This window comes from Amblyomma americanum, chromosome 10 (assembly GCF_052857255.1).
Source record: "Amblyomma americanum isolate KBUSLIRL-KWMA chromosome 10, ASM5285725v1, whole genome shotgun sequence".
In the NCBI taxonomy this organism is placed as follows: Eukaryota; Metazoa; Arthropoda; class Arachnida; order Ixodida; family Ixodidae; genus Amblyomma; species Amblyomma americanum.
Window position 1 is genome coordinate 53,247,157 of NC_135506.1, and position 143,821 is coordinate 53,390,977.

The 143,821-nt window shown below is 47.6% G+C and overlaps 5 protein-coding genes across 9 annotated transcripts; 1 reads left to right on the forward strand and 4 right to left on the reverse strand.

Annotated features, from left to right (window-relative positions):
* Positions 1-23,330: 23,330 nt before the first annotated feature.
* On the reverse strand, positions 23,331-31,333 carry LOC144108302 (uncharacterized). Its single transcript, XM_077641567.1, has 4 exons — positions 31,249-31,333; positions 30,374-30,693; positions 27,030-27,275; positions 23,331-23,672 (listed from the first exon to the last, which is right to left on the reverse strand). Exons 2-4 carry the CDS (start codon positions 30,668-30,670, stop codon positions 23,331-23,333), a joined length of 885 nt encoding a protein of 294 aa, XP_077497693.1. The 5' UTR covers positions 30,671-30,693; positions 31,249-31,333.
* A 9,963-nt stretch (positions 31,334-41,296) lies between these two features.
* Positions 41,297-83,454, reverse strand: LOC144108858 (uncharacterized). Of its 5 annotated transcripts, none has more exons than XR_013309526.1 (5): positions 83,357-83,454; positions 71,895-72,049; positions 66,204-66,396; positions 53,784-53,869; positions 41,515-41,601 (listed from the first exon to the last, which is right to left on the reverse strand). XR_013309526.1 is itself a non-coding variant. In XM_077642080.1 (2 exons), exons 1-2 carry the CDS (start codon positions 46,101-46,103, stop codon positions 41,316-41,318), a joined length of 2,505 nt encoding a protein of 834 aa, XP_077498206.1. In that variant the 5' UTR covers positions 46,104-46,244; the 3' UTR covers positions 41,297-41,315. The 5 variants fall into 5 exon arrangements, 1 of the variants encoding a protein (XP_077498206.1); XR_013309528.1 differs by having other exon boundaries at positions 83,008-83,454; XR_013309527.1 differs by lacking the exon at positions 83,357-83,454 and adding an exon at positions 80,945-80,992.
* On the reverse strand, positions 66,403-71,887 carry LOC144108857 (uncharacterized). Its single transcript, XM_077642079.1, has one exon. The coding sequence runs from the start codon at positions 71,690-71,692 to the stop codon at positions 66,842-66,844; it is 4,851 nt and encodes a 1,616-aa protein (XP_077498205.1). The 5' UTR covers positions 71,693-71,887; the 3' UTR covers positions 66,403-66,841.
* A 9,592-nt stretch (positions 83,455-93,046) lies between the features above and the next one.
* On the reverse strand, positions 93,047-95,101 carry LOC144108303 (uncharacterized). The gene has a single exon (XM_077641568.1). It carries the CDS (start codon positions 95,099-95,101, stop codon positions 93,047-93,049), a length of 2,055 nt encoding a protein of 684 aa, XP_077497694.1.
* A 22,060-nt stretch (positions 95,102-117,161) lies between these two features.
* On the forward strand, positions 117,162-139,254 carry LOC144108305 (uncharacterized). The gene is made up of 9 exons (XM_077641569.1): positions 117,162-117,519; positions 121,401-121,682; positions 124,569-124,865; positions 128,615-128,877; positions 132,051-132,333; positions 133,030-133,287; positions 133,867-134,183; positions 137,252-137,350; positions 138,894-139,254. The coding sequence occupies exons 1-9, from the start codon at positions 117,196-117,198 to the stop codon at positions 139,252-139,254; spliced, it is 2,484 nt and encodes an 827-aa protein (XP_077497695.1). The 5' UTR covers positions 117,162-117,195.
* The last annotated feature ends 4,567 nt before the right edge of the window (positions 139,255-143,821 follow it).

Consider the following 143,821-nt stretch of genomic DNA (forward strand, 5'->3'; position numbering starts at 1 on the left):
ACTACTGCTACTCCGCTGCCTTTGACAGCACAAAAAGCTGGAGCTGGGGATACGGATGCTGATATGGATAGTGGGAGTTTGTGACGGAGGAAAAAGTTGATGATAATCTGCGGCCTCAGGCTTCATCCGTGGGTGGCACCTGGAAGCTCCTGTGCAGGTGCATTTCGAAGGCTGTTCCCACGTAGGTCATGGGAAGTTTGAGTGCAGCCCTTACACAATTTTTAAAAATATTTCCTTTGGGAAAACAGGATGCGGCCCCGTACACAGGTGCAGCCATTACACGCATTTATATGGTATTCACCTACATACTTTTTGGCTCTGACTTCAGCTCTATAAATTCTTACAGATACTGAGGAATGAACCTATCTGCTGACCTTTCATGGTCTGATCACATTACTGACAAATGAAGCTAACCGTGTCCTCGACTGTTAGCCATTCCTTCTGTAAAATTACTAACATAGTATACCTTCGTTTGACCTAAACTGGAATACGCTTGTGTTCTGTAGGACCCACACCAAGCTAACCGCATCAACTTAATAGAATTCATCCAGAACCGTGCTGCGTGTTCTGATTTTTCATATACGTCAAACACTACTAAACTCAAAGCGCAAGCTAACCTGTCGAACCTTTTATGTCGCAGAAAAGTTGTTCGCCTCTCCCTCATCCATAAATTTTATTACGAATCCCCATTCTACCAGCACGTCTCCACTCCAGCCACCTCGGCCATGACAGCCATGACAAGACCGTGTACCAAACTTCAACCCGTGCATCAGCCCATCTGTCCTCATTTTTCTTCAGGACTTGCATGGACTGGAATGACTTTCTAGCTGCTGCTGCTGTCATCCATTGCAATCACAACCGCTTCAAGCGTTTCATTGAAGAAATCATCTGTTGTTGCGAATGCCCACCCCTCATGTAAAACCTCTTTACAGGGGCATTTGAGGTACCAAAAATAAAATAAATGCTGTCTTTTATTCTTTCCTTATCGTGCTCGTGCATGTCACTCTGCCAGTAGCCAGCTGCCATATCGACAACTGTGAAAAATTTTGCAGAGCCCTGTACTGACGTCTCCAATATGTTTTGTAGCGGGTAGGGGTCAACGAGAGTTATGCGGTTCAAATTGCAGTAGACGACAAACCATTATGACGAACTCGCGAATGAAGTGGCAAATGCCCATGTAATTAAAGAAGCCCCTCCAGCCAATGGCGTCGGCCGATTTTCCCACTCACTATCTCCCCCTTGACCGATCCCCTTGGACCTGCTAGCGTCATTGTGTAGGGGGTGGCAGATGAATGGGGAATAACCACGGCTTCGTCGGATTAACTGCGGCGCTGCGAAAATCTATGGACACCATTGACTGCAAGGCCTCCTTTGAGGAGCATCTGCCACTTCGTTCTGGAGTTGTAACCAGCTATAGTAGTTGGTACAGGTACTCCTTATGGTGGTGTCGATTGTTCGATAAGCCTTTTGTTGAGGAGCTTATTCACCTGTTGGTCCATTTCTTCTGTTTTCGAGAACGGAATGTACTGCTGCTGCATTACATACGTTTGTATTGCGTGCTTGACTTCACAGTGGCCTATGTTGCACGGCAATAGGATCTCCTGCTGAAGAGTTGTTCACCATGTGTATGCAGGTACTAGGCCGTCATCTAAGGCTCTGCCTAAAGTAGGCACCCGAGATTCCATATGCTTCCAAGAGGTCGCCTTCTGCTTCCTTCGCCACTTCGGGTTTTACTTCGCCACCAGAATGTACTCGCTGAGTGGAAGTAAACTCGTTTTGTCGATGAGGCAAATAGGTATTGCCTCACTGGGTGGTTAGTGTATATGTATATACGTATATATATAAATACGTGAAGGAAGCGAACAGTCACCGAAACCAAGGTGCATAGGGGAATGTTTTTTTTTTAGTATATAGTGCGGATTAGCGGGAGGATAATACTTTGATTAATATTTGATTTTAAAGAAAACTAGTTGCAAAGCAGCAGAAAAAACAACCATGCCGCCGGTTGGATTCGAACCCACGACCTCCGAATATCGCGTCCGGTGCTCTACCAACTGAGCTACGGCGATGGCTGTCCAATCTGCTGCTCTCATGGGTGTTTATGTTAATATTGAGTGTAAGCCAACCTTGAGAGTGTTCACCAGCACCACCCTCGTCCATAGCGGCGAACGTAGCATGTCCTGTATTTCTGCAAGTGTGACGTAGAACGTCATCTCACGGCGAGGGCGGACACTGTGCGAGAGCCCTGTTATGCTACCTATGGCATCAAGACTGCCAGAGCCGAGACCCTCGTTAAGCTATTAGCAGACAAGGTAAGGGAAATGAGGGGCTCGTTTGACAAATACGTGAAGGAAGCCAACAGTCACCGAAACAAAGGTGCATAGGGGAATGTTTCTTTTTTTTAATATCTAGTGCGGATTAGTGGGAGAATAAAACTTCAATTAATATTTGATTTTAAAGAAAACTACTTGCAAAGCGGCAGAAAAAATAATGTAAATACTGTATATAAAGGTTAGTCTCTGTGCTAGTATTGTGTTGCCCGAGGTTACCAGCCAGCCGCTTTTCCATTTGCGACAGTGTGTAATAGAACGTCTGATGTTGGCATTTGCCTCTTCTTAGTCATTCCCACTGGACTCGCATATTTCATCGACCAACATGCGATGGAAGCAGAGCCTGGAGTTAATATAAGCATTACTTAATTTTTGCATGGTATTATGCACATTATAAGGTTGAGGTCAGCCATCTGACACTGCACATTTTAACTTATCTCTGTATAATTTACTCTATGAATTGAGTTCTCGGCTACTGATCCAGAGCCCTCCAGCACCGGTTCAGGTGTCCACCGAGATGTGAGACACTGTGCCATTTCCTTTCCCCCAAAACTAAATAATTGGTTTTTTGGGGGAAAGGAAATGGCGCAGTATCTGTCTCATATATCGTTGGACACCTGAACCGCGCCGTAAGGGAAGGGATAAAGGAGGGAGTGAAAGAAAAAAGGAAGAAGAGGTGCCGTAGTGGAGGGCTCCGGAATAATTACGACCACCTGGGGATCTTTAACGTGCACTGACATCGCACAGCACACGAGCGCCTTAGCGTTTTTCCTCCATAAAAACGCAGCCGCCACGGTCGGGTTCGATCCCGGGAACTCCGGATCAGTAGTCAAGCGCCCTAACCACTAAGACACCGCGGCGGGGCAAAAACTAACTTAATTTTAATAAATAAGCCCTCTTAAGGACCAAGCCATATGGACTTATAATGCCATATGGCTATAAATTGCCATTATACGAACTAGCTTTGTTTGCGCTACAACTAAAAGGTTTGTTGGCAAAAAAAAAAAAAAGCCAACCACGGCTTGCAGGAACAAAAAAAATGCGAGGTATGTTTAGCCGCAATATCAATCGTCAAAGAGACTCGTGTTCCAGCTGAAGAATGCTTAGCAGCAAAATCGTCAGGGCGCCAAGTGCTCGCTCTTCGCTCCTATTTCGTCTATAAGGTGCGTTCCACCGACAGCTAAGGATGTATAACAGCTTCAGACGTAGGCTTTTGATAGTCCCGCGGCATCATGTGAGGAGTTGGGCTTCCGTCAAGCCACCTGCTTTTTGAGACTGTGTGTTCTGAGAGGCGTCGCTACGATAGTCGAATAGTCTACGCTTAGCCAAGTATGTACAGTCTGAATCATGGCTCTTTGTTCCAGTGCAGCTGCAGCGACCATAAACCTTGATCCTCCTTCACGAGTTGTCGAGGTCTGGATCCATTTTCGATCATCGTCCTGTCATTACAACAATAACCCGCTTGCTGCGGTGTTCACAGCGCACTTTTCTTTTAGTCGTTCAAACGTACGGGACGAATCATTAATTGCGTGAGGAAAAACTCGCACTTTTGCTAACATGCGGGCTTTACTATCGAGATATAAGGGGCATATACTGTACACTGTCATTCCTTCTGATCATATGAGTTAAATAGAAGTCTTGGCGATTAAGCAGCATGCTGTGACGCAGCATTTGCTGCAGCAAGTTTGCTGCGGAAATGCAGAATTGCCGTCGATCCCCACCTGGTGAGGGTGCTCGGCTACCGATCCGGCGAACCCGACCGCAGCGGCCGCGATAATTTCGATGGAGACGAAGCGCAAAAGGCGCCCGTTTGCTGTGCGACGTCAGTGCACGTCAAAAGATCCTCAGGTGGTCGAAGTTATTCCGGAGACCTCCACTATGCATGGACAACTCATTCTTCTTTCACTCCCTCCATTATCCCTTCCCTTATACTGCGCGGTTCAGGTGTCCACCGATATATGTGAGACAGTTACGTACTGCGACATTTCCTCTCGACAAAACCATGCAATGTTCCAGTTTCGATCCCCAGCTGGCCCGCTATAGCTGACCTCAACGTGATCGAGAATGTTCAAGGCCAGGCAAAAATGCCCTGGTACGCGCACCTCCCTTCATTGCCTGTCCGACTACTGCCATTAGGGAGCGTTTCTCATTGAGAAAGTCATGACCTCAGGCTTAACGCAATGACGCTGGGCAGTTGCAGCCAAGAAACTCTATGGCTGCAGCAGACGACGAACTCGTCGTGGTGGCGGAGTGGTTTTGACGTATGGCGATCCCAAGGCGGCAGGTTCGGTCTCGGCCACAGCGGCCGTATTTCGATGGAGGCGAAATAAAAAGCGCCCGGATGCTGTGCGATGTGAGCGGACGGCAAAGAAACCTGATCCGGAGCACACCACGCCGTCCCTCGTAGCCTGAGCATAGCCTGCTGCGGAGCAAGGCAAGCTGCGAGTGCTGTAGCAGACGACGCATAGCAAGCAGCGCCACTCGTGCGCGCAATCGCGCTTTCGCGCAGGTTTTGTACTGCCGCCGCTAATCGGCGCTAGCGACATTTCCGCTTCTACGAGTATAATGTTCTTTTTATTATTTCTTGTAAACCTTAAATTATTGCTGGAAAATATGCCTTTTAACTTTTGAAGAAAGACAGATTAATTTCTGTTTAAGAATTTGCTGTTTTTTAAGTGAAAGGTCGAAACAGTTTTAATAGGTACGAAAGCTCCAACGCAGCACGCATCAACCGGCATCAACTATGGCGACGACCGGGCGACGGCGAGTTTATTATAAAAGGAGTTCAAGGAGTTCGCAGCGAGTTGAAGCAGTATCGGCCTCGTACAGAGTTCATCTTTGTTCTTGCCTGTGTGACGCGAAGTGTCGTGAACAGACGGAGTAGCAGTGTTGTGCGGATGCAGTGAACGTTGCACTGTGGACGGCTCAACACCTGTCATTTTGAAGCAGTGGAAAGCGCGCTCCGTTTTTGTTCGCTCACCCAGCCGAACGTTGGCACATCCTAGTGGACGTCGCGGGGTTTTTCGAAATATTTATGCCAGCAGGGGCGCTGTTGCCCTGGCTTACCACAGCTGAGGCCAATATTTATAGTTGAGGCTGTCTCTTTAAACAATTTCTTTTGGCATGTGTCTTGAATTGTTTACTGAAACGCGTGATCCCAGAGACAAAGGTTTACCGAAAGCACAGCCGCTGCAGTGTCGCGCGCACGCGTGGTAAAACGGCCGAGCAGAACCCTTGGGCAGCACGAATTGTATAGAGATGCATTACCACTCCCGGCCAAATTCCTGGAAATCGCTATCGTATTACCCAGGATACGCCTCGCGTTTCTAATTCTTTCGGCCGTAGGGTCATTTGAGGCCCTCTTTGAGGTTACTTTCCCAGAAAACGTCGGAGCTTAACACACACTCGGGTGTGCCTAACCAAATAGCTTTGGCTGTTCGGGAGAGCACGTATGAAAAAAGGCACCCCTTAGTTTCGCCATTCTCTTGTGCAAGATCAGAACTCGCCACCCATTTTAGCTAGAACTGCTTAATTGGGTAAACCTTTCAAGCTCTTTTGTTATGCACCATGGCTCTGCTGGAAAAAAAATGACAAGCATAGAGGATGTACAGCCTCTGTCGAAAATATGCAGCCTAATGGCCCTGCTTCTAAGAAGTTTAGCGAGGCCCTCAATAGTCGGATAGAACTTAAGGCTGCAGTGAAGCTTTGCCCACCTTTAGAGCTTTCGCGCAGAATTCCTCCACGACAAAAAGCTAGTCCGTTGTTAAAACCTTTCTTGTCACCTAAACAAGAAGCCAACCACAAGATAAAAATTGTAAGCTGTAAAATTTTGATAAATGGCTCGTTTAATAAAGTCTAGCATTAAAATGCTGATTTCGTTTACTGTTGTGATTGGCTAGCAGAGTAATACAAGACTTCGCGGACCTGTGGCCCAGAGTTAACAACTGCGGTTTTTTTTTAAGTTGTATCCTACTATAGCACATTTGGCGGTCCTAAGATTGGGAGGATTGAGGACGTGAGGTCCTCTCGGTTTAAAGGGTGCAAATCAAGCCACGCTGCAGGGCTTGAAAGGTAACCCCTTGGGCAGTATATTTCGTTTTAAGGTGAAAGCCTTTAATGGCTCATGCTCGCGTCCATCCGTCCATTATGCTCTTCAACTTGATAACAAAAAAACTCTGTGTACGATGGGATTCGAACCACCAGTTCCGCAGCCGAGCGTGCTAACAACTACGCTACTTCTTGCCAACGCATATGTAGTTCTTGTCTGGGATGCTGGAGAGTGTTTACAGAAATGTGTCAAACCAGACGGATGCCTCCCAAACGCCCTCCAGTGTCTAGCATTTAAGATTCACAAACAGTTGCGTACTTAATTAACATCTTAACCAAACATCAGTGACACAAGCAGAAACACCACGCTAAAGGCTTTCGCCTCACCTCTCTTTAGGTCAACAAATTGCCCCCTGAATTTTTTATAAGGGCTGTGTGTGTGTGGAAATTATGGGCTAGTTGACAACAGCTGCTTCTAACATCGCGTCTTTGTTGTAAACATTCTTATGGGCATTGGAGCGCTCATTAAGCAGGCAAAGTTTACAAGTGAACCCTACTTTAGAATAGTGCCTGCTCATCTCTACAGGCAGATTATAGCTTAGAAGTCATCTATAAAATAGCTAGTCTGGTGATGACAACGTTTTGTGTCTGGATACTATGTTGCTCTAACGCTCTTGATGCTTTGTGCCTTGTGTTTCTGTATGGTTCTGTGTATGAGTGCTCCCAAAGCAGTGACTTAACTTTTGGGACCGTTCTGCAACTGTTGTATGGTCTTTTTTTTTCTTGCTTGTTCATAATGTTTTGTATTTGAAGATTTCTTTGGATGTGTCTGCTCAGTGGTTATGGTGTTCGGCTGCTGACCCTAAAGACATGGGTTTGATCTCGGCAGCGGTAGTCGCACTTCGATTGGAATGAAATGTTAAAGGCTGTTGTACTGTGAGATATCCACGTCAAACAACCCCAGCTGGTAGAAATTATTCAGAGCCCTCCACTACGGCGTCCCTCATAGCCCGAGTTGCTTTGGGGCGTTAAACCCTTTAAACCTATCCTGCGTCCTTGTAGCGTTCAATTCTTAAACTTTGTAATGCAGAAATGCATCGTCGGAGTTGCATGACATGTTTTCATCCACTTTCATGTTCAAACTGCACAGCTGATATGGATATCAGTTCAGGTCCAAGCTTTCCTGGACAAGATTGAAGGCCACTGATGTCTTCGAAACTATCTTTTACAAGTGACCACGCACAGTATACACAGCCTACATAGCTGTGTAGGTGGGAAGAGGAATTAAAATAGGAAGGTGGAGAAGAGAGAGAGTAAACAAAGAACAAAAAGATGGTTTTAGTGTAGGAGCTTCTGTGGGTAAATGCACGCCTGCTGGAGTTGCACACAGCATGTATATGCAGATTTTTTCCTCTTTGTGGGCTCGATGAAATCATGCTAGCTGCTTAAATTTTCATGAATAGCTGATATAACTGTTCATTGCATTTGTCCTGTACTGCTACATCTTTTTTACACAGGATTTTAGCATCATAGCGACACTCTGAATTTTTATGCAAATAAATATCTGAGTATCAGGGTATGTAAGCAGTCTAATGGGCCAAGGGCCCCTGTGGAGTATCTTTTTCCTGGTAATCCAGCTTGAAATCAGCGTTTGGCTTTAGTGAGTATTTCAGTATTTGGCAAGTGCAACATGAAATTTTTTTTTTCTTCTGTATAATGGCACATCCTAATGCTAAGCTATAGCAGTAAACCTGTTGTTCTGGTTCTTCTAGAACGGTTTTGCCTTTTTCTGATAATAATAATAATAATAATTGGTTTTGGGGGGAAAGGAAATGGCGCAGTATCTGTCTCATATATCATTGGACACCTGAACCGCGCCGTAAGGGAAGATATAAAGGAGGGAGTGAAAGAAGAAAGGAAGAGAGAGGTGCCGTAGTGGAGGGCTCCGGAATAATTTCGACCACCTGGGGATCTTTAACGTGCACTGACATCGCACAGCACACGGGCGCCTTAGCGTTTTTCCTCCATAAAAACGCAGCCGCCGGGGTCGGGTTCAAACCCGGGAACTCTGGATCAGTAGTCGAGCACCCTAACCACTGAGCCACCGCGGCGGGGCTCTTTTTCTGATGCCATGCTTGTGTTTGTTGACGTTGTGCAATGTCAGTCCACTTTTTTTCAATGTCAAACTCAAGTAAGTGAAACAAAGCAAATGTTTTGCAGCCACTACTTGCTATGCATTTGGGAGTGTCAGATAGATTTATTTGGCCATTTCGGTATGTCCATTTTGTGTATGGGGATGACCTAAATTGTTTTATTGCAAAGTTAGCCAGTTCTTTGTTGAAAAAATTCAGGGGCCCACTTTGTTGACCTAAAGTGCAGTGAGGCGAATGCCTTTAGTGCAGTGTTGTTGCTTGTGTCACTGCTGTGGGGTTAAGGTGTTAATTAAGTACACAATTGTTTGTGAATCTTAAATGCTGGAGACGCTGGAGGGCATTTGGGAGGCATCCGTCTGATTCAACACCTTTCTGCAAACACTCTCCGGCGTCCTAGACAAGGAGAACAACGTATGCATTGGCAGGAAGTAGCATAGTCGTTAGCACGCTCGGCTGCGGAACGGAAGGATAGTGGTTCAAATCCCACCGTGCACAATGATTTTTTTCTTAATGAGTTGCTGGCTTTCACCTTAAAACAGCCCCTAGAAGCTTATCGGCATGACATGGTTACCCGAGTTCTTAAACTCATGACTCCATAAACCACTCTTCTTGGTTTCCAAGACCATTGCTGGTATCCAAACCTTTCACAAAACATTGGAGATACGCTGCCTTTTTTGCTGGTGCATTTTTGCAATTGTACCAAGCACCATCAACTTGTCGCATTAGGCTGCCGCGGTGGTTCAGTGGTTATGGCGCCTGGCTGCTGACCCGAGAGACGCTGGTTTGATCTTGGCCGCGGCGGTCGAATTTCAATGGAGGCGAAATTCTAGAGGCCCATGTACTGTGCGGTGTCAATGCACATTAAAGAACCCCAGGTGGCCGAAATTTCCGGAGCCCTTCACTACAGCGCCCCTCATAGCCTGTGTTGCTTTGGGATGTTAAACCCCCCATGAACCAAACCAAAACTTGTCACATTATTTTCTGCACCTGCATGCTGTGTTAGTGGCATTGGCATTCAAGTGCTGCACTTAAGGTTGCATGCTAATGTCTGGCCATAGCTGCTACATTTTAGTGGATGCGAAGTGCAAAAACGCCCGTATGTTGTGCGTTGCTAGAGCACATTCAAGCAGCATAGGTGGTCAGAATTCATTTGGATACCTTGACTGTGGTGTCTCTCAGAGCCCATATGCAGCTTTGGTTTGTCGAACCCACAGAACATATTCTTTTCTCCATTTTTGTGAGAATGCCTGGAAAAAAACAATGCTTGTGAACTCCTGCCTAGAAATGGTGTATTCTCTCTTATCCTTGTTTTTCAGGTTGGAAGTCCATGTTTTCGCGTTCTCAATCAAGTGCAAGTCTCCTCTGCACCAATCTGCAGGTTGCTCATTGCTGAGACATTGTTACTTGCCTCCTCTCGTCACTCCAGTGCAGCTTGATGAAGTCTCGCATCATTTGCTTTGAAGTACCGCTCATGTTCACTGACTGTTGCGACAAACACATACCTGTTTTGTGTTGTGACATTTATAATGGCTTCCCTCACGCATTTTTATTTTCTGCTCAGAGGAGCAGTTACTTTGTTTCCATTTCATGCTTCATCCTCCTTGCTTTATTCAGTCTTCACCTCAGTCAACTGCTGTCGTGAAACTATGCACATTGACATGAAGTTAGTTGTATTGTCTCGAAAATCTAACCTTTTAGACATCAGAGCAGTCAGGTTAACAGATAGTATGGGGGAGTAAGGACTGGAATAAAGCACAGGATGATTTGCATCACTGCATCACCTAGAGGCTAGCACTCCAATGTTGACACTCTGCTTTTCTTCTTCATTTCATACTTGCTGGGAAGCCCTTCCAACAGTGTTTGTGTTGTAGGAATGCTAGAACTGACATCCGCAGTTACGTTGAGAGTCTTTGCCCTGTGTGTGCCGCTGTTCAGAGTAGGTCCCAAGTGGCACTCTGCATTCAAACCCAGCGAATCAAGTTGTGTGCAGAAGCCAAACAAGTATTTTTGGGCATTGAGAAAATCACTATTGTGAGTAATCGCTGCAGGATGATCGCAGGATGTTCTGCAACCTTTGTTCTCGTAACTATGTCACTGATATATTGCATATGTATGTTTTCTGAATATGTATAAATGTGTCATATACCATTGTTTTTCCCATGCTATTATGAATTCATTGGTCAGCTGTAAATTGGACTCACCCGTGTACTTGATGTGATGTAGGATAAGATGCACTTTCAGTGTCACTATACGCCAAGTACCGTGCAGAAAAAGATGGTTATTAATAACTCCTGCAGAAAGGTTAATGTTTCTAATAACTAATAGTTCATGTGTAAAGGAAGTGTGTAGTGCTAGAAAACCAATTCACGAATTGATGCTGCTGCCACAAATCTGGCACCAAGGTGGAGGTTCTGTAAATGTGTTTAAAAGTTTTGTGTTTTCTTAGTGGTCAGCCTCTTGATGAATTTGCTCATACTTGGTGTCTTTTATAGTCATGCATGCTTGCAAAAAAAAAAAGAGTAGCAAGCAAGGTTGATAAAATGTGTAACCAACCGTGCCCATTCCTAATGGCTTCTCAGACTAACAAACAGTTCCCCTTCCTCCTTTTTTCTCATCTCTTATAGGCGTCAGCCGTGTATTTTTATGTGTTTTGCTTTGCTCCTTGATCGGTTTGAAGTGGAGGCTCATACATTTGGCATGGAGTGTAACGAATGTAATCATTAGCTCCCCATTAGGGTTTGTTTTGAAAATTTTCATTCATGTGCATTTGTGGAGATAGAATTCTAAAGCCTGTCTTAGCAGCCTCAAAACTGTCAGCTCACTTCAGTTTAACCCCACCTAAGAGTGCTTTCATGAGTGGCATATATTCTTACTTGCAAGTTTGGTTGCAAAGATTGCGTAAAATCCTAACCGTGGCTACGTCACCTTCTTCCTGAACCTGTGGCAAAAAAACTTTGAGGCCTTTTTGCAAATGCATTTTTTTTTAATGTTTCCAGCTCTCCTTTATTAAGCGAGACAATGCTTTTGTGTATAGCTGCCCGTAACTTTGCCACTGTCAATTAGCTGTCTTTGGAGCACAGAATGGATGCTTATTTTGTGGTGGCCACTTTGCACCTATAAAATTATTTCTCAGCTCTGCTTCATGGTGTTATATGGTTCATGAGATGAACCTGGTGGCATGATGAAAGTTTGGCAGACGTTGTTGGATGTGTTGCTGTTTGCACTTCCTTTTGTGAACAGAAGTGATCAAAAGTCATGCAGTGGCTAAGCATTCCTGCAAGGTTTGGGCCAGGTGCAATTTCAGTGGCGTTCTTTAATGATTGGTTGTTTGATGGTTATCAGGCTTATATGATCATGCCACTTTCGTAGTTGAAATTTGCTGTTTCACAGCAGAATTGTCTTGTACATTTGCCAACAGCATGATAAACCCTGAGTAAAAATATTCTCACCATGCATGGACTCTTGAGAGGTGCACTAGCAGTCATGTATGCCGCGAAACAGTCCCTCCCATTTTAAGATGCAATATCTTTTTTCTTTATGCAGGTTCGACCGAAAATTGGTGGCAGAACGACTCACTTCCTCAACAAAAATCACAAGCTGGAGGTCAGCGGTTCTTGTGCCCTGAGTGCGGTTATTCTACGGATGTCCACACTAACTTCAAGGTCCACAGGAGGACACACACTGGAGAGCGCCCTTTTCAGTGCAGCCATTGCAGCAGGGGCTTCACAACAAAGGGAGACCTGACAAAACATCTTCGAATCCACACAGGTGAACGGCCGTACAAGTGCACACATTGCAGCAAGAGCTTTGCAATTAGGAGTAACCTAACGATGCACCTTCGCATCCACACTGGCGAGAGGCCGTACCATTGCAGTCTATGTCTCTTGGCCTTTTCAAATAGGCAGAACCTACATCGTCATGTGCAATCCCACAGCCATGAAAAATCCTACATATGTTGCTTTTGCTCCAGTGCCTTTCCAAGCAGGGCAGCTTTGCAACACCATGAAATGAATACCCATTTGAATGCTTCCAATCCTTGAAGTCACTGTGTATTGTGCCTGTATTGACTGGAAGCAGGACACTTGTACAGCTGTGCAACCCATACTCAACTTATGTTTCAGCAAGAAGACTGGTCCAAACCCATATCCATATTTTGTCGTCTAATTGCAAATCTTTCCTCTGTCGCCTTGTTAGTGTCATCTGCATGTTATTAAAACATTTTCACCATGTATCTCTTCATAAAATTTCTCAACTGTATCGCAGCTGTTCTTAAAGCAGATTATGTTAGCTAACTAAACATTTTGGTTTCCGCTTGATGCCATATCCTTTTTAGCTGCCACCACCACATACCCGTGTAGAATTTTTGACGAAAAGTGTTAACAAACACTTCTCACAAAAGCATCACCTGTCTCTTGCTATTGAATTTGATTCTGAGACTGATTCATTATTCAGGGTACAGTGGCTGGAATAGGGGTAGTGTCAGCACCGCGCGGCCGCGTGCGTGGAGTTTGCGGATGCTTTGCTCAGGTGGCGCTGGCGTTCGCTTACATGTCGGTCGGGAGCGGCGGTCCGCGGCAGTGATTAGGGCATCCCGACAATTTTGCTGTTGCCGCGGCTTCTTTTTATCGGCTGCTTCTTCTACATTCCTTTTTAAATTAAATGCAGGCGTAATAAAGTCATTCGATGCTTTCTGTCCAAAAAAAAAAGTATGTGAGCGCTGTAGTGCTCTGACTTTTGTTTATTTTATTTGGTAGACTCTCCCTCCCGGGCAATTCGTGAATTTGTCGATGCCGTCTATGCGAAGTCAGAAATATATAACCACCGCGAAATTGTCCCCTCAGTAATACTGAGAAAATGATCTTATTTTAGTTGCTTTTGAGCTTTTGTTGCCTCTTATACGTGACTAAGTCACATTTTTTGTTAGCTCATTCACTGGAACTTGGCTAAACATGCATTACATTGAATTTAGAATTACTGCATGCTGCAAATATTTAAAACTTAATAAAAGACCGACATTATGGCGCTGCGTAGGCAAAGTAAACATAAAATTAAGTACATCCATTTCTCCTTTTCACTAGTATTCATTTTATTCAGCACTTCAAGACATTGGCAAAACATGTGGCAAACATTCCTAGTTTTGTGTTTGTTATGTGGTTCGGCGCATCTTCAGATGTTTTTTCTTTTCTCGTGTGGATATTCTTTCCTTGTTGAGAGACTTGACTTAGAAGTGTAGCCGTGTTAAAATGAAGACCTTCACTATGTTGCTGGTCAAGGATTCTTTGTGCACATAACATCCTATAGAGGGCAAATTTTGCATGAAAAGCAAAATATCAGTGCAGCTGTCTCTTTGAATCTTATGCCAGCTGAACCACATAGTGAAGGTGTCTTCCAAGCCTTCAACAAATGAAAAAAGCTGTTTTGAGGGATACAGAAGTCCCCCTTTGTCACAAAACTGAGTGAAGGATGAAGGGGCTGCATCCGAGTTCTCAGCCGATATCAGCAACTGCTCAAAGCAGTCCTGACATTTTGTTAGTATTTCACGTCGGGCTACATAGCCAGCTAAATAAAATATGAGCCTGGCATCACTGTTTTGTTGCGGGAAAAATGGTCACTGCACAGTGATGATGCTTCCAGTACTCTGGAGGCTTAATCTATTTGTCCTGCACCAATTAAGTCATCCACTTGATGGGCTGCCTCAGCTGTTCCTACAAGTGACCTAAGTGCGCCTCCTGAGCAGTTGCCGGTGTCCAGAGCTTTAACTAAATTACTGAAGCTCAGACAGTTCACTACAGTCAGAAATTGTGTGGATGTCGGATGGTCATTGCATCCTGAAAATTGGTGGATTATGCCGAACAACTTCTCTATTGCATCCTGGCATAGGCGTGAAGTTAGAAGGTATTTATAACCCACTTTTTCTGTTAGGTACGTCAGAAGCTTCAACGTTGCTTGAAGGGTCACCTTCAATCCTTCTGCCATACATGATGACCAAAAGCCTGCTTTTGTGGGGCCTGTGATGGCTTCCCATTCGCTGATGTGAAGCAGGGGATCTTTCAGCACCTGCTCCTCTACAGCATTCAGTCTGAGGGCACCGGCTGGAAGTCTTGATGCCATGACAGCAATCAGCTTCCGCATGAATGCAATGAAATGTTCTGTCTGCTGCCGATAGTCACAGGTCTTGTCAATTTGGCTCTTGTAGAAAAAGAGGCCACGTAGGACTTCGGAACTGGAAAGATAAAAAGCATAATTGACTTTCATCTTCTCAAAATTATTAGGGCTAAGATGGACATCATTAATCTTTGGCATAGCTTTGAGTGTTCTAGCACATTTGTCCAGTTCATGGCCTTCCTTAACTGCTTTCACATCCACACGGCCTGCTGGAGTCTTGTAGCCTGCCTTTACAAACCCATTTCTCGCACATTTCACCAAATGGGGGAAATCAGAAATGAAAAACAGGCGTCGGTCATCATCTGTTGGGTGAGGTGCTGATGGCTTGATAGATTTTCCTTTTGCCGATACTCCAAATTGATGCCACTTGGCACGGTTCCATGACGCTCCATCAGATGTCACATAATCAACTCTTAATCCAGCGTTCTCAGTTAGCATCACCGCTTCCAGGATTATCTCTGAAAGCAATGGAGCTTTAGCGTTGCCCCTAGAGGCGAACACACCGAGAATCTGATGCCATGAGCCTGACAGTGGCTGAAACATTACCACTAATCCGTGGTCGCATGGGCAGCTTTGTCAGAATCAGGGGTAAAGGTACCGAGATCCTCAAAGCCTTCAACTTTTCCACTGCCTCCTTCAACACCAAAGTTTTCAGCAAGCTTCATTTCATCAATTATAAGCCCGCCATGGCACTCAAAATCAGTCATTTCTTCTGTCTTCTATTTAACGCCTGATAAAACATGAGCATTGAATCTGAAGCTGCTTTCATATTGCCTCTTGTATTTTTTAAGGCAGCTTCGGCTAGGCAGAGCAAGTATTTTTTCTCTGCGGACATGTTCATAAAGCCGCGGGCTCTTCATGTGCATGATTATGCATTCCAGCAGCCACTCTTGGCTGTAGCGCATGCCTTTCAGAGACTTGCATCTCCCAGCTTCAAAGCATTGCATGATAGCTGCCTTTTGTTTAGGCGGTAGCGTGTCAATCTGCTTCTGAACTGCAGATTCCTCAATCTCTTTGTTCTGCTCTTGCAGTTGAGAAATTGCCTGCTCGAAAGTTTTCACCTTGGTCCTGAGGCGGTGCACTGCTTCAGCTTTTGCTTTCATTATCTTGGCAGAGCTTGGTCGTATTTTTTGTTTCTTTTTTCTACATGTCTGATTGATCAAAAGCTTCCTAAGGTATTTGCATTCTATGCAGCATTTCTCTTCAGAGCCTGAAATTTCCTTGTAGAACTTAACTGTGTAGTGCTTCATTTCATACTGTCAAGTTCTTACGCGGTGATGCAGATGGGAATTCTTCCAAAGGCCCGGCTCTCGCGCAAGCACAGATAGTGTCAACAGCTTTCAGCAGAGAGGCTGGATCACCTGTGTTTTCCACCGTGATTGCAACACCTCGCATAAATACTTCATGCGTCACCACACTGCCTTTGGAATCAAACACCACCATTTTCTGGGCGTTCAGAACGCTCATGTTGTTCGACACTGCTAGGCACGCACTATAGATGACCTTTAGTGGTTCTTCGCTCAACACGTGCTTCCCCCAACGACTGGACAGAAGACTTACATTTTTGTAATCACTGTCGTCGACGGGTACAGAAAAATCGTCTTCCAGTGAAGGCAGTCTCTGGGGCTCGTCCTTTCGTGGCCTTTTAGATGGCACCGGGGGGCTCAAGTCGGACCTTTTCTTAGGCGCTCTTTTCTTAGAAACCCGGCTTCGAAAGGTACTTAGGCACATTGGGGAATATTGTAGGAACGGCGCCCGGTAGAAGAATAGGTATGCTGTGGTCCAAGCTCAATGTCTGGCCATCATTGGTATGCTCGAAGTGCCGTGACACAAACTGCTCATCGAAGTGCAGCTCGCACACGGCTGCGTTGCGATCAAGCGGCTTGTCCGCTCTCGGTATGCTCCGTTGCCACTGCTGGAAAATGGACTCCTCCTTCGGAACTCCGAACAGCGATAACTTCGTCTTGCAAGACTTCTACCCGCTTGTGCATCCAGGCAAAAAGCAATGACTTTGACGGCAGCTCATTGTGCCTCATCAACACAGAGTTCAAAGTAAACCACGGCAACCAAGCTTAAATCCAAAAATACGGACAGCAAACCGCAGTCTTTTTCCGGAGTATAACTGAAGTTCACGATTCGACGAGAGAAAAAAAACTCGGAAAGCACACGCTGAAAGGCCGCAGCATAGAAAGAGACATTGCTGCAGCGCTCAACGCGACGTGTAAGCAGGATCGAGCGCCACCTTGTGGCGGCATCGCCACGCAGCGCCAGCGATTTCCATAGTACTTATAGGGGCCGCTCCGCGGTAATCACACTTCCCAATTCTAGCCACTGTATTCAGGGGACTGGGATGTTAACATGGCCTGTTAAGAACTTTCTCTTTCTTTTCTCAATTGGTTCATTGCAAGTGGAAGGCTGCCTATACAAGAAACCCTCGCAGGGCATCTCACCACATTTCTAGTAGACATTGGATGATCATTGTGTTTTGCTTATATCGACCAGTTTAGGTGCAAAGTTATTGTTCAGAACAGCATTTGAGAAAGGCTCAGGAATATAGTTTGACGAGGAGCATACTAAATGTGTTATGTTGCACCACAACACAAAAAAAAAGGTGCAAGATGTGATTTGATGATACTAGCTGATGTACTGAGCGCAGCCAAATGTATTTTCTGCGTCTTCGTTTACTTTTTACTCATAATTTTTTGCTTTATGTTCTCCGACTGATGTGTGCCTTTATGCAAATTTTTTTGTGAAACTTGGTTTAGAAAACTGGACATGCAGTACATAATATCTGCTCTGAATATTTGTTTCCACTACAAGAGGCTTTCATTTTCTGTATGAGACAGTATTTTTTTTTTCTGATAAGTGCATAATCTCAAACTGTGAAATTAGATGCCACACTACAGTAACCGACCGGTAATTCGGACTCCAATAATTCGGACTTGTAGGATATTTCCGACCTCGATGAGGCACTGTCAGTCATCCCATAGAAGGGCATACATATTCACGACGAATATTTCGGACTTTAAAAGTCCCAAAGTTCGATTTCTCAGACTAATTTCAGTCGCTTGTGGGCCAAAATCGGCCATTTATCGGCTTTTCGCCGGCGCAAAAGGCTCCATCTTGGATTGAGGTGGATTTACTCTGCAGTTGGATTGGCTTGACATAGTTTCAATACCTCATTTTTGCCAGTATAGGACCCTGCGATCTCTGCCACTTCGAGGTGACAGTTGGATTGTCATCGCCGTCAACTTGCTTTTGTCGCCAACGTTGTCGCAAGCAGTTATCGTTTGTCTCATATGTTGAAAATTGGTTGTTGGGGGAAGAGTAATTGCGCAGTAGATGTCTCACATCTTGGCAGACACCTGAACCCGCGCATTAAGGGAAGGGATAAAGAAGGGACTGAGAGAAGAAAGGAAGAAAGAGGTGCCATAGTGGAGGGCTCCAGAATAATTTCGACCACCTGGGCCTCTTTAATGTGCACGCACAGCACATGGGTGCCTTTTGCGTTTTGCCTCCATCGAAACGTGGCCGCCGCGGTCGGGTTTGAAGCCGAGTACTCCGGATCAGTAGCCAAGCGCCGTAACGACTGAGTCACCGCGGCGGGTCTCGTACGTTTGCCATTTGCAGTTTCGTCACTTGGGTTTCTCTGACCGTGCCGACCGAGTGGCACTTAGTCTTCACGAATTTACATCCGTTCGCCGTTTGGGTATTGCGTCCGGCGGTTCCACCGCTTTGAAGGAAAAGTGCCTAGTCTTTGCATGTGTTTGACGAGCGATGTGGTGCACACTCGTGTTGTGGACAACATGGCCCCGCCAGTTCCGCCGGGTTCGTCAAAGAAGCCTGGGAAGTATTCAACTAAATGCCGTGAGCTTGCTGTCTAGCGCGTACAATGAAAGCGCAACTTTGGCGCAAACGCAGGCGCAAATCGTCGCCAGCAAGAGAAATTTTCCGCAAGGTAAAATCAGTGACATTTTAAAGCCGATTTCATCTCAATAAAGTGATTTTTTTGTACTTCACGGATTTTTCGGACTGTTCGATTATTCAGACCATTTTCCAGGTCTCTTCGAATCCGAAAAATCGGTCAGCGACTGTAGTTAGGACGTTATGTCATGATAACCACTAATCATCAAGCTGTAAAAAGAAAGTTTGTGGTTCTTCAGTGATCATAAGCTGATAAAAGCACTTCTTTTCGTTATCGCTTGCTCATACTTCCATTTACTCTAGTGACAGCGTTTCATGTGTTGGTGTTAAACTTTGTTGTTACCTAAAATTTCATCATGTCAACCACCTTAAAGGTTTCCTAAAGAGGCTGTTTGATGTTGGCAGGAGAATGCTTGCATTATGTTGATTACAGGTCACCGAGCATCCATGTCGCATACAGGACCTCAACAGCAAGCTGATAATTAAGGATGAATAACAAGGTAATTATTTAGTGATGACTGATAAGAAAAGCAGAAGAAAAAACAACCATATGCCACTGATGGGATCCGAATCCACGACCTCCAGTTTACATCCAGTGCTCTGCCACTGAGCTGTGGCGAGAGCTGTCCGGTCTTTGCTTTCGGAGGTATTTATATGTAGTGTAACTGAACCTTGAGAGTGTTCACCAGTGCCACTCTCGTCCATAGAGGCAGACATATAGTATGCTGCTTTTTCTTATCATTAAATAATTACCTTGTTAATCTCCTATTTTTCAACATCATCATCATCATCAGCCTGACTATGCCCACTGCAGGGCAAAGGATTCTCAACACTACAAGTTAATTAAAAAAATCCCAATTTCTCCATGGTTTTGTTGACTGTTGGCTTCCGTCATGTATACATAATTTTGTTGACTGTTGGCTTCCGTTATGTATACATAATTATGGTTATTTTAGGTTGTCTTTTGGCCTGGTAATATAAAGTTTTCGTTTGCATTCCATGTAATGTCAGCTTTGTTACTCTTGGGAAAGTACCTGTCTGTGTTGTTGCTTGTTTTCCTATTTGCAATTTAGTTTATTATTCATTTATTGAGTATTCCAATGCTCTCTCCTGACTCTTGGATCCTCGCCTGTATATGTATACTGATGTTCATGTACTCAATAAATACTTACTTTATTTGATTTGCCCTGCTCCAATGTTATAAATTATAAAAAATTATAATTGTTATAAATTAAATTATTTAGTGGTCATAGACGAATACCACATGATGATCCGTGTATAGTAATGCCTTATGTATCAATACAAAGAAGAAAACATGCAGCCAAAAATTAGTCGTGTATATTACTGCTGTGAATTCTCCCATTCCTATTCATCAATAGGATCCAGTTGGAATCAAGTGTACTCAATAAATCAGCCAATTGGACTCCTCAATCCACTCGGTTCCCTTACTTGTAACTGGGCAGTCTCCAACTGGAACCAATCGATTGCAGTTGTACATGATTGAAACCAATTGGAGCCTTTAAGAACTTAACTCTTGGCTCCGAACTGAAACAGCAGCATTGAAGTGAGCCACAGACAAGCATGCCCAAAACGTGAAGCCTAGGAATACAAAAAGCCTGAAGAGGTGACACAACACCAGTGTTCAGTATGTGTTAATTGTTTCCAAATATGCAACTGAAACCAACTGGGCATTCCAAATGGTTCTAATTGGAGCTATTAAAGTTGGTTCCAAAAATGCAGTTGGGAATTTCCTAATTAGACACAATTTTTTTTTTGTCTGGGCAGCAAGATTTAGATGACTCAGAATTGAACCTCATTCATTATATAGAGTGCCAATTATTTGTAATCTGATACAACCTAAGAAAATAGCAGTTGATATCAGTGGGTCATGGTCTGCGATATCCTGTATTAAAAAATATCCTGTGAAAAAAATCACCTTTTTAATGTTTGACTGTATTGAACGAGCTAGAGATATCAAAATTCTTGAGCTTATAATTTTGTCTCGTGACTGGCTTCTTGTTCATAGGTAACAAGGGTTTACTATTTGCCAGAGAAGAATTCTGCTTGGTGTCCTGAGTGTCAGCAGAGCTTCACTACACACTTGAGTAGTATCTGACTTTAGTAGCTGTGCACTTTGCTGTATCCAAGTTCGAAGACTCCTGTACTGTTCACCCTCCACCAGGAAAGGAGGAAAAGACTGCTCCAACAGTTTAACTGCGCTGTACCTTGAGAGAAAATTGCCGCAGGCCCACACAGCTAAGACCAGCGTCCCGTTCTTTTGTTTGGAAATTGGAGACATTGCCCATATTTCAGAAGTTCTGTGAGAAATACAACCTTACACCAGCTGCGCGACGCCTCTTTGATACAGCTGCCGCCATCGAAAGCTTTTCAAACATAGCCATACATCAACTGCTGCTCTTTGCTGACGTAACAGTATATTCTCACGAATCCATGTGCTGTTGGGGAAGTAGCCAGGGAAGTACTTCCGTAGAGCACTGAACTGTAGTCGGATGCAAGTCAAGAATGAAATTCCCCTCAAAGGAGGATTTCCAGCCACTGATGTCGCGGTTAATACGGCTATTCCGTCGTGAACTGCCTTGCACCTGCCAGCCCCCTGTGATACCACTGTAGGAGGTGCCAAGGGATTAACCATGATGTCATAACAAGTGTGTGCCATTGGCTGGAAGGCCCCTTTGCGGTGCATTTGAGGCTTTTTGAGTTTTATCCCATTATAGCATTATGGGACCTTCCAATTCCAGTTCAGGGTTATGTGCTCTTCACGCACATACACGAGGATCCAGCAAAATGCAGAGGAGTTTGGTGCCATAGGTGAAAACAATGAAAAAAAAGCATAAATTACCTCTGCGAGAAAGAATAAGAATCATATCAAGATTTCAAGAAGATATCAATCCAATGAGCGCTGAAACTTCGTTGGACGTACCGTGGACGTCCTTAACGTCCACAGGGCATTTAAGGGAGTTGCGGTATCCGTCGTGAAGGGAATAGTGAACTTAAAAGCACTCCCGACTATTCCCTTTTCCGTGACTTCATTTTTTTTATACTACTATTCTTTGTCGCGTGTCGGGTTCGATCCCGGCCGGTTGGGCTACCGCGGTGGCTGAGTCGTTATGGCGCTCTGCTGCTGGCCCGAAAGATGCGAGCTCGATCCCTGCCGCGGCGGTCGAATTTCGATGGAGGCGAAATTCTAGAGGCCCGTGTACTGTGCGATGTCAATGCACGTTAAAGAACCCCAGGTGGTCTAAATTTCGGGAGCCCTGAGCTAGTGTTCCTCACAGCCTGGGTCGCTTTGGGACATTAAACCCCCATAAACCAAACCTTTTTTATTAGAAATCCCAGCGAAGGACACGAACTCCTTTTACGCAGCACCGTTTTTGTAATTTCTAAAGACACTTCTGCCCCCTTTTAGCGTACCAACGAATTCTGAGGAGTCCTTCGATATAGCGGTTTATGCGTCACACATTGTGGTCAGCCCACAAGCTAGAAAGTATCATTTGCAGATGAATTGACAGTACAACACATGGACCAAGAAAAGAACAAACAGAAGAATGCGCTGACATGCAATTAATCCTTTATTCCGCCTGTGGCGAACTATATATAATTGGAAAAGAGCCTGTATTCGAACCCGGCCGCGGCACACACGTTAAAGGCGAAACGCAAAAGGCGCCTTTGTGCTTTTCGATGTCAGCGCACGTATAAGGATCCCCACGTGGTCGAAATTATTCTGGAGCCCTCCACTACTGCACCTCTTTCTCTATTTACGGGTGGTGTAAATTTATCCGGAGCACTTGCCTTAGGCATCCGTTTCTCTATTCTTTCGCTCCCACCTTCCTTCCATTACTACAGTTACTGTGCCATTTACTTTTCTCAAAAATCAATTTTCATTTAAATCAGCTTGTAACAAAGACATAATAAATTCTTGTTGGAGGATATTCATGAAGCGGCGTCGTTTTACATCCCAGGCATGCGCACCTTTATTGAGAGCACCTTTCAGAGCCCCTTTGACGGGAATTCCATCGTTTGTTGGAGACTGCAGAAAACAGTAGCCGATGTCCCTTTGTGGGTATCATTAATTTTAGCACAGGCCAACAAAGAGCAGTAAGAATATGGGCATAAGAATTCCTATTAGAGAAGTGTAAGGAAGAATTGGAGGGGACTCTTGTGCAAAGCCTTAAGAGTATGACATAGCATAATTGGTTTATTCCCATATATGCCGAAGGTCATTCTCTACATTCATACTTCCCTGGGAGTCCTCATGACCCTCCTGGCCCAGTGGTGCAGCTGGTAAGCGATGCGCCACTGCACTGCGACGGCACGTGCTGCCAATGGTGGGCCTTGTGCGGCTCATGTTGCTCTTTCCGAGCGGCCAATCAACAATTTAGCTGCCACCTGCCACGGTGGGCAATTTGCTACTGTCCGGTGGCCAGGTTGTGACGACGACGCATGGTCACGTGACCTAGGTGGCCCGCCTTATCCCTAGGGTGCTGTCTCGGCACTGGCTACCAGAGTCATGCTCCTGATTTTTCGGTCACAATGCCGACACCGCATTAAAAGGTGCCGTGCTCTATATATAAACGAAGGTCGTAATGCATGAATTTTCGTAAACCAATGAAGGTATGGAGTCGACTTGCCTGGAAGCCTTTTCTGAGAGCGAACAATAAGACGTGGGAAGCCCATTCGAATCTTCAGGTTTTTATTGACCGAAGTAAAAGTGCCGGCCGTACTGGGAGCTGTTCTCCAGCTCCTTGTCTTCGCGCGCTTGGTCCCGCAGCTCCCTTCGTCGTTCCCATTCCTCCCGCTGCCTCGCCATGCGCGTGCGTTTGACTTCTCGCAGCTTGGCCGGGCATGCGGCAAACGTGGCCTTGTGGTCACCTGCGCAGTTCGCGCAGCGCACCCGGTTTCTCTTGGTGCAGATGCGGTATGCGTGCGGTCCGGAGCAGATCTTGCACCGGTACCCGTTGGTGCATGCCCTGGCCACGTGGTCGAACGCCTGGCACTTGGTACATTGCACAGGAGGTGGCGAGTAGTAATGTACCTGCAGTTGGAGTCGGTTGGCGCGGGGCACCATCAAGTGTGAACATGAGGACTGACGAAATACAGAACGAGAAAGGGGGCAATAGGAGGAAAGACGGCGTAGCTGTGACTGGGCGGGCAAGTGAACTGCTCCGTAAGAGAAGCGCTGATTGGTTCATGTTGAAGTTATGCTTCCTGTTGCTTCCTCGTCCTTTTACGCGAATAAAGTATATTTAAAGATCGAGAGTAAAAGAGAGGAAAGAAGGAACAACAAGTGCGCTTTTCCTCAGAAGTGTCTGGCTTGCGGGTACGCTGTAGAGCAGTGGTAGAGGCCACGTATTGTCGAATGGAATCTCTACAGAGCAAAGCAATGATGAGGATGAGCAGCCAGCTCATTATCTACGTTCTTGAAGCTTCATAGGTTTCGTATATCCTTGCTACAAAGCTCAACAGCGAACTCTGTGGCCCGGACACTTATGGCACAGGCTGTACATAGTGCTCAAGGTCTAGGGAATCCGCTACTGAGCCCAGTCCGTGTGTGCTCTGGTCCCCCCCTGCCTAGTGCAACTTCCTCCACCGTGTGCAGACTATACTGGCCTAGCGACCATGGATAGTCTCAATGGGCTCGTTATCAGAGAACTGGGATGCCGTTTTATCGCATAATTCTTGAGGCTGGGACGCTGTGCATGCATTAGGAACAGAGCCAGGAGATGCGCAAAGACATCCATTTTTTTGTATTCGTTATTAATTAATTCTTTAAGGGCCCTCAGATGAGGGTATTATAAAGAGGGGGTTCAAAGATACCAACAATGCAAGAATGCAAAATAAAAATAGTGCAATAAGGAACTAACATAGTAAACATGAAATAGAGGTAAAGCACACAAGATGCATGAAATAGAAGGCGCAGGAAAACTGCGCACCAATCAAACTTTTTATAAAGTTCTTCAAAATCTGGTTATCTTCAGTTCAGTTGCAATGTTGCAGGGCAGCCGACTGCAATGGTTCGAGGCGTGAATGACTTGCATAAGCAGAAGTGTGGAATGCAATGCGTTTGACCGAGAAACGATGATCATGGCTTGGCAGGATGGAAGAAGGTGTTACAATGAAGTCACAAGAGACGGATCACGATAAATTTTGTTAAGGAGATAAGGAAGTTTGGGACGATAGAAAGGTTCCTCTAATTCACCCCTACCTTTAAATTAAACACCGTGGCGCAAGGGAAACATAACGTGAAAATTAAAAAATGCAGTGGACAACGTGGTTCCACAGTGATTTGATGTCGTCTTGGGTGTAAGCTTGATGCGAGTCCCGTATGCTGATGTGTACTGAAGTTTAGGTCGAATTGGACACGTGTATAGGCAAGTTTTCGTAACTGCTTGGGAGCACGACGAAAGTTTGGCTTCAGGAGGCGAATAGAACGGCTAGCAGATGACAGAATGATTAGTTACCATCCCAAAGCGACTCAGGCTATGAGGGACACACCCGCCGTGGTGGCTCAGTGGTTAGCGCCCTCGGCTACTGAGCTGGAGTTCCCGGAATCGAACCTAGCTGCGGCGGCTGCGTTTCGATGGAGGCGAAATGCAAAGGCGCCCGTGTGCAGTGCGATGTGAGTGCACGTTAAAGATCCCCAGGTGGTCGAAATTATTCCGGAACACTCTACTATGACACCTCTTTCTCTCTTTCTTCTTTCACACCCACCTTCCTCCCGTCCCTTTCGGCGCGGGTTCGAACCCGACCGCGGCGGCCGCGTTTCGATGGAGGCGAAACGCAAAAGGCGCCAGTGTTCTGTGCGGTGTCGGTGCACATTAAAGATCCCCAGGTGGTAGAAACTATTCCGAAGCCCTCCACTACGACATCTCTTCCTTCCTTTCTTTCACTTCTTCCTTTATCCCTTCCCTTACGGCGCGGTTCTGGTGTCCACAGAGATATGTGACAGTTGCTGCGCCATTTCCTTCCCTCAGAAACCAATTTCTTTCCCAATTTCGGCGCGGTTCGGGTGTCCACCGTGGTGTGAGACAATTACTACGTGATTTCCATTCCTCCAAACCAATTTTTAAAAACCAATTTTTTATATGAGGGTCGCCGTAGTGAAAGGCTCCGGATAATTTCGACCACCTGGAGTTTTTTTAACGTGCATTGACATCACACAGTGCACGAGGCTCAACATTTCGGCTTCACTGAAATCCAATCACTGCAGCAGGGATTGAACCCGCCTCTTTCGGGCGGCAGCCGAGCACCATAACCACTAAGCCACCGCGGCGGCTGAGATGAGAGAATGAAGTAATTGTGTTAGCTCCAGGTTAAGACGGACTGCAAATGAACCCTTAAGTTTTTGTAAGTCGTATCTACCGCAACAGTTTTTCTCGGCTATTTCTGAGAATGCACGTAACCCTGGACAGCGAGTGATTGACTACTCCACCACCCTCTAAATCAAACCCACCCTCCACCCTTCAAGCAGTGCTGTCGTTAGACCTGTACCATCAACACCCGCTATAGCTCACATAATATATTTTGTATCCGGAACACAAGGAACGACTCCATACACGCCCGCTTACATCCACACGGCGGGCGCAGCAAAACAGCTTAGGCCGTTGTAAACCTGGACTAAGGGCCATTCCTTGTTCGGGGGAGTCAAAGCTTTTTATTGAATAGTTTTCATCAACCACCCGACAAGTGCGCAAGAACCTCCCTCAATTTGCAATAAATTCACTGCAGTTAGGCTTTAAGGCTGTGCAGGATCTCCTCTTTTACACGAAAGCGTATACAGCTCATTCGATCGAAAAGCCGTTGGTGTAGTAGCAGTCTACACCACGTGTCGGAAATAATGAAGGGGGGGGGGGGGGGGGGGGCTGCGTAAAAAAATCGTATCATGGTAATTTGTGGTTTTAGTGATTGATGATTGATTGAAGTGTGATTGTCGATGACGAGTTAATGAAATCATTGTATTTAATTGATTAATTAAAGAAATGAAAAAAATTGAAAAGGGGTGCAAACTTGTCAAAATGCTCTGAATGAAAAGTCTATGCTTGATGATTGTAATTAAAAAAATTTAGAGTGTTCAATTGGTCAATCAATTAATTGAAACAATTGAAAAGAATAAAAATGCGTTCAAATGTGTCAAACTATTCAGAATGGAAAGTCAGTGCTTCCTGATGCTATTAGTATCGGGGTATATCGTCGTCCTAATAAAAGAATATTGTAAATAAAAATTCCAAACACTCGCATCAGCATCCGATGACGCACTAAACGGTGTACGCTATCGCATCAACTCAACGGCGCAGCATACGAGTCTTCTAACGTTTTTTTTTTCTTTACCGAGCTGCAAAAGGAGTCAAGCGGCAGGTAGCTTATATTCTACAAGTATGAAAATGCAGCGTACGTCGTACAGTTTGAGCCCGAGCTTGACCTGCCTGGGCCTCGGGCGATCGGGGCCGAAGTGCAGCACGACGTGGTTCGTGCTCTTGACGCGGACCGTGCCGTCCGCCCGCTGCGAGTGGGCAAGCTGCCGGCGGACGTGGATGACTCCCTGCTCCGCGAGCAGCTCGAGCAGGCACTTCTCACTGAAGAGAGCCGACACGTTCCTGATCTTGCCCGCGTGCCGATGGAACCAGCGGGGCAGCTCTGCCTGCAGTTGGAAGTTCGTCTGTCCGAGGACTTGCATATTCCAGAGTTTACAAAAATTCTTTCATTTTGAGAGATTGTGGCAGGAGAAAATTTACAGACGATTACTATAGCAATATGAAAATGAACATTGGTTTCTGAGGAAAGGAAATGGTGCAGTAATTGTCTCACATAGGCCGGTGGACACCGGAACCGCGCCGTAAGGAAAGAGGAAGGTGGGAATGAGTCATTGTTTCACAACTGTTTGTACAAGGCAGCCTGGACAATCCCCCACTTGGGTATGTGCCACTGCAACAGTGACAACGACAACAAATTCGACCACCCCAGGGCATCTTTAACGTGCGCTGACATCGCACAGCACACGGGCGCCTTCTGCGTTTCGCCTCCATCGAAACGCGGCCGCCGCGGTCTGGTTCGAGCCCGGGTACTCCGGCTCAGTAGACGAGCGTCTTAACCCTGAGCCACCGCGTTGGGTATTACGATAGTCGGTAATGAGAAGTCTGAGTGCAGCTCTTCAGACGCCGCCTGCCGCCGCTGTCAGGTGGCGCGTCACTCTGCTAGCCACCCTGCAGTGGACAACAAGGACAAAGGGACAACGACAAAAGGCTTCACCCTACAGTGGAAAGCAGCGGGGCTGATTTATCCGAGGCATTGGGGTTTAAGGACAGTGAAGGAAAAGTAGATTTTAAGCGGGTAGAAGTAACCAAGCTAAGGTTATCTGATTGGTGGCTAAAATCAAGAGAGGAGTAAAATTTCATAAGTCATGGCTAGGTGGATTGAGCCACCGCCCGATTTAAAGGGTTCAGCCGTATCCATCCGTCCATCCATCCATCCATCCATCCAAACTATGGGATTTTCCCGTGGAAGCCACCTTCCAGCTGTCTATTCCTCCACTTTCGTCGTGGCTGGTGGCTCTGTGCTCTGCTATTGCCACTTGTCAGGTGACCTGTCAGGCAGAGTGTTGCGCCGACGCGTACTGGCAGGTGGCTTCCAGGTGGCGCTTTGCTCTGCTACTTGGACAGCCGGTTATGCCGACAACGCCGACGACGTGAATCACAGGAACGGGCTCCTATAAGAGCTGCGGGCTGCAGCGGAAATGCGTTCCTACCGACTGTACACATAGGAGCTCTATACTATTATCTCAAAGGTGCCCTTTTTCTCTTCGTGTACCACATCTTCTTCATCCTATTCTTCCAAGATCGTCTGTATAGCCCTGGATCACCTACCGGCCAACTTACATTGCCACGTGTGCACTGGAGACTGTAAGTATACGGCTCTCGTCTTTAAGAGCACAGGTGTTCATTATTGTAATCCAGTTTAGATCCGGGTGCGATCTGCAGTGTGGATGCAAGAAGTGAAAATCTCTCATGAAACACAAGTGAATACGTGCGTTAATATGTGCAGCACATGCACCGAAAGACACATGAGTTTCAGCGTCCTCTGATATTAGCGCATGTGATAATGCTGTACAGTTATGCATGTAGCACCAGGAAGGCAAACTGACGACAACGGCATCCAGTGATTAATGCGAAAGCATTAGATGGCTCACCGGCACCCTACACGACAATTCGGTGTCGTCGAAGTGGCGGCATTAGAAAGCTCGCGATTGCTCGAAACAGTGTGACGTCATATAAGGCGGGAAATTCGAAATGTTAACCAGTAATTGTACTAGTACTTACAACTGCGCCAACTACAGAGGAATATAATAGAATTGGAATAGAACTGCTATATAATTAGAAGTGAATTGAAATAGAATTCCAGTGTATTCGCATTACTCACTCCTAAGTTCCTTAAGTGCTCCCGGTAAGTTTTGTTCTCAGAAAAAGCCGATTTCCTGGCTCTTCCTCGCAATGTTGACATTTGTCCATCACAAAAGAAGCATCTATCGTCGAGAAAATTGGATATAAAAATTTCTCCGTTAGTGGATTCGAACACATGACTTCCTGACGCAAAAAGGAGGGAGTGCAGCCATTTTAATGTGAATGCCGATGTAGCCAGGCACAAAAATTGTGAGGGCACTTAAGTCTGCTTACGTGGAGGAATGCGAAAGCATGTGTTACCATGGCAGCCGCCTTGGTTCGTTGCCACCGCGTTCAATCATTGTATCAGTTTTTTCCTTAATCACATTTACTCTGATTACATCCTCTTTTCACCTCCATCACACATTTTGGTTTTTCAAATTTGGCGCCATTGCTGCTTTCCCGTTCACCTACTATATTCCCATCCAGCCTATTCGGCTGTCCGACGACTTTTGCTTCTAATAAATTAACTAATTACTCTATTTGAATCAACCTTTTTATTGGATTAATTATCACTCATCAAACACATTTCAATCCATTTCAAACTTTATTTTCACTCATTTGCCTATTTTTCCACTATTTTGCCATCCACGGTTGTTTTCCCATCCACTCACTATATCGACGTCCGCGCTATTTCGACGGGTTTTCGGCATTTTTGGCTCTAATTAACTAATCATCCTTATCGACACCAAATTTTGTCGTACATCACCCTCACATCATCCTCTATCGATTACAGTCATAAGTTTTATCTTAAATGCTCTGAGAACGGCCCGTGTGCGCCGTGTGCTGTGCGATGTTTCTCGAAGTTCTTTATAGCGCTACAAAAAAAAAACAAACAAGGACACAGGACGGGCGCTGTGTACTTCTTTGAGAAAGAACTTCGAGAAACTATGCTTCACCAACTAGCCCCACAACGTGTTTTGTTAAGCTGTGCGATGTCAGCGCACGTTAAGGACAATAATAATAATTGGTTTTTGGGGAAAGGAAATGGCACAGTATCTCTCACATATCGGCGGACACTGAACCGCGCCACAAGAAAAGGGATAATGGAGGGACTGAGAGAAGAAAGGAAGAAAAAGGTGCCGTTGTGGAGGGCTCTGGAATAATTTCGACCACCTGAGGATCCTTAACGTGCACTGACATCGCACAGCACACGGGCGCCTTAGCGTTTCGCCTCCATCGAAACGCGGCCGCCGTGATCGATGGAGGCGAAACGCTAAGGCTGCCGACACGTTTCGCGGACACGCACTCGCCGACATAGTTTAAGTAATGCTTTCGCATTAAAAGAGGAACGTTGCAACACCTGGACCGGAATGCCCGATATGGCGGTGACGCTCTTGAGGCGGTTGAAGGCTTCGCTGCTCTTGACGTAAACGACGAGGCTGCCCTGGTTGGAGAACCAGGCGGTGACGGGTTTCTCGCCAGCCACCTCCTTAAGTGTGCGCCCAATGTACCTGCTGTTCAGGTCACGCGGTGTAATGCTGGGGTCCGTCGAGCGGATCACCAGGGGCACGCTATTGTCCGGGATCCGAATGCGCGCGTTTTGGACCTCGGCCGTTTCTTCGTCTACTGCGTGCTTGGAGCAGCTGCTACCCTGCATCTTGTTGCCGGATGTCTTGGCCACTGCAGCGTGAAGTATGCGGACAGTCTTCAATGGACACTGAACGACTCAGTGACTCAACGAATGCGCTATATGTCGCCAAGAAAAGCGTAATTACCTTCTGCGCAGTCACCTGGACATCGACCCGCAGGTGAAAACGTCTCGTTTGTCGAGTACGTCCAGCCCGTTTACTTCCCCACAGACCATATATGCAGTTAAGGCAACACCGGTTATACTAAAATTTACCGGCATCAATTTCAGTTTATTTTTTTCACGTAGGCACACTATACATGGTTTGTGCCACATGAGCATCATAGATTTATTAGCAAGTCTTTTTACTCTGCGTTTTCTACGCCTTATTAACGCCCAGAACAATTTGTTTGTGGAGAAGAAAACTGCCCTGTTCCCTGTGGCGTCGTGTTTGAACGATGTGTTCGTATATCAGCGTGACTAAAAAAAACAATCTGAAAGTGGGCTATAATGCAGGAAATGTAAACAACGCGACATCAGCAAGGGAGAACAATAACATAAAACAATATGGTGGCAGAAAAGAATAGAAGAAACGTCTGTGTGCTTACCGTGTTCCTAACGTAAAACTCTCTTACGCCGTCCTTTGATCGTTCACTGATGGCGCAGGATTATACTGAACAAAAGGTTCAGCGTAGAGAAATTGAAGAGCCTGGGTCGTAAATAGCAGCAGGTTAAGATGAACGCCAGAGTCACTTCTTATCCCCTTCCCTTGCCGCCTTAGTTTTTTAAAACTTGTGAGCGAATTGTTTATAGGTTGCAGCGTAAATAGAACATGCTTTCTTAAAAAAAAGTATAAGCAGAGCATTCTGTCTCGTTCTCTTTCATACGCATGCTCCAATGTAGTTACGGAGTTGTTGCTGATGAGTGGAGGTAGATGGCGCTAGTGGGCAGGTGTCCGCCTGGTGCAGACGCAGCCTAGGAACATCATCACTGAGAATACCTGATGACAGCATCAGCAGCATCTTTTCTCGCTTTCAGTCAATATTTAAAATGCGCTGGTAAATTGTTTTAGCAATTTAGGTTCTGATTTGGTTTCGTTTGGTTTTGGGGTGTTCAACGTCCTAAAGCGACTCAGGCTATGGACGCCATAGTGAAGGGGTGCGTAAATTTCGACCACATGAGGTTCTTCAACGTGCACTGACATCGCACAGTACACAGCCTCTAGAATTTCGCCTCCATTGAAATTCGACCTGCGCGGCCGGCATCGAACCCCTGTCTTCCAGGTCAGCATCCGAGCGCCATAACCACTGAGCCACTGTGGCGGCGCAATTTAGGTTCTGTTAGAACCCAAATGGTTCACTAAATTAGCTCCCCCAGGAAAAAGTCAAATTTCTCCCATTTCCTCTACCGTGCAGGTAGAGAACACTGTAAAGTCCAAGATGCTACTACCAAACCATGAAACTGACTGCTGGAAATTCACTGCTTTTTCACATTGCTTTGATTGTGCAGGTTCATTCCAGAATAATCTTGAGGTATCAAACATCTTGCAATGCTAACTTTCGCTCGTTGCGTCAGCTTTTTTTTTTTGTGTAGATGTTTCTGCCTGTTAACGATTTCTACGTGTTACTATTCAACGTTCGATTTTATTTTTGCGTGGGTTTCAATTCGTTCTCTACGCTATTTTAGGGCTGTGTTGCTGTCTCAATGTTCGTCCATCATTTGTTCTAAATGGTGGTCTCGCTACATCATTCACTGACCCTAGGACCTCATTCTACATACATAAAGCTAATGCCGCACAGCTGCCTAATGCTTATTTGTTCATGCTCAAAGGCTCAAAGGCGCGGCTTTGAGCATGACTTAGTGGCACGGCTAAGAATACCTCGAATGATCGCAACCACACGCAACTGCTTCTACATTATTCTAGATTTTCGGTAATGCTTTTGGCGCCTTATCTCGAAGGTTCCTTTGTCAGCTTTAAATTGAGTGCTGCCGAGAGAAGCAGTGAATCTGTGCTCGACGGCTTCAAGCACTTATTGCTGTCGCCGCGGCCGTTATTAAGTTATTTGTGGGCGCAGGTCAGTCCAGTGAAGTGTTTTTTTTGAAAGCCTTTTTCTGTCTTCCTGACTCCTGGTCCGGGACTCCATGGACCTGCCATTCATATTCTATGCAACAATTCCCTGACGCTTATTCCGAAGGTGCTTTGACGCTCTCCAACACGTAAACAAAAACACGCGCCAGGCTCTGAGCGTACGCAGGCCTTCTTAGTCAGACTCAGGGGCCAAGTCTGCATGAGACAGGCTTGAGTATAATAAATCGCCCGTTAAGAGCGAACTGAACTTCATAAAGACATTTTAGAATGCGAACAGTACACCGGTACTTTCGAGAGCTAACTACGAACACCAGGGAGAAGCTTTCGAAGAAGTCTTTATTTGTAATCTCTGAATATAATGCGTGCGACATTCCCCGTCGGCTGACGCTTTAAATAGGTGCATTTCTGAGGCCAACGTATAGGGCCTCGTAGCGTATTCTCTGAAGTCATGCGTTTCCTCTATTTCGTTCTGAACGAAAATAGCACCGGACGTTTTCCATACCATCCCACCACGGAAAGGCACTGTCTCTTCCTTTAAAATGTCCTTCTAAATGCAACTAGTTTAGTGTCATTTCCCGCCACTGCGTTCGTGGATCTGTGTGAGTTTTACAGAGGTTATGTCGTTTTTATCTTCGCCCTCCAGTACTAGTACCACAGCTGGCCTTCGTGTGTTGCAAGGAGTCCTCCAACTACGGCTTCTTGTTCTTGGCATCTCCAGGACCACTGGACGCGTCGTTCCTTTCTTGAGCCAGCCTTTGCATGTTGCGCCATTTGCTGCTGGTCGCCCTTAGTCTGGTGGGGCAGCCGGCGAACGATGCCACGTGACGTCCCAGGCAGTTGCAGCAGCGCACCTTGTCGCGTCGCGTGCACACCCGGAAGTTGTGGAAGCCGGCGCAGATCTTGCAACGGGTCGGCGAGTCGCAGTGGCGCGCGATGTGGAAGTAGCGCTGGCAGTTCATGCACTGCGTCGGGGTCGCCGTGAACGGCAGCAGGTCGAACGAGACGAGCCCCAGCCGCACCTTGGAGGGAAGCTGAACGTTGGGCCGAAAATACAGGACGACGCCTTGCTGAGGGCGGGCTCGGACAGTGCCGTCGGGATCTCGCCGGTGGTTAACCTGTCGCCGAACGTAGATGACGCCGATGCCGTAGAAGTGTTCCAGCAGCTGGCGCTCGCTGTAGCGCTGCGGCACACCCTGGATCTTGCGGACGTTCGACGAGTACCAGCGCGGAATGCTGACTTTACAAGGCACGCCAGCCAGGGATGTTAGCTCCAGGAGCCTGCTGGCGGCGTCTCCGGTCCTGACGCTGATGGCGAAGCAGCCTGTGCGCGTTATCTTCCGATAAGGCGGCCACTCGTCGGCGTTGGTTACCACCTGGTCTCGGATCTCGTGCGAGTTCGCGTGGTGGAAGGTGAGCTCCTTGCTTAGCGGCGTGAAGAGTAGCGGTATCCGTGGCCCAAACACTTTCTTCATGTTGCCCGAGACAAAGGTTCCGTCGAGGTCGAACTTCGTGTACACGGTTCGCGCGGTGTGTTCCACTTTTCGTTTGAGTGGCCGTGCCGGAACGCACCCGCGTTTGGCTGTGTGCTGTGCCTCGTTCGATTCCGGTTCACTACGATCACACTCCATACTCTTTCTTCAAGCCTGAGCAGTGAGGACAGGAACAAGCAGCTCTTTTCACGGCAACAGGGACGGCAAGGGGAGCGCTTTTTGAATCAATCAGAATGGCTCCACTCAGGCTGCTAACAGAAATCGGAAATGTAAAACTGCACTTTCCCCGTGGCACCGACAGTAACTGCGAGAAATACTTCTTTCTTGAGTTGTCCCGCTTGGCAACAGGCGTTTTTGATTCCCCGGGGCTTTTCGCGTCTGAACAAGACGCCAAATCGGTTCCACTGCTCAAGCAGATGCCATTCTTTTCATATTGGCGTGGACGTCGATTCCTTCCATGGCAGCTGCAGTGAGTGCACGTGGCATCTCGATATCTCAACGCCAAAGAACAAACCATCAGCTCGCAGAAGCTAAAGTGCCCGCTGCGCTGCTCTTTTTGTCTTATGAATGGTAGCCTGCGCTCCGCTCATACAAATGCTCCTGAGAAATTATTTCTCCTCTTTTCTTTTCGCTCTTGACGCTGTTTCGCCGCTTACCGTAGCATCTTCCACCTGAATGAAGCGCCGGTGGGAAGGATTGCAGAATTACGGCACCTCAAAGCAAATCGAATGGCAGTTTCTACATTTTATATAGGGCGCTCTATGGTTACTACTTCACTGCGAGGCAGCCTTTTGGGGCTTTACTTTCCGTCTAGTTCTGCCGTTCACCTAGAAATAGCCACCGGAACTGACCAGTCCTTCAGCCAGTTACAGAGCTAAGTGGAATAGTAGATCCATTTCGCGCAGCCAGCCTGTTCCAAAGCATCCCTCCGTCCGTCTGGTTGGGAAGTGGCACAAGGGGAAGAACCGCGTTCTGCGCAAGTGGTCTAAACCTCGCTAGGCGGCACCATGGCAAGCAGCTACTACCTCAATGGCATCAATGTCAGCTCAGAGAAGAATGAGAATAACAAGGTGGGGACGGAGTCATTTGCTCACAGCATTGAAGGGCTACACTCAGAGCGCCAAAAAATTAACCTGCAGACGTCGCCAGAAGATGGAAGCACATTGGTAGATGATAATGGGCAACGCACACTCTCGTGCAGAGCTGTCAAAGGGTTCCTAGAGACTGAAGAGAAAGACATTGACGACCAGCCTGATACAGTGGACACTCCTCCACTGTTTGAAAAAAGTGCGCCGGATGGCGACTTGAGTTGCTTTCAGGAACAACGCAACAACTTCAGCCAAGTGAGGTTAGGGAACTGCACAAGCCTTGGAGATGAACAGAATGAAGTTGGAAAAGCATGTTATGGCGAGACAAGAAATGGAGATGTCGACAAGAGCATGCTGCTATTGAAGAAATTTGCAATTCAAAACGACCAAATGACAAACACGACACAAGACGTGGTATCCAGAAGCCGAGGTGATGACCAGTCAGACATGGGACCGTTGGAGAGCGCACATGAAAACGAGCAAGTATATAGACATGGCATTCCCCTGGTACCCTTCGGTATACCCATCATTTACAGACCTCTGGAAGGATCCCGGAGCTTCTGGTGTCTCGAATACAAGAAAGTGACGCACGACTTGATGAAGGCCGCGGGTGGCAGGTTGCCCTACCAGAAAATACTGAAGTCGGGGTTTCTGTCCATCACCTCGCCATCTCCGGAAGCCGCGAAGAATTTGCTTCAGTTGGAAAACATCGCAGGCATGGCTGTAAACGCGTGCATTCCAAATTGGTACGTGAAGAACGTAGGCAAGATCTCCGGCGTTCCATTCCGTTACACGGCCAGCCAGCTCTTGGAGTTCTTCAGCGACGCAGGCGTCATTCACGTGCGGCGTCAGGCCACATACACGCGTTTGCAGGATGGTACCACCCAAGTGAGCCCAGAGGACTGCGTCGTCCTCACTTTCAGACCGGACATTGAGATGCCCGACACCATATCTCTGGGTTTCGACGACTTCACGGTGAACATGTACTTGGCGCCGCCAGTGCAATGCTACCACTGTCTGCGCTTCAATCACTCGGCTAACCAGTGTCGTTCCATGAGACGCTGTAAGGTGTGCGCGGGACCCCACAACTACAAGGAATGCACGCAACAAGAGCAGCCCCGGTGCGCCAACTGCAACGGTCCGCATACTGCGACTTTCGGTGGGTGTCCTGCGAAGCGCGAGGCAGCCATGGCCCGACGATACGGGAGTGTGTACTACCGGGAGTGGGAGGCGATGTCGAACCCAACATCCCGCAGCTCGGATAGACGACGGATATCAAGGAACAAGGCTAAAAGAGACAAAGGCAGACATGAAAGCGTGAGAGACGGTGACTGCTTCAGCCGTGGCGGCAGGGACGGGCGCAAGCACCGGTACAGGCATGAGTCCTCTGTTTATGCTGAAGAGAAGTCCACAGACAACGACGCGAAGAACGACTTGAGTCTTAGGCGTGACAACGACAACAGGGTAGACTGGGACATCACGACCTCAGCACGGAAGAGGTCTCCAGCCAGAGAACGGCGTAGTCTGTTGAGTTCCTTCAAGTACCAGAGGTACAGCAGGGACAGTAGACGCAGATTCAAGCATGGCTTCAACCGATACCTCCAAAAGCTGGAAAGTATTGGTGTGCCTATTTTCAAGGGTACTCCGGATATTTAAGAAATCGTTGGCGTGATGTATTTGCCGAAATCGACTCAGGCTAGCGACATGATAAATTATTAATAATATACTTTCACCAAGAAACCACATGCCCGAAACTCTAAGTATTTATAGCTCCTTGATGTTTGAAAAATCTGAATATGCGCAACATAAGAATACGGCACCAAATTAGTACTAGAGACAACGAGGTCCAAACCCATTGCATATTGCTTCCTGAATGCGCATGATCTACCCTTAGCCCTGAACATCTTTTGTACCCTGCACAGAGCTTTTCGCTAGCGCAAATAACTTCTTAGACATTTTCAACCAAGCAGTGCTTTTTAATAGAAACGAAAAAAAAGGCCTGAACCAGAAAAATTCAGCATTGCCAACTTTCCGCAACGACGTAACTGAGCTTTAGATAACAAGAACAGATATTGTGTAGCGAAGTAAGTGGTCCTTCGATGTTCTTCCAAATTCGTCTCAGCTTATAAATCAGGCAAACAACGCATGTTCAATGAGCACATGAACAGAGAACTTAGTAAATAGCCTGAGAAATGTGAACCGCATAGCGGAACAGGCAATTCGAAGCAGGAAGGCTTTCACTGTTGAAAAGCGGTAATGAGCACAGGCTGAGAAAGAGAGTGAGAAACTCTAATGAAAAAGCAGAGTATTTAGCCGATGTTCCAAAATTGCTGGCATGCTACTCTGAGTGGGGAAAGAAATTTGGGAGGTAAAGACGGAAGAAGAGGAGTGCGGGAAAGGTTAAATGAAAGAAAAAAAAGGGGATAACATACAATGCAGTCATTAAATGCCTACTAAGGGCCATCGGCGAGAAATGGTGTAACATATGAAATGATGAAGTGCATGGTCTGATAAATTGGCTCACAAATTTCTACGAGAAAAATGCATGAGGGCAACATGCTGGATGAAATTAGAGCAGTTTAAATGAATGCTGTGTAGAGAATGTTCAAGGGGGAACTGATTTTATCTTCTTTTCAAGCTATATTCTTCGCACACGCTTTTCAACGCCTCCGCCTCTTAACATCCTCCATGTTGTTCTTTTTTTGCAATTGTTTTCGTATTTTTGGTTTCAGTTAGACTTACTTGTTCAGATTTAGCAAGTATTGAGTAGGTATATTTTGGGTGGCACTTTATGAATGCAACGCAGCACTTATCTTTGGTTTGTTTGTTTGTTTTGAAGAGCGCACCTGTGGTCTGATACGCAGCGACTAATGCTTTGGAGCGCAAGCGTGTCACTTGATGTTCGTAATTAATGAAAAAGGTAAATTAACATCGAATTTCGGCATCAAAGCGGATGATCACCCAGAAAAGCTTGTCACTGCTTACTGGTTCTTCTCAGCAGAACCAATCGTGAATAAATTTATTAAATATGTCTCAGTGTCCACTGTCCCCTCACACTAAAAAATGAATGAAAACATTTTTAACTAAATCAAATACGTTGACAACTACCCTACCACTCTTTCTCATCACATTGTTAGCATGCTGGAAAAATAAGAAGACACAGGGTTAGGCCGTGCCTTTTAATTCATGTTGTGTGTCCTTGGCACAACAGTTACCGAGAGGCCCTGCTATGCCAGATGTCTGTTTGAAGGGAAGCGTGGAGGGCGAACTGTTTCGTCACACTATTAGGCCTGCAGTAAAGACGTGCTTCTTGTTGCCTGTCAACGACTAAATACTCTAATATTTCCCAAGCAACTGCTTTAATTTGCTTCTGCACTCGCATCGTCTTACAAGAGAATGAGAACAAGGCTAACTTTTGGCATTATGCCCGAGCTGTCCCTGAAGTCGTTATAGCGGCATCACCGATATTAATGTGACCAGTAACGGTGATAATGATGATGATGATGATGAAAATTTTTATGGCGCAAGGGCGTCTGTTGCCAAGGAGCGCCACGGCACAACGTTTTTTCTTTTTCTCAAGGTGGGGTAAGATACCCATTTTCCAAGCATTTCACCCTAATGAAGCCGAGCACGAGGTCAGGGGAAAGCTTGTACCCATTGCATCACCGGTGGGTACATGGCGGCACTGGGGATCAAACCCCATGACCAGTAACTGCATGTTGAAGCAAAGTCAGAGTGTTCCAGGCATGCCCCAACTATGTCCCGGGGCAAAGTCGGCCTGATGATGACGATGACTCCAATATACCAATATACTCTCAACGTTACACTCCACGGCCTGAACTCGCACACCCTTCCTATGACTGCTTACTGCACCTTGCTGCTCGATATTATCAGTGCCTCGAACCCACGCGTGCCCTGTCACACGTATGCGCGTGACGCACAACCATCCTCTTGCACCCCAAAACCGCCACCTATGGACTACCCTCTGCATGATTCGATGCTGCACCCGGCTTTTCCAACACTCTCAACAAAAGGCTTTTACGCTTATATCAGTGTAGTGGCGTAAACACAAAAGCAATACCACGCTCCTACCTCGAGTTACTAAACCCTCCGACTGACATTGGTATTTTGCCTGGCCCAGTTATCGCGGAAAGCCATGTTACAACCGGTGTGCGGTCACTTATTTGAATCATCATTTTAATGCGAAAGCATTTCTGGTGCCATGGGTGGCGTGTACAGGGCCTGTCGGCAGATAGTGTCATCAGAGCGTGTCGCCACGAACTGTCAATCATTCATTATAGGAGTAATTAATAGAATTGTTGATTAAATACTTACGTAATTAGCATTAAGTACCAAAATAACGAATTAAGTGGGTAATGATTAGTTCGGAGGAAGTGTTTAATAGTTGAAGTAGAGAATTAATTCACAAAATATTAGATAATTACATCTAATTGATAAATTAGTTAATTATTGAACAATTACGTGACGATCACAGCGATTGAGGCACCCATTGGTGTGCCCTGAAGTTGTTGGTAAGAACATCCTTCGAAGACGAAATAAGTGTTGTCAAGATAGAACTGTAGAAGCCTACGGAGATCCAAAGCGTCAGTGGTGGTCCTTTGTGGTAAAGAATCGTCAGCTTCGAGAGCAACAGAGCAAACTTGTACGGCCAAGCGAACGAGAATGCATGTGAAAAGCGACTTGACGTCAAACGAAACCATGAGCTCGTCTTTGGCCTGTGGCGTGTCACTTACCTTCCCGATGAAATCAGCCTAGTTAAATACATGTATCGAGCCAAGACCAACCAGAGACGAGATGTTGTTACAGTTTGCAGAAACTTGCGAACTTCTTTCTGGCGTTTTCTGTTTCATTCCTCCGACCCTCAAGCCACTTTACCTCAAGCTGTTGTGCACGAACGGTTCGACCCCAAATCGCTACGGGCTGCAGTACGTATACACAAAGCTGGTATGCCAGTGCTTTCCACTGAAGGCTATAGGCGTTCTCCACTTGACAGTTTATTCAGCTACCTTTACCGTATACTCTCGCCTCTACGCCTATCCTACGCCAACGTGGAATATGTCCCTCTCCCCACACTACCTCAGCTCCCTCCTCCCTTGTGACGAGAATGACTGGCCTCGGCGGCTCACGTCGGCCAGATGGCACTTGTCCGCTTTGCGGAAGAATACACAGTCTTATTTTTAACTTTAATAAAGTTTTTCTCTCTATCTTCCTGTCTCCACAAGTATGCTGTTCTTGCAAGTCACCGACAGCACGCAACCACCTAAGCTGTTGCTACAACCGGCAAGCGACGGATGTTCTTTGTACCTTCCAGGCAATTTTACGTGCCACTAATACCAGCAATGCAATGCGAGGCGATGGCTTCAGCAGGGGAAAGCCAAACTAGCGATCACAAGACGACCACACTTTCTTTAAGCTGAATGCTCACAATCTTTCAACTTCTACTGCAGTGCCTGAAACGGGGAGGGCAGAAACGTGCAAGGCGGGAACTGTAGGGAAGAAACGTGGGGGCTAACGAAAAGGGTTCTGCTCAAGTTAAGGACAACGCAGCGAGCTATGGCAAGAAAAATGATAGGCGTAACTTTAAGAGCCTGGAAGCGGGCAGAGTGAGTGAGGGAACAAACGCTGGTTAATGACTTCCTAGACGAAATCAAGAGGAAGAAATGGGATTGGGCAGGGCATGTAACGCGAAGACAAGATAACCACTAGTCCTCAAGGGTAGCGGAGTGGATTCCAAGAAAAGGCAAGCGTAGCAGGGGGCGGCAGTAAGTTAGGTAGGCGGATGAGATTAAGTTTGCGGGCATGCGGTGGGCGCAGCTGCCAAAGGACAGGCTTAATTGAAGGAACATGGGAGAGGCTTTTGCCCTGCAGTGGGCGCAGTCAGGCTGATGATGATGCAGTGCCTGATAGAAAAACTTATTCCAAGAATAATGCATATAGCTGCAGAAATTTGTACCATAGACTGATGGAGTCAACGGTGTAAACGCTCTTTATTGAAGATGCAGGACGGGCGTAGATGCCTCCTGGATGTCCTTGAGGAGGTTCCGTACGAAGGCATTTCGTGGGTCGGCCGAAGTGAATGCAAGGCGCACAGGGCACCTCCAGAAAGTGGACGCATGGTTCCCGCGGCAGTTGGTGCACCGCGGCTTGTTCTTCTGGAAGCAGTCCTCGTAGGCGTGGCTGCCAGCGCACAGCCGGCATGAGACGGGATCCACGCAATCTCTCGCGTAGTGGCCGAACCGCTGGCAGTTGAAGCACTGTGTCGGCAGCTTCAGCCTGCGACGGGATAGTAATCATCGTTATCAGCTAAGCTCACTACCAAAATAATATGGACAGTATTGGCCAGAAGTTTTCTAACCATGTAGTAGCACATTCATGGCGACCCTGGAAAACTGAATACTTGCAAGGCGAGGAGAATCGTCGTCCTTGCTATTCTACGAGTATGCCCTTCGCTTTTGAGAGACAGCGCAAGGGCCCCGACACGCACCTTTTCATATGTACCCTCCTCGGCACGACCATATTGCTACTAGGCTGGGCCGGCAGCGTTCCGATTGGCGCATTGCATGTTGTGAACTTGCTGTGCGCGTAGGGCATACTCGAAAACGCAGGTGCGCTCAATCCAGTTGTCAGCAGTGAAAAGGTCTACACGGTAAAAAAAAAAAAGACCTTGTTATCTGAAGAGTTTTGAACCAGGCAGCATGCTCGCGCTGACTACGACTTGGAAGTTGGAACACACCAGGCATGGTTGGAGATTTCTGTGCTATGCATTGGGAATGCGGTGAAAGGTGGTCTCCGGATCCCGGCACAGTATTCACAAGGTTGTTGAAGCATATTCGAACATGAGAACAAACTTACATTAGTCGGATCGCTAGCAAGTTTCTGAACATATCTTCGATGAAAAAGAGAAGCAGCTAGCTTTCTATTCGAATCGAATGAAGAGTGCTTGAACCTGTGTGGGATTGCCAGGAAGTGCGAATTTCGTATTAGTCACACTTAGGGTTAAATTTGCAAAACCCTTTGCCTCAGTGAGGATGCCTCCAGAGAGGCTCACTTTCGTCGGTCAATTTTTAAATGCCCCTTCTTAGGAGCCCTTGGTGAGGCCTCGCTTGAAGCGCCCTTTTCGTTTTCTTAATGTAGTCACAAGGCTACCTTCATGCTGCCTTATCTCGTTCTTTGCCCTGGACGCATACTTCACTGCGCAACCACTCTCTCTTCACGCGTGCGCAGTAGGGCGACTCCGGCAGTTGCCGCGACTGCCAGTTCAAAATGGTGGCTTCGTCAACGCTTCGTATCCTCGGTCCGCAGGTTCGGCGGCTTCGCTACATTTGTTTTCTGCGCGGCTCAGCATGCGTGGTGGTGTGTGCGCACACCCTTCTCATACAATGATCTGCTTCAATCCGCCGTCTTCTGTTTGTGGAACCGTACTCAGGTGGCTGATTCCTCCGTCCTCGTCATAAACCCCTAAGCCCCTCTTTTGTCTCGCACTCTCCTGCTCTCTCCACTTCTTTAAAGGTAGGGAAGGGGATTTCTCTCTACACTTTGCAACTGCCAGTTTTGGCAGGTGGCGGCAGCCATTTGATACCAAATAAATCCAGGTTAAATTGAATAAATACATTTACTAAGTAAGTGACGCTGACGCTGGAGATTCCATGGTAGATTGCAAGGATGTATACGGCTGAACCAAAACTACGATAGCTTTCACTGTAATAAACTCTGCCATATTCTCATTTCAGCAGAAGTATTACCGCATGGTACCACTCAATACAGCTTGTTTATGCGTGGCTTTGTTCAGTAAACTTGCAGAACAGTGCCCTTAGCATTCACTACAATGAGTGTTCACCTCTATTTAAAATTGTCGTGTTTATACCTACCGGTAGCCTGGTACGCGGCCGTTGGCCACGGTACCAAAATGGTTACAAGCCGAAAAGCTTCAAAGCCTCTGAATGCGGGTTTCGTCGCATGCACTTTTATTACGACACTCTTTCAATTGGTACCGAATGCGATGTTTAAAAACTCTTACTGTTTCATAAATCTCCTCAGTATGCGTTTGAGCGGACAAGGGAAGAGAAATGAGGGGCTGTTATGCCATGCATACGAAGGAAGGCAACCGTCACCGAAACCAAGGAGCACAAGAAAACGTTTCTTTTTTTTGAATTTGTATTGTTTATAAACGGTAAATTAGTAGTGTACCTATTTCATCGCTCAAAGATAACTGATTGGAAAGCCGAAGCTGTTTTCTTGTGCTTTAGAATCAGTTATCTTCCAACGATAAAATAGGTACACTATTAATTTACCATTAATCAACACCGCCAATTAAAAAAAAAGAAACACTCCCTTGTGCTCACTAGGTTCGATGATTGTTGGCCTCCTCCGTCAGCATACGTTTGGCCGACCTCGTGCGGCACTTGGCAGATGATCACGATACCCAAACAATAACAAACTGAAAAGGCAAGATAACCTTTGAATACGGGCCTCATTGTGTGGACTTACGGCACAATGCCATTTCCCTTGCTACCTGAATCTGCGTTTGCCCCCAATTTTTAGAAATCCTGCATATACCTGCGAATGACCTCGTACGATACGTGGCCGATGGTGACGGACTGCGGCAGCCGCCGGTCTGGCAGGAATACCAGAACCACCGTCCGCGTGATCATGCTGCCGACCGCGCCGTTGTAGTACCGGAGGTATCCCACCTGGCGCTTGGCACAGATGATGCCCTCGTCCTGCAGCAGCTCGAACAGAGCGGTCTCCGAGTAGCTCCTTGGCACGCCCCGGATGTAGCCGATGGTGTCCGTGTATCCGGGCGCTATGCTGCATTGCACGGCCACCCCGGCCACATCTTCCATCTGCAGGAGGTTACTAGCGGCTCTCGGGGACTTCACGAACACTTGCAGCCTGCCATTCTTATCGATCCCTTGAGCGCAAACTTCCTCCCGCGCCGCACGGTAGACGCATTGCGTCACGTAGTCGTAGTCGATGTTCCTGAACGACATATTGCGGTTTTGCACCTTGATGTTGATAGGGATTGGCAAGGGCCACTTGAGCTTTTGCTGCTTCCACTGGACGGCGTCCAAAGAGGCCTGTAAGATGAGCGACTCTGCCTTGGTCACGTAGCCGTTAGGAAACAATCTAGGACCGATTTCAGGGGAAGTGCCAATGTCCGCCGCTTGTGCCGCTGTCTCCTCAGAGATGGCGTTGCGGTCGTAGGTGGTCGCAGTGGTGACAGAGTTGCTGTACTCTCGGAGGTCGCCAGAAGACACTTCCACAATACTAGCCGGAATGACGCCCTCGATGGAGTCAGGGATTGTAGCCGGTTCGATGGTGTCGTGTTTCGTTGCGCCATGCATGCAGTCGTGGCTTGCAGTCTCTTGGTAATTGCAACCTGGATTCCAAGAGCCGCCATTTTGCGCAGCCGCTGTTGCAGTTAAATCTTTCATAGCGTTGTTGCCGAGCTCGGTAGGTGGGATTTGGCTGCTACATTGGCTGCTTGTGATGTTATGGCTCCAGAAGTTGACGCAGGAATTCGCGTATAAAGCGCCATCTGTGATTGAGGTGCAGTTTTGTTCATGCGGAGAACAATAAAACATGTTGTCAGTGCTGCTTTTGACGCCAGCTGTCGCAACGTGTGCTGTTGCCGTTGAGGCTGAGTTTGTACTATCGCTGATGGTGAATTCGCCAGTCGCAATTTGGCTGCTGCTCTGAGAGTACAGGACGTTCGGGCTCGTAAAGAATGCGCCAGGGTACGTGTGTGCGGCGCTGTTCGGGAAAGGGATAAAGTTTTGCAAGTACGGAAACAGAAACGACGCGTTGTTGCTGGAACCACATGCAACTTGCGCAGCCGCCGGTGAACTCAAGGCTGGGAGACTGATGTTGCTGAATCCAGCTGAAACGATTTTGCTGCAGTCTTGGATGTTTGCGAGGTTAAGAGGTGAATAGTATAGTGCGGGGTTTGTACCCACAGAGCTACCCTGCACAGAGCCACAGTTCTGCACGTAGGGAGCAGAATACCATGTGTTGCAATCACTGTTACTACCTGCGCTGCTGCCATCGAATTGGCCACCGTTATTGCCTTTTATATAGCAGGAACCGGGGCTGTAGAGGCCAGATATGCTTACCACACCGCCATTATTTGGCAACACGAAGTAGCCTCTGGGAAGAAATCCATAGATCGAGTTGCTGTTCAGGCTTGAGTTTGGAAGAACTTTTTTGTCCCCATGACTCACTGGGTTTGTTGTGGCAGTGTCGACCTGCCTTCTCCAACCGTCTTGTGCAAGCTGAACTACTCTTGGAATCGGAAAATGGAAGACATCGGCATTGCTCCTGTTGTCACTTTGCACTGGAAATGAGTATGTTTCCTCGGAACCCCATGAGCCGTAGCTTGGGCCGCAGGTAGCGCTGTTGACTACACTGTCCTGACTTGAGGAATCGTGCCTGGCTTGACTATGTGCGTGAGAATCAGCGGACTCGCCGCCCTGGTTACTGCAGTGTGAAGCTTCATAGCTAAAGCAACTAATGCGGCGAAAGTTGCCACTCGCAGAGGAAGGTACCGACTTGTTAGATGCAGTCTCACGGTCATCACGTGTGCCCTGCGTGAAATCAAGACAGCTGCTGCTTCTTTCGGCGTGGGTAGCAGCAGACTCGCTTCGAACAGGAGTGGAAGTGCCATCGCAGTACGACGAGTAGTAGCTGCAACCAGACGACATGGGGTTCTCGAGACGCTGTTTCTTCGACGGTGGCTGTTCATAGAGTTGAGGAACGTACGTCACGAAAGACTCCATCGGAAGCAGTGTTGTGACGGCGCCACTGACGAGCTTCTATCCTCTCTTTAGCCACAAGCCGGTTCTGTATGGGTTTAGTGAGCAGCTCTGTTCATGTCAGCGTTTAGGCAAATGCAAGCAGCCTTTCAAGCCATCGCGCACACAGCCTAGACCTAGTCTTCTTTATCCCTCTATCCCAAAGAGCGAAGCCAGCAGCCAGTAAAAAAAAAAGTTCTTCATGAGCCTAGCGGAGCTTCCCGCTGAAAGCAAAGTAACAGTTGGTCTCCTTGTGGTCTGCAGTAATTCACTGTCGTTCAAGCAGGTGTTGATTGTTTTCTCGCGCGCTTTTCCCCTCGGCCGCCATTTACTGGTGTGGCTGCCGCGATCGTTAGGTCGATGCTAATAAAATCACATTATATGGTTTGTGATCTACGACTTTCAGCAGTTTTGAAGAATAGGCGAGCGCTTTTTTTTTTCAGTGTAGCATTGTCAGCGGCATAGCGCGTCAGAATAGAGCTCAGACGTGCAGACTGGCAGGCTGCTTCACTAATATTGAACAGTTAACTCTTTAACTGTTATCGTTAGGTTCCTTGTTTTTTAACAGGCTTGTAGCTCACCGTAAGTACTACCCACATTAATTACAGACTTTTGAAAATGCCATTCTCGACGCCGCTGCAGTACAAACAATTTGGAGCCGTGCACGGCCGAAACCGAAACCACGCGACCGGAGAGTGCGCTAACCACGCCTATGAGCGAGCGTCTCGCATCGGCGTACCTGTCACGTGCTCAGTGCACGCTCGCCATTCCCAGTCGAGTGCTGCATGGGCGCTGCAAAATGAGCACGTAATACCCACAACAAGAGGAAAGAGTATGTTGAGAGAGATGTCCAGTGTACTTGAATTTCATTACAGAAATGCTTTCAGCCGCTTTAATTTTCAGCGGGCCCTGACGTCGGAAGATAGTACATTGTGGCCACCTGCGCTCACAGCTGAATCGTTGTGATTTCATCGACAATCAGAGATAGTTAAGCACGCCTGCACAAACTCACACATATATGCAGGCGTAAAGACATTCAGAGTTGAGGGTAATGAGTGGCATGCGCATCAACGTTTTCTGCGACAAAAAAAACTATTTCGCATTTACGCTTCCCGTACTCACTGACCACGGGTGCCATATGCATTTTCAAATACTATGTACTATCGTAGGAGAAGTACAAGAGCCCCCCCCCCCCCCCCCACCCTTTTCCATCGTGTTCCGAACCCTGCAGCGCTTCATGGGGGCATCACCAGACCAAGTGCTTCTGGTGTCGAGACCGGCCTAGTCTCGACACCAGGAGTGCTTCATCAGGCGGCGCCCTCGTGTTGTGCGGCCAAAATTCGGAACACGAAGGGAAGGGATGGTCTCTTTCTTTGCCTCACGATAGTACGTGTGAAATACGTGTTGGCAAAGAAAATTTTTGCCTTCACATGCACCGCGGGGCTGCATACTTATTCTTCTATTTCTGTCAAGAAGCAGGCGTGGGCCAAAAAGGCCAGCCGTGACGGCTCTGGCAAGAAGACAGTAAATAGTTCTTGCGGCACTTACATTAACATAACAAAACAGAACCAATAGGGCTTTTTGGCAGGCTAGCTGGTGCATGAAGTAAAGTGAAGAAAACGGCACAAAAGACAGAGGCGTGACAAGTAAATTTGTTCCAGTGAATCTAGTGACAACACAGGCGCCCTCCCTTGAGGTGCGTGGCGTATACACTACACGATACTAATGGTGGAAGTGGTACGTGGTACGTATGCGTGATTTAACGCCTCAGAGATGCTCATGTGCAATAAGAGGCGGCGCTCAGGAGGGATTCAGATTAATTTAGGCCAGTTGGGATTCTTTATCGTGCACAGATGCGCCCTGACCTCCCACTGCACTAAATGTTTTACCCTTTCGTCTCTATCGGAATATGAACGTCGCGGCTGCGACTCAGTAACATGAAAGGTGTGGAGGTTATGAGTGCATAAGAAAACCGCGCGGATAGGGAACGTAATACGCAACAAATACTCACCTCGAGTGTCATTTCCGCGTCTCTGTCGTTCCGCGTCTCTGCTGTTGTTTCCTACGTCTCCTACTTGACTCGTCCAGCTTTCGACCATATAACTAAAAGGTGGTCTTGCAAACAGACTCCGCAATCTCAGTCAGGTTTTTCCTAATTTTATTGAAGTACCAGCAAAGCTCACTGAAGAGCGAGATTGAACCTCTTCTTGCGGCACGCCTCCTGCCTCACCGGGCACCGGAAGTGAATGGCCGTGTGCGGACCGCGGCAGTTTGCGCACCGCGGCCGCTCCCTGCACGGACAGGCGCTGTGGTGGTGCGGTCCGGCGCACGTGCGGCAGCGTATCTCTTTGTGGCAGGCATGGGACATGTGCCAGAATCCCTGGCAGTTCCGGCACTGGACGGGCGCCTCGACGTAGGGCTCCACGGGAAACTTGAGGAAACCTAGGCGCACGTGAGCCGGCAGCTGCTGGTCGTCGCGGAAGGTCAGTATCACCGTGCTCTGAGTGATGCGCTCGTTGGAGCCATCACTCTTGCGAAAGTTCCTCACCTGGCGACGTGCCGCTACCACGCCGTAGCGGGCCAGCACGGAGACCATTGTGGTTTCGGTGTAGTGGAAAGGCACGGTTCGGATCTTGCCGAGGTTCTTGGAGTAGTCGCGTGGTACGTGCACGGTGACGGGCACTCCGGCGACGGTGGTCAGCTTGAGGAGCTGCTGGGCCATCTCTCCGCTCTTGACGTAGAGCACGAGAGCGCCGGCGTTTGTCATGCGGTGGCTCACGATCTCGTCGCCGGCGACGGCGCGCAGGTCGCGGGCGAAGTGGTTTGGGTTTACGTCCCAGAAGGACACCTGTGTGAGCGTGGTGTTGAAGATGACGGGCACTCCGCGTGTGTCTCGCTTCCGGTAGATTGCTTGCGTCGTGTTACTTCCCCCTGCTGGATCGATGTTGTAGAATTGGCCGTTGGGAAGCGGTGTGATGAACGCCGGTCCCGCTCCGGGAGTGGTGCGAGTTCGGAGGGAATTGCCGAGCGCCGCTGACCAGGCAATGTCTCCCTCTGCCGTCGTGAACCTCAGCACGGTTCCGTCGAGAAGAACCGTACGCATCTCTGTGGGCTCTCGCTTGCTCTCCAAATTTCCACTCGTGGTGGGTTGAGCCCGTATGGACGAGTCCCCCTGTTCACTCTTGTCCGAGACAGTGCTGTGGGCGCCCTGACCAGCCGCAACACCTTTCTCTCCAGGCGCAGCAGAATCATTCAAAGTCGCTGTATCCAAGGGTGTCGACGGCGATGTGGATGTCCGATGTCGCTTATCGACACGGAGCGAAGTGAGGTCACTGCTTTTGTCGGTGATCAAATACGTGGATTGCGACACCTGGCGGGGCTTCATAAAGCAGAGCTTTGCTTCAGTGTCCATACTTTTGATAGATGCTACCTCATCAGATGAACTCCAGGCGGCCATTCCAGACTGTGTGCAAGAGTTTGATAATGGCTTATAATGGCCTGTTCCTGGCGCTTCATTCGAGCAGAGTGCTTCAATCGCGCGGTCTTTTTTCGTCGTAGGCAATGAAGTAGACGCTTCGTTCCGCCTCTTCGCTTCTACACCCCTCTTACCCTCGGCGCCGTCACTTTCAAACTCCATTGAGATTTCCTCGAACTTTGGGCCAACATCCAGCGACGCTGGCTGGTTCGGAACGGTTTCAGTCGACATCCAGTTGGAGGCGGTGATCGTTGCTTCAAATTGCACCCAGCGCCTTGGTAGAGACAACAGAGGGACGAAATACCAGTGCTGGTGGCTGACGTTCAGACTTCGCTCAAAACACAGAAGTGGGTACTGGTACTCGAACACTCACTCGAAGGAGCACTCACGGTCGCTTTGAATAGGCGGAAGATGGGCGAATGTGTGGAATTCCTGCGCTACTATAGAGCGCTCGTTAGCGGCGCAGTTTCTGCGTAAGCACGAGCAGCCGGAGCGCTTATTTTGAGAACGCTGCTTTTCACGAGGATGGGAGAACAATGAAAGCTCTTAAATCTGAACAGGCTACAGCACCGGGCGCAGAATTTATTGTGGGTTTGAGCAACTGCTGCGCAGTGAATGCTTTATTCTATTGCGCAGAACCACTATGCGCTTCTTTCATATATACATATACCGGATGTCTAAGCGAACACTCTTAAAAATTCGTTGAAGTAGGCGCAAAATCTTGCTCAGGGCAAAGTGCAAGGCCTAGTAGGAGTCAATATTTTGAAAACCATTTAATTAGCGAGCTAGTTCACTGAAGTTAACTGCTGAACTTGTAATTTGGCAGTCTGGTGGCTAGGGCCAAAGCCGAATTATTAGCTGTAGAGAAAAAACGATGCATAGTAGATTGGAAACGAAAAAAAAAGTTGTTCCAAGCCCTGCAGCGCAAGAAAATCTAGCGCTTTGTTCCCCCCGCAAAACTGAAATAGAGACTGTAACGCAAATTATAAAGTTCGTTGCAATGCCTACGGCACAGATTTCTAATCGTCTGCGCGATTTTTTTTTAAGTGGCGCTTATTACCTACAGGAGTGAAGGCAAATGCTTTGCTGCTATAAGAAAGCCCGAGGGAGACTGGTTCCGCCTCGCTATTCTACCGCGGCAAGCAATATTTTTTTAGGTAGTTGATGACGACTCTCTTTTTTCCTTTATCAACCGACGGAAAAAAAAGTTCAGCAAGGGGAGGAGTGGGGTGGAGGCTGGTTTGGGAGTGCTCCCGCATCATATCTCATTTACAAAATAAAACATTAGTGAAGAAGCAGCAACGGTCTTTGGAAACATGAATATTTGAAGCGAATATATGTTTCAAAATTATTCCAAGACAAGGATAAAATATTCGAATATTTCAACCATGTGGCCATAATAAAAGAATTAATATTTCAGTAGTATGAAAAATAAAATATGAAGAAATGGAAAAATAAATAAATGTCATGAAAAAGGACGAAAAGCAGGAAAGAAGGTAGAAAAATACGTAGAGATAAACAAGTACAAAATGAAAAAAAAGAAATAAAAATTCGGTTCAGACACCTAAGACTGCTTACGCGTGGGATTGCGAAAACGTTACTATCCCTCGGTGAATTGTTCATGCGTAATGTGCCCACGGCAACAACACAAAGGAGGCAGTACAGAGGGATGTGGGCTGGGCGTCATTCGAAGCACAGGAAGCTCAGAGTAAAATACAAGTAAAACGTCTGAGGCAATTGGACAATAACAGGTGGGCAACTGAGGTATTTAAATAATTATACAGAAACAGCGTTGGCTCAGAGTGGCGGAAAAGAGCTAGGAAATAAACCAGTCGCTATGCTGGACACGAGGACGGAGAAATAAAGAGCTCTAAGCGAGAGGTAAACAATGCGTAAGGTAAAAACTGGATTAGTTCAATGAAAAAAAAGCATAGCGTAGAACTGTATCAATATTGGGAAAGGCAGACCAGGATGGAATCCTTCTATGATAACTCAAGAGGCAGTGCGCCCTACTCTTTGAAGCTAGATAAAGGTGTCTCAAAACACGAAGCTACAAAAAGAAATGTAACCAGGAATGACACCCGTGTATGGTGTGGTAAATCTGCTGAAACAATTGCACATCTTAAACTAAAATGTGGCGGTATCCATCCGGATGTCGATGCAGGCACAGTCACTCTCCCTGGGGCCTTAGGGGTGACAAGGGTCATGTGAATGAATCTGCGGTACAAGTCAGCAAAAAGCGATTAGAAGATAGGTGGCTCAAAAGCAGGAAGGTGACGTACGGTTACAAGTGCAAGATTTAAAATTAGAATTAAAACAATGGCGAATTTATAGACAACACCATTAAAGCAGGAAAAAAAGCCGACCATCGTGGTCACCACCTCGTTTCAAAGGTCACGCAAGTATCTGCCTTTAATCTAGCTGACCAATTTTGTAGCATTTTCGAAAAAAATAGCGTGTTCGTTAGGGGGCTAATGCGCCCATGTATTAAACATCTTATTCTCGAATCTGATGGTAGCCATCCGGACATCGATGCAGGCACAGTCACCCTGAGGCCCTGGGGTTTAGAAATTACAATGGGGATGTAAATAATCTGCGGTGGAAATTAGCAAAAAGCGATTGGAAGATTGGTGGCTTAAAAGCAGACAGGTGACATAAGGTTAGAAGTGTAGGACTGAAAACGTATTTAAAGAAAATGGCAAATTTTAAGACCAATTTAGAACACAGTTAAATAAAAATAAAAAAAAGCCGAACATGGTGGCCCCACTCCCACCATCCCGTTTCAAGAGGGGCGACCGTATCTTTCATCCAACCACCCAGCAACGCGTTGATAAGCGTTCTATGGGAAGCAATTAGACGTTTACGGTCAGATGGCGCTCTCGCCGAACGAGCCCAGCGTAGTTTGCTTCCCCAGCTACTTCTTCACTAAGGTGTGGTCGGCGTGCATATAAAGTCGCTGAGTGGGCTATGCGTAATTAGATAAGAAAAGTTCACTCACCCCGAAGACTCACGGTATTTAAGGCAGCTACTGAGCTTCCGCGTCGTCATAACCACCGTCATCCGTCAGTTGAAGCACTCACAAAGTGGCCTAACTAATAAGTACTCGCAAAGTCTCGCCCAACAAAATTTAATCAGTAGGTAAACAAATCGTACAGAAATGGAAGCCGGCCAGCAGGGGTAGGGCCGCCAACGCGGTTTTCGATGTTTATTTTTGTTTCTATAAACATTGCCAGCCTTTGTACAAAGTCCTTATGCTGGACTGGGCAGTACATGAACACTTTACAAAAAAACAACAACAAAGAATTCAACGCAAAAATAGATAAAAAGAAAAAAAGCGACAACTTGCGTTCAGCAAGCCACGCATCTCGACTAGACAAACAATATAGCACTAGCCAGCAGTTAGAAGCCATGCAACTGGCTCTGCTAGCAGAGAGCCATGCCCGCACGATAAGCATGACCGATACGTATACGACTTTGAATCGACGTCTCCATGCAAAGGCCAGGGCATTACTGACTGTACCACGGGTTCAGCAAACCGCGCATCTCGACTAGACAAACAGTATTGCACTAGCCAGCAGTTAGAAACCATGGAACTGGCTCTGCTAGCAGAGAGCCATGTCCGCACGATAAGCATGACCGATACGTATACGACTTTGAATCGACGTCTCCATGCAAAGGCCAGGGCATTACTGACTGTACCACGGAGCCTGTCTTTTCTCATTTAAGCACATGTTTTAGTGCTGCAATTAATGTACACTTATTCGTCACAACGACCTCTGCATTCCTTAAATTCTGGTTAGCGCTGCAGCCATGCATTATAAAAGCCTCCTAGCAATCATTCGTTACGCAGTCAATGAACGCGTATAATAGTTTCACTGATAGATTTTCGATTCCTAAAAAATATCAAAGTGTCTCAAGAGTCAGGCGATGGTAGAGGGAGGCCGATTACATTAATTGCCCGATTATAATGCGCACTCGATTTCATGTTTGTGAAAATTGAAGATGTAAAAAAAAATGTGTGAAAAAGCCTGAAGCAACGTCGCTTTCTGAATCTGTATTTACTCTGGTCGCTCTCAAATGGTTCTTTTTACTTGCCCTCGCTCCACAGCAAGTTCTCCGTGCTATGCACACTTCTTGAAACCTCGCCGTACGATGGCAGATTGTACAGAGTGCCCCATGCCTCAACCGACCATGGTTTCGCCTAATCCAGCGATGTACTCTTGAGGCTGTTGCTCGACGTAAATATATGCTGCACATGATTTCACTCCCCGCTGAGCTGTAGGAAAAAAAAGACCCTCAGGACGACTACCACTGTGTATTACCAGTCATCATTAGTCGCCTTCTTCTATGGCTAAGTGCATGCGACATGACTATGCTATCACTCGTGAAGTCACTCTGCTAGGACCACTCAGCAGTGTCGTGGAGTTGCCGTGACGTCATGCGTGACGTCACATCATGCTGACCAAGAAGCGTGGCTTGTTAAGCTAACACAATAGCTTACACCGCAAATCCGGGAAACGTGCCCTTAACAACTGTCCCTATAGAGTTGTTCCACTCGGTTGCTCAGGCAGAAAACCAAAGGTTGTAGCATGAATATCATGCCGCCGGGGACAACAACCAGGTTGCCACAATATGCAGCCTGGTTATCTGTGACGCCCTTGTCAAGATGACGCCGGAGCGCGCCTAATAGGGCTGTGTCCAGTCTGGCGCCGTATTTTCAGAGGATTCGCGTCGTTTCGGTTTAATTTCATCACTAGCCATTCATCGTTGCTTCAGATAACGTAGGTTGTACGCGATGACGTCACGCTGGTCTGGTCGTGGCAGTAGCAAGCCCATGATGTCACTTATGGCGCATTCCAGCGGCCGGACGGGAGCAGAAATGAGCAAGTACAGTAGCACGCCGAGTGAGGGAGCACCTGTCACGCCACTGGAACAATCACTGCACTTCAAGAGCAGAAAGCCACGTGACCAAGCTTGTTTTCCCGCCATTCACCGCGTGCTGGCTAGTTACAACGTGACCGTCGGCCTGCTTTTACCACGTGCGTCGGAAATACGGCTGCTGGAGTTGGCGATTTTGCCTTGTGCGCCTGTGTTTCCGCTGCTCCGCGCTTCGGCCCTTTAGCACTAGCAACTGTTCTCTGCCATGGACTCGGGAGAGGCCCAACACATTCTGCTGTCCATAATTCAAGGAAACACTTCTCCTGTGGCAGAAAGTAAGTTTACATGCCTAGTTGGTTTTCGTACTGCTGCACGTGACACACGGTAGCCTGAGCTAACTGGAAATGTGTCGTGTAGACAAAGCATTTACAGAACTTACACACATGGTAGGACTCGTATTAGAGTTTTTTAAGCCTGTTCCACGTGCAAGCGAAAACGCTCGCGATTGCTGCCGCTGCGGCGCAAGAACCTTTTTCAAGCGGCAGCAGCGGCTTGAGCCGGGAGTGCTACGGGGTTCCAACAAGGTAGAAATTTTGTAGCGAAAGCTACATTGACTACGAACTCGCAATTTCGCCGTGTCCGCATTCCCACCGTGGTTGCACCGCACCACGTGACCAACCACACGTGGCTGGTCACGTGACCAACAACATGACGAACCACGTGACGACAACTAGCCAGACAACCACACTAGCCTGGACTTGCAATCAAGATTAACCAAGGCTAACCAAGCTACGCCTTAGCTTTCGGTACGTATACCCTGGCATAACCGAGCTAAGCCACTGCCATTTTTTTTTCACCACGCCGCTCGTTCGCATGCATGTGAAATAACCCTTATGTGCGCGTGAAGAACTTTGTGCTGCATGTGTGGCCCTGCTTCTACCTCGCGCACAGCGCCGGGCTGAACCGGGTTCGGTTCTTGCATCGTGACGCGCATGCTTCTGCTGCCTGCAGCGTAAGCAGCTCAGAAAGTACCTTCTGCGTTAACTAGCGAACTGAAACGGCGATAGGCTTCCTTTCCGAGTTTTCTTCGCATTAGTGTAAGCTTCTTTTTAAAGCTGCTGACAATTTGTTGCCAGGAGTACGTTATGCGTACTAATCAGGATTTTTGCAGCTGTTTCAGTTGCTGTTCGCACTGCATGTGCTTCACATCAGAAGCAAGATCACTTGGTTCAGGAGGTCAAGATTCCAGACGCTGAAGGTGGTGAGCAAAGAATTTATTACCAGAGAAACTGCTCTGACATGATACACTTTGTTGCTCGCTCCGTCCATTAGTAGTGTCACTGACCAGGCAGTTTCGCTAGTGGACATTATAGCAGTAGAAAGTGCCGACTCAGTAAGGCGAGAGCTACATGCATGTGAGACATGACATAATAGCACTTGGAATCACTCTAGAAATTGAATGACATCATTTTAAAGCCATTTCAACCACTCATTTTGTAGAAAGGGTACGCGGTTGAACAAATGGCTTCGTGGTGGATCTCAAATGTGTTGCGTAACAGTACCTCAGACTTTGGGATGTGTAAGGCTTGCTTGAGAATTGAAAACTGCTTCAAGAAATGTTCCGGGTCACTCGACTGATGGAAAACACTCAAAAGCGCAACAAGTTTTCACATTTATTTTCCTACCAAGCTGATACTCGTCGAACTCCCCGTCGACGCTTGTAAAAACACACTGAATACGAAAGATGCCTATGAGAGAAAGATGAAAACATGTTGAATGGCTTATTCAATAATTTGGTAGTATTCATTATGCGAAAGTATGCTACGCGGAAGCACCGTTTTCAGTTTGCGCTTAGATTTTCTGATGTATTTGTGTTCCACTGATACCTAAACGGATGCAACAGACAAATTATTCTGTAATGGGATAAAAGTGTGCTGCTGTGATAACATCTGAATGTTGAAGACATCCTTGTCTTCTTACTATCACACGCTATGCAGTAAACGTACTGAGGACAAGCACAACTTCCGTGCACTTCACAAGCTCCAGGTTGCAGTGAGAACCAGCATGCAACAGCGGGACCATAAGGCGTTAAAAGAGGTGGTGGTAGTGAGTGTCAGAATTCAAAAGTTTACTCCTTGCTGTGTGCTTAATTGGCTCACACATGTGTCGCTGTTGCGACTGCCGAGTGGACATATTAAATTAGTGTGGGCAGATAAAAAGAAAGAAAATAAAGTGTCCCTACCCGTTTCCACAAAGTATAACGGGCTAGGACCGAGTGGACAGAAGGACGAACACAGCTGCTGCCTGAGTATTGCTACGAATATTTTACTTAAATAAACCCGCCGAACTCCCTTGCAGCTCTGGGGGGCCGACGTATGACGGAGCACGAGTAGGCGTTCGTCATATATCCTGACGAGCTTGTTCCCTCTACTTCCGCTTGAGAAAAGAAACTGTGGCGCAGTGGCTGCGCGACCGCAGCGCCGTGTCCAGACCGGTCATGCCTGTGACTGGTTCTTTTGCTTCCGTCATCCCCTGTTGCTTTCATCACATATGACGTCACGAGTGTTGTGATATGTCCGCACTCCAGCGGCGGCGGCGTGCCGTCGCCTCTCCAGTCCGGCCGTGGTGAAATGAAGCGTTACAAACTATAATAATAATAATAATTGGTTTTTTGGGGAAAGGAAATGGCGCAGTATCTGTCTCATATATCTTTGGACACCTGAACCGCGCCGTAAGGGAAGGGATAAAGGAGGGAGTGAAAGAAGAAAGGAAGAATAGGTGCCGTAGTGGAGGGCTCCGGAATAATTTCGACCACCTAGGGATCTTTAACGTGCACTGACATCGCACAGCACACGGGCGCCTTAGCGTTTTTCCTCCATAAAAACGCAGCCGCCGCGGTCGGGTTCGAACCCGGGAGCTCCGGATCAGTAGTCGAGCGCCCTAACCACTGAGCCACCGCGGCGGGGCACAAACTATGACCCCTGGTTTCCGTTTGGCGGCAACTGTAATGCGCATCCACCCGCGATACAGTAGTGGTGCGGGAGCGGCCGTTACTCTTTATCATTTAGTTGCTTCGACTTGCTATATATAATGCGCATCCGCTTTAAGGCTGAATTTTTAAAGCGGTAGGTTCACTATACTACAGGTAACGGGCTGAGATCGCTGTGTATACTTCACATCACCTTGAAGGCTCAGCCAAGGTCAAGCCTTCAGTTTATAAGTCAAATCATTGCGAAGGTCGAGGTCAAGTCAAGGTCAACCAAAATCGGCCATTTGATCGATCCTTGGCTCGCCGAGGAGCCGAAACGCGGCGTTTACGTGATAGGGCGTGACATCGCGCCCTCATTAACCGCGTACATAACGGGAAGAGCGCCGGCACGCCTATAGAACGAAGTAGAAATGTGGCTTTCACGGCCTCCTTTAGCTTGGCAAAGACCAAAGAAACGAGCAAAGCATAGCATAACAAGACTTTGCCAGGCTAAACCATCGTGAAGCTGCCACTTCTCCCTCAGTTTAGCCAAAGGTAAACCACTGTTAATTTTTGTTATAAAAGGCGCGTTAGACACGAGTGAGAACGGTAATTTTAGCCACCTCGTCATCTTAAACGTGTGTGCACCGAAGATTGTCAACACGCCCGTTTTTCCCTTTCGTGTTAATCGGGCCTCATGGGCCTCTTGGGCTGGAGTTTTGAACAGGCTCTAGTTCGCAACTTACAGTAGCGCCACCTTGTGCAGGAAAGAAAAAAAAAAGAAGCTCGGTCGCACTAAGCAAGCTCTGTCTATACTGCAGCGCTTATTTCGCCGATTTTCTGCGTTGACTGGAGCTTTTTTCGGACACTTTGTCAGTGCAGAACGACTCCGGACGTATCACTTTTCGCAAACGGACCAGGGGCTTCCCTAGGAAATTAAACTAAGAGGGCGGGGTGTAAATGACAGAGAAGCGGTTGTCATTGCAATTCTTTTATTTGTGTCGTTGTGTCGCGTTGGATAGCAACGCTCATGGCTACAACGCTTTATGACAAAGATGGCGAAAATCCCCGTCATGTATTAAAAAAAAAGAACGTTCCGAATTAAGGGGGTGCCTTCAGAAAAACATGGGGGTGTGTACACCCTCCGTGAGGGCTGTGTATGGAGATAACTGAAACGGACGCTCCTCGTGCCTTGCGGCGAGACGTTGCAAGCCGAAGGAATCGGCGAGGTCGATCAGGACAAGCAGCCCTCGATCTCGGAAATATTGCCACCTTCGCAGCTGTGTTGCGTTTTGTTATGCCGTTTACCTTCAAACTTGCACGAAATGGCATGACGGGTGGGTACGCTGTATGTGGACACTTCGATGCACGGGTTGAAGAAAAGCGTCGTTTCCGTCCCGCCGCCTGCCCCGCCGTACCCGCGCATGCGCAGATGTGGTGAAGAGCAAGCGCCCAACGCGAGTTCAACTCCAGCAGTACGACAGATTGACCCGGAGGCCACTCGGTATATCGTGGCACGAAGAACCACAGCGGCAAGAAAAATAAGATTAGGGATTTATGCAACAGATCGATATATCGCTGTCAGTAATAACTGAGCAAGGCGAAACAGCATAAGATTAAATTTGCCGCGTTGATGATTCCACACTTAACCGAGACGGTATACCACTTTTATAGAGGCCCGAAATACAGAATCGGCCTTAATCTGCTCGTGGTGTCAGTGCGCGGTAAATATCTAAAAATGGATGAATTTGATGCGAATTCTTTCGCTAATCTAAAAGCGCAGGCTTCAGGGCTTGAAGCATGACATTAATTAAAGAGCAGCATTAAGCATTTGAGCAGCAGTTTGAGGTTCACGCGTTTTCGCTCGAAACTGCAGTCTAGCGAAGAGGGCTCGAGATGGCGCTGCGCGGAGCGATTCGGGCGCTGCAACATGCTCAGATGAGTTCTGTGCGTCGCTTTTCAGTCACAAAAAGCACAATTCCACTTTATATTTCTGAACACCGCACGTGTAGAGGATCGCTTAACGGCGTGTAGTCAGGAAAGACGAGTGCACCGGAAACGTAACACGAGAGTCGTGCTGTCAAGCAGCACACAGCAGGCCCGCCAGTAGGGGTCGTACGCTGGGCGCACTGGCCGTTCTATCTCGGTGGAAGTAGTATTAAATGGAAGCATGTTGACACGCCTGAACCTACTTCCGCGAAACGTTTTCGTGCAGCTCCTTTTCAAGTGACATTTTCTGGTATTATATTAATCGCATTTAGAGCAGTACACACAGCAGACAAAAGCGAGGAGCGAACAAGACGAAGCACGAATATACAATGGCCGAAAACCAACTAGCCCGTCAGTTAACTCTTCTTGATTTCTCTGACAGGGCACTGAAACTTCGCCGCCGATTTTTTGTACGTTGTCTGCGTACTTCATCATCATCATCATCAGCCTTACTACACCCACTGCAGGGCAAAGGCCTCTCCCATGTCTCTCCAATTAACCCTATCCTTTGCCAGCTGCATCCACCCTTTGCCTGCAAACTTCTTAATCTCATCCGCCCACCTAACCTTCTGCCGCCCCCTGCTACGCTTACTTTCTCTTGGAACCCACTCCGTTACCCTTAAGGACCAGCGGTTATCTTGCCTTCGCATTACATGCCCTGCCCAAGCCCATTTCTTTCTCTTGATTTCGACTAGGATGTCATTAACCCGTGTTTGTTCCCTCACCCACTCTGCCCGCTTCCGATCTCTTAACGTTACACCTATCATTTTTCTTTCCATGGCTCGCTGCGTTGTCCTTAACCTAAGCTGAACTCTTTTCGTTAGCCTCTCGTACTTAACCTACCATTATTTTCCTCTTTTCACTGCGTGCAGACTGAAAACAGCTTCAGCGCCTTAAATTTCTTCCATTTTATGCCGCACAGAGCCGAAAGGTCTGTATCGGTAGTGCGCGTTCGGGCGCAGACGCCGGGGCTCTGTGGTACTCAGCAGAAACATAGACGGCGCTGTCTAGAACCGTTTTCACGGCGCCCTCTCGGTAGCGCAGGAGGTCTACATTGGTGAGTCACTATCCTCACGCCTTTTTTTTTCTTCATTCGGGCGGATATGGCACAGGCGCCGTTACTACGTTGAAGCGAAATCCGTCGGCTTTTTGTACATTTGGTGTCGATGTTCAAGCTACACTTCTTGCATCTCTTCCTCATAGTTCCAAATGCGAATTTTTCTTTTCAAGGTATCGAATAAAAAAGTGCACGAAAGCAAGAGAGCAAGCTATATACAACCAGAACATGGTTGCTTACTGAAAGGATCAAGCCATGTGTGTGTATTGCAATGAATCTTCTATATCGAAACAGCACGTGACCAAAAGCAACGGCTTTGTAACTTAGAGCCATCTATTAGATTAGCGCACATATCAGACAAGTGAATAGGCAAAATTATTATTTTGCTAACTTCATGTTGTAGTTTGTGACTATATCCTTGCAATAAAAAACGTAATGAAGTAGCATTAATCAAAATGGCATTTTTCGCGCCATGAAGAATACATATATTTTTAAGTCGCTTTTTAAAAATTATTTAGACCGTGCACTTGACGATCACGAGGCGTATGCTTTCGAAGACAGTGTCACGGACAGCTTCACCACATGGCAGTAATTAAACGACTGCCATGAAATTACAGTGATTTAATTACTTTTCGCAGTAATTTGTAATGTAATGATTTGAATTGCTTTCCTGCTACAGTAATTTACTAATGTAATTAATTATTTGGGGCAGTAATTTCGCACCAATGTAAAGAATTACTTTGGAAATTACTTTTAGTGACAAGCATCGCTGCCTTTTTTGTTTCTGCAAAGCCAGGTAGGATGCCTAAAAAAAAAAGCAGGAACGACGCAAGGAATGCCTGGAACAGTTAAGGGACTACGGAACGATATTTACGAGTGATAAGCATTTCATCACTTGTCGCCCCAGAACGACAATTTCGAACTAGCTTCATAAAATGACTCTCCTCCTCTTCACCTCAACACATACACTCTAGCAAGTTGGACAAAAAACAGGCTTGACCTGCGCCACGCGTATGAATACGTCACGCGTCGACACACAATTCGTTCTCCTGCTGTGGCCGCAATTCCTTGCCTTAAGCCCGTCGCCGAAATCGCTTAATTGTCTACCATTCACCCCTGTCGCAAAAATGTGCAAAATATGGTTGTCGACCAGGCCCGTACAGTGGTGGCGTGATAATTACATTTGCGCCCCTTTTTCCGATTGCTTTGCAGTCTTATGGGCTTTGAGCGTTATTAAAGATGCTAGTCAATTTTTCTTTCTTTTTTGCGTGCATCCTTGCAGGGAAGCTGAACATCCCTTACAAAGCTGCCGACGACCTGTAGAAATTTGCACTAGAATTAACGCATTCACAACTATAATTTTGATACCCAGATGTGTCTTTCACGGAGTGCCTGAACCTGTTTGCGGTGGAGTTACATTTATAGTGCCAGCATGCTGCCTATGGCGTGATGTAAAAAAACTATATATTCGAAAAAGAAAAAGTTTGCTAAATGAGGCAAACCATCAGCAAACACGCTCGCGCAGTCACACAATGATGGCATGCGGCACGATTTGTGCCAGCGGAACACAAACAGGTATAAGCGCCCCTGGAATGATTCATACAAAGCTACTGAGGTGACAGAGTTCAACACGAAAGACAACAGGCTGGGCGCAATACTTACTTGCTATGACTCGCATACTTTCTCCAAGTTTATATAGCTTTTTGAGCGAGTCCCCATTTGGGGTCGGTGATGCTGAGCAGTTAGCTAAAATAATTCAGTTAGTATCACATTACATACCCCACAATTCTGGACGCAAGCATTCTTGAACAGGAAACAGTTTATGAACGCAATTTTTTCATATATTGTGAGATTTAACTATAACAATAAATTTACTCGGAGATATTCAGCCGGCAGGCTTGCATTTTTTTGCGATTACCGTTTTGTCTATAGTCAAAAGCGTTCCCCATTGGTTTTCTATGGCAGTCTTAACTGCTGGATGCGAGCGATGGAAATACAATAAAAGATCTTGCTACACATCGGAAGAATGGACCGTTACCTTCAATGTTTCCACAACAATACCTTACGAGTTTTCCAATATTCAAAATGTTTGTCCAGTCATGTTGGACATGGGTGGCGCAAATCGTAGTCGTAGCTGCGCATCAAAGCTACATTTGTAATTTAATGAAAGACATGATAAGCTCATATCATGTTAAACGCACGCCTGATTGAACAACTGAAAAGTTGGTCAAAAAGTTTAAGAGCATTCGGACCCCCTCAAATACTTTTGCACCCCGAAAGAACTGCAGCACCTTTGCACCGGTGGATCTTCGATGGCTGAATGGTTGCAATAACTGCGTTAACGGTGCTAACGTAATCAGCCCTGCCTAAAAAAAATAAATAAAATACGGATATGAGAAGGGTGCCTCTAGTTGTTATACCTTCAAGTGTGCAATTTTTTTTTCGAGGTGTTTAGAGATTAAGAATAAATCACTGGTTTCGTTCTAGGAACATCTAATTAGTGTGAATACTCAAAGCCATTCGTTTTACGCATTGATTTGGATTAAAAAACTTTTATTATCGGCTTGAGTTACAAGTGGCTTAGTTGACTCTGCTAGGTGGCCGTCAGTGGAGACTGGAGGCGACCTCTTGTCACGACTTGTATATATACTTCTGTTTAAAGGTCTGAGCTGAGCAGCTAGGCCACCCATCGAGGCTCTGTTGCGGTACCCTCCGAAGCGATATTGGTTGGGGATCTGTCGGACAGTCCCGGAAGGTGTGTGCCTACGGTGGCTTTGCCGCCGCATCTGCTGCAGTCCGGTTTAAATCTATCCGGGCACACATGGCTTAGAACGGCGTGCTTAGGGACAGTTTTAAATTGGAGTTGTCTCCACAGTAACTCCTGTTGTTTAGTTAGGTTTTCATGCGGAGGTAGGAAGATTAGCCTTTTTAGCCTGTAACGCTGAGTGATCTCGCATTAGGCATTAAGGCCGTCTCTTGTCATTCCGGCGTCCGAGTTATCCACAGCTCGGACGATAGATCCTTGAGCTTTGTCGTGGGCTGCCTCGTTCCCCGGGTTTGAAGAGTGAGCTAATGCGCATTGAATATATTCATCGGCAATCTTCAAAAAAAGTTTCACGGCCCCTTTAAGGCGTCGGCCAGTATAAAAGAGTCGAGTAGCACCGTGAGTTCGATAGCGCCGGTGTTTTCGGTTGTCGGTTTGCTGCCTGCACGCATACGAGAGGCAGGCGGGGCTCAGAAGTACACATGTCGCGAGCGCCCTCTCAGCAGCAAGCGGTAAGGCTGTGATTGTGGCGACGAAGAGGCAGATCACGGGCGTCGAAGTGCAAAACCAGCCAGGAGTGCATTCAGAGGCATTCCCGCGGTTAAAGCGGCCGAGGGTACCGTGGCGCTGGGTTACCCTCGTCGCCACAGGACGCGCGGGAATAGGTAAGTGCGCATGACGGCAACATTCTCGGACGCGGGCTGCAGGGGTCGATTTCTCGGACTGGCAAAGTAATTAAATAATCTGCTCCGCAGGCTTTAAACGGCGGTGACAGCTCCAGGAGTGAGTGAGTGAATGGGGTGAGTGAGTGAGTGAGTCAAAAGAAAACATTTGACAGAAGTCTGTCTGGTTGGGAAATCAATTTAGTAGAAAGATGACTGACGCCAACCACGTTAATTTTTGAAAAAAAAAAAACCTGACGTTTCGGGACCGGCTCGGTCCCTTCTTCACGGTGTGACTACGGGCGAGGCGCAGCTTGGCTTTTTAAGCCCTCGTGTTGAATACCTCCGGGTCAATGGCCGCAAACGATGGCCGCAAAACATCCATGGTTTGCGGCCATTGACCCGGAGGTATTCAACACGAGGGCTTAAAAAGCCTATCTGCGCCTCGCCCATAGTCACACCGTGAAGAAGGGACCGAGCAGGTCCCGAAACGTCGTGTTTCTCGAAAATTAACCTGGTTGGCCTCAGTCATATTTCTACTAAGGTGAGTGAGTCAGTGAGTGAATGAGGTGAGTGAGTGAGTGAATGAGGTGAGTGAGTGAGTGAGTGAGAGTAAACGTTAACAGAAGAGGATGGTGGCTTCAGTCCTTCAGTCCAGTGCTCCGGAGGCTTCTGCCGACCTTCTGTCGATGAGGAGCGTTGCCTGGTCGTCCAGGCGTGCGCTGGTCAGCTTCGCCTCCCATGGCCGCATTACGCAGCTTTAGATGGTGGGGTTTTTGAGGATGTATGTGATATGTGTTGGGGTCGGGGTGACGCCGCACTATATGGATATTTGTCTTCGTAAATTGTTGGGTGTAGGCGATGTAAATAGTGTAGGTAGGGACAGATGTTCATTTAAAGGCGCCGTAGGAGGCAAAAGTCTTCAGGGCAGAGGGAGGGACGAGGGAGAGAGAAAAAAGGCGTTGATTCACAGCTGGTTTCTGCTTTAGGGCAATGAATATGGCGACAGCTTGGCCATGTTTTGGTTCGTGTGTTTCGTTCGCGTTGTATTATCTTTGTAATGAGCAGTGCTTGAGGAAAGAAGCGGGATGGAGGTATAGCTGGCTGCATGGGGCGAATTTAGGCGGGGAGAGAAAAAAATGCGCGCGTCGCGACTGGCGAGAAAATTTTCGGTTTCTTTTACTCTGTTTGCTTTGTCTCTTGTATTTTTATTCGAGAAGGGTACCGCAAGACACAGGTTACATGCATGCAATATGGAAAATAGTTTTAAAATAATTGCATGCATTTCGGGAGTAATCGGAATGTAATGTCATCCATTTTTTATCAGCAGTTGGTAATATTTACTTTCTTTTGCGCGGTTAAAAGAGTAATCCATTAAAGTAATTTACTTCCTTTTCAAAAGTAATACTGCCATTCATGGCGATGACACCAAAAATACTGGCGTCTAAACTGTGGTGTTAGCATGCAATTAAATATGTACAAGAGCCCAGTCGGCGACTGCGTTCATATAATTATACACGTGGTATGACCGATGACATGGCTGACATTTTTCTTTAATTCAACAAATGGGGGCAGCCGAGAATTGCTCGTGATGAATAAAAAGTAGGGGTTTCTACAGAAATCACTAGAACAGAGTAGCAGAGGTCATAAAATAAGGCAAATTTAAACATACAGCGCAGACACAAAACACCGAACCAGTGCGTATACTGGCATGAATGGCCACGGCGGAAAACGTGCGGCAAAAAAAAAATATTTCAATTTTTAAAACTTGAGACACTCTCCCCGCCCCACTCCCCTCCCGAACACCACTAAATGAAATCGAATAGATGCTTAAGCTTCCATCAGTCCTTTCGACACGCTTTCCGTCCAGTTTTTTTTTAGAGGCCCGCACAGCCCGCTAGTACCGATTCTGTATGGTCACACATGCCATAGTTTCTGCGTTGCTGTTTATTTCTAAACATTATTGAAAAAGCAAAAAAATCTGAAATAAAGTCAGCTAGACAACAGATTAAGTGGACACACCAAGCGCTCTCAGACTGCGCGAAGTTAATGAAAAACAAGAATCGCACGCAAGATCCACAAGAACACACAGGAGGTACAACTCATAAAAAGGAAGCGACACCTAGCAACGTGAAATAGAAGCAGCCATTTGGGTATTATATTGCATATTTTAGATGGCAGAACATACCCATTTTACCTGTGAATTGTAAATTTTTGCTCAATCGGTAGTAGTTCAAACTCCACCCATTATACTTGGCTTGAGTGCGTACGTTATCACTGGAATGGACTTACCAGGTTTCGTGCATGGACGCTCAGTTGTCCTTCGTGGTCGCTGGCAGGTGTCAACTTGCCTCGTGATATATATATAATATATAAAGAGAGCGTGGTACTGCTTTCATGCCTTATTGCAATAACTGACAAATATCAACAATGAGGCACTTGAAAATTGTACTGTCTCAGTGGTGTCCATGATTCTTGTCCAAGTCTGAGGCAGTGACAGACATGAGTGAAAATTTATTCAACAGGACAGACTTCGTTACTCAACACATGAGGCACTGAAGTAGAGAAACTAAAGAAACCGTTTGAACAGCCATTTCCCGAAATCACAGTGACGAAAATCTCAACATCACTACTGCAAACACGGGGAGCACAGAGGTGATCAAATCGCAAGCCAGTGCTATGACGTGAAAGCCTCAGTTAACCTGTGCACTGTGGGTTCAAGAGATCTAACGGTACACATCACTCAGGACGGTGTTAGGTGCCTCGCACTGGGGCCGTTACTCTAAAGAAAAACAACAGGAAACACAAGATTTCAGTCGCCAGCGTGAGTTCTGCAGGGCCTGACACGATAACTGCACAGTGTACAAACTGTAAACATTGTGTCCAACAGCAGCAAACGCGCCACTGCCTAACAGCTGCAACCACACTGTTCACAGCGCGCTCAGGGTGAAGGCCGACTTCCACAGGCTAGCGAAAGCCACTTCCCGCCTCCTGGGACAACCGGCGTAGGTAGCGGGGTGCGGACCGAAGCAGTTGGCACACAACGGCTGCCTGCGCGCGCAGTTTTCCACGCAATAACGGGCACCGCAGTTCTTGCAACGGCTCACCGACACACATTCGTTCGCCGTATGGCCGAACCGCAGGCACTTGAAGCACTGGAACGGCGCCTCGATGTATTCTTCCACTGTGAAGCGGTCGGAACCCAGCTCGAGCACGCTGGGCATCGTGGCGTCCGGTTTGAACGTGAGGATAACGCTGCTGCGCGGGCACTCCTCGACAGAGCCGTCGTACAGCCGCTTGAACGTGAACTGACGCCTCGCGCGCACCACGCCCGCGTCCGAGAAGCGCTCGGTGAGCTGCTCGTTCGTGTAGTGGTGCGGCACGCCCCGAATCTTGGCCTCGTGCCGCAGGTACATGCTGGGTATGACCGCCTCCACTTTGGCGCCGCCTAGCCTCTTGAGGCTGAGCAGCTTTACAGCGTCCGCCGTCGTCGCCACGTTGACGCAAAGGAAGCCCGCTCGGTTAAGCTTCTGGTTGACGACGTTGTCGCCGATGATTTCATCAAGGTCACGCGTGATTCGTTCGCCGCGAATGTGCCAGAAGCTGTGGGGAGGGCTGATAGCCTTGAAGACGACGGGAATACCGAATATTTGGCCTTCGGTGGCGGGTCCTGGACGGTAAGCACCGCTGCTTCTTGTGTCACTATATTGGCCGTCTTCGTCGCTGCTGGCGTACGTGCGGCTTGCCCTCGCAGATCGCCTTTTGGGAGAAGCGCTCCTTGACTTAGTACTCTTCTTTGAGTTTGAGTGCTCTGATTCCTCAGAGTCCGAGCTGACTTCACGTTTGGTTCCTCGCGGGCGCCTTGACTTAGAACTCTTCCTTGAGTATGAGTCCTCTGATTCTTCAGAGTCCGAGCTGACGTCACGTTTGGTGGTGGATGTGCTACTCTCTGATGTGAGGTCTCTTTCTTTGTCGCAGTTGTCCCCATCGCCTACTGTGTCCGTAGAATTGGCGCTCGGCTCCTTGCTGGCGTCTGCTGTTTTGTCTTCGGCAAACGGAATTCCTTCCTTAGAACATTCAGGTGTGGAGGATGACACCTCCTGGTCGTTCAACGCGGGCTCACTGCCTGAAGATGCCTCTTTATCGGTAATCACTTTGCATTCGCGAGGCGCCAAAGTTTTCTCGCTGTTCTCGGCAATTTCTTCAGTCTTCAGCGTCTCTTGTTTTACTACCGACGTTGACTTCTGGTTCGTCACTGAGGGTGCCTGGCTGCCCAAGCCCTCTTCAGAGTTCTCTAAGCCATAACCACGGCACTTCAAAGGGTCCTCATTGGTACCGTTCGACGGCTTCGAGGGATCAGGAGTACCCGGACCACATTTGCTTAAAGGACCCTCGCTTCCTATCGTAGCTTCCCGCTTTTTTGGTTCAGCTTCCAGATTCTTCGACTCAGCAGCTTTCTTCTTCTGATTAGCTGGGTGCTTCATGATTAGCGGCTGCAGTCTATTGAGCCCGGGTTTCCTGTTCTGTGGCCCGGTGTTTTGGCTTTGAATTACATTTTTATTTGACAAATCAGCTTGATTAACAGTCGTAGGGGCTGGCTGGCTCTCAAGCTTTTTCAATGGGAGTGCATTGGGTCCAACGCCGGTAATAGCTTTGTCGCTTGACACGTTTAGTCCTGTGCAGCCTGCATCGAGGTCCCGCAAATCAACTTTCGAGTTAATGTTCTGTGCATCCGTGCTAGCCAACTCAACGGCATCGGTAGGAGTCGGCACATTAGGGTCGTACATCTCGTTTGGCGATTTCGAATTCCCTAGTTTCAGCTTTCCAACGTTACCGCCAAGTTTTGGGGCAGGTAGTGCACTTGTCATTTGCACTTGACCAGCAGGAGGAGGTGAACCTTGTTTCTGGCTTTCTGCAGTGGCAGCTTGTTGCCCTTGCAAATAGCTTGGACTGAAAGGTGGCTGCGGGAAGCTTGTTGCAACGCCTGGACCCTGTAGTGATCCAGTGAGAAAGCTCGGTATGCCGGGAGGTGGCTCTAGGCTTCGCGTCTTTGCCGACGGCTGATCTCCAGGTTTGCTCTGAATTGTAGGAGAGATTGTCGGTTGATTGGCATCCAAAGAAGTAACTGGCTTAGTGTGGCTCACCAAAGCATGGGGTGCGCAAGTGCGGGACCCTTCCTGGTTCGCAGGAGCAGGAAAACGCGCTTGCGCTTGAGCCAAAAGGGGCGGAGGCAATGAGAAACGCACCTTAGGGTATGCTGTGGTCAGTGGGCGAGGCTCTTGGTTTTTAAGAGGAGTGGCCGCACTGATATCGAGATGTGGCATGTTGATAGAAGTGGCTGTCATGTGCTGAGGAGCTGCACATACTGGTAGCGGTCTTGAGGAGGGCTGTTGAGGAAGTGAGGAAACGGTAGGCAGTGAAATGGCTCTGGGCAGGCTGTCAGAGCTCGGGGATTGCCGTCCACTGTGAGGGTAGTCTCGTCCGAATTGTTTTCGGGGGTCACGGGAGACTTTCGAAGTGATTGGTGGTGGCTGCTGGCCTGTAGGAGTAACAGAGGGCTTCTCATCGTTGTGTACGGAACTTATTTGATACCTAGGTCCCCCAGGTTTATCTGCTTGCGGCACTTTTTGGAAACATGGAGGTACCTCTTCGTAACCCGGTTGTTCTTTGCACCCACGCAGCCATGGAGGGCTAGGAGGCGGCTGAAGTTTACCCTCACTGGGGATAGACGGCGGCTTCTCTCCTTTAAAGCCACTTGCCTCCATCACGCTGAGAGGCCGGTCAACATTGTCCAGACATGCCGGGCGAGGTTTCTGAGGCCCAGGCTGAGTCGGCAACTGAGGGATGCTTCCTGCGAAGGAGAGGCTTTGAGTACGCTGCCATGTATGATCCGTTGGCGCAGGAGGCCGCAATTCTTGCACAGGCAAAGCCTGCTGCTGTTGCTGAACGGATATAGGTAGCTGCTGGCAGGAACCTGATTCAGTACGGCTCGCACTTCTGGCTTGTTGCGTGATGATCGAACCAAATGGCGCTCTCTCTGCTATGTTGGGGCTGGGCAGCTGCGCGTGGGGAATTGAAGTAGCTGGAAGGCCTTGGATGCCTGCGTGGATTCCACTAAACCCTACAGGCAGTTGTGCTTTACATTCTGTGTTGATCGGTTCTTGGAGGCGATCGGACTTGACAGCTCGATCTTCACCGGTTGCTGGGAGCTTTGGCCATGGGCAACCACCGGCATCAACGGCTCTTTCATGAGCGCCGGAATACGGTGGGTCTGCTTCACGACTATTCCCTTCATTTGGCCGTCCACGGCCATCAGAATTATCAGGTAGTTCTCGGCGCTCAGGCTTGACAGGTTCTTCTCCTTTATGGCTTTTCTGGATATTCGGCAAAACAGGATAACAAATAGCTGATCGTTCCTGGCGACCGGGGGTTGCAACGTGGTCTGCGTCCCCTCTCTTTTCGATCTTCAACAGATCAGGACGTGTTCCGTGCCTGTCAGGCAGCTCTCGTTCTTCGTAAGCTGAGCCTGAATGCAAGCCATGGCTACTGCTCCGAGACACATTTCGAGGAATATACGGCTCTCTTGGGCCACTCGTTCCAGGCAGCGGATCCTGATCAGCAGAAGCAGGCCTTCCTCGGCTGTTGCCTTCCAAGTGCCCCGGATGGAAGGGACTTGCTCCGAGACCAGAAAAGCTAGGTGGGCGTTCATCGTAGTATGGGACACCCGGGCGCTCTTGACGACGCTCTTGGGGCTCTTCCGGATGTGAATCCCAATGATCGTAACCCCTGCGGGGGACCGGCTGTTCACAGTAGTTGGACGTAGCTCGCTGCTTACGGTCCCAGTCTAGATGCTCACTTGAATCGGCAGGGCGGAGATGCAAATCCATGCAGCCCTCTGGTCTTTGTCGGAAAAGCGGAGGCGGCGAACGCTTTTCACCGGTGTCTCGGAAGTCTTCCCGATTGGGGCCATGTCGACTTGGGTGCCAAGGTTCGCGCCAGGCTCCACGAAACGGAAGAGAATCAACTGGATCTTCAGCAATGCTGCGGGCGTGTTCGAAACCGGGAGGCCGTGGACGCCAGCTACCGACATTTGGCGGTGTCCCGCGGTGATCGAATGGGTACGGGTGGCCTCGATCGCCATCGCCTCGCCGCATGCTTGGCTTCCCCGGTGGGCCTTCCAGTTCTGTTTCCATGCCAAAACGGGACCGGCCGGCGTGTGGGATCTGAGTGCCAAAAGGCCGGTCTCTCATGTCTTTAGGAATGCCGAATGGTTCCTCTTCAGGGCGAGGCCTTGGAGGACCGAAGGACGGTCTTGACCGGACTTCACATCCAAGGGGTCGTTCAGGATCTGGGTGGAAAGGAGGGCTAAGAGGACGACGTGAACGGTCCGAGAAAGTAGCAAACCGCTCAGGATCCCCACGGCGACCAGGACGGTAGTCGTAAGATTCCAGGCACAACTCGTCGTACTCGACAGAATATAGTCTCCGGCGGTCGCTGCCACCATCCCCGAGTATTGTGCTCTGAAACGAATGACGCCGTTCGCTCCCTGGACTGGGAAGACGACGCAGGTGCCCTGAAGGGCACGCCTCTCCGTCTGCCCTCGGATCTCGCCACATTTGCCGCGAGTGCGGCGCACTGGGGAAATACGGACTTGATTCGGCACGCGTCGACGTCCACCCAGCTGCTGCCTTGGAATGCAAGGGCCTATCGGTGGGGTGGTGGCGGCGTGGACTGAGCTCCAGCTTAGGTCTACTTCGAGGTTCGTTTTTTGTGTCGTTCATTGTGGACCTCACAATTGGTGGCCGAATCCGGTGCAGGAGACAAAGCGGTAGTCACGTGACGGCGGCTGACAGGCGAAGCGTCTTGGGTCTCGGGTCTGTAAGGCGCAGTTAACAAAGCGCGACGCCTGTGTTGCTTCTCTTCAGGAATGTCGCATAGTTGCGTGAAAAAGAAAAAAAAAGAAGGAACGAGGAAAACACTTGCCGTGGCTGCTGCTCGGTGAAGTTTCAGCGAGCCTGGACGCGAAGATACGTTCTAGTCCAACTGGGCGCTCGAGGGTTTCTCTTTTTCATCGTTTCTTAGTTGGCCTCTGTAGGGTCTTCATCTTCCTTGGCTGCCTATGCTGTGAACAGGCGCACCTGCGAACAATAGTGCTGTCAGTAATTATGCGGTTCCTGTAACGAATACTTAGTCGCTCACTAATCTAATTAGTGCATTCTTAATACTGTCACGCCCCGGCAACGAAATAGTTGCGTAAAGGTTATCAAGTTTCATTGCTTAGTCGTAGCTAGGCTGCGCACTGCAGAAGTTCACTGTAAAAGCTCTCAGATATTTTTGATAATACTATTCTTTTACAAATATAGTGTTCAAGTAATACTCTTGTTAGGGCGAGTTGGTTCATTTTTTAAAACGGTACCCTGTACAAGTCATTTGTGTTTCTTTGTTGTGTCCGGTCTTCTTCGCAAGTACGTACCCTTTCAAAAATACAGTGGCAAATCAAGCTAACACCCGGACTTTTCAGAACGATTAAATTACGCATAGATTGTCAAGCACGTACAATAAATCAACAAAAAATCAAGGTCATTCAGTCAACTGCAGGTGCATCAGTATACCCTTGCAGAAATTTTAGGTTCTTTTGTCGGGGAGGGCTACCTTTTCCACTGCGGAATCTTAAGAGTGCGCCTTCCACGCCTCTAGCAGCTGAAATGTTGGCTTCCCTTTGAGAAAAATGTCATTGGCAGGAGTCTTTATCCAGCAGTGGACTCAACCAGGTTAATGCTGATGACGGCGAGAGGAAAACGGAAATTCTATTCGTAATATATTGTGAGCATTTGTTTTGCAAGTAGAACCGAAATTCGCCTCAGTTTTGCACTACACTGTAAGTAATGCGCATGAGATTAGTTAGTGTTGAAAAGCCCCATTAATTGTTCCTCTACGAGAAACAATGTTCGGCATATATTGCAGAGAAGAGTACAAATTATCGTCGGAGGGATTGCAAGGAAGTGTAGATTTCAAGCACGGTGGTGTGAGATATGCCTAATTCGTCACTCGGCGGCCGCGAGGACACGAAAGACAATAGAGGCTGGAAAACCAGGGGACGTTGCTCCAGCAGACTGCCTTCTTTGCGAGTACACTCGTACCTGGATATTTCTAGGAAAGTATGCACACTCGTTATCAAAAGATTAGAAACCGGGGCCCAGTTTAGGTCCTTTCTGCGCCTCGCTGTGTGCCTCGTTATACCACACTGTGGCGCCCACGGGTGTTCGCTTCTAAGGCTGTGCACTGGAGCCCCACTACACAGCGAACTCCTTTGGCCTCTTTTATTTTGACAAAGGCTGTACATGAGATGAGGGTACTTGCGCGCAGCTCAATCTTAATATCGTAGTATATTTAAACACACTGTGTGTTTAAATAATTTACCCAAACGTGGTCACGTGATGTACCACCAGGGTTGCCGTTGGTGGCTACTTTGAGCAAAATTTCAAACCTGTCTGTCGATGAAAAGTTCAGGTTGGCTGCGTGGATACTTTGAGCTTTTCTTCTGGCGCATTTACTAGTCATGGTTTAAAATAGCAGCATCCCACCGGCAGGGTCGTTGCTATAGGGTAGCTAGGGAGCTCACGTGCGCGCTTGGGGCGACTCAAAAGAAGGTGCCATATTTATCTAGACCAAGGAGGAGCCGTGATAGAGCGCTGCTTCCAGCAATTGAAGCAAATGGCGACACAACTCCTGCAGCGGTTTCCAAACGCCTCGTTTTCAATGCGCAGGCTGCATGCAATTAATCCTGATGGCAAAAAAAAAAACGCGAAGGAGCCATGAAGACATACTGAAGCTGCCGCTGCATATTTTGTATGTGCCGCCATCGAGTTGGAGTCAGAAATGCGGCTACTGCAAACAATCACCATGAACTTGATCGCACTAGCGAATGCCCTTTTCCACACCTGGCTCAATAGGGCACAAAATTTTGTCATTCTCTGCTTCTAACTCTGATGCTGAGAGTGTCTTCCCCTCTTTTAGCTAAGTAAAAAACAGATGCGCAACAAAATGAAGCTTGACTGCCTAATGGTGATTCCACGAATCAAGTTCGATATAAGGCTTCAAGGCTTGAACAGTTGCAATGTCGAACTGGCTAGAACGTGACAAAATTACTCTCGCAAGTTCACACTAAGTACGCGCACTGGACATTTATTAATTAATTTATTTATTTGCAACGTACCTGCGCCTTGAGGACCAAGAAAAACGGCAAAAATTTGTGCTCTTTTGTTTCTTGCTTGATTCAAAATACTAACATTTATTATACTTTGATGACAGTTGTATTCATAATATCGCTTCTATTCCATTTGGCTACATATTCGGCGCTAAGAGTGAATGGCAACGCAACTTATGGCTATTTTCATCTCATGTCTTAATAATAAATAATAATTGGTTTTTGGGGAAAGGAAATGGCGCAGTATCTGTCTCATATATCGTTGGACACCTGAACCGCGCCGTAAGGGAAGGGATAAGGGAGGGAGTGAAAGAAGAAAGGAAGAATGAGGTGCCGTAGTGGAGGGCTCCGGAATAATTTCGACCACCTGGGGATCTTTAACGTGCACTGACATCGCACAGCACACGGGCGCCTTAGCGTTTTTCATGTCTTGGCTCCTTTTAAAATCTGCCCAATGGCAACCCTGTCTACTACACTAATAATGACAGGGTTTCACCTCCAGGTGGCACTTTATTCGATTTCCAATGCCAAATTAAAATTATAAATCCTCGTTTCTTGGATATTGCAGTGCTCAATCCTCACAATGTAAGGCACGATCTTTTCATTTGCACCATAAACTGAATTGACACGTTTCGGTCAGTGGTGCGTGCGTTTTTTTGCCTTTTATTTTATTACAGGTGTATAGCAATGTATGCCTCCCGATTCTTGGCTGGTCCCCCAGTGTGGGTATATGCCATCTTTAGTAAGGCCAACAAAACGACCCAAAGCCAGGCAGTTCGGACGTATGACACGGCATACAGGAGCCCAAACCGGGGACCCAGGCCTGCCTGGTGCAAGGCCAACAGCCAAGGGCCAAGGACGAGCAGATACAGGAACCGACCACCTGGAGGCCGGCAGCCTGGGCACCGGGACCAAGGAGGGAACAAAAAAAATTGACAGTGGCCTAACTTGACTAACCCTGGAATTCAGCGAGAAGCTAGGGCGCTTGCTAAGCATGTGAGGCCCGTCCATGGCAGTTCCGCTACACGCTCGCGACAGCCGTTCTATATATACCCACACGACCACGTGGCTATGACGTGGTATCATATGGTCTTACGACACCCCCATCGTATGTTATCACGTGGCTTCACATCACCCCATCGGATGTTCTTAAGGTCAAACGTGAACCAAAATGTCAACCAATGTCAAAGGTCAGAGGTCAAAGGTCAACTAAAGGCCAGTCAGTCAGTCAATCAGTTTTAATTTGCAGGAAAATCACATCATCCTGCGGGTGGCAGAGACTAAAGGCATGGTTGCCTGACGAGGTCTCTGCCCCCGTAACAAAAGGAGCAACCTACAGCAGCGCAGCAGAGTGCTGGTACAAAAAAGAGAAGCATCGTTACAGATAGTACTCATAGGGCAAGGTCCGGGCTCAAGCACTCGGCACCATAACTGTACCACACATGGTGGTGCGCGGCTGACGCGGTCGGGCTAAAGGTCGTCCACAGGTCATTTTCCGGTCCACGCTACGTCTGCTTTAACTAGAGCAGTGAAGCTTTTCGCTTCAAAAATTATGGGGGTACTTCAGCAATTCTTGTGATGTGCAAATACGAGAGGATTACTTTTCGCTGAGTTCACAGTGCACACCTCTCCGTCTGCACCGAAACAGTCACCTAGCTCGACGGGTTGTTGTTGAAGTCCTTGTCTTGGCGTATGAGGCGACGCCGGCTGCAACGCTGTGCTCCAGGAAGTGTGATGACGTGATTCGCGCGCCGCGTTTCGGCCACAACGGGGTCAACGCAAAACGCCAATAAACCCAATGAACACCAGTGGCCTAAATTAGTGCTCACTTGTTTCTATAGGCAGGGTTTCAACTATAGGCCGTCGGCGTTCATTGGCTTTGGCGTTGACAACGTTCTAGACTCTGATGATTTTGAGGAAAGGGCGCATAACTGGCTCTTTGGGTCAGTGGACGCCTCAATCGCACTTTGAGGTACGTGGCGATGGTGAGGGAGAGATGAGCGCTGCATGCATTAGCGCATGCATTAGCTGACACGCGGCACTGCAGCAATAAGCCGCAGCGTTCATCGGGTGACCAACTTCTCGCGATCAACCATTAACAGCCAAGGTGGGCGCGCTGCCTATCTAGTATACGGAACGCACTCAACGTTACAGACGCCAAGCCGCGTCTACTTGCCCGACACACCACAACTTTCGCTCTCTAACAAGGTTCAGCGGTAGTTGAACCGCAGCTAATTTTAAAGCGAAAGCTTTACTACTCCAGCCAGCGAGATATTTCGGCTCGTCGCGCACTTTAGCCGTATGCCGCAAGCTGTGTGCCGTGGCCGACGAACGACCTTGAGCCGTCGTTGCCTAGCAACGCCGCAGCCGCGTTCCAATAGATGGCGCCGCCGTCGACGCCGCTGCCGTCACCGCTCGCTCCACCAGATGTGCTCCGCTGTGATAGAGGGAGAGGAGCTGTCACCTCGTGGGGGTATATATGTATATATGCGCTTCGCCTCAGTGCATTGTACAGGGACCATGATACCTGATACCTGATTTAATATCTGCTGCGGGTCCTTGGACCCAAGATATTAGACTTACTTTTGGAATTGGGCGCTCGGCTACTGATCCGGAGTTCCCGGGTTCGTACCCGACCGCGGAGGCTGCGTTTTTATGGAGGCGAAACGCTAAGGCGCCCGTGTGCTGTGCGATGTCAGTGCACGATGTCAGTGCAAGATCCCCAGATGGTCGAAATTATTCCGAAGCCCTCCACTGCGAAACCTCTTCCTTCCTTTCTTCTTTCACTCCCTCCTTTATCCCTTCCCTTACGGCGCGGTTCAGGCGTCCAACGATATATGAGACAGATAATGCGCCATTTCCTTTCCCCAAAAACCAATTATTATTATTATTATTATTATTATAGAATATGGCGGAGTGCTCGGCCTGAAGCATTCTGGCATGGGTCGGCCCGGTATTGCACTGCCTCCGGGATCGGCCCGGGGCATATAAGCGCGCACCTTTTCTTTCTGTCTTTGATCTCCTATCCTTTAACTGTCCTACTTTCAGCACGCGGCAGTGAGCGTGGCTCGGTTTGAGCCAGTAGGCTGGCCCGTGCATTATCCTTTTCTTCCTATCAGCAACAGCAGCAGTCAGTGTATTGTAGTCGTTATGCAGAACGCGAAAGAGACGCAACAACGACAGAACGAAGCGAGGAAGAGACAACGCGCTCTAGAGACGCGAGAAGGACGCGCCGCAAGATTCGAGAAGCGTCGCAACGAAGATGCGGCTAGAAGTGCCACGTCCCGGAGTGACTCTTCAACTGCTGAAGAGACCGGTTTGAGTTCACGAGAGCGTCGTAACGAGACGCTGCGTAGACGACGGGCCGAGGAAACGAAGCTTTCGCAATTCAACTAGGGTTCACCAGAGCTAAACCACAGCCAATTTTTCACCGCCGCCACCTTGGCGTTTATGCCGCATCCCTGCAGCCAGAAGTGTCAGTCCAGAGGCACCTCGGTTAGCATGCGACTTACGTTTGCGGTCTGCCGCCGTCTTTGGATGCTGGGGGGTCTACCATATGACGCCGCGAAGGAACCGGCTCTCCACTCACCGAAGCTCCGACACTCGCCGAAGGCACGGTGTCCATCTAAAAGGAAAGCTTCTCTGTTCCCGCAGACACGTGACGCACCCTGTCACAAGACTCGGCGGGTCAGCCACGGAGCAATGCAGACACTTTCCACTCGCCCTGACTTCTGCGGAGCTAACACAGCGCCAACCCCTGATCCACGATCTGCCTTGACGTCTGTGAGCGGCGTCTCCCTCTCATTGCTTGATTGCGGTGTGACGTCACGACGACTGTCGACCAATCCTGAATTGTGACAACGCGCGCGGATCTTCACGTGAACGTTCGCTCCAATGCTATCGCGTTAATAACAAGGTGTGGCTGGCCCCTCTAACCGGTCGTTGGCTGAGCAGGAATTACACGATGAAAATAAGGTGCACCGTGCAGAACTGGCAAAAGTTAAACAGGGAATCCGAGGCCTATAACCAACGCAAGCACAGGCATTCACCCGCCGAGGTGGCACAGTGGTTAGCGCGCCCGGATACAGAGCAGGAGTTCCTGGGTTCTAACACGGCCTCGACGGCCCCGTTTCGATGGAGGCGAAACGCAAAGGCGCCAGTGTGCTGTGCGATATCAGTGCACCTTAAAGATAATAATAATAATAATAATAATAATAATAATAATAATAATAATAATAATAATTGGTTTTTTGGGGAAAGGAAATGGCGCAGTATCTGTCTCATATATCTTTGGACACCTGAACCGCGCCATAAGGAAAGGGATAAAGGAGGGAGTGAAAGAAGAAAGGAAGAATAGGTGCCGTAGTGGAGGGCTCCGGAATAATTTCGACCACCTGGGGATCTTTAACGTGCACTGACATCGCACAGCACACGGGCGCCTTAGCGTTTTTCCTCCATAAAGACGCAGCCGCCGCGGTCGGGTTCGAACCCGGGAACTCCGGATCAGTAGTCGAGCGCCCTAACCACTGAGCCACCGCGGCGGGGCCCTTAAAGATCCCCAGGTGGTCGAAATTATTCCTGAGCCCTCCACTACGGCACCTCCTCTACACCTTTCGATCCCGCCTGCCTCCCTTTCCTTACGGCGCGGTTCAGGTGTACACCGAGATGTGAGACAATTACTGCACAATTTCCTTTCCTCAAAAACCAATTTTCATTTTTTTCCTATACATATATCACGAAGAGCATGACAGTCAAAGTAAGGTACCATACATACCACCCAAAACACAGTCAACCAGTCACAGAATCAGACCAGACCCTTGGCTATACGGGAGCTCATTAAACTAACAGCCCATCAATTTCTATCGATCCCCACACGCCCAGTGGCATTTTCAATCGAAGATACAGTAGACTAACAGCTACGGGCATTGGAATTGGATAAAAAAGAACGGCTCTAGGTATTTAAGGAACGAATGCAGCAGCAAGACCAAATATAAGTCGACCAGATAATGGAACAAATACTGGAAGACTTGTTCCATCAGCACACCGTGCATGGTATTCAACAGAAAATCGAGGTTGCCATAGAAAAGTTACTGATCCGGAGTTCCCGGCTTCTAACCCGATCGCGGCGGCTGCGTTTTTATGGAGGAAAGACGCTAAGGCGCCCGTGTGCTGTGCGATGTCAGTGCACGTTAAAGATCCCCAGGTGGTCAAAATTATTCCCGAGCCCTCCACTACGCCACCTCTTTCTTCCTTTCTTCTTTCAGTCCCTCTTTTATCCCTTCCCTTACGGCGCGGTTCAGGTGTCCAACGATATACGAGACAGATACTGCGCCATTTCATTTCTCCAAAAACCAATTATAGATAGAAAAGTTGTCGTCCAGGCTCCAAACGATCGAAATGAAGCTAGACAGAAAAAGTGGGGGGGTGGGTGGGGGGGGGGGGGGGGGGTTAACGTAGTTCATCCGAGTAGCCATGCGAAATAAAGTGTTCACTCTGCAATTGGAGGGGACACTTAAGCTCCGCCTTAAGGCTTTCTCGCACACAAGACACGACGATGAAAAGGTTTCTGCTCGTTGTTCCTACGCCTGGAGAAGTGCTTTCGCACTATTATATACAGGACATTGTGGATCTCTCCGAGACATGAAAACTGAGCAAGCTAGGCGGGAGAATCGCGGAGCGAACAGCATTTTGGCGGTAAAATTCTGCGCGAACGCACGAAGGACACACAAAGGGGACAAAACAAGTGCTGTCTCGCAACTAAGATTTATTAAGAAGGAACGCAAAAATATAAAACGACAGGTGCGATAGGTACGAAGTACACAGATAGAGTCGAGGGCACTATCACCTCCAAAGCTCAAAACCCCGAATGCACTGCGTCACAGATAAAAAAAAAAAAGGTGGTACATCAAGAGGCATCTAAAAAACCTATCTCACTATCATATAACGCGACCATGATAGTGATATATGATAGTGAGATAGCTTTTTTAGATTCCTCTTGATGTACCACCTTTTTTATCTGTGACGCAGTGCATTCGGGGTTTTGAACTTTAGAGGTGATAGTGCCCTCGTCGCTATCTGTGTACTTCGTACCTATCGCACCTGTGTCGTTTTTCTGTATATGTATGCATTATTGCGTTCCTTCTTAATAAATCTTAGTTGCGAGACAGCGCTTGTTTTGTCCCCTTTTTGTGTCCTTCGTCCGTTCGCGCTGAATTTTACCGCCAAAATGAACTACATCCAACTCGCCCAACTCACCATTCTTCTGCAAACAGCATACCGGTCGATAAGTTAGTTAGCGACTCAACGATAGTACCTGCACATACACTTCACCCAACCATGGCCAAGCGGCATAACCCAAGTGTATGTCACTGGAACTTCAGGGGCTTTAAAGCATAAAACGGAGTCCATCCAAAAACACATCGAAGCCTATAATTCACAGCCAGCAATCAGTGTCTTACAAGAGGTTGACGCAGAAGCGAAATTGCGGGGGTGCACTAACCATCAAAACAGGGCCAGGGACATGTATCCTTGTAAACAAGGAATACGCGACAACTACTGTAGACTAACAACTCCACACAGAAATAGAATATGCATTCATAAGCGTGCCCCCCTCCTCAACGGGGCAGCCGGCTTGGACTCTTTCATGCTAGATGTCTACAGCAGGCCCCGCATGCGGAATGACACATCCGAGGAAATCTCTTTGAAACCCGGAGAATATGCAGATAAGACACCATTATTCATCGTGGGTGACTTAACGCTTGTAGTTACGCCTGTACACTAGAGAAAATAGGAAGTCGGCTGAAGCTATCAGTAAGGACACGCTTACCCGCCTCATGGACCTTCGGCGCTCCACACGCGTAGGAAATAGTACCTGCAATGACACGTCAAGAGTGGTCGTTATAGCGAATGGGCTAACAGAGAGGAAAACCTCCGGAGTGACCCGTACATCGTGGCCACCATGCTTGAAAGCAGTCGACTCCGCAAACAGCGAGGCAAAGCTAGGCTTACTGATTGAGAAGCCTTCCGAAAGGAATAAAGAGACAACTTTATTTGCCACAGGTGTCATGAATTAGGACAGGACAGTATTGCGTGGCCCCCAGGTTGGGGCGACGGTACCTCCGAAGGGTAGACGGAAGCTCTCCTTCTCAGAGATTGAAGATATGTGTAACAGCGGAGCAAATACCTCATCAGCCTCTAGGAGGAAGTCACTAGGACTGAATAATAATAATAATAATAATTGGTTTTTGGTGGAAAGGAAATGGCGCAGTATCTGTCTCATATATCGTTGGACACCTGAACCGCGCCGTAAGGGAAGGGTAAAGGAGGGAGTGAAAGAAGAAATGAAGAAAGAGGCGCCGTAGTGGAGGGCTCCGAAATAATTTCGACCACCTGGGGATCTTTAACGTGCACTGACATCGCACAGCACACGGGCGCCTTAGCGTTTTTCCTCCATAAAAACGCAGCCGCTGCGGTCGGGTTCGAACCCGGGAACTCCGGATCAGTAGTCGAGCGCCCTAACCACTGAGCCACCGCGGCGGGGCTCACTAGGACTGTCAAAATTAGGGATGAGGTCCCTGCCATTCTCCTTCCCCATTGGGCAGCCCGCAAAAGATGGCGTAGGCAAAACTTAAACCACCACCTCAAGAAGATCGCAGAAATGAGCACACGAGCTGAGGACTTCGCCTGTCACCTCGCGTGAACCAGCTGGTTCAAAATGCGTGACCTGCTACAGGGCAAGCTCGGAAGACAGAGAAGCTGGAACTGAATGCTATGCTTACTCGATCCTATTAAAAGCAAAGGAGAGCACACACTTAACACCAAACTGGCCTTGCACGGGCCTTCATTTATTAAATATATTCTTTTTACTATTGCTATTCCAGAGGACACAAGATGAAGGAAAGACAGGCAGGCTGCGAACTGCCGCCTAAAGATGCGTAACGGCCGACTGCGTCTGTGGGCAGATTTAAAAGACCGCGAAAATAAAAAGGACAAAGAAAATCAACGACGAAACAGAGTAGAGGAAAAAAAAAATCAAGGCGCTAAATAAATAAGAGCAAGAAGAAAGATAAGACGCACTATGATATGTTGCAGATAAGCCGCGAGTGTAACTTAAGCACTTACTCCCAAATGTCATCGCAGCAATAGCCGGGAGGCGGCGAAAGACTAGATACACGGCGTAAGTTTTCTGTTTCGCGCGTATCGCAAACCACAGCAACGTCATGCTGCTTGCGTTATGCATCAGGAAGTTTCCTTCACATTTGAAACATGGCACAACGCTGCATGCAATCACATCTGCAGATGTTAGGACGCTAATAAATTTTGTATGCTGTATTGATTCAAGCGTGGGCAGACGACGCGCTTAACGTAGCGCTATATAAGCGACAACAGCGCCAGTAGTACCTACGGCTGCCGCTTTGAATAATGTATTCAGCTGGCCGGTATTTCGAGCTGAGGAAGTACGTCCGTACAAGTGACTTGGCAGTATGTTATAATAATGAGGCGGCAGAACAAGACACATATGTGCAGGTCGAGTCTCGTTTGAGATACACCGCCTTGCGATTTTCAGGAAGAACTTGGGATAAATATCCTACGTACTCACTCCAATTGAAAGGGAAATTAACACTTTGATTATCCGTCGGCATTCTGATGATTGTGTGACGTGTGTATGTTCAAAGAATATGCGAAATGAATGCGAAGGGTATATTTCATCTCAGAACCAAGTTTTTTTTTTTTTTCTGTCGGGCAGAACGCTTCGTAAATCGGAACACTTCTCAGCGTTTCACACACGCACTTTTTCACTACACATTACGTAAACTTCGCGTTTCACATACATGAAACGCGGCGAATTACGCTCACGAAAGTAAGAGTTCCGAGGACTCACGTACTTACGAGCATACAATGAAAGTATCAGGAACAACTGCTTCCGAGCACGGCTTGGGTAGCCATGTTTTCCATGCAGACAGCGTCTTCCTCCCAGTTCAAGCAAAGCAACACATCCATTCGTACAACGGTTCACCCGGAAAGAAGTATAAAAGCTACGAAGTGCGGCCACGTAAAAGCAAATGTGAGCGTCCACAATACGCTGCGCATGTGGGCCCCACGCAACCTTTGAAAACAATACATCCTTTTTCCGTTTTGAACAGGTAAACAGGTGAAAAAGCGTCGGGTATCAACAACTTGGTATTTATGAATCTATCCAACGCATTTTTACGCATTTAAATGGTTAAAATGAGCTTACGTGGACGAAAGCTTCGAAAGTGTGCTTTGTGCGTGCGGCTGCTCACAGATGTTTTCACAGCGCCGCGCCGACGGCCGGCCGGAATGCGCTCCAGCGCGACCTGACGGAGGCGCCGCGAACTCGTTTGCGCACATGTTTGCACAACATGCGCATGCGCGTTCGCGCCTTCCAGCTGTAGAAGCATCATCGTTCTCCTCTCTGCCCCTCTTCTGACCTTCGTTCTCGCGGCGGCTGGAATGCCGCGGTCTCTTCACACACTTTTTGTCAATTTCAGCTGCGCTCGAGAGCTCCGCCGAGTCGACGGACGGTGCAATAGACGCGGCGCACGAGTCGCGACTGAAGTCTCATTGCCTAGGGCGCTAAGCTGCGCAGTATATTTATTCTCTGGTTTGATTTCGGCAGCGGCGGTCGTTATTCAGAATAGAGTTGGAGGTACAAGGATTTCGGTGTACTTCAGTAAACCTCTCGCAGAGTAAACAGGACCTTCGCTGCTGTGTGCCTCAAAGCCGAAAGCGCTGGTCTTCTTAGGTTAATTAGTCCAATCAATCAATCAGGCGCATTTCAGTTCTCCCTTCCTAAACCACAATTCGGATATAGCTACGTCATCGTTTTATTGCTACTACTTAAAATTACCAGCGTTTACGCGCCGATGTGGGAAACGTTATAATGTTGTATAGCCAAGTAATTACAGCCCCCCTCTTTTTTTTTGTAACAACCATTTCTCAATGTTGTTATTTATTTCTGCATCTCCAGCTCACGCCTGCTCGCAATATTGGCAGGGCTTCTGTTACAATGAATGAGCTGTTCATTTAGGAGAGCTTGTTGGGGAACTGGATTGTTAAGGAAGGAAGTCTCTCCTCAAATCCACGTACTAATATTTCGCCTTTTTAACGCGATAGCGTTAAGGAGCTCGTGTCGCAGAAAAGCCGGTGTTGGCGTCGGTCGTGAGCGAAAAATCCCTCCTCCTTGCAATGCACGCCAGTGCTCCAACAGATAGCGCGCGACGGCAGCGCAAGGAAAGGAAGGGACGTCTGTCCCATATTTCGGTGGACAACCCGGACCGCGCCGCAAGGGAAGGAAAATGAAACGAAAATTGGTTTTAAGGAAAGGAAGTGAGGCCTGTCTCACATATCTCTATGGACATCCGAACCGCGCCGTAAGGAAAGGAAAATGGAATGAACATTGATTTTAAGGAAAGGAAGTGACGCGTCTGACATACCTCTCGTTGGGGCGCGTGGGGCCGTGCGGGCACGCAGGAATCACGGGGTGAGCAGCGAACAACGCAGCGCACATCCAAAGCGCGTTCCCTACGAAGCCTGCGGCATGCTGCCCGTTCGTTCGGCGCGGAGCTATGCTGGCGTTCGGGGCATCGGGTTTGTCGAGAGCGATGTGCCGACGAACTACGACTGCAACTTGAGTCCCGCGCGTTTTGGCGAGGCGGCTGGCAGCGCTTCTACGTTGGTTTGCCGCTCCGCACGTCCGTTTCTGCGTACCTAGCAGAGCGATTTGTCTAACGGGCAAGGCGTCGCGCCGAACGGGCGATGGCGTTCCGTGGACTCCCGCGGCTTGCAGTGCTGCCACACGCTCTCGCGTTCCACTCTTAAAGGCGAAGCTTAAGCGTCCTCCATTTTTTTTTGTTACAGTGAATTATTTGATGTATTTTTATATCAGACTCCTGCTCTTCGTTTTGCGGACTGCGATATCTTCTGTCGGTTGGACGTAATAAGGAATGTTGCAACCTCGCAATGCGGTCTGTGCACGTGTTCTGGGCAACGCTACTGAGCTTTCAATGTAACTCACTCACTCAAGAGAGCCGTTGGTGCAGTTTCGTCAGAGCTATACCGCGCGATTCTTTTCCAACGCTTGCTGAAGCCAAAGACAGTCTCTACACCTCGTCGCATCTGTCTCGTGAGAGTCAACACACTTCTCTCACCCCGCACATTTGTGCTGCTTCTAGCTTTCTTCACGCCATAGCTTTCACACTGCTGGTAATTTTTTTTTACTTTTCGTGATACATCCATTAAGCCTGTTTTACATGCAAGCGAAAACGCTCGCGAATCTTGCCGCCGCGGTGCACGAGGTTCCAAAAAGTTACACATTGACGGGCAAGAAAACTTTGCCCGATGTAATTGCTGTACAGCAAACGAACGGGAAACCAAGACTCCCGAGGTGCGTCACTTACACGAACCCCACGGAGAACGGAACGGCGGTGCTCGTCCGCAGCAACGTGGCGGCAACTCAACATGTCACGGCGCAGGGCGGATGCGAGCACACGCTGGTCAAAATAAATTCATGCGAGAGAAATTGGCAGCTCGGGCAATTTATCTGTAATGAGCGCGTACTGCCGGCCGTCCCAATGACAGTATGAATATGACCGCATCGTGAGCCAGGCGAAAGGGTCGGCGGTGACCAGGCCGCTCCTGATCCTCGGCGACTTTAACGCCCCTCACGCAACGTGCGCCTATAAGTTCCAGTCCAAGAGAGGAAAAGCACTGGCCAAAGCAATGGAGGATCACGAGCTGGCCCTCCTGAACGAGCCGGACGTAACCACCAGGAGAGGCAACGGTGTCGCGAGGAACACCACGCCACACTTGTCGTGGTTATCGGGAACGCTAGATGTTTCCTGGAGAAGCGAAGGAGTGGACCTGGGGTCTGACCACAGCGTGATCGGCATCACGCTCCGAGGCTCCCGATATCGGGCTGTGCTGGGGACGGCGCGGATCACGGAAGATGAGAAAGTTTACCTAAGAACAAGAAGAGGCGTCCGAGGAATAATCGGGACAAGCTGAAACACAACAGACCTACACCGAATGGGCGAGGGACCAGAAGAAGGCTCTCCAAAAATTTACCCAAGAAATCGCAACGGCGTCGCAGACACTGTACGTGGACACCAGCCTGACCCACATGTCGGCGGCCCGCCACTCGTTCACGCGGCGTTTGGAAACGTCCGACACAAAACAGAAAGCTGGCCAAGCATATAGTAGTCTTGAACAAACAGATCGCCGAGTATGCGACCAAATTATGTAGGGAAAATTGGCTGAAGACCTGTGATGGACTGCAGGGCATGATCTCGACGAGCAATACGTGGTGTCCTTTGAGGCATCTGATCGAGACGCTGAATAGCAAAACCGCGACCAATCGCAACCTCATCAAAGTATTCAACACGTATATACAAGGGAGACGGCTGTAGGCTCCTGGAAGACCTAAAGGCGGAGCACCTAAAGGCAGAGAAAGGCCAGTACCCGGTGCCCGAGAGGTACGAAGGACCCGGCAACGAAGAGCTGGACAGGCCGATTACCATGATGGAACTGTGGACAGCGATAGATGAAAGTAACAAGAGAAGTGCACCCGGCAGGGACGCCATAGCTAACAAACTACTCGGTAACATGAGCGGTACAGCGGCCCGCGGCCTCCTAGAGCACATAAACGAAGCCTGGGAGAGCTCGCGGTTGCCGAAGAAATGGAAGGACGCCGAGGTCCGCTTCATTCTAAAGCCCGGCAAGGCCCTCACGATCGACAACATGCAGCCCATCTCCCTCACGTCCTGCGTGGGGAAGCTGATGGAGCGCATTGTCCTTCGCCGGCTGCAGAAGCACCTCGAAGAAACGGATCAGATGCCGGAGACGATGTACGGCTTCAAGCAACATCTCAGCACCCAAGACGTGTTGATCCAACTCCACGAACTGGTCGTCAAGCCGGCAATGAGGCACGCACCCAGTTACCAGCTTTCGGGAAATTACCCGGATGTACCGCGAGGAAAGGTGCAGACTACCAGAATCGCACCCCAAACTCACCAGGGAACAACAGACGATCCTGCGTCGAGCGCAGGCGGGATCGCTTGCGCATCCCGTACTGATGAACTGCATGTACCATGCGGAACACGATATGCTTTGTCCTTTTTGCAAAAGAGAAAAGGGCACCGTGCCGTACATCTCGGCAGACTGCACAGAACTCAAGACCTCCTCCTCCCTTTCCCACCAACACCCCCAATCTCCAACCCCTTGAGCGATGGGAGACCTTGTTATCCAGCCCCGCCCTACCGATTCAGCTCGCACTGACGGACAGGCGCCAGGAGCTGTTGAAAACATATGGGTCCCGTAACTAGGGAACCGCCACGTCTGGTGCCTGTGTGCACCACCGATTTATATCGGGTCCAATAAATGTTGATTCATCATCATCATCCAACAAGTTAGAAAGCTTTTCCTGCGACGCGCCGCTCAATCGCAGAATTCGCTCAGTCGCTCGCATGTGATTAAACCTTTATCCCTTCATTTCACCCTGCAGTTCTCAGGAAAACTAAACTCCTGACTTTAAAGAACGCGACGAGTAGCAATGCCGTCGAATGGATTAGCAAATGATAGCAACTCTTTACTGCCATGGGCGTCTAACATAACGAACAGTTTTGCTTGATACGTTATTTCACTTGTCGCCCTGCATTTAGGCGTGACCTCTGTCGTCGGTCGAACACAACGGCCGCCTTTGTTGTCTTCTCGGCAGCAAGAACACGCGTGACTATGTGTGCGTGCGCGCGCGTGTGTGCGCGTGCTTGTGTTCTTCAGGGCATAGCAAACTGCTGATATGTTGCGAATAGCAGATGTTTCCCCCGGAGGCATTGATTCTTTTTTTGTTTCCTTCACTGCTTGTGCGTTGTTTAAATTGATTCGTGCCTTGACAAGAGTGCTTGCTTCTTCTTCGCGAAGTTATTGACAAGGAAAAAAGAACAGAAACTGACTATAATTGTTACTTGATCATATATTATATGGCAGAAAAACAAATGTCAACTCTGCGGTATTCGCTGACGGGCAATGACTGTTTTAGGATCATGTTGAAGAAAGAATTACAGTGTTTCTTGCAAAAACCGCTGCAGAGTTTCTTCGACTCGTCTAATTCGTACCGAATTGTGCACTGTGCGCAAGGGGTTGATCAGAATTTTGCCGGGACACTTTAACATGTTAGCAGAGGTACGAAGGTGGCAAAAAGTTCTACAATTTATTTTATATAAGCGTGTGTTTTAAACCGGAACGCCTTTACATGTAACGAGATATGTTCTTGCGCTATCGGCACACGATTGCAAAGTTTGCAGCTCGTAAGTGTACACAAAGCTTGATATGCCTAACGCCTCCTCATATCAGAAATTTTCCGTGTCATATATTCGCAAAACCCGTCTTGAATTATGTCTTTTTTTACTGAATAGATATTTTTAACACAAAACTTGCTACAGAAGCGCTTGCAATACATGACATATTTTTGTCATTGGGTGCATAAACAGTTCATTTTTAATGCTTAATAATAACGACCTGCAAGGAAACCTGCAAGTAAACTTCTCAATAAGACTATCTGGAGAGGAAGTTCGTTCTGAATTTATTAAAATTTCGGAAAAACTTGGCAAGTGAAACTCTCCGAAACCATACGTGGACATTTTGTAAAGAGGACAAGCGCAGGCAGCAACATAAACGCGTGTGTATTTTCAAAGCACTGAAAATTCAACAAACTACGTCGTATATAGTCTAATCCCTGCAGGTTTCTGCATTAGGGGAGTGCAAGTTGGCCGGGCAGAAAATACAAGTATGGCATGACGGACAGATTTAGGCCTCCATTGTTCATTCAGCAATGCATGGAGCCTTCCAGCTTGTGCTTAGTATACTGCCTACAGCGCCGCAATATTTAATGCATGGATCCCGGCGCAAGAAGCCTCACCTTTGGGTGATCACGAGAAAGGACTTTTTTCAAAGCCCACATTCTTGAAACGTTCAGGGATAGTACTATCACTGCTACTTAGCCACTCGGATGCAGCAACGCTAGGAGGGAACTGAATTTTCGGAGTTCTAGCCATGCCCTTACCGTGTAACTACTCCAGTAGTGTCTGCGTTTCGGAGGTAGAACCTATGGAAGACACTGTGCGGCGGAGTTCAGATGGAAAGCCTGACGAAAAGAAGAGGCGTCAATGTAAGAGCTCTTCACGCCTTTCCAAATACAAGAGTCCCAAGGATACCACAAACTCGCCTTCTCACCCTAAAGACTCGGATGAAGTCTCTGAACTGCGCTCTAAGTCCGATTCGGATTCAGACAGGGGCTCCAGTTCGCACTCATCTACGGAGCCTGATTTGGACTCGGACACGCGGCCAGGTTTGAAGTCACAGGACGGCTCGAAGCCACAGGCAAGCGGACCGTATTCGAGGTCTTCGGCTGCATCGTCAGTGCAGTCATCGAAATTCACGGCAACAGCCACTTACGGAAGATTGGGGCGTCGCCGGTTGCCCGCCGCCGGCAGTGGTCGGTGGTACCCAACAGGCCGGGGCAGTGGTCGCAGATGGTTTCGTATCCCGTCGTCATACGACGAAGACTTCACAGTCCAGGGAATCGAGGTCTTTATCAAGACCGTGGGCGACGCGCCTTCCTTTCTGCAGCTGGAGGTCAAGCGCGTCACCACGGATCTGATAGAGGTGGTGAAAGAGCCAATCCCATCCCAACGAGTCACTTACAACGGCAACCTGATCGTCACCGTCGGCTCTGCCGAAGCTGCCGCTAGGCTGCTGAGTACGCGGCAGATCGCGGGGTACAAGGTTAGCGTCAAGGTCAAGTCAGATAAGCACAGCAATATCGGCAAGATCACTAATGTCCCGCTAGGCTTCACGGACGAGGAACTTCAGGGATGCTTCGTGTCTCAGGGTGTCATCCACGCCCGTCGGCAAGTGGTGTACACGAGGCAAGCGGACATGCGAGTCGAACGAGTGCCCACGTTCAATGTCATCCTCACCTTCAGGCCGGATAAAGTCATGCCGACGACAGTAGTTCCGAAAGGGGAGGCAACCAAGGCACTTGGAGACAGGCCGTTTGTGGTTCGGCCGCACTATGAGCCGCCCATCCAATGCATGTGCTGCCAGCGCTACGGTCACATGGCTCGCTTCTGTCTGAGGTCGCCCCGCTGCAAGGTGTGCTCGGGTCCGCACAACTACAAGGAGTGCGCTAAGAAGGACCGGCCCTTGTGCGCCAACTGCAAAGGGCCTCACGCGGCTACTTTCACGCGGTGCCCACTGCGTAGACTGGCCGCCATCGAAAGGATCTGGTCTTTGGAGGGCACAGAGGACGACTGAGCTTCAAGCGCAGCCACTGGAAATCTCCTTCAGTTCCGGCTGTTTTACAGCTGCAGCTGTGTTTGAGGCTTAGACGTCTCGTGGGAAGAATACTGTGCGCTCGGAAAGCTTAGAAAGTGCATCGGTTGCGTACGGGGAGGTTTCTCGGTTTTGCACTAAGCTTCTTGTTTCAAATAAATGAATTTCACAGATGATGCTTCGTTCGTTGTAATTTATTTTGCGTACGCTGCTTACGAGTTACGAGTTCCTTTATGAGACCAATTTAAACCACAGTTGGTGTTGTTTGAAGAGACCCTGGGTAGTATATGTCAAGTTAGGCTAACGGAAAGCAAGCACGAAGATTTTTCTTAAGCATCTACTCTCATTAGAAGGCACCTACTGGCATCTGTTCAAGAAACAGAATAACTTAATCTTAACTTCACGTTGGATTGTCGAAGTGCCTATGTTTTAGTATCTTAGAGGCATTGCTGAAATAAGCATCTTAGTTTGTGTCTGTGTGGTACATTTGGAACACGGTACGTATTTAGAGACGATCCATTAAAAAAAACGAAAAAATAAAAATAAAAATAGCCTTCATATTGGGCGCAAAAACAAAAAAAAAGGAAAGATCGCAGGCGTGTCTGAAGTGTGCAGATGCTTCCTTTCCACGGCACCAAGTGGAACAATCGGTTGCGGTCCGCCCTCGCTATAGGCGCTGGCTGCGTTGGCTGCTTCATGTGTAAACTAGTCCACTGAAGCGACTGTCGCAACGGAACTGCTAAATAGCAGAGTTACTACAGCAAAATCAACCAGTGGGAGACCAATGTGGGAGAACTAGCCAACAGACAGGACGTGGCTTACACGGACGCGGCGTAATACGAAGGCAGAACGGGTCTCGTTGCTCTAGCAACCAGGGAGGGCGGAGGCCGAGTCTCGTGCTGCAGCTTCCGACAGAGGGACGCAACAGCGGCTGAGGAGGTAGCGAATGCGCTGGCCCGAACTCAAGAGAAGGTCAGGGTGATTATAACTGATTCAAATCGGCTATCCGCGACTACAACGCAGGCAGAGTTTCAGCCAAAGCAGTCAAAATTCTTCCGGCCTGCTAATTAACTGCCGGCAGAGCTAATTAATCTAGTTCGGACTCCGGCACACGAAGGCCTCCAACGAAACGAGACAGCGCACGCATTGGCCCGAGGACTCACACGCCGGGATCCCAGTGCGGTCTCGTCGAGCAGAGAGCCCCTTCAGACGGACGAGGCGCTGAACACGTACCAAGGTATTCTTAGCCATTATACAGATTAGTAAGACAGACATTACGTGGAGCATGCAAAGGCCTCAGCAAAAAGGAAGAGGTCATATAGAGAAAGTTACAGGCGGGGGTTTTTCCCAATCCACTAGCACTAAGCAGATGGCATCCAGCGATCCAATACCCGAGGTGTAAATAGTGTAATGAAATTGCAGACATGATCAACAAGGTGTGGACAATCTCTAGCCACAACGAAGCAGACAGAAATATAGAGTCCTGAAAGGCTTTAGTGACCAGCCAGACAGAAGAAGAACAAAAAAGTCATCCGCCTGGCCCTGGACACCGCTGAATCCCCAAAGATCCCAGTCTGCTGAAAGGGGAGGAAAGGGGAGCGGTCAAGGCTCAAGCCTTCATCGCCCTCTGATTCCTTGACGGTTGCAAATGAAATTATTTCATCATCATCAGTGGGAGAAAGAGAGGAACAAAAAGTAAATCAGGGCAGAGGAACGCCGGTCGCCTGTCCTTTTAATGTTGCCACGTATATTGCGCTGCTTTCTCTTGCTATATCAGATATGTTGAATAAAAAAAAAACTTTTGATCACTGTTAACACATCGTGAACTCCAGAAAGCCATTGCGATTTACCGTATACTATTCCGCACTAAAATCATGGTAAAGTTTTCTTCAACTGGTGTACTTCCTAGTTTATTGAAAAAATTAGAACAGAACATATTAAGGCTGTTTGGAAGGTTGTACGGTGAATCGGAAAATTGCGGTAAATGGACACAGTATGGTTGGTTTAAGACTAAAATGTCCAAACCCCGAAAATACCATACAAGCAATCGAAATGCTACTTACGAGGGGCCTCCGGGCATTCGTAACGTGCAGGGCAGTGACAGTGACACAATGACACTGAACTCTATGCTAATATGGAACATTGCCTTTTCTCCTGCCCCGTTGTCATTGAGTCCCTTCTTTTGCCGTACCGTTCTCCCTCAACGCGGCGGGCTCGGCTAGCCTAGGAACGGCTGACGGACCAGTTGACTTGCATTACCTTGGCCAAAGGCATCCTCGACGCATCCCATTGCGTTAAAATGGTTTTTTCTCTCTCTTTTCCTGTTGCATACTTTACTCCATTTGAAAACGAAAACCGTAGTTCCTATGCGCCATGTACATTGGGGCTACAAAATTTGGATGAACTTGGCGACAGCGTCAGTCGGCGAATTTGACATGCCCTCACATCAGGGCACGCACATTTAATAGTACCGCGTATTTACACGGCTTACATGCCACTTTTCCTCTACCGCACAACAAGCAATATACAAACTGAAAAAGCTGCCATTTGGCGCATGTCATCATCGCACACCCGTACGCTAACCAAGCATGTCACACTTGTTTCCAGGGTTCATTGGGGAGCCATCTTGGCACTCAAAAGCGCGGGAAAAAGCAATGTTATGTTTCAATGGAAAGTTGCACATCGTCTCGCCGTTGCCAGCTCCACAGAAGACGTAGCAGCCGAAAACGAAGAACGCACGGGACGCCGTCATCCAAGGTTTCGAAATGTCCGTTAGGAAAAGAGCGTCTAGATCAGTCATATTATCGGCGTTGACTCTTAACGCGTTCCAAGCCAAGGTAACACCGGCGACTGCGGCCTGCACCTCCAACTCTTTCGCCTTGATATCCGAAGACTCCGTTGTGAGACACTTGTTGTTTTTGTACAGCACTTCATGACTACTGCCATGAAGTGTCATGAAGTCCAAGTAGATGGCCGCTGCTATACGTGCCCCAACGCCGGCGTAGAGTACAAATGGGTGAACATGATCAGAGTACCAAGGGAATGAAAAGTAATACGGAGTGAGCCGGAAGTCCTGCAAAGAAACTGAGAAGTCTTTCTTCCAGTTATTTCTCCTCTCAACAGTGACTGACACCGCTGAATCAGCGTTTTTATAGCGCAAGTCTACTCGCATAAGTTGTTCTGCGAAGGCCATTCGATTCTGAACCGGACGCGAACTCAAGTCAGGGTACGACGCGTACGTGTTTAGGAATGCCAGCGGTTTCGAGCTGTTCAGTACTGCGAAGACATCCCCGAGAGTGGGCACCTCTGAATGCAAGGTTGAGTCAACTCGACGCGACGTGTTCTCGTGGAGCGCGTCCAAAAACGCCTCGACGACTGTGCTTGCGCATGCTGCGAATTTACCGAGGGCTTCTTCGGCTCCCTGCTGGAGAAAGTGCACAATTGCGTACCGAAAAACTGTGTACGCGTCACTGAAGCAGTGCTGTTCTTGCTGGGCCAAGGCTTCTTCTAGGGACCCAAAGAATCTCTCGCGTACTTCAGCGTTTAAATAAAAAACAGCCGCGTGGACGGCCAGGCATCCTAAGATATCTTTCGCCCCCGCATGACCGTGGGTTCGGATAAGGTGGAACACGGCCTCAAACGATGGGACGTCGAAGATCACAACCTTGTTGATTTCAAATGTCCTCGTCCTCAGATACTTTTGAAGTGCAGAATCCCAGTTCTCTATTGGCACCGCCGGTGCGTACCGCACTAGGGATGTCACGCTGTACACAACCTCTTCCCGATAGTTGGACCGTAGGTAGACGTCTAAGATGTCGGTCGCACTGTGGAGGTCCTGCAGGATCTCAGATAAGCGGGACTCGCTGACCTCATCCGCTGCCATACTCCTGTACACATGGCGCATGTATACTGCCCCATGAGATGATCTGATGTGCTGCTTGAGTCTTCCCAAGGTGGAGTGGAAGGCTGCGTCCGGCGGAAACGCCAGCGTAAGGCGTCCGCTCCGTTCGTTTCTCACCACATCGATGCCAAAGAACACGGGCAAAGCCAGGCGCCTCGCCATGAAAAAGAGCGCAGACAGGAAGTCCGAGCCCTCACTCCTACCGGGCCACGTCAGGCCCTCCTCCGCTAGGACCTCCTTCAGATCTCTCAAGGCTGTTCCATCACCGGCGCTAAGGCAGGCGTTCACGAAGCGTGCTGCCTTGCCTATCGGTTCCCGAGCTGACCGCTCGTCCATCTTTTCTTCACGCATGCGCTTCAGAGTGTTATGTGTAAAGTACCGTAGGTTCTCGACGCTGAACGGTGTGTCCGGGTGATTCCGCTCCCAGGAGCCGCAGACAAACTGGTAGAAATTGTCGCAAGGCCTTCTATCCCTGTCTACGGCGTCACCCAGTAAGATCCCGTAGGCGTTGAGTGCGGACTCTGCTTCCTCTGCTCCGGACTGCGCTCTCCTGGCGGTGCTGGTCTTGTTGACTTTGTGCTGCACAATCCGTTTTGGCCGCGAGGGGGCCTTGGCGATGGAGATCAGTCGCCACGTGAAGAGGCACAAGACGGCGATTACGAATGCGGTCAGGACGCATGCGCCTATCATCACCCGGAAAGAAGTCTTCACTCGGTCTTTGTCGCCGGGCATGGGACTCCCCTGGGTCCTGCTTCGAGTGGAGCCCTGCGTTAGACAGGACATCATGTGGTTTGATGAAGCATTAGTTAATCAAGTTTTACGATCTACAAGGGAAGCTGCAATTAAACGCACTGTATTAATTTCTTGTGCGCAAAGTTTTTCTAACATGCACTATATACAACCAGCTTTTCGATCTGGAAATGCAGGGATGGACCAGCGAAACCGTGTTCAGCATTTTTTTAGGGAAATAACGGGCTACACTAGAAATTAGACGAGACAAAATGGAGTGCGCCGTAAAAGCGCGCACAGACAAATGAATTTATTAAAAAATGCAGTGCATTATTATAGTCTATGCGCATGCTCACTTCAGTGCTCAATTCAGCGCATGCTCATTGCCACAAGCTCCGTCACATTCGTGCGCCCTTTCGCTTCTTTGTTAGTTTTATCTCATCTGACAAAGGATCTGCTTACGCATTTATATATCTACACCGGCCTCCGAGATCTCAAAAGGTTCTCTTATTTTCTATTCCTTTTTTGTCTCTCGCAAAAGGTGAAATGGTAATTCTTTCAAAGTAAGATACGTATTTCTCCCTTGCGGCAAGGTACCTAGGGTTAGTTATTTTGTCCAAATTACGGCTATGCTATCTTGAATTTGTGCTGAGACATCTCCCGGATTGACCTATGTAACTCATGCCGCATGACAAGGTAATATTATCAAAAATACCTGAATCACATTCCACAAATTGTGCCTGGTGTGCTAGTTCACGTGCTCTTTTCTTCATATCTTCATTTATTATGTGCCAGAGCCTCATTAATTTTGGGGTGCAGTAAACAGCAGGGAACCCATAGAGTATAGAGAATTATTTACATTAAAAAGTGTACTAACAAGTAGCCCCCATTGCTGCCTTGGATGTTGAGCAGATGAGTGTCACATCTACTGAAATGTTTTTGCAGACTGACTGCACTTTGAATGTTAAATCCTTAAAGCGGCGCGCATGTCTGTGGTCCTTTTTCCTAGCTGATGCACGCTGTAACATTATGAAAATGTTCTGCCGCATGTCTGCCTTGTATGCGCCGAAACCGCGAGCGCCGTGCGTGGCGTAATAGTTTTGCGGGAAGTATTTCTTCTGCAAGCGGGAGCCCTGCCCTTAAAAAATATCCTTAAAAAAACTCGCCTACGCACCTTGGTTTCGGTGGCTGTTGGCTTCCGCCGTATCAATGGGGAACGTGTTTGCCGACAGCAAAAACGTTATTAGCAAAAACCATCAAGCCTCCCGAAAGGAGATCTACGGATATACTGGTCGTTATAGTGGATACGTACGACATGCAAAAAAATTCCGTTCAAAAACGACTTCCCTTTGAAAAATGCGCTTGTGCGTAAATTCTGGCCATGTACCGTTTTTGATAAAAGTAACAGAACAACAGTGATTTGTTTCTGAGATAGCACCTTAACTGCAGGCGTTGAAACAAAGAAAAATCACAAACATTTCTCCGACCATTCGTGGTGCGGGTTAAAGCGACTGTTGTGGCGCTGTCCACCTTCTGCCCTCGATGGGTGCACACTTTATCAGACACATCTTGGCTCAATAACCACGGGGGCACCATGGTGCTAGGCATAAAGGCAGTGACGTCTAGTTTTTGTGCAGCGGAAGCAACTAAACCGCCACAGCAACCACTGTTCCATTTCTGGCCATTGCTTACAGCGTCCGGACAAAACGGCCTCCAGAACCACACAGCCACTTGAACGCGTAAGTCCCCATTCTTTTGCATCATCTTTCTTGGCCACTTTGTTCCCGAACTACCCTCAGGAGGCGCCGCAGGCGATCCTCCTATACAAACTCCAGCGGAGTTAGTCGCCGTTCCTAGCGCATCGGGAGCAGGTGCCTTCAGAACATGGTGACTTCTTTCATATTTCTGTTTTTGGCCGTGGTACTCGAATGTCCACTCCTGTCTGTTTTTCCTAACGCTGTTGGCATACTCCAAGAGCCAGCTACCGCGGCAGCATACTCGGTTCGCTTCGGGCCCGAGCCAACAACGGCACGCATACTCTTACGTAGTGTATGATGGAAGAGGCGAACTCCTGGTCCGTCGCAAAGTGCCCCGGCATCGATCGAGACGGCGACGGGCTTTTGAGGGCTCGCCTTTTGGAATCGCGAATCAACGACGCCAATCGCTCGCGAGCGAGCGGCGGTAGCTGGATGGCAGACCTGCGGGAAGAGTGTGTCGGAACAAAAACTGCATGAACGCTGCAGTACAGAAATTATTCCGATGTCTTGACGCTACAAGCTACCACCGTGATGATTTAATTGCAGATTACCTTGCGCTGCAAGGGACATCATGTTATCGTGACCACTTGCAACGCGTGATTAAATGTGAGGGAGTTTGTGGGTTTTGTCTGCGGCCTCTTAGACCCTACTGCGACGAAGCTCAAAGTGAAGACCTAACGATTCCCGCTGTTTCGGTGCTCTTTCTTAAGCGCCAACAGGATAAAAGTTGTTTTAGAGCCCCTAAGAAAGTATTATTTGTAGTCTATTGTGACATTCCGTGTGTGCTACGAGGATCCACGTTCGACGGCGCGGCGTAGACGGAGACCCGTGACAGCGGCATCATCAATTACCCAGCCATGCTCTTTGAGTGACGACCAGAACAACCGGACCCGCCGCCGCCCCGGGGAAACAGGCTTTATCCTCCCCAATTTCCGGGCACATTCCAGGACAAGGGAGCTGTCAGCGGGCCAGAGCGCGCCGTACCACAGCCGACGCTATGCGCTACCGCGAAGACAACATTCTTTCCCTCCCCCCCCCCCCCCCTTTGTCGTGGGCTATCGCCGGGAAGGCACCCACAGCTTCCCAGAAGGGCCGTGACGGACACCTGTCATGGCGGACAGGCAGTACTCGCCAAGAATGTGGAAAGACAGGCGCTAGTGAATTAGCTCCGAAGAGAGAGCCTGTGTATACTCTCACTTGAGAGAGAGTGGTGGCGTTTTTGTTGTTTATTTAGTTTGTATTGTTAACAGACTCTGGGTTCGAGGCTAAGCCCAACCCAAGGGGTGGTCCCCATCTCGCATGTTATTTTGGATTGGAGAATTGATGCTTTGGGCGGGCCACTGGAAATGACCGCCCTTAGTCCTTTGTTAATCAAGTGCTTAAAAGCACATGTAAACGGATGCAGTCCAGTCTGAGCTGGGGCTCCATGCTTAGCATGTAATGTGATGCTACTTATGGGGGTCGTCACACTATAATGAAGCGTTTGCATGTAGGGACCCATCGTTCTAATAAAGGCGCATTTAGGAATGTATGTATGTACGTACGTACGTACGTACGTACGTACGTACGTATGTATGTATGTATGTATGTATGTATGTATGTATGTATGTATGTATGTATGTATGTATGTATGTATGTATGTATGTATGTATGTATGTATGTATGTATGTATGTATGTATGTATGTATGTATGTATGTATGTATGTATGTATGTATGTATGTATGTATGTATGTATGTATGTATGTATGTATGTACGTATGTACAGTACTCACGGATTGAAATAGGACATTCGGAGCGCGTGGCCGTCGCTTCATGGAGCGCCGCCCGTAGACGCTCATGGAACCAAGGTGGTGCATTGTGGTATGGCGCGAGAGGGAGAACATCTATAAAGCAGAATTGTTCCTTCCAGTAGCCAATGAGCCGGCCTGTGGTTTACCACATGCCTGCGTGGCACTGCAAGGCTAGCGCTCCGAATGTCCTATTTCAATCCGTGAGTACTGTACGTATGTACGTACGTACGTACGTACGTACGTATGTATGTATGTATGTATGTATGTATGTATGTATGTATGTATGTATGTATGTATGTATGTATGTATGTATGTATGTATGTATGTATGTATGTATGTATGTATGTATGTATGTATGTATGTATGTATGTATGTATGTATGTATGTATGTATGTATGTATGTATGTATGTATGTATGTATGTATGTATGTATGTATGTATGTATGTATGTATGTATGTATGTATGTATGTATGTATGTATGTATGTATGTATGTATGTATGTATGTATGTATGTATGTATGTATGTATGTATGTATGTATGTATGAAGGTGGAATGCCATGAATACAAAATGGGCGTTGAAATACAAAAATAGGCGCACTTGCCCGAAAATACGAACAATGTTTCTGCCCGAAACAACAGTACGAAATATTTTTGCATTTGCTGAAGTAAAAGCAAACTCACATATCGATAAATCAGCCCTCACACTGAGCATCGATTAAGGGGCGCTTCGTGTACGGCGAGTGCATGCAAAATGTGTAAACTGGAAAAAAAGTGGTAAATTTTGCAGGGCCTCTAATAATAGCCTAATAATAACGTAAATAATGAAGTTTTTTATCTTTTACTTAATTTCTTTTCCAGTTTTCTTGAGTGTTAACGTATTCCGGCATTGCTTTTATACATTTGCGAACTTCGGATGTGACGTGTCCTGAAATAACTCCATATCTGGAAAAAGAAACCATGCTTGCCGATATCTTTTTAGAGGGGTCGACGACCTGCAAAGCTTGCGTAACTTTTTCCCTCAGCTCTTTCTCATACTTGTCGGAATAGATTAATAATGTTTTGTTTTCGCTTTTTTTATTACTCTTGGCATTAGCAGTGAAAACAGATGATCGGGCTCCAAATCAGAATCCGGGCATGATTTGCCCTTATTTATCGGAGGTTAGCAGGCACTGGCGACACGTTTTCTTGGCTGCTGTTAAAACTACGGAGCCGAAACACGTAGTCTCTTCCTAAGCAACGGAATATAGTCCCTGGCTGCAGTAAAGACATTCTTTCTAAATCATAGTTAGTGGTAAACTCATTTGAGGCATATTTGTATTATAACTGTAGATTTTACACTTTAGGTAGTCACGCAAAAAAGTCTTTCATTACAACAAATTGCTTAGGCACGCCCGGTTACTAGAAACTTCCCTAGATGGCGGGAGTTACACCAGCGACGAAGCAAAGCAACAGCGTCACGAGCAGCTCGCCAGCAGTGTTGCCGGATCGTGGGAAATTTCCCATATCGTGGGAGAATCAAGCCATTGATGGAAAAAGAGAATTTTGTTTAATAGCCCATTTAAACGTGGGAAATTTTGGTTTCGTCAAGACCGGTGTTCTAAATGTGCTTTCTCGGGAAAATGTGCAGAGGTGAAAGGAAAATGCTCTTATCACGGCGGCCTGACTAGTGTCGCGAGAAGAAATTTGGCTTCATGTTTCCCTTTAATTTGCTGCCTAGCCTTTGATACAGAGCCCTGGCCCATTCAGGTGCATTCAGGCTTCGAGTGCTGCGTCATCGGGTTTCTTCCAGCTATAGTGGCAGTGACCCTTCGATTAATTGCTTCCAACCACTCCCAGCTCTTTAGTCACACAATCCCCTATATACGCATGTTGTTGTAAAGGAATTCCCGAAAATTTCTACGGTCTATACAGGAGAAGCTAGAAAGGAAATGGAAGTAGCCGAGCTGGACCCCGCCCCAACGCAAAATCTAATAAAAACGAAGTAGGTGATTGACGATGATGTGATCAAGAAGAATCCAGCCCTGATGTTCATTATTAACGGGATTTGTTTTAATTTTATTTCTCTGATCCTTATATTTATTACCCTGGCTGTATTCAGTATAAAATTACTATATTTTAAAAAATATGTTTGTGAGAAAAAAATGAGAAATTTTTAGCCAACAACCGGGAAAAACCTACTGGCCAATGCGGCAACACTGTTCGCCAGGCGGCCGTCCTGAGGCCGAGCTATGTATTGGCGGCGTGACAGGGTTATTTATGATCGGCAGTGGTAACCTGTTCTTCACTGAAAAAAAAAAGTGCTGTCAAGAGTAATAGCTGGGAAGATAGAGTTGTTGGGGGTGCCATCCAGTTTGCATTTAATTCACCTAATTTAACATATTTTTGACTAGAGATGAGCAGTTTGTCTTAATACCGCAAGTAGAGTGACAGTCTGCTAACCCAATTTTTGACGAAAACATGCACCGGGTTTTGATCCTTGAAACATTTAGCTTGGTTCGCAACAAGTACGATGAAGGGTTCTAGCATCGTATTGGTATACCCGTCGTAACCTTTCAACCCAACTGCGGCGGCGGCATTTCGATGGAGGTGAAACGCAAAATGCGCCCGTGTGCTGGGCGATGTCAGTGCACGTTAACGATCCTCGGTTTGTATGCATTATTCCAGAGCCCTCCGCTACAGCATCTATTTCTTCCTTTCTTCTTTCACTCCCTCCTTTATCTCCTATAGCGCGGTTCAGGTGTCCACAAGAATGTGAGACAGTTTCTGCGCCATTTCATTTACTCAACAGCCTCTTTCTAATTTTTAATTTGCCAAAGCTGTGTTCGGTTTGGTTTGGTTTATGGGGGTTTAACGTCCCTAAAGCGACTCAGGCTATGAGGGACGCCGTAGTGGAGGGCTCCAGAAATTTCGACCACCTGGGGTTCTTTAACGTGCAGTGACATCACACAGCACACGGGCCTCTAGAATTTCGCCTCCATCGAAATTTGACCGCCGCGGCCGGGATCGAACCCGCGTATTTCGGGCCAGCAGTCGAGCGCCATAACCACTCAGCCACTGCGGCGGCTCTGAAGCTGTGTTCGGTCTATCAGGAACACCGTTTTGGAGGGCTCCAGATTAATAGAGACCACCTGACGTCTGACATGCTTTGACGTCGCACAGTTCACCGGCAGTGATATTGCATGCTGTCACCAAGCGTTCCCTATCACCAAGCAATAAATCCCAATTTCTGGCTAGTTTTATCTGTAGCAGCTCGAAAAAGACGGGAATTCAGAAAAAGGGAGCAAATTACAGCTCTCAACATTACTGAAACTCGGCAAAGGTTCGCTCTTACCAAATCTGGATCTTAGAATTCCCTAAAGAGAGGAAAAATTCCATGACTAGAGCTTCACTGCCCATTGGCTTTGTGTAAAGCTTGGTTCAGGCTAGTTGGTTAACATTCACAAGCATTTTTGACGCTGCAAAGTTACTACAAGTCGACGCGGTAAAATTGAACGAAAACACACGGGTGTTAGGCGCGCTTAATCGTTTTGCCCTTGCTTTTTCGTTCATTTTTACCGTCGTCTTGTAGTAACTTTGCAGCGCCAAAAACGCTTGTGCCCATTGGCCTTTTCGCAGTTCGGCGCCATCAAAATGCTACCGTCGAGGCTGAGCGACTTTATCGTTGTAGCGAACGCCAAAGCCACTGAGCCGACGAACAGCTTGAAGTAGCTTTGGCTGTTCCGGTACTACCTCTGTGGGCTCGCTGGCGACCAAGTGCCGGAGCGCCTTTTCTGGCCTCGGGCTTCGGCGGCGAGGCGCACGACGGAAGATCCGCGTTCATAGACCGTGGCATCGTCCTCCGAGGCGTAGACGGGGGCTCCAGGTGACCTCAAGGTAGGGGAGGCGCGGCCACTACCTCCACGACTGGCGCTGTGGCGGCGTCCGCGCTCGGCAATCAGGCCAGGCGCTGCGTATCGGTAGGGCGGGTCCTTCAACGAGCCTGCTGGCCGGCGCTGAGATTCTTCAGGTTTTCTCGAGCCAGCCTCCGCTTTTGGTGAGCCAGCGTCGAGTTCAGCCTTAAGGCCATGGTCATCAGTGCTGAGTGCACCACCTGCTATGAGACATGACGAAACGAAAGCATTTTGTTTCGTAAAGAAGACATGAATGCATGTTACGAATGTTCGAAGCTTGTTTATTTGCTTTTAACAAATCCACCTATGGGACGTTGGCCGTTTTCACATCAATCAGCATCAGGTCCAATCTGGCGTTACCAGGTAACGCTACACGATGAGGATAGGTGAACAGGAGAAGTCGATTCACCGAGTCTCACTCCGCCAGACCTTCCCATGAGCTCTTGCCATGCCTTGATCTATAGCGCCAGTACAGCATCCGCTGCCACAGCCCTACTGTTGTCATGCCCTTGACCAGTTCCTCCTGTACTTCCAATTAACCGCCTTAATTATAAGTGTCACCTGCCTGCCAGTTCTTTCTTGCATGTTTTAAGTAAATAGCTTAACCTGAGTTCAAGGTGATTTACTGCTTGAAATGTGAACGTTATAACTGTGTTGATTTCGCGGCAAAAATTCTTTCTTACAGCGACTTTTTCATTCGAGGAACGGCTGTGCGTTGCCGGACCTATTCCGCCTGCAGCAGATGAACAGACGCTGACATAACAATCCGCCAGAAAGACGAATGGCCATGGGGCCACCATGAAATTTCTTGGATATCATGCATGCTGCTGCGGCAAAGCTAGAGTTAATGGAAGCTGTATTTACCATGGAAAGAAAGCCTAAGGCCAAAAGCCTAATATAGCGTAAGTATAACAGTCTTGCCAAGCAAGCGTAACGAATGCTGCCTGCGTTAAAGCAAGAAAAAGAGAAAGGCCTAATTTTACCACTGGAAGTGAAATACCAGAAAAACACGCGGGTTGTTCGTCGTTTTCTCCCTTAGCTTTTCCGCTGTTAAGAAAAGAATGTTCTAAGGAGCAAAGTTTTGGGCGAGTTGGTTTTTTTATTAAAACTGAAATGGCACTAAATTGCTCGAAGGGTCAAGTGTCTGTCCCTTGTCCAGTTGTGTAATTTAGTGCTATTTCTGTTGTAAAAACATTTTCTTTTCCTCATTCGTTTTCCAAAAAAAAGAATCATTTGAGTACCAGCCCGAGTTTACAGCCAGTTCGAAGTTGAAGTGACTATGAAAAAGTTTTTAAAGTGTCCAAAATCTGTTCAGTGCGTAGAACGTACCCTTTGGGGCATTAGCACCAAGTATTAGCCCTTTAAACAGAACCGGCGATTTATTATTATTTTTTAAAAATTGCGCCTGATTTCAAATTGCGCTGGCGGATTGATTACCGCGTAGGTATGGTTTCTTCTAATTGTTTTGTATAGTCGGGTGCAACTAAATAACGAAGCGGCAGATGAACTTCAAAGGAAGTCCTCCAGCTAATGGCGTCGACCGAGTTAATCCTCTTGGAATGAACCATTTTTACCCGTCAAACACGAATTCAATGCTTCACAAGTTCATACCTGAGATAAGAGGCGTTCCTCCCCGAAACGGCGATCTTCCTCCACTTGGAGAGCTTCGTCCGGCTGGCGAACTTCGTCCGACTGGCGAACCTCGTCCGGCTGGCGAACCCCGTCCGGCTGGCGAACCTCGTCCGGCTGGCGAACCTCGTCCAGCTGGGGAACTTCGTCCGGCTGGCGAACTTCGTCCGGCTGGCGAACTTTCCCCGACTGGAGATCTTAGGCCATCTGGCGAACTTTTCGCAGATGGCACGGTTCGTCCCGCCAGTAAGCCAACCACCTTGGTAGAACGCCCTCGTTCTGTAGAGTAGCCAGAATTAAACGAATTGCCTAATTTCGGCCAACCAGGACGCTTTTCGAAGCTTATAATTCTAGAAGGAGAACATCCGCTCATAGGCGCATAGACTTACCGTGCTTCGTCTGAGGTTCCTCTGGTATCTGCAAGGAGCCGCCTGGTTTCGGCATAGACTCTGTGCGTATCGGTGAGGGCTCTCTCTTCGGCGAACCTTGCGACTTGGGAGAAATCTGTCCGGTGTTCATCGTCAGCCTCGGAGACGACGCATCCAGATGCGCTGAAATCTTGTCGCTTGGTTTTTGTGGCGGTCTTTCTTGTGACAAGTTCAAGGGAGAGTCACCGCGTTTCGCCGGACTGTTAGCCACGTTCCTTGCCGAGCGGCTTCCGACCTTTTCGTGTTCATCGCGAGGCTTGAGCGGCGAGACAGGAGAATCTGTAGGCAAACCTTGACCTGCCAAAGAATCACTGCCCCCGCTTGTCAGTGATCTTGGCGAGCTGGTGCCTTTCGAGCTTTTCTTCAGCGGAGTTCCTTTTCCGGCTCGCATGTTGTTCAATCTTTTCGGAGAGGTGGAGCCAGACTTTCGAGCGTCCGCCATTCTTTGTCTTCTTCCTCTTCATGCGTGCTACTTCCCCGCGCTCGAGCTAATGAGTTGCCACTACTTGAATGGTTTGATTAGTTAAGCAACTTATGAATTTGAATGAATTTGCGGCCTTCCCATTTTTATCGAGCGGCCAAAGCTAATGGACTGCTGAACGAAGGCCCACACGACTAACCTTGATTTGTTTTGTTCATGAAATGTTTTTTACTCACATACACACAAGACCACAGGACGTGGATTGGATTGGACTGGATTTTGGGGAATGATGATGATGATGGTTCAAGACACGACTGCAGCGCCACCACTAGCAGAGACGCAAAACCGCGGAACTATGCATTCTCAATTGATTGCGGCCGTTTGGAGCGATGACGCGTTCATCGTGCTTTCCCTCAGACGATATGTTCATTAGCTGACACTTGTCAAACCGGATGAATGCTCTGTGGCGGTTTCTTACGCATGGCAGTCTCGCAAAGGGAAGGCTGAAGTTTTATGCCCCACTTACAGGTTACATGCATGGTTCAAAGTGCACTCACAGTGGAGGATGATAACAAAGAAAGGAAACTGTTCAATGTTTTCGTGCTCTTTTCTTGGCGCAGTTTACACCATGCCGTCTTGCCACCAACCGGTCCCACAGTAAGCTTTTAAGCGTTTGACACAAGAACTAGAAACAGAGGCAACGCGTTCTGAGGCGAAAGGAATCGTGTGGTTCAGTGACATTGAGGTCCACACAATGAGTTCAATCTTTGTCGCAAATAGGCCGGAATTCTGGTTTTTCTATTCTGCCCGCATTTCAATATGCGTCAGAAGAAAGACCCCTCTCGTAAGCCCACCGAACGTCTCGATTCGGATATCCGTTATCGGACCTGCTTCGTTCTTCCTTCGGATGTCCGGATTCAGTTCCATATGTACAGACCTTAATCGGATGTCCTTCGGACGTTGTTGGTTGTCTGGACAGCCTTATTTTCCCTTACTCAGGATAACGGGGAAAACAGCTGCACGCCCTTAACGGTGTGCAGAACCCGTTCAAAGTAGCCTTTATTTAAGGGAAGCGGCATTGTTTAAAATGCTTTTCTTCGCCTCATCTAAATATGTCACTTGTTATGTCTCACTTCCATCTCCTCGAGATACTTTTATTATCTTCCTGTTTTTATCCTTCGGTTTATATCTGCTCTGACCGTAATCATCACCGAGCTAGCTTTTTGAGTATTCCTTTCAATATTCTCTCTTTCTGTCTCAGGAAAGGCTGACAACAGCCATCGAAAAAAAAAGTGGCAATGCAATCACCGCCGTCAAGCGGTCGTAGATTGAGTAGACTCGAGAAATAAAATGGTAGTCGATTTGCGTAATTAGGCCAAATGCTAACTAGAGTCGCTAGCAGTTCGGTTTCCCCTTCGGTTGCGGCGTTGAGATCCAGTGTTCCCGGATGACAGTTCTTCGGATATCGTAATGGATTAATCTTCATATGTGCGGAATTGGTCATTCTCCCCGCTCACAGATCCCTGGGGAGTCCTCCTACCACTCCTTGCGCAGTGGTGCAGCGTTCAAGCAGTTCGCCACTGCCCTTTTAAGGCAGGTGCTGCCATCTGTGGGACTTGGGTTGCAACCCATGTTTTCCTTCCCGCCGAGCAGCCTCTCATGATTAATTGAGCTGCCGCCTTAATCGATGGCCAGATACCTGGACAGATAGCCCACCACCCGAGGAGAGCAGCCTGACACGAAACCGGCGGAAAATGCGCCACGGCGAAATGCGCGGAATCGCCATTATAAGTGATAGCGCACTAAAACACATACACATACATAAACACAAAAAAATAATAGGAGGTCAATATGGACACTACGCTTAAAATTGATCTTTAGCTGGATAGGCCGTGTTGAGGTGAAGAGGAAGAGCAAGAAGCGCATGCAAAGGCTTCATCCAAAAATGCTCGATTCTATTCCTGGTAATTCATATTTCTTTAATTCACTTGACTGTTCCATTTTTTATATTGATTTAGTCTTCTCATGGCTATTTTTCCCCGCGCAAATACCTCATTAGGATTATCCCCTGAACCTTGGCCAATCCCCCTGCGTGGGCATGTGCCATGCTTACTAAGGAGAAGAAGAAGAAGAAGCTTCATCCACCTTCATCCACTACACCTTGACCAATCCCCCCTTGTGGGTATGTGCCGTGCATTAAGAGGACGAAGAAGAAGGAGCTTCATTAATTTATCCCTGAATGTAGACAAATGCGGAGTTTTGGTATTTCCTCCAGACAGGCCTTTGCACATTTCATTAGTCCGTCACTCTCTCCAGATTCCACAAGTGGAATCCGTAAAATATCTGGGCGTTACTTATCACCCAGCATTAGATTGGAGCCTTCATATAAAGAACAATGCGTTTAAAGGAGAACGCGCTCTAGGCCGGCTGACAAGAATCGCCAATAAAAAGTTTGCGATGCGCCGCGTCACGTTGTTATTATACAAAGCCTACGTAAGACCTATACTTGAATTTGGTTGCATTCTGTTCTCTGGTAGCGCAAGCTACAAGATTCAACCCTTAATCTTACTAGAAAGGCGCGCTCTCCGCCTCTGCCTTGGTCTCCCAAAATCAGTTTCAAACGCCCTGCTTTATCTGGAAGCCCGTATCCGTGATCTAACTTCCCGTTTTCAAATACTCACGGTGCGAACTTTCCTCAGGTCGATGGACCCAGTGACTGATGTCAGTACTCCTATCTTTGTGTCTCAGCCGGCCTTATTCTTTTCTCATCATTGGCCACGGTATCAAATGCCACAAATTATGTTAACGCAGAACCTTTTAAAACCGATTGGTGTTGATCTCAGTTCTTTGCAGTGGGTTGATGACACGCCGGCAGCAGTGGAATTCCATTTCGACCACATCTTCCCATCTCATGCGAAACACATGCCCGCAAACATTTTAAACGGTATTCTCTCGGATCACATAGAGGAATACCCCCATCATGCGGTGCCTGCTACCGATGCCTCCGTCAACTGCCAAAAAGCTGCAATTGGCATCTTTTCGCAGGACTTGGCATCGAGCTATTCTGTCCGCATCCCAGATTTTATTCCTATATTCTTTGCGGAATTTTTGGCTCTTGGAATGGCCCTTCACAAAATTCCATGCCATGTGTCTCATGTTATTATTCTTGCTGATTGTTTGTCGGTGTTAGTCTCCCTTGACACTTCACAAGAAGATTTTTTGCGCCGTATCCTGCGATCTTTTGTCCCATGCACTTTGAAGTGGTCCGTTTTGTCTGGGTCCCTGGCCATGCTGGTATTCATTCAAATGAGGTGGCTGATTACTTAGCAAGGTCGGCTCTTGACGGGTCAGTGACACATCCCGTCGCGAATTTCAGCCTGCTGGCGAATTCCAGGTTTCAGCGGTTCCTACATATATCAGCCAGGTTACGAGATCCCTCACTAAATACCACGGACTATCAGCACTTAGCATATAATTGGAACGTCTGTTCGTGTAAATCCAGGTTGTGTGAGGTAACAATGACGCGGTTGTGGTGCAGGATTCCAAGTTTGAATTTATATCTATGCAGGTGTGGGTTGACACACCGACGAACCTATGTGACGCATGTGGGAAAGTTGAATCTTTAGACCATTTTCTCATCTACTGCCCAAAGTTCGCACCTCAGAGAAAGATTTACCTGGGGCGCGATTACGGATCAGTCTCAATCGAAATTGTCTCAAAAAGTATATCATTTGCCTCTCTCCTATTGGTCGGCGGCCATTTTGATTTTTTTCGTCACGGACTGACGTCGTAAATGGCGCAGAAGTGGTGACGTTGGCCATCTAATTATGCGGGCAGATTGAGACGATTTTTTGAGACTGGAAAAAGTAGTATCAACACGTTTGAGACAGAAAATGCCGGCTGTTTACATCGTCGTATACGCGGGTGACCGCGCGAGCAACGGTGTCGGAGGGTGCATGAAGACGACTTTGACGCGCGGGAGAGTTATTTCGAGGAGACTGCGCAGTGTCTGTGCGACGAACTCGCCGTTGAACTGGGAGGTGCGCGGGTGAATGCGCTGTCAGTGGAGCGGCAGGTGCTGTGCGCGCTGCGCTTCTTCGCCTCCGGTGGGTTTCAAGGCGCCGTTGGAAATGAAGAAAACGTCGGCGCAGCCCAACCGACTGTGAACAAGCCTTTGCGGCGGGCAGCGGAGACCAATGTCAACGTTGGGTCACAGAAGGGGGGTGTTCGCTTTCCGAGGAGACCCGAGGAGAAGGCGGCGGCGAAGGAGGGCGTCCTTTGCCTAAACGTTCACCGCGGCAGCATCTCCGGCGTCGTCGGGTGTCGATTGGGCACTCATCACTATCAAGGAGTCTGGGGGCAGTGCTGCGAACGAGCCGCAAGCGGTTCTACGCTGCGGACGTAATAGTGAGTATACCTCGGCCACTGTTTTTGACCGCATGAGTTCAAGTGCTACAAGTGCATGAGCTACAAGTGCGGGCCTCGGCAGCGAGAGTGAGTACGGGCTGTGCTTGTTTTTTCTCAGATCTGTGGCGCGAACATGTGCATCCTGGCCGTGGACTCGCGCTGACCCGGATCCTTCCGCGACGCGTTTGTCTGGCGGCATTCCGAGGCGGAGGAAGGCCTGCTGGACGACGGTGATTTTTTTTCTGGCTAAGCAGTAAAATAGCCGTGTCACCCGTCGGGCGAACTCAGTCACATCTATTGAGCTCCAGCACTATGCATTTGGCCGGATCTGCTAAAGCTACAAGAATCAGTCTGGACAGTTACACAAATGCAGACACGTTACAGTATGATACAGTGTATTGCCACCCTTTCCTTTTGTTAAATATAATTGCAGCAGAAACACAGGACACATATTACATTGTTGAAATGCATAGCCTTTCCTGTTGAAGAAACCAAAGCAAAATGCACCTGACAGCACTTGTGTTTTGTAGGCAATCATAGCGCATCATTTATACGAATATGGTGGTAAAAGACTGACCTTACAGTAGTGCTCACTTATACATCTAAATCCTGCATGTATGTATGCTCTTGAATGTCATATTCAGCAAAGACTGGATGTGGGCTACTTGGCGTGAGTTTTCTACTGTATAGCAGAGTGTCCTGTAATGCTGTTGAGATCACTGAGAAAGGACATGCTTAGCTGCATCATTTTTTGTTATGCAGGAGACTATGTCTACCCACTGGAGCCATGGCTGCCTGCACCAATTGCATGACATTACAGACCTGACTCAGCAGAAGGCCTGTACAACACGCCACATGCTTTCACACAATTTGTGGCCGAGCGCTGTATTGGTGTGCCGAAGAGCTGCTTCCGTTGCTTTCAAGGGCACCGGATGCACCAGTGCCAGTGGAAGTGGACAGTGCGCATCATCACCGCACGTGCTGCACTTCACAGCCTCTGTTTGGATGTGCCCATATCAGCAGAGGGTGCAGGCGACACTGCCTCTGACCCAGATAACAACAGGCCACCTCTAAATGGTGGCTGCCTCGTACAGACAGGATCCCTCCTCACCTGCCTCCTGAGAAGAGCATGCGGTGCTGTACTTTTGGCCTCTCTAGGACGACCCGTCTCCAGAGGAAGGCGTGCCGAGGGATGGTGCAGCGGCAGTTGCGATGGAAAATCTAGCGTCCAGAGACGACTCACCATGCTGGCATAGAGAGTCATATCAGGCACTCTTCCCCTGTTGCCACTGTCATTTCCTTGTGTCATTGCACAACACACATCTGCAAGTGTGTGAGCAATTGTGTGATGTGGTTATGCCCTTGGCCAACCTGTGTGCAGCGAGAAGCCAGCAGTGACAAACAAGTGCCCCCCACCGGCTGCCACTTCATTTTCAGTGTGTTTGCTAGTATATCTTCCAGTCCCTCAGCAGCGCGTTGCACAGTCTCTTCCTGAAGACGGAAAAGGTGTTGAAGCAGCTCGCCCAATTTCTGAAAAGCATCATTTTGAACTCTCTTTTGTCAATGCTTATGTCAGCCCACCTGCCCCTTCTCTGCTGTCTCCTTCCAGCTTGGTGGAGTGCCTGTGGTCATTACCTGTGTGACGAACATGCATGAACCAAACGTGTAGTGCTGGAATAAGGCATGAAATATTTGTGATGCTTGTTGGAATCAAAAAGCTGTTTTTTATTGCATCATACATTCAGTAAGCGCGTTTATTTTTTTAGGCACAGCATTTGACACGAGTGTTTCTATTGCAGAAAAGGTAGTGTACATACAAGCATACTTTACCTTAATGTACAATTACCGTATGGCATTTCTGAGTGCAGTTAAGAAAAAAAATCTGAAAAATTGAGTTAAAAGTGCATGTTTTCTTTCATACAGAGGCTACCTGTACAATAAATATGGCATAGTACAGTGTACATGATGCATTTTCCGGACTACAAAACATTTTGGCACATATAAGTAGTGTAAATACCAAAGCTAAGCTTTTAGCGTAATGGTGTGTGGCTAGGGGTTTCACTCTGTGCTAAAAGCTGTACCTACTGCAAGGAAACCGCTGTACAACAATGCATAATAAAGATTGTAAGGTGCAGTGGCTACAATGACTGCTGAATGACTAGAACATCTTCACTGATAGACAGATGTGTAACAGACACATCATCAAGGAGATGGTGTGTGATTAGAGGTTAGTTTACAATCACAAATCATGCAACACCGTTACTGGAAATGCTCTACAACTCTAAGAATATACAGGCAGCTCCATTGTGGGAAATTTTGAGCACTCGGTTATTGCCCCATAACTGACACCTAGCTTGGTTTGCGTAACACAGGGCTATGAAGTCTTGTCCATGATGACACGAGACAGTGACAATGCCGAATGGCCGGACAAGCTCCTTGTGCTATCGTATAATATGTGTGATAAGAGCAACTGCTTTCAAGCTACTTTTCGCCTAGGTATTTAATGTCCTAGTCATTTTCAACTGGCTGTTCCCTTTCAAACTGGAGTGGCCTGTATACAGGGTGTCTCAGATATGATGGACCATAATTAAAAAAAAAAACAAGTGGTCTTCCGACCTAAAAGGAAGTGCATGTTAGAAGCTATGCAAAGTATTTAAAGCCCTTCAAACACTGCCCTCACCAAACCCAGTTATACCAACATCACTCCGCCTGCTGAGCAAAATACAATATTACACATCACTGCCCTGTCCTACCTACCTCACTGCCCTGGATCATATGCAATTCAAGCGCTGTGTACCAGCAAACATGAACAAACTTGCTCAAATTTCTGCCCAGTTGCAATTAGCCTCTATACAAGCAAACTACTTCTTTCCTGGTTGACCCTGGATCTACTACATGATCAGTAAATAACGTTAATGGAACAAGCTCGTTCTCTCCTCGGTGACAATAGCAAAGTTATCAAGTCAAGTGCTTCCTTTCTCTCTAAACAAAGTGGAGCATAAACATCACAATTTCTGCATCTTGCACAGGAAAAAAAAAGAAACTACGGCAACAACTGAACATAAACCGAACGGAGCTACAAAAATACAAACGGAACATCAAGTGCTTAGCCCGATGTGGGCGGCAACACTTGGTTACGAGGCAGAAGAGTGCTGCCACAGAGGCAGGCCGTGTCGGCTCTCATTTCCCGCACCGAGATTGCAAGCTATCAGCAGCTGCACCTGTCTGTCGGCAGTTGCTTCTATGTGATGATTCATGGTTTTCTGGTATTTTCTAAAGAAAATAAACAGAACCACACGTCACTCGGTGATCGATAGGCGCCGACCAAGAACACAGACTAAAGTTGTCTTCGTCGATTTTCGTGCCGAGCGCTGCTTGTAAGTTGATCTCGGCAGGCCCGTAGCATTCACTGCCTTCAATCAGATTTTTCTGCGCACTTAAGACATCCGCAAAGTACCTTGATTTTAGACGACACGCGAAAAAACAGGAACTAGCCATGGAATCAGCTGTTTTCTTGCAGGCCGCCATGTTCACGTTATGCCACTGCCAGCGCGCCCTCATGGCAAGAGTAGTTAACCTGCAGCAAATTTAATTGCAAAACTGAGAATGCTTCTAATTTTCCCTCGTGTTGTTGAGATTGCAACACAGTTTACTACCAAAATAAAACATTACTTGTTTTCTTCATTGCGTTTTTGTTCATTTTCAGACTAACATGTTCACGCTATACCGCTGACAGCACACCTTCGCGGCAAAAAAAGTGACTGAACAGCAAACTTAATTGCAAAAATGAAAACACTGGTTCTTTTGCTTGGTGCTGTTGGGTTTGAAATACAGTTACTTAGCAAAATAAAACATTACTCGTTTTTATTCACTGCGTTTTTACTGCAAAACATTAGTCTACGGTCCCTTGTCGTGCGATTAGTGGTTTCGGGGCGGAGCCCACCGCCTCCGTGCTCCGCATTGGCCGATTCGGCGGTCGGCATTTCTCGGTGTCGTCATTTTGACGTCACTGTCTCAATATTGAGACAGTTTTTTGAGACTGATCCGTAATCGCGCCCCTGGAGGTCCCTCTCTCCAGGTTAGGGCTCCCTTTATCTTTGCCAGTATTATTATCGTTTGGTGCGAACGCCAAGGGATTTGAATTGGGTTCTATTTGTGGGTTTCTCCACGATTACATAATTGCAACTGGTAGGTTGATGTGCTAATTCTCTTAAAGTTCTACGAGCTCTTCTTTTTTCACCAAAATGCTGTCTGTTATTTAACTGTCAATATTGTTGTGTTGTTTTTATTCATTGATTTTTCAAAATTCATGATTTGTGCTATAATTTTGTCGTCATCTTCCTTGGAAACTTCTTTGTTTATTCAACTACACCTTGGCCAATCCCCCCGCGTGGGTATGTGCTGTTGTTGTTGTTGTTGACCTCACACAATGGCACATACCCACAAGGGGGATTGGCCGTAACCAGGCGGTGACTATTTAAATGACCAGTTGCATGTGGCAAGCATGAGATGACCTACCAAAATTTGGATCGCACAGTTTTCGTAGCCGAGGTGGTTGCAGGAGGTTAGGGGGGTCATACAAACTAAAATTTAGGCAAAGAAGGGGAAGGGATTACAATAAGAGGTTGTAAAAACCGAAATACAGAAGCTGATAATGAGATGGACAGGACGAAAGCTCATGAAGGTAGACGTTTTGATTCTAGTAGATAATTTTGAACGGCAGAGCAAACATTCCCATTGGTATGGCCAAGCATAGAAGCGCCAAGAGACAGAACAACCGCCTAAGACAGGCGGAAACTGAGATTCTGTATTGGAACTTCTAATAGTCGCCTCCTAATCGATGAGTAGCGACGGCAAAAAAGAAGAAAGTGCTCTATTGTTTCCGGCTCCGCACAATACGGACACAATGGGGAGATCGCCAGACCAGGCCTGTATAGGTAAAAATTTAGTTGCGGCACTCGGCAACGAAGCCTCGTGAAGGAAACTTCAAGATTGCGCGATCGCCGGACTGAGCTTCTCCATGGGAACAGTAGGTGCTCGAAGTCGTCCAAGGAAGTAAGCGCTGATGCGCCCAATTCGTTCATTACAGTGTACCGTCGAAAGCGTGCCGCCGTGATATAAGCAGTTGTTGGAAGCGGGTCAACAATCGGTCCACTCAGGGCTGCCTTCGCTAAAGCATCAGCTGATTCATTTAATAGAAGACCCCTGTGCCCAGGAACCCAAAGAAATTGAATTGATGTGATGTGTGGAGGGATCAGGAATTTTAGAATCCGAAAGAGCTGCGATTCAGTGGACGCCGAGAGGGAAGTGCATAAAGATAACGAGTCCGTAATTATTATTACTGCTGATAAAGAAATTGGTACCTTGCGCAGAGCGAGAACCACTGCTAGAAACTCAGCCCGATAGATAGGAGTGAAATCTTGGAGACGGAGAGAAAAAGACCAGTCAAGGGACTGGGAGTAAATACCTACACCTGCCTTTTCTGCACGCACCGAGCCATCAGTCGCAATTGCAACATGTGAACTGAAGGTCGACAAATAATCCTGCAACATACCATTTAACCATGAGAAAGGCAGTAATTTTGCATTACGTGGATAAATGTCATCGTAGATGATAGACACATTTGCAGGGATGGACCGCACCGGAACAATTTCAGGTATTCGCACGTTGAGTGAGCCCAGCAAAGATTCAACGAAACAGATTTGGGGAGTTTGAAGGCGAGACCATCCGACACCCAAGAACTCCGCTCGCTGCCCTAGGAAGATCAACTCGGATGCATGCTGCTCCGAGTCGCAAAACTTTAAAAACGTTTGTACTGTCAAAAGGCGAAACCTTGCAGTAAGAGACGGCACCCGCGCTTCCAGATACAAAACATTGTTTGCCACGTATTTAGGGAGACCCAAACACAGGCGCAGAGCTTCTCGCTCTAAGAGCAGAAGTGGGCGCAGTTTGTATGCAGCTGCTCCAGAAAACAAAACGCAACCGAATTCCAAGATTGGCCGGATATACATTTTGTAAATCAGCAGAAGAGCATGTCTGCGCATACCGCAGCGAGGGCTACTCATCCTTCGCAGAAGGCCTACCGCCCGAATACCTTTCGCAGCAACCTGATCTATATGTGACCGCCATGAGAGAGAGGAGTCATAAGTTACCCCGAGATACTTTAGGGAACATACCTGAGGAATGACATGATGACGATAAGACAATGAAATGTGTACCTGTTGAGTAACCGGAAAAGGTAACAAAGCGCACTTGTTTACATTAAGACTTAAGTGTAATTCAGAGGTCAAGGGAATTTAAATATGACTGTAAAACCATATATACAGAATGTAAATCACTCGCAGCAGCAAAGAAAGCTATATCGTCTGCATACACGTACGTAGTCACGTCAGGGGAAGTCGGAATCGAACTGAGTAAGAGGTTGAATAGAACAGGGGAGAGAACTGCACCTTGAGGCACACCTCTAGATTGATAAAATTTCCTTGTAGAAACTCCGCGTTGACAACAATAAAATTCTCAGTCAGCCAGGAAAGCTGACACCCATTCCACAAAATAACTTGGCAAGTCCAGAGCCCGTAGTCTGTACATCAGAGGCCCATGTTCGACACTGTCATATGCTTTCGAGATGTCTAGAGTTACCAGCGCAGCATACTGTCGACGCCGGCGCGCTAGTCGGACACGGCTTTCGAGGTCAGTATGCGCACACCATATAGAGCACCCAGGCTTGAAACCAATCTGACAGGGGTTAAGTAGTCCCTTTTCAGTAATAATGGGCATGATTCGTCCATACAGCACGCGTTCAACCAATTTCACCAGATTCGATGTCAATGAAATTGGTCGAATGTTGTCTAAGACCAACCCTTCGCCTGGCTTTTTAAGCACCGGGATAATTTTGGAAACACGCCATACATCCGGGATCCATGGGGTTCTAATAGAGTAATTTACCAGCTCCAATATAGCATTGAGGGATTCGTCGAACAGTATTTTAATCATCGCAGAGGTGACACGGTCAGGACCAGGAGCTGCAGAAGGTAACCGATTTATCACCTGGGAGAGCTCAGAAACCGAGACATTAAGGAAATCATCATAGTGATTCCCAAGCAGTTGTGGGCGAGAGAGCGCAGCCGAAAAACGGTGTTCCAAGCCTTTGCCAATTTCTTCTCATGACCTGGCAAGCTCTACTGGAGTCAGCACATTAGAGAGAATGTTGTTAGGCGGTGGCAGCCTGTTCCTTGACCTCAGAAAGCGAAACAAGGCTTGTCTGTTATTAGATTTTGATAGATGGTCATAATTCTCTTCATCATATTTTTCTTTTGCCCTAGCGACTGTGCGCTTGAAGGTAGCTGCAAGAAACTTATAATCGATCCAATTCCGGGGACATTGATTATGGATAAGTTTCTTCCAGGCTGCCTTGCGCCGCCTATAATCCTTTGAACATTCTGCATTCCACCAAGGGCTCTGAGAAGTGCCTATGCTATCGCACACTGTAAACTCTGATTGCCTCCGTACCCGATCTAAAATAGAGCATAAGCCTTACACCCTGCTCTCCTGAGACAAATTCGGCAAAGAGTGTAGTTCTGAACTGAGTGAACTTTTGAACTTGTTGTAATCGACTAGGGTGCAACTGAATCCGCCGATAGAAGTCATCGGACACACAATGTCAAAAGAGCAGACGAAGAAAAGGGACAGCCATATACTTGGGGTGAAGAAGAAGAAGAAGAAGAAAAGGACAGCAAGGAGGCGGAGGTCTACGAGTATCGAGAAGGCCGAACATGTCGGACGACACGCCCAAGCCCCAAAAGATGCGCTCGAAGGAGGCTTTCAGGACGAAAGGTCATCATCGGCCGCATCGCCACCCATCCGAGCAAAAGACCACTACTACACAGCGGCCTCCATCGATGGCTGGTGATCGGAAGCCACCGCACGCTTTGCGACAGCGCTCGAAATCTCGGTCTGCTCCCGCCAAGTCCAGGGCCAAGGAGGGCTTCCCTACCACCGCGCTCGACACCGCAGCTTCGACCGTAGTCCAAAGGACCTCGAAACGGCCCAGGCACTCGCAAGGAATATCTGACCGCGGAATCGAGAAGTTTAGCGGGGTAAGCCTCCTAAAACAACCCTGACGTGACTTCGATGGACATATTCTAGTGCAACAGATCTGTAGAGGTGGTCTTTATGGGATCAAGGCGGAAAGCTGGGCTAGTTGGTGTTTCATCATGAATTAAAAGACTAGCGCATATAACAGAGACACAGACAAAGAAGTAGACAGGACGAGCGCTAAACATCATAGTTGATGTTTAGCGCTCGTCCTGTCTACTTCTTTGTCCGTGTCTCTGTTATATGCGCTAGTCTTTTAATTCATGGTCTTTATGGGCATTGGAGTCAAATTTGAAAGCTCTACATGGACCCTATAATTTAAAAATAATTTTAAAAAATCACCGCTCGCAGTAGCTCTCAATCTATTAGGGCGGTACACCTCACTGCGCGTCCCCTACCCCGATGACGTCAGTGGGCAGAAGAGCCAGCCGTCAAGCTCACCCCGTCTGCCCACTGACGTCATCGAGTTAGGGGACGCGCGGTGAGGCGTCTCGCCCTAATCGGTTGCGAGTTACTGCGAGCAGTGGTTTTTTAAAAATTATTTCTAAATTATAGGGTCCACTTAGAGCTTTCAAATTTGACTCCAATACCCACAAAGACCACCCCTGCAGATCTGTTGCACTAGAATATGCCCATCGAAATCATCTTAAAGTCCGATTAAGATTTTTGTTTTGCATCAGTAGAGCCATTTGGGGAAACCTTTCTTACGTTTTTAATTACTACTGGCACGCGTGTCTTTTACCTTCCAAAGGGACACTTTCAAAACATTTCCCAGTGTTCTTATAGTTCTTATCCACACTAGTATCCGATGATCTCTTAGTTACGAGGTAGATTCTAAAGGAATACATACGTAGCCATGAGTGGCCGAAAGTTAGAGAGATTAGATTAGGAAGCTAGCAAGGGGCAGCGTTTAGTGCCAGGCACGAGCGGTTGAAGAGCTCTGGGAGAAACCTTTGTACGTGTTGGATCAGTCTTCATATATATGCTCTTGCAGGGAGCAGAGTTGCGCGGCTGTTTTCCTTGCGCCACTCGAAGTGCTATTCGTGGGGCAGTGATCACGTGATCCCGATGACAAATGTCTTCGCGACGCAACTGCCTTCACAGGTGCAGGTCTTCACAGGCGGTCTGATCTTTTGCTTTCGGGGGTATTTAAGTCTATGTGTGACCTAACCTTGAGAGTGTTCTCCAGCACCACAGCCGTCGCCATAGCTAAGTTGGTAGAGCACCGGACGCGTAATTCGGAGGTCGTGGGTTCGGTTCTCACCGGTGGCGTGCGGTTGTTTTTCTTCTGCTTTTCTAATCAATTATCTGTAAGGGATAAAATATTCACTAATTATCTGCATTGATCAACAACACAAATTATTAAAAATAAAAGAAATCCCCTATGCTCCTTGATTCCTGCGGCGTTGGGTTCTTTCACACACACACACACACACACACACACACACATATATATATATATATATATATATATATTAAGGAAGCCAACAGTCACCGAAACCGAGGTGCATAGGGGCATGTTTTTAATTTTTTAATTTGTAGTGGCAATCAATCGGTTTAAAGAAAATTACTTATAAAGCAGCAGAAAAAACAACCATGCCGCCGGTGGGATCCGAACCCACGACCTCCGAATATCGCGTCCGGTGCTCTTACCAACTGAGCTACGGCGACGGCTGTCCAATCTGCTGCTTTCGTGGGTATTTATGTTTACTGGGTGTAAGCGAACCTTGAGAGTGTTCACCAGCGCCACCCTCGTCCATAGCGGTGGACGTAGCACGTCCTGTAATACCGCGAGTGTGACGTAGAACGTCATCTAACGGCGAGGGCGGAAACTGTGCGAGAGCCCTCTTATGGTACCTATTGCAACAAGACTGCCAGAATATATATATATATATATATATATATATATATATATATATATATATATATATATATATATATATATATATATATATATATATATATATATATATATATATATCGAAGTACACGCTTCGTTTAAGGAAACATTTTTATTTTACTCAGCGTTTCGATGTACCGAGCTTTTTCAAGAATTCTTGATTCTTGAAAACGATCGGTCCTCCGATCGAAACGTCGAGTCAAATAAAAATGTTTCCTTAAACGAAGCGTGTACTTCGATGTATATTATTTTAAGCAGTCAAGTACCTCATGTTTTCGCAACTATATATATATATATATATATATATATATATATATATATATATATATATATATATATATATATATATATATATATATATATATATATATATGAAGGAAGCCGACAGTCACCGAAACCGAGAGCACTGGAGAATCTGTCGCTTAAAGAAAATTAATTATAAGATCCCAGCGGCGTGGTTGTTTTTGTGCTGCTTTATAGTGTTTATAGTGTTTGTCTATATATATATATATATAGAAAAACACAACGGCTAAATGCGGTGAATGGCCTCTATAAGTGCAGGCGCACTAAATATTTCCTGTCTGTATATCACGATCGAGGTGGCGATTTATACAGCTGCATTGGCCAGGCATATGATAGCAGCTGGAGTGGATTTTTTTTTGCGCGCGCTGTGACGCGGGTCACCGTTCCTAACAGCATCGCATTAGTGTCGCCACCTACGGACGACTAAATAAAGGGGAATTGAAGGGATCTCGCCGTTGATCGCGTGAGGGGGCTGGCATACAAAGAAAGGAAGCACTGAAACAGTCTTCACCATCTAGCCCAGTTACATGTTCAGGTGAGACTATGTGGTGAAGTTTGCGAACCACTATATACCACTATGAGAAGCTTCAAAGTAGTATTCGTATAATTAATGTTTCTCGGTGTACCACAAGATTTCATTTAATCCGGCAATGTTAAATTTAGGTTCGCCTGGTTCTATTTATCTTTTATCGTGCGCCGCGCCACGCCGTGAGGTTGTTTTGCTAGTCAGAAAGAGTGGAAAGAAAGGAGTGTAATAAAAATGAAAATTTTCAGGGTTTTAGCTCGGTGAAACGGAATATAGGGCGTAAACTTTTTTCTGCAATTCAGCATGGGTCTAATTTCGGAGGCTGACCCGGGCCAAATTTTTCAACTGACCCAGGCCAAATTTGGAGGTAACCATCGTGTTGGGCATGGTCAATTATGTCCAATTTTGGGGGTGGCCCGGGCCAAATTTTGGAAATGGCCAGGAAAAAATTTCGAGGTCAACATCATGTCCAGGATGGTCAAATTCGGGGTTGGCCGGGCTAAATTTGGAGGCATCCATGTGTTATGCGTTTTTTTTTTTAACTTCAGATGTCTTCGCTTTTTCTATAGATATCGGCATAAGAGCCGCCGCGGTGTCTGAGTGGTTATGGCGCTCGGCTTCTGGCCCGAAAGACGCGGATTCGACCCCGGCCGCGGCGGTCGAATTTCGATGGAGGCGAAATTCCAGATGTCCGGATGCTGTGCGATCTCAGTGCACGTTAAAGAACCCCAGGTGGTCGAAATTTCCGGAGCCCTTCACTACGGCGTCTCTCATAACCTGAGTCGCTTGGGACGTTAAACCCCCATAAACCAAGCCATAAACCATCGGTATAAGATCGGACGGAGCGGGCAAGATTCTAGGGCGTTGTTGGCGAGCGTATTAATGCTCTCGCATTGATAGTTAAGATATAGCCGTGATACAGTATGCCCTTCGTAGTCAGTTTTCTGGGATACGGTTGGAAAGGTATCTGAAACAAATGAAGTCAAATGCACACCACCGTCGGCAGTGAGCGCCATTAACACCATTCGGTGAGAAACTAGGTGATGATTATAGTGAACTAGAATACTATTCTAGTACACTATAGTGATGATTACGTTGGTGAGGGTGGTTGTCAAGATGATGATAGTGGACTGAGCGGCACGCTTTCCACCCAGATCGACCTGTCGGCACTGGGTATCCACGATCCGGCCAAGGAAGCTCACCGACAGCAAGTGAGGCGCGTCTGGTTGACCAGCTCCGTGGTCGCCGTGGTGGCTCTGTTCCTCGTGGTGGGAGTGGCCTTGTTGCTGAGATGGGAGTACCGCAGGGGTCACGCCGCCTACCGGTCGACGTGCGACACATCGGCGTGCTCCGACTACGCCGCTGTCATGAGCGCCGCCATCGACGACACGAAGAATCCATGCGACAACTACTATAAGCACGTTTGCGGCATTGAGGTGCGAGACAGCAGGGGTGCTTATCACGAGCTGGAATATTTCATTGCTTTTGGAGTACTTATACCTTCAAGATCAGCCAAGGTAAAATCGGAACTTGGTCGATTTCGCTACTGTCTAGCAACGTGTCTAAGCATAGCATATATCACGTGACCAACCACATGTTTGGGTCATTGGGTAATTATGCACCGATGGCGACTGATTACTGTACCACATTAACTTTAATTAGTTACAGTGAAAACAAAAGTTTGCGCTATAGCATCGAGTCATATGCCGTTTGAAAGCTGAGGTAGAGTGCAAATGCGCTGTACTAGTTAGCGACGCGAATTAACTACCGTTATTTAAATAACCACAGTTAAAACGGAACATAGCTCTATAGCACCCAGCCGTATACGGCTGTAAAATTTGGTCAAGTGTTAATGCACTGTGCCAGCAGTGACCCGAATTAATTAGCGTTAATCAGTTAGTTACAGTTAAACCAAGACCAATGATAACCACGGAGCTAACTATACTAACTCGGTTTAACACAGTTTAACCGTTACCAATTTTTTTAGCCCGTAAACGAACCGGAAGGGTATAATTTCTTTACGCACACACCTGACACATAATTTCTTGCTGAAAACGTAAGCAAGACCTTTATGTGAAATATCTGGAAATGAACTCGCAGTTAACCACGTTTAATTCTCATACACAACTTATAAAAGTAAGGAAAAAAATTGAACGGAGTATGCACACCTAATTTTTGGGTGCGTGTTTTCTTCTTTGTAATAATGCCTAAGGCATTAGTACATATAGACTACCACATCGTATTTGTCTACGCCCGCTTATTATGTTATAATCGAGTTTTGAATGTATAACTGAATCCAGCATTAGTTGCTTATGTGCCAAAAGAAGGCAAGATTTTATGCAGTTCTTGCTAATTTTTTTCATGTGTCGCAATATGAAAGGATCAGAGAATGGACTCAAGTGGGAGAATGAGCCCAAACGTAGTGTGATTTGTGGTTTTATTGATGAAACTGTGACAATGTAGAGCAGAGGAAAAGATTTATCTAGTTACAGGAAACTTGGGGTAAAAAGGAAGAGTTCCTTTCACTGGCGAAGCACAAGCACACTTTGCACTTTTCACAGCGTGTGTGTTTCCTTGAATGGCATCCGGGAATGGTTCATTTGTGCCCTTTTGATAAAGCGATTAAAGGCTCCTGCTTGGGTGTTTTCCCGAACTATCTACATAGGCTTACTTTCTGACCACTCGCACACTTGTGCGGTGGGCCGGAACGCTCTAATTTTGGACTTAGTGTCTAAACCCGTTTTCGTGCGCGGGGAAGGTTAGGTTATGGTATTTTATAGTGCGGTCTGGCACAGTATTGCGTAGTTTGGTATGTAATGGTTGGTATATGGTGTGCTATGGTGGGACATTGTATAGTATGGTAGGGCATAGTACGGTGTGGCATTGTATGGTATGGTATGGTATGTTATGGTACGGTGTGGTATGGTATGGAATTGTATGGTATGGTATGGAATGGTATGGTATGGTATGGTACGGTACGGTACGGTACGGTATGGTATGGTGTGGTATGGTGTGGTGTGGCGTGGTATGGTATGGTATGCTACGCAGGAGAAGAGGGAAGCACTCTTTTAATATCACGAGAGATTTACGCCTGATCTTGCTATTCCATAGGAGGATGATACGTACGTAACGCCACACCTGCGTTACGCCAGAGTTCTCCAGGCATTGTGTAGAGTGGGTGTGATGTGGCACTGTATGTTATGGTATTGCTTCTCATAGCACAGTATGGTATGGTACATTGTGTATTGTTTAAAGACCGCTAAATGCACGTGTCCTAAAAGGGACCAATATATTGGAAGGCTCCGGATCAATTTCCACCACATGGACTTATTCTAACGTACAGGCAGGGTACAGGAATTTTATTGTACTTTACATCCATGGAAACGCGCCGCCACTGCTAACATTTATCGGGCGACCTTTGTATAAGCAGCTGAATTTCAAATCCGCTCAGTCACGGCGGGTAGTTTGAAAGGGTTTCACATGTCCATTACTACGGTATCGGCCTGCAGCGTATGCAAATCAAAATAGAAATGCCAAGACAAAACGGTGTACTTGGCTTTTACTCCAGAAGACTGAAGACCCACGTTATTGAGTACAATTTACGTGGGCGCTTGAAACGTTTACTTGTGCACATGTACTTTTAGGAGGTCTCCGCAGAACAGTTAATCTCTGGGTGTATTCTTTTGATAATTCGCAAAAGATAACATCATTTTAAATTGTTTGAATTTGCCGAAAGTGATTTGTGTTGTATTTCCTTTGTCCCGATGGTGAAATGGCAGACGCTCTGTCCTTACCAGTTGGAAATCTTCCATGACATAGTTATTTTTCTGAAAAGAAGAGCAAGGCATGACGGGTGTGAGAAAAAGAACAGACCATGGCTCGTAGCGATTCTCCTATACTAGCTGAAATCAGGAAGAGGAAATGGACACGAGCAGGGCATGTAGTTCGAGGAACAGACAGCGGATTTTCCTCAAGGATAAAAGAATTGAGACCGAGTAAGTTTAAATCTAGAAGGCGGCGGTGTTGAGCCGCTTGTGAAGAGAAAACCAGGGAGTTGGTGGCAATAGGCTTGGCGCAGCTGGCGTTGCGATTTGCTAATTGGAGAGCAAAGGAAAATTAATTTGTACTCCAGCGGACATAACTGACCTGATAATGATCACTTGGTCGGTGTTCCAACTGTGAAAATAGAAGCCACCTTTGCTGGCTGACACTTGTCATATTTTGTTTCGTTCTTATTTCGCTTTCACCCTATGATACAGTGCGAGCCACATTCGCAGCTGCCAACATTCACCCTCGCGTTTGCGCGACCGGCGTCCTTTCAGCTGAAGGGACTGAAAGAAGGCTCCATGATCAAGCGCATTCGCGTCGAATCGTTCGCCAAAGAAGCCACAGCGATGCTGGCCATGAAGGTGCCGGCGAAAAAGCAGTCGCCCCTCGAGAAAGCGGCCGCCTACCTGAAGGCCTGCCTCGCCCTCACCAACGGCACCAACATCGACGAGGTCAAGGCCGCGCTCAGAGAAGGCGGCATCGAGTGGCCTGACCCCTCCAAAGCGTCTCTCGTCAGTGGGATCGTGTACATGTCTGCGAAGCTGTACACGACCGTGCTCGTAAGCGTCAAGGTGCGTGACGCGCTGAGATCGTGCGCAGCGCTGAGGAGGCTTTAGGCAGCGGTTCTACTTCAGGCATTCCAAGGGAGTCCGTCACTAGTTTTTAATAGACACCTTTAGCATACCGCGTACCGTGTTACCGTTACCGCAGTACCGGGAGCCCGCCCACCAGCAGTTATCACGCGCTGATTGGTCCCGATGCGGCAGGCGTCCGCGCAGCCAACGTTACGCGCAGCTGCTACCTGGCGCCATCTGGCGACCTCAAGGAAATCTGCGCATGCGCACATATGGCGCGTGGGATCCTGGTGCTCCGGGAACGGTAACGGTAACACGGTACCCGGTACGCTAAGCGTAATAACTGAGATATAGCATAGCGTGATCCGGCACCCGCTAACAGTGACCCACTTCCGCGATGCGCCACTGCGCGTGCGCAGAATGCAATGAGGGCGCCAGATGGCGCCACGTGCCCGTCGGCTGCGTGCGCGCCTGCCCTTCAGCATTACGGAGCGGTGCCCAGCGGAAGCGGTTCACGGTAACCGATCGCGGATCACGCTATGCTATAACTCTCTAATAGTGTTTTGGTGGTAAAGAGAAGGTTTTTGTGGCGCAGCAATACCAGTGTCGACGGACGCAAAAAAAATCAGGCGATGCATGTTAGCTAGTAAAGTTATTAACTAAGTTCTAATAGTTATCTATTTAACTATCCGATAGGAGCCGTGAAGTGGCGGGGAGCCGTGCAACGCGGGCGGGGCAGAGATTGCCACAGGTATATGCCTCAAAGAGTGTCGTGATTTGATGGAGGTCGCTTCACGCTCGTCTCAGGAGTGCGGTTTTCGAATGACACGAGAATTCGCCCAAACTAGATTGGCCACAGCGGTGAGGGTAATCGCGTTTTCGAAGTTCTATTACTAAAGGCTGACTGGAAATCTCTAGCAGCAATCAGGCGTATAACGGTATTAATTATGAAGTTACCTGAAAGAATTTAGTTGATCACTGCACAGGTTAATATCGCTCGCCTGCTTCTTGACGTCCGCAAACATCGGTATTACTAGGCCGCAGAAAGCTGCTATTTACCTCAAAAATCGCATTTTTAAAAATTAGTGGCGGGATTCTCTCAAATAAATCGTATAGCCGCTGGTTAAAATCACACTCAGGGCAAAATTAAGTTGCCGTATATGAATAGACTATCGCGCTCTGAAGGCAGACACCACTTTCACTGAAACGGAGCTTTTATCAGGAAGAAAAGGGGAAAAAATTAAATGCAGGTGTCGCCACTACCTTCCGCTTGTATAGGGAAACTTTTTTTTTACTCGTGGATCTCTGAGGCTGTGCTGCACCGCGGTTCACTTCCAAACAGGGATCACAAAGTCGTTTTTTTATCACTACGTCACGAGTTAGAATCGAGTGGTGGAAAAACATGGTCCCTTTTTAAATTTAATTTTCTTTGCAAATTAGATTGTGCCTTTTGCTGCCCAACTAACGTCAACATAGTTGGAGATTTGGCCTAGGAAAAAAAATTTGAGACAAATTCGTCTTCTTCACGTTAGTCTTTTTCTCTGCAACAAAGAGACGTTATCTAAAAAAAACACAAATTCCTATTGTTAAACAGGTGCTGTTCTGTTATCCGGCTTGTCCGGAGAGAAGTTTTTTTAACTGCAGGGTTTTGCGTGGTATTACGAAGCCGCCTGTCTCCTTAAAGAACCGGTTCTTTCACTGCGATAGGAGCCGCACAAGTCACAATGGAAAATGAGGACACTGTTTACTGTGAACAACGTTCCTTTCAGCCCGAATACATAAAGAGACCACGAATTCACATAAATGCCAGTTACTGCAGCGTTTTCCAAACCAAATATAAATAAAATTACGGTTAATGTTAATTTACTTTACTTCACCAGTGGCAATATAGTAAGCAAGGTCTCGCTGAGAGTGATGGCAGTGCGGCTGGGCCCGTATTCTTCACAATGTGCATATTTTTTCACTGTGCCTCAAATCTCCCTCTCCTGTCGCTAGCCTTTTATTCTGTTATCTGCAGGCTGCATTTGCTATCGCTTATTAGTTCATGCTGTTGGAATACTCGATAAATACGTATTAAGCATTACTACGACAGATCGTTGCACAATACTGGGTCGTAGATTACAAACTGGTTTCCTAGACATTATAAATGTGCTGCTTGTTTAGTAAAATCAATTTGGTACGGTTTAAAAATAAATTTATTTTCATTCAATACAAACATAACGCAAGGGTTCATTTCCCACCAAACATTCATACGCCTTCCTGTTCTGGTAAGTTCTTCATGACGTTAGGACCGCATTTTTAGTCCTGAAGTTAAATACCTTCGAATGCTGTTGGACTGCTTGGCTATTCCGTGTTCAACGGCTACATCACCCTGTTTTATGCTAGCGTCTCATGAAAATAGGCAGAAAATGCCGCAAGAAATATCACTCACTTTTCAGCTTCGCTCACACTAGGGGGGTGTGATTGCAAACAGGCAGCGATCGCGAGAATGTACGAAACTCTAGGTGGCGAGTACATTTGAAGATTGTTGCCAGTGAAATATGTTCATTTGGTAAAGAAGATGCTCCAATACCCGGTGCGAAGTCTAACCCAGGCCACGGTTGCAAATCGTGTGCGTAGACGGCTTGATGGCCACCGATAGCTACCTAAAAAGGTCATGAGATTTTCTATAGTGTAAGTGAAACTCGTGATGTCAATGTTGGCATTTTTTTGAAGACAGAACATAGATAATTTCTCTCTTTACGTAGTATGCAAGAAATTTGTAATATTTTAACGGCTCCTATATCTTTCTATATTGTAAGTGAAACTCGTGACATCAATGTTGACGGACATTTTTTGAAGACAAAGCATAGATAATTTCTCTCTTTACGTAGTATGCAAGAAATTTATTATCTTTTAACGGCTCCTATATCTTATTTCTTTTTTTCTGAACGGAAAAGTTATCAATATGTCTATAGTCTTTACTTCCTTTTGTGTAACATTTCAGTTTCTGGCATATTTCTGGCTGCTATAGCTTTCTGCCGCTTAATCGACGATTATTGTGTCCATTTACTCGCTAGTTTTATGTCTGCCTTTATATCGATCAACCAATTTCTGTGTTACCTAAACTGACATTCCCTGTTTGTGCAGTTTAACTTTGTCCTCTTAAAATGCATTGCGTCGCGTCCCTCTCGTGCGAAAGCCTTCAACCGTAGTCTAGCAAACCACTAAGTGTTTTAATAAAGTGGCACTGCAGAGGATAGGTAATTCCGATGCTTCATTTTGGGTCGACAACCTCTATATCGCTGGAAAAAAAATTGGCGTCCCCGCTGACTGCCTGAAATAGCATTTCTCTTGTATACCCGCACCTGGAATGACCAAATCACTGTTCACTGCCTGCGCACTTCTTTCAAGCCGACCCTTACAAAATTTTTTTAGAGAGCCGATTGTCCATAGACTGCTGTCTAAAGTCTATAGACTCTCTATGGACAAACCCTAGAGAACAGCTTATAGGCAATACAAATCCCATCGACATTCTATGGACAATATATTAATTTATGGCCATCTATAGAGTGTCCACTCTTAGCAAACGTTTGTCTATAGACTGTCTATAGACTACGAATCGAAAAAAACTAAGAAGGAAGTAGAGTCTGTAAGAAGTCTATAGACTGTCTATAGAACATTTTTGTTATGGGAGGGAGCAGAAGCTCTTCTGACACTAATATCTAACTAATCTGCTGACCACCCTGCTATTGGTGTTTACGTAGTTGAGCTACAGCGCGGACGGCAGTGCTTCTCCGTCGGTCACCTTCGGCCTGGACGACAGCTTCCTGGAGGTGCTTCGAATGATGACGCAGCACCGGACGACAAAGCGCATCCTGGGCCACTTCCAGCTGACGTACACCAGCTTCGCGTCGTCGCCCGACGCGGCCGACAACAAGACGCGCTTCAATGAACTGTTCAACGACCTCATCGAAATAGGAGGGTACTTCAAGGGTACCGCCGACTACGAGATATCGCTGAAGGACAGGTAACTCTTTGTGGTCTCAGTCCAGTCGAAACAAAGAAAAAAAAACTCACAGGACGGCACCGACTAACGCGATGTTCAGGGATAGCGGTTTAGGCGTTTAGTTTTGGGGATGTGTTCCTGGCGCACTGGTGTAGCGGTCACGTGATGCACACCTGCACTTATTTATTTAGGACGCTAAATGTGCCGCACGGCCTAAAAGGTGATGCCATTAATGAACGTTATTACGTTAATACGTTACAAAAAGGCATGGAGTCCAGTAAGGTGTAAAAAGTCACATAATCCTCGGGCATAAATGACACCTGCACTGGCAGGAGGCTGTTCCGAAGAGAGCCACCCGTATACGCTTATGCGACCCAGGTTGACCGGGACATAAGGTCGCTTGACACTAAGATCATTAAGGCCACGGTGGGTACGTTAATGTCACGTGACCGTGAAATTAACGCACCCACCGGTTACAGCGACGGTGACGCGATAGCCAGGGGCGGGCGACTAACAGCTGTTTTTGTAAAAAAACGACTGAAGCGTGTCAAAAATACGGCGTAATGTTTTGAAGTTTTGTCGTAACGACAGATTTCTTTGTCGTTTTGTAGACTTTTTCTGTGGCGCTTTAGCTTTTTCTGAAGCACTTTTCTGCAGTCTCTAGTTCTGTAGTACTTTTCTGTAGTAACTATAAACAAAGTTCTGTTGTTGCTACCAAAATTTCTGTTATTCCTGCAAGTTTTTGGTTGAAAACATTACAAAAAATGTGTTGCGACGACAGGAACTTTCTGTTGTGTCTTTCCACTGCGAAGTAGTTGCAAGCTGGTGACTTTGCGAAACTAAAAAGCACGCAGTAGCTGGGATGCTGGATATGCTGAATAAGTGCCATCGATTTCCACTCACGCACAGGAGCTGCATAATTTGAGCAGTTGTATGTCTAACCGAACTAAAAAATAATGTAGAAAGGACATAAATGATATATTAAGGTAAAGTAACATAAAAAACGGTACGATGGAGAGATGAATGCTGTACAATATTGACTTGTCAGTGTTTTAACAGCGCTGGGAAAGGTGCTTCATATCCTTCGTGTTTCGCTTCAAAAAACGTTACTTGCTCCATTCTGCTGCAGCGCTGTAAAAAACATTAATCACTGTCAACTTGTGCAGCTTCGTATTTCAAACCTGTGCCAAACTGCTCTGTTCAGTCAGAGATTCCCAAATTTTGTCGGTAAAATTGGAAGTTCTTTAAGAAATGCGCACGGTTTTTCAGAGCCAGCTTAAGTATCGTCCAGCCAGATTTTCTTAGTAAACAGCCAGACACGTAGACAATAATCTATGTTGATATGTGCCCGATATCTGCAGCAATACGCATAACAATGAGTGCGATAACACAGCGCTGTCACTGCATTCCAGGTATAATAATTTGTGTTTAACGCGTTCTGTACCCTTCGGCGTTATAGGGCTCTTGCACTAGCCTCTCTTATGCTAATATTTACAGAGCTGACAGGTATTTTCTGCAAGTAACTATGTTTTGTATACTACTCGGTATAAGCGCAAGCACGCCTCGGCGATTTCAGATTCAATCTTGAAAACAAAACATTTCACTTGGTTAATTATTTTCCACGTTGGTCAGGTGTCCTTTTACTGCTTTCTAAATTCCTTGCCTCAAGACATAAAGTAAACGTATTATTTTTGCTGTCGTGAATATATAGCTCTTAATGGCACGTGCCGAGGGATAGCTCTTTTTGTTTTTTTAATAGTACCAGCACAACAATCGTAAGACATAGCTGGAACGAACGTTGAGAAAATGTCTGCATTGTACCCCCGTAAGCTTCATTGTGAAACGGCAGTATACACCAAACACTTGAAAACAATTTTAAGCACCACCTTGCTACAACATTTTGGCCTGCTATGCTGGCTTAGTAGCAACGGCATTTGGCTGCTGTGACAAAGGTCGTGTAACCAAATCCTGATGGCCGCGGCAGCCCCTTTTCGGAAGTGTAAAATTTGCTCCTGTGATGTGGCATATCAGGTGACGGTAATGAACCCCAGTTTGGACGAAATTTGTTCACAGGCCTACGGCGTCTCCCATAGCCCATGTAGAGCTCTGAGATGTTAAACCTCACTTACAAGATACCTCATTCCCATTATAAAACTGTTATAGTAAAGGTATACACGAAGGGAACATTAAAAGTGAACATAGAAGGTACGCGAAGCGGAGCTCTGTCGTCGGCAAAATGATATCTTTATAATGCATGGGGTCAGCGGACAACTGCAAAAAAAAAAAAATGTTGCAGTAACTACTTCCACGCGGTTTTTCGCAACTATGACAGTGGTTCTTCACTGGTCAGAACTTTCCAATGTTCTATATTATTTCAATACCACTTGGGAATTCATTTTCGAATAGCGGCTCGTGTGAGCCGGTTTATCAGAGAAAGTTTTTGGCACAAACAACGTCTCACAGGTCACCTCTTGAGGTTACACTGCTACATGGGCCAAAATACAAATAAGTAGATGAAGCTTAACCGTTGTAGTGAAATATATAAGAGAGGTCATATACCATTACTAGAGGAATACTTTTTAGTCTTGCACATATGCAGAAATGCGGTTTCCGAACTCATCTCGGCATGTTGCACACTATGGAATCCCTGATAGTTTCCTCAGCTGGAGTTCTTAATTCAAAACTAGAAACTATTCTGAGCAGGCCTTTATCGATCGGTCGATTTCGGTTTTCTTACGATGAACCGGCTAGTGTTGATTAAAACGCGGATTTAACCTACAGAAGACAAAAACAAAGTCCATGTGCCACTGCCGCAGGCGGTTTTTACGAATAAACTACAATGACGTCAATGCTGTCGAGTGCGGGTTTTTGAGACAATGCACATTCCCTCAGTTATGAGTTATGACGAAGGCCCGTTTGCTCTTGATGTCGTCATACAAGACCGTAATTTTGTATGGAATGGCGGGAAAAAAATCATGGTTTTCAACTCGAGATTTTTCCGCAGGAAATAAGTCTTTCGTAACCTAACGAATGAGCGTCAACAAAGCAAGAAAAAAAGTGAAACAACCGTATTTTAAGAAGAACAAAAATAAGATGTTGAGCAGCCCTGACTGCCCCGTTTAAGCATAAATGAGAACGATGCACGCCGTGAAACCGTCGCCAAGGTCTGAGTTCTCTTTCTGCGCTAACCGCAGATCGGAGCTGAAATTCGACCCTCGGCAAATAGCGACGGTGGCACCATCGACCGACTACGAAACATGGAACGCAGCGTTCGTCCGCCACTTCAATGAATCCCTGGACAACATCAAGTGGGCGGTCATAACGCGCCCCAAATACTTCACCACCTTGTTCCAGGCGCACTCGAAGTTCGGCGCCACCAGAATCCTGAACATCTTCGGCTGGCTCGCCATCCAGTCCCTCATACACTACACCAGTGGCAAGATACTGGCCAGCTATTATTTCTCTTCAGAAGGAAAGGTGGGACATATTCGCTTGGGCTGTTCCGGTGTACAACTAGAGTACACGAAAACTAGCTGTGAAAGTGAAGCTGATCAGCTCCAGAAATGGGCAACCGTATCTATGGGTTTATTTACAAGCGAATTGGCATGTCCTCAGGCAAGTCCCGAAAGACAAGAAAGCGCACAAAAGAAGCCCAATGTTTATGTTGCCGTTGTGCTTGCAGAGGGTAAGAGGCAAGAAGAGAGCGTCGTTGGCCAGGCAACAAACAAGTGATAACAGCTATCCTATCGGAAATAAAGAAGGGTAAAGGGAGTCACGTAATGCTTAGGCCTGATAGCCATTAGGCCACTCTGTCAGCAGATTGCATTCCCAGAGCAGGAATGTGACCTTAGTGTAATGATGAGATAAGATGGAAGATATTTTTACGGTGTGGCGGTCGCGACTTCTGCAGAACAACAATTACAGATAGGAAGAGGTATTTCCCAATCCTCTCCAATTAACCGTGTCGTAGCCACCCTGTCGCCGTAACTTAGGCTGAAGTGGAACAGTCTGTACCAAATGAACACACGAACTTATGCTGTTAACGTTCTAATAGGTGTTTAACTCTGATCTAGTAGTCAGCAAAAAGATTTCTCTCTATTGCTTTTTAGTTTAGTTTCTTAAATCAGTCATTTTTTTCGCATAACTGAAAGCTTCACCCGCTGTGACGCGCAGGCGCTTGACGCGCACCAGCAGCACTGCGTCTTCAATACGTACCGATCCTTCCGGTACGCCATCAACGTAGACCAGTGGCGGAAAGTGCCCGGAAAGACACTGCAGTACGTGCTCGGTATGGCGAGCGACGTCTGGGAGGCCTTTCAGAAGCTGCTGGCCGAGCAAAACCGCACACTGGTGGGCAGTCGAATTCCGCCACCGAAGGACGCGTACCTGGAGGCCATCCTCCGGCACAAAAGCCTGTCCAGGCCGGAGTCGGTGAGCGAATCAACACCAGAGGAAAAAACGCGTTCCCTGTTCTAGAGTGGCAACTGTCATCGGCATCAGCACCATCGTCATCATAACTGACTGCATGGTTATCGGTGTATATGAGAGACGAAGGATACAATACAAGCCCAGAGAAAAGGCGATAGAGTATGTGGTGCCCTTGTGGACTGACTGCCTCCCCTTGAAGATGATGATAATTTACGCATCGAATTAGACTATTCTTATCAACCCCCGTTTGCATGCAATGCAGGATAGCGTATACAGTTAGGCCAAATACGAATCAGGTGTGCTCACCCTTCGTTTTCGGTTCGAGACTCGACATTAAGAGGGCAGTGCGATAGCGGTGTGCTCTGTGTCCACTGCGCACGGATGGAAGTTAGTGAAGACAACGGCATCCAAAGCACAGCGCGAGAGACTCGGACTTAGGCACGCGGGATGTTCGGTTCAGGTGGTGACGCAGTGGTTTAAATGTGATCAGGTTTAATAGTTCCTTAAGATAAAAATATCGGAATGGTGCTAAACCTCGTCTTATCCGGAGTCTGGTTACATTCTCTACGCTTATGATCGTAGATCGCCACCTTCTACGCGTCCATGCCTGACATGACCGAGAGGCCGCTGCGCAACTACGTCGCCACCAAACGGGCCATGGAGGGCCACTCGAGGGATCCACAATTCATCGACATGAACCAGGCTCGTGAGTTGGAGTTGTCCGAGAGGCTGCGAGGATTCGGACTGGTACCACGGCAACTGGAATACCCGTGGATGGTGCCAGGCGGACCTTACGCAGTGGCACTGGCCGGATTGGGCCTTCGAATGGCGGCCAGGCTCTACTTCCAGTCCGTGGCGAGGCTTCCCGACGCCAACCAGACACACGCCGCGAACTTCAAGTAAGGCGCGAGCTCATTTGCACTCGAAAGTTCGGCGAAATTACTTTTGTCAGATGCTGTAGCAACAAAATGAAATCTCTATACCGTTACGTGGTCATGGTGGCAGTCGGGCAGGCAGGCACGGCGACGCTTTAAATGGGGTGTTTTGTTCGCTTGCTGAACTTGATTGCTGCATGGGTTTATGGAGGTTTAACGTCCCAAAGCGACTCTGGCTATGGGGACGCCGTAGTGAAGGGCTCCGGAAACTTCGACACCACTTGGAGATCTTTAACGTGCATTGACATCGCGCAGTACACTGGCCTCTAGAACTTCGCCTCCATCGAAATGCGAGCACCGCAGCCGGGGTCAAACCCGCGTCTTTCGGGCCGACAGCCGAGCGCCATAACCACCATGCCATCCCGGCGGCCCCCTGGTGAACTTGAAGAAAAATGTAAAGGCAATCCCGAAGAATTTCTTGTTTTTCGAAAAAATATATAGCATGCCACCTTCGGGTTATGTTTTTTGCTTCTTCGGCAGCAAAACAAGCGCTTATTGTAGAGAAAATTTGATTTGAGAATGAAAGATTTTCTTCCCGCCACTCGATCCAAACTCATGACTCCAAGGCTGGAAATGACACCGTGATTAGTTTTTGAAGGAGGATGGAGGGAGTAGCCTAGCCTCAGTGATCCACGTAAGAAATGCTGTCTTGTCGTCATCGCAGTTTTCGTTCAACAAGTGTCGGGACTTGCATTTCATGCTTTCACTGAAAGCAGTCTCTTCGTCGTACACAAGCCAGCTCCGTTTTCTCGTCAGTGTCCGCTGGCAGACGTCGATCAGGACATGATTTGTGCCAGTCTGTCACCGTGCTTTGCTGAAACATTATTAGCGCATTCAGAGTAAGATGAGAGGACGAATTAGGAAGTTTGCGGGGGTCATGTGGGCACTGCTGTTGTGGCTCGAGGTTTGTTGGATATGGACGGCGATGGCTTCGGTACTGCAGTAGGCGTAGGCCAGAACGATACAGAATAACCCGCATGGCACTGTGGTTCTCCGCAAAGAATGTAGTCGTATTTATCAACCAAACGGCACATAACTCAGCCCGTCGGGTGAACCAAAAGAATAGAGCCCTGCCCAAAGATATTTGACGTCATTCTTTGACTCCTGGCTTCGTTTGTAGCCCTGCCGTGCGTTGTTGTCTGCTTCGTTTCACTGTATTGATGTTCTAACTTAACAATGTTTTGTCTTGTTTATTTTTGAAAACTCTCACGAGCGGAGTTCGACCCCGGCGCCCCGGGTATCCAACGGTGATACAATGGGTACAAGTTTTATCCTGGCCTGGTTCTCGGCTTCTGCATGGTGAAATGTTTAGAAAATGAATCTTTAATTTCACGTTATGTAAAGAAAGAAGGGTCACAATGGGCTTTACCGCACCAGGTGGATTTCAGTCGCTCTAGGATCGATTATTTGTCGACGAGAGGGCGAAAGGAGCCGGCGGTTGAGGTTGCTCAAAGGTCTTTTGTAGCGATAGCTACATTACGGTAGCATTTCGAGCCTTCAGCGTGGCGGGTCACGTGGTTCGTCACGTGGTGCGGAGCAGCTGCCGGCGGCGCGGCGCCGTGGCTGATCACGTTGTTCGTCACGTGGTTGGTCACGTGACCAGCCACGTGGTGCGGAGCAGCTGCTGCTGCTGGCTGTGCGGCGCGCCAGCGAAGCCGAGCTGCCACAGCGTTGCGCATGCGCCGTGTCAAGTGGGACGTACGCCCAGCGAAACAGAGTTGCGAAAGACTTACTTTGCAATTCAACTGAGCAAGTTCCACTCCCGCCAGCTGTAGCTATCGTGTCACTCCAGGTTTAGCCAGAGCTAAACCACCGGCATTTTTTTCCAAGCATTTCAGTCTAAAAGAGCCGGGTGCCAGGCCGGAGAGAATTTCGTACCCAGTAGAAAATCCCCTGGAGGTACTAACGATAGAAACCAGAACGTACTCAATTTGAGGTTCATGCTCTAACAACAGGTCATCGCTTCGGTGTTTATCAGCCTAATACCCTGGTCAATACTGCGAGGAACACAGGCTATCTTGCGTATCATCCTTGTTTTTTTTTACTCTATTTTAAATATTTCTGCAAGATTAGGCAAGAAACACGTATATTGAAGCATGTTTTCAGAGAGAGATACTACTCTGGGCTATATGAGCGGCTGCGGGATCTTTACTGGTCTTTTGCTTAATGACTTGCATTGAAATCCAACCATCTTTTATTGGATACCGGTTGACAGTAGTGCTGTTGAGAAATTTTTTTTCCAAAGTATTGTTCGCTTCGTCCTTCTAATCCGACTTGGTTTTCTGTGCACCTCAAATATTCCTGAGAAAGAAAAATCATTACCATAAAATTTCTAAAAGGCGGCAAAGCAGTTGGTGCGTATCGACGCTATGTTATATGCAGTACGGTTGCAGAGCGACATTTGAATGAGACGAGTCACTGCATGTATTTCGCTGAGTTGGAGCACACACTCATAAAACAGCAGAGAAGCTTCTGGCGTCACGTTCGGTGGCGTCAAAAGCCTAGAGCAAGTACGATTTTGCGGCGGGAAGTTCCTAATCTACATTCATCCCTTCTGTTGAGATCATGAGCCCCGCTGCATACCTGAGGAATTCCTCACGGCTACTTCTGGGTCCCCACAAATCGTGGCAACATTGGTGCTGTCGGCCAGAGGCGACGGCGTGGCGCTGACTTCTAATGGCAGCGCCGACCAGCATCTTCTGCGGCTTTGGACACAAGGTCGTGACCATTCTGGTTAATCTCGCTGTTGGGGCAGGACAAAGCCTCTCGTACCCCCTGTACGGAAGGGCGGAATCAAAGGGAAAGGAGCCAGCTTGTTTCCACTGAACAGGGTGGGCCGACGACAGTTACCGTTTTGGAAAATCGAACCTCCCCTCGTCCCTGTGCTGTGCGGGCGCTTGCCGTTGCCATGGAGCGCGGAGGGTCCGAAGGTAGCGAGCTTTCTAGAAGTGGTGTGCAACGTTGACCCTGGTCGTCACCCTGCTTTCAGCGGGGTCTGTTTTCTTGGTGAATAACCTCCATTACCGCGGCAGGAGCTGCGAGGCGCTGTCCGAATCGTCATCGACACCGGCGGTCAGCATGACGGAACGCGCCAGCGGGCCGTCGTCTGCAAAGGCCCGCGACCTGGTGCGGTAGGCCTAGACTGCCGAGTGGCCTCAAGCGGCCAGGAAGGAAACTATGCTGGCGATCGGATCACAGCCAATATTCAAGCACACTGTCCTCTGTGTGGTGCGGCGGACGAAACCCTGCAACGTGTGGTTGTGGGTTGCACTGGACTCGACCCATGTTCCAAGGATTTCAACCTAAACAAGCCGAGCACCAGGCCAGAGGAAAACTTGTGCCTTCCGGGCAAAGCTTGTGTGACCGGTCTGCATCAAGCGGCACTCGGGGTTGAACCCATCACCTGCCGCATGCGAGTCGTGATCTGCGTTGCTTAAACTGCATATTCACGGTCTCTCTAACAACTAGAGTGAGTGGTGTGACAGCTACGTGCGCAGTCTTAAAAAGGTAGATCGCGTTCCGAACAGACGGAGTGTCTGAGCAATATATCAGCTTCTTTAGAGTCAGAGTCTTGGTTTGGGCTTGTTGGTCAAAATGCATAATAATACGAAGCAGCGCGAATAGACAAGGACGAACACAAGACAACAGGACTGGCGCTGCAGTTACCCGGGCTTCGGACCTTGGACCTCGACTATTTGACTATTTATTTCTTTGTAAATGATTTATCTGCGTCACATAAAAATTCAGTCGCTCTATCATACACTAGAAACCTAAGTGTTTCGGCAGGTCAGTGGTCATGCTAAATGTCTGCTTCTGCAAAAGAATACCCGTGCTGTTTACGAATGGTGCAGAATCAAACGCCTTGAAGTTAATTTGAGAATGACGCAAGTTATGTCTGTCACGTCCAGGCGCCCCAAGCATTGCTTTTATTATCTCCTAGACTTCAGAGCACTCAATCGAGTTTGATGCATTCGCGATCTGCTCGTAAGATCTCACCGCCATCTGGTTTTTCGAGCCGGTGTATCTTGTATTGTTACTCAGACAATGCGTGCACCATGGCTGTGGCACGCTTTACAATAAAGATCAAACATTACGGCTGCAAAGCGCGTCTTTTTCACAGCAAAGGTAAGACCACGCGGGGGAATTTGCTTCAGTAATTTGGAATTCTATTTCAGCTGCTACGTTGCAAAAAATAGTGCGAGTTCAACACATTCTACTTCGTATAGTTTATGATCGATACACTGACAGACGACATGCCTTTTGATTACGATTCAGTGATATGTCATCTGAAGGCTGCCGTGATGATGGCGGGCACTTGTAAAAATTCAGATAATAACAGGACAAAAACTAAAAACGCTTCTTCCCTTTTATTTTTCTCTTCATTGGCGCGAATTCTTTGTTGCTATATCATCAACGCCTCTTTAATGCCCTTGCAGGTGAGCCCCAACGTATAAGAGCTAAATAAATGGACAATAAAAAGGCTACGATAAACAAAAATCAGACCGTTTAAAAGGGAAGCTAGAAAAAGTTGTCGCTGGCTACAGGTTTGGGCTCGTTGTAAAAAAACACGCAGTTTACGCAAGACCGGAGAGATACAATGCACTGGGATTTGAGTTGTGCACCACGTCTTAATTGTTTCCTGTTTCAACGCGCTGTTTTTATATCGTGCTCTAGATCCGGCCCAATTATCCCAACTACAAACGGTCGTCAATGTACAGGTGTCCTCGCGGCCGACTCTAAATATGAGGATGGCGAGGACGAAGACATCCCGGCCGCAGCCGCTGCCCTGCGGATCGTCTGGAAAGCCTGGAAGACTGCCATTTCCAGGAACGGGAGCCTGGCGATGGATTTGGGCCCCGTTCCCAGTGACGCCGTGCTCTTCGCTTTTCACTGCTGGTTCTCGTGCGGCCCGAAGCCTTACAACGAGATGCTCTGCAACGCACCTCTCAGGCACTCCCGGGACTTCGCACAGCTCTACCAATGCGCAGAAGGCTCCGGAATGAACCCTGCCAACAAATGCCCCATCAGCGTGTAGTACCGCGAAACGCGTGGGCTTTTACATATCTCCTGTTACAGAGATATCACAGCTAATACATTTGTTGTATTCTAAAGAATAAATGAGGAATATGTGATTGAAGGCGTTGAAGAACTTAAGTTTTAATCATGCTCTATTATCACGCAGGAGGTACTGAAGATTCACCATCCTGTGGTGAACAAGAGCGCTTACGCGAAACAGAGGAGATTAGGGACACGACCATATCTTTCTAGTTCAACAGGCACATTTTTATATATGTCCATGTTTCACCCTCCGTCCGTTACGTAAACCTTGTCGCCGCGGCAAGTTGCAGAGCATGGCTTGTACAGTCTTTCCACACGAACTTCGCCTGTGCCACCTGACGTAACCCTTCCCTTCGGGAGCCTGTTAGCATGGCAAGGTTGCGCAAAGAGAATGTGCCGCATTTTAAGTCACAGAACATGGGGGGGCTAGCTAGTTTCTACTGCGACTGCTTGCTCGATGTGAGCTTCAACACTTCCCCAGAAGGACTCTGAGACAACCATTTTCGCCAGCGTATGGCAATTAAGCCCCTGTGTACGCCGTCGCCTCGAGCTCGTAACGTCCTACGCATCACCACTGAAAATTGCGTGCCTACGGAATTCTTGTATTGTCTTAAAAGATGTGCGGAAATACGATAGCTGTGCGCGGTCCGCCATCTGAATTTGCGTCTTTGGGCATGGCTAAGTGGCCGAGCTGGCGTCCGCTGCGTTAATACGCGCGCGCAATCTGCTGGGCCAGCGTCCTACATTGCGAAGGGGATGTTCTGTGGGTGCCGCATGACGGCGCTATGACACGCCAATCAAGAAGTAAATTTACCGGAAGCGTAGTTTTGTACTCGGTTAATTGCGACATCCGTGATTTATCTGCTCATGATTACTCGTGTACGCCTCAGTACAAATCTCGAAGATACGTTTTTAACCCTTTAATCGCCAACCCCGAGCTGTACTCGTCATTAGAAGTGCTACCAATGTTGCCAATGACGAGTTGCACTCGTCCGCCGCGTTGTTGCACATCATGGAACTTGGGGCAATTTGGTGACTCGAAGAGAGCACTTATTGCATATGCTTATAAAGTGCAACTTATTACGGGCACGCCCGACTGTCGCTACAGCCTTGTATCTCTTTGTTCGTTTGGAAAAGCATGTCCCATCTGACCTGCCTATCGCAGTCGCTGTTAGCCTCTCGCCGGCTTGTGCAAATTATCGGAAAAGCCTACAAACAACCCTAAGCGGTGCCCGCGCCGTTTCTGGCCGCGCAAGCAAGAATGTGCCGGAAATCCTTCCGAGAACGTATTGACTCCATGTCGGGTAAGGAAATGGCAAGGCCATGTTTGCATAAGATACCCAACAAGACAAGTCTCAGGGGTGAGGCGCCTGACTTTTCTTCAACACGTTGACAGCCGAAGCGCGGGCCGTGAGATAGGAAGATCCTTTTCTCAAACTCTGATAAAGTCTGGCACATTCGTTATTTACCGGAAGTTTTCTATCCTGTCATGAAGATACCTGAGACCATTTCATGGTTCCATGGTGTGTAAAATCGCAGGGCCCACACCATGTTGACATCTGACAACTCCCACCTGACAAAAATTTCACACTCATGGTTTGTGAAAATATTTCTTTAGAAGCGTGTGAACTGCAAGTAAGTCACAGAGCATAAAGTCGTGTTATGGATTAAATAGAAGTCCGTAAATTATCTACAGCCTAACGAGCGAAAACAGGACGCGAGCTCAAACAAAACAAAAGGCATTTTCAGTCAGTGAAGACTGGGCTGGTACAAAAGTGTTAAGTTGTCCTCGGTCCAAACAAACGAATTCGCGGTAAACTACCAGGGAATACCAGGGCGTCATGATTGCCGCCAAGGTCTGGATGCTCCTTAGAATTCTCGAGTGGTCGGGAACAGTAATACAGCGAGAAGGCTGATGACATGATAGTCATGCAGTCTGACATAGGGGTAGCTTCCTCCCAGTACCCGGGCGGGCGGATAATATGGGCGGAGTGCTATGGGGGATACATAAATAAAAGCGCGAAAGACGGGACAATAAGGAAGAGACACAAACACGAGCGCTGACTATCAACTGAACGAAATTTTATTGCAGCGACGCAATTTATACCCCAGGGTCCCGCCCACAGCATAAAAACATAAAAACTTTAAAACCAAGCAGCAAGATTCTCCGCGCTCTTAGCAGTCAAGGAAACTAATCTCTTTTCTTTTCAAAGTGACAGAAGGTGTGCTCACGCGCCTCACTGTTCTTTCTTGAATGACATGCGCTTCAAATAATTCGCGCACATGCTGTTGCTTGTATCTCCTTAGGACCTTGCTTTTGTCAAGATTTGCGGTGCGCTTGCAGGTGGCCGCCTGTTCAGGCAGATTTGTCCTCGTGCTGTCTTTGATATCTCTGCTATGTTCTCTGAGTCTATCACTTAAACAACGTCCGGTCTGTCCTATGTAGGATGATCCACAGGACAAAGGCACATCGTAGACCACTTCTTTTTTACATTCTCTGAAATGCCTCTCGTGTTTCTTTTGGCGCTGTTTTGGCGGCTTTTCTTCTCGATTGACCATTTTGCAAAGTTTTTCCAGTTTGTTAGTTGCAGTAAAAACCATCCTTACCTCGCACCGCCCCAAAGCTTTCTTCAAAGGATGACTCGCGCCGTGCACATACGGGATCGCAACAGTTTTTTTTCACGATCCTCTTGTTCCTGTGTCGTCGCGGCTGCCCAGCAGAAATCTTTCAAAATTTTGTAGCCAACACTACAAAGAACAGCGTCCGGGAATCCGGCGGTGTGCAGCATATATGTAGTTAAAGCCTTCTTCTGTACGATGCAGACATGTATTGAGGGTGTTCTTCAAGGCGGTAGTTGCTACGGCTGTTTTTACTAGTTTCGAGTGAGCCGAACTGTAAGGCATGAGACCTTTCTTTGAGCACGGGGAGTAGCACCAATAGATGTGCTCTGGGCGTACGAACAGGCGCAAGTCCAGGAACTGGAGTTGGTTGTCTTGCGGTAATTCCCTCGTCGGAGTAAAATTTTAATAGTATCTGCGAATATCTTGATAAGTTCCACCGCTCTGGGGTCCCAAGTCAGAGGCCTTGTAGATGATCAGAAAACCGTCCACATAGCGGAACACGTTGAGCGAGCTGCTGTTTTCTGGGTCTTTTTTCAGTTTTCTGTCACAGCGGCCAAGTAGCAGGTCGCTGAGAAGCGGCGCCACGTATGATCCAATGCGCACTCTTTTTTGCTGGATGTAAAGTTCACCTTTAAAGATTGTGAAGGTTGAGAGCAGATAAAGCCCCAGGTCTGCAAAGAAGCTAGCACAATTAATGCCACAGGCATTTTGAAACCTAACGGTTATCATTGTTTCGATGCTTTCATTTACCACCTCGAACAACTCGTGCGGTAGAGAGTAATAAATGTCTTTCAAGTCAACCGAGAAAATGTTTGCCTTTTGCGGGCACTGTTCTTCGAGGTACCTTGAAACTTGCTCAGGTTTCTTTATTAGGAAAAGGGTCGTCCACTGCTAGCAAGAAAAGGGACTCTTGTAGAAATCGCCCTAACACGTGCTGTCAACTGCCCTCCGAAACAATTAATCTTAAAGGTGTCTTCTCTGTGTGTCTTGACCTGAAGGAAGGCGTTCAGGCTTAGACCTTTGCTCTTCTTCATAGCTTGTCGCACCTTAGTTAGGTTGAGGCCACCACAAAGCTTTTCTGCCTGTTTATTCACAGCCTGAGGCTCTACTTTTGCTACTTTCCGGAAATTTGCCAGCATGGCCTCTTCAGCCTTTCTCCCAAAAGTATGCAAAGGTAGGACCGCGAAGCCTCCTTCTTTGTGAGAAGTCAGCAACCGAAGATCTGCTTCTCTGAGGCTTCCCGCAACTTTGCTCCAGTTTATGAGAGGCTTCTTCATATTTTCCTTCCTTTGAATATCATCGCCTTCGCTGATAAATCTGTCAGGCTCTTCCAGGTGTGCTCTTGCAGCGGTTTTCCTCACTAAAGAAAGTAGCTCGAACTTGCCCAGACGAGGATCAACGCAGAACTTTGGTCCTAAGTTGAGAGTTTTTCTAGCGTCCACAGGCACTTCCGGATTGCTGAAAATGTGCAATGTTTGAATACCCGTGGGGCTTTCTTAGGAAAAATCAGTAGAATCTTGTTCCACAGGAAGTTACTCACTTGAGAAACGGTGATAAGGGACTGAAAGAATTGTTTTTCCTCTCCCCTCGCAGGGGCCTCACGGAATCAAGCAGTCCTCAGACAGTCCTGTAAAAATACCACCTCGTACAAGGCTTCCGACCACAGCAAGCGGCATATCCTGACGCCATGTCTTCTCGAACGTAGTAGTGGTCCTATCACGCTGCGTAGTTCCGGAGGCAGGTTGTCATTTCTGATAGAAAAAAAAGAGTAGCCGTGCTCTGCATGTGGCTGTCACGATGAGGCTGGTGCAAACAGCAGTCTTGAAGGGACAATGAAACAGATGAGCCCGACGTAGAATAAATTAGATCCATGAGTGGAATTAGGCGGGCCAGTTGGTTCATGACACATAAATGACAGCGCG

Excerpts from the sequence above, each read along its gene's own strand:
- LOC144108302 (XM_077641567.1), bottom strand. The coding sequence starts at position 30,670 with ATGCAGGGTAGCAGCTGCTCCAAGCACGCAGTAGACGAAGAAACGGCC. Across the intron at positions 27,276-30,373 it reads TATCGGGCATTCCGGTCCAG|GCAGAGCTGCCCCGCTGGTT; the intron begins GTGTTGCAACGT and ends TTCCAACTGCAG. Across the intron at positions 23,673-27,029 it reads TCGGGCTCAAACTGTACGAC|GTACATTACTACTCGCCACC; the intron begins GTACGCTGCATT and ends CTCCAACTGCAG.
- LOC144108303 (XM_077641568.1), bottom strand. The coding sequence starts at position 95,101 with ATGCCCGGCGACAAAGACCGAGTGAAGACTTCTTTCCGGGTGATGATA.
- LOC144108305 (XM_077641569.1), top strand. The coding sequence starts at position 117,196 with ATGTCGGACGACACGCCCAAGCCCCAAAAGATGCGCTCGAAGGAGGCT. Across the intron at positions 124,866-128,614 it reads CCGTGCTCGTAAGCGTCAAG|TTGAGCTACAGCGCGGACGG; the intron begins GTGCGTGACGCG and ends GTGTTTACGTAG. Across the intron at positions 134,184-137,251 it reads ACACACGCCGCGAACTTCAA|GAGCTGCGAGGCGCTGTCCG; the intron begins GTAAGGCGCGAG and ends TTACCGCGGCAG.
- LOC144108858 (XM_077642080.1), bottom strand. The coding sequence starts at position 46,103 with ATGGAGTCTTTCGTGACGTACGTTCCTCAACTCTATGAACAGCCACCG. Across the intron at positions 41,602-43,884 it reads TCGTACGAGGTCATTCGCAG|GCTGAAGCTGCCGACACAGT; the intron begins GTATATGCAGGA and ends ATCCCGTCGCAG.
- LOC144108857 (XM_077642079.1), bottom strand. The coding sequence starts at position 71,692 with ATGAACGACACAAAAAACGAACCTCGAAGTAGACCTAAGCTGGAGCTC.